General features: G+C 41.1%; 5 protein-coding genes across 6 annotated transcripts in view; 4 read left to right on the top strand and 1 right to left on the bottom strand.

The window, feature by feature from the left end:
• Positions 1 to 14,321: 14,321 nt before the first annotated feature.
• LOC131082986 (uncharacterized) lies at positions 14,322 to 15,228 on the top strand. The gene is given in 3 exon segments (XM_058023265.1): positions 14,322 to 14,438; positions 14,675 to 14,754; positions 14,756 to 15,228. Coding segments are annotated over 3 exon segments (600 nt in total). The 3' UTR covers positions 15,159 to 15,228.
• A 2,563-nt stretch (positions 15,229 to 17,791) lies between these two features.
• Positions 17,792 to 30,759, top strand: LOC131082284 (sulfotransferase 6B1-like). The gene is made up of 6 exons (XM_058022041.1): positions 17,792 to 18,485; positions 19,299 to 19,483; positions 20,533 to 20,659; positions 22,820 to 22,914; positions 23,922 to 24,108; positions 26,218 to 30,759. Exons 1-6 carry the CDS (start codon positions 18,341 to 18,343, stop codon positions 26,334 to 26,336), a joined length of 858 nt encoding a protein of 285 aa, XP_057878024.1. The 5' UTR covers positions 17,792 to 18,340; the 3' UTR covers positions 26,337 to 30,759.
• Positions 30,760 to 31,115: 356 nt separating this feature from the next.
• Positions 31,116 to 43,757, bottom strand: CMAS (cytidine monophosphate N-acetylneuraminic acid synthetase). Its single transcript, XM_058022040.1, has 8 exons — positions 43,545 to 43,757; positions 40,766 to 40,908; positions 40,377 to 40,532; positions 37,615 to 37,748; positions 36,646 to 36,740; positions 35,794 to 35,965; positions 34,135 to 34,285; positions 31,116 to 33,385 (listed from the first exon to the last, which is right to left on the bottom strand). Exons 1-8 carry the CDS (start codon positions 43,703 to 43,705, stop codon positions 33,111 to 33,113), a joined length of 1,287 nt encoding a protein of 428 aa, XP_057878023.1. The 5' UTR covers positions 43,706 to 43,757; the 3' UTR covers positions 31,116 to 33,110.
• A 17,910-nt stretch (positions 43,758 to 61,667) lies between these two features.
• On the top strand, positions 61,668 to 132,665 carry ABCC9 (ATP binding cassette subfamily C member 9). Of its 2 annotated transcripts, none has more exons than XM_058022134.1 (39): positions 61,668 to 61,766; positions 69,864 to 70,029; positions 72,862 to 73,003; positions 73,368 to 73,489; positions 74,393 to 74,559; positions 75,230 to 75,472; positions 79,518 to 79,712; positions 82,200 to 82,364; positions 83,881 to 84,036; positions 85,884 to 86,018; positions 87,222 to 87,384; positions 88,022 to 88,062; positions 89,482 to 89,624; positions 93,088 to 93,196; positions 94,289 to 94,399; positions 94,932 to 95,004; positions 96,889 to 96,994; positions 102,002 to 102,040; positions 103,881 to 103,982; positions 105,399 to 105,483; positions 105,965 to 106,045; positions 106,962 to 107,099; positions 107,677 to 107,802; positions 108,481 to 108,577; positions 109,530 to 109,777; positions 110,688 to 110,836; positions 111,610 to 111,679; positions 112,484 to 112,641; positions 114,697 to 114,789; positions 117,404 to 117,506; positions 119,681 to 119,782; positions 122,573 to 122,693; positions 123,674 to 123,804; positions 124,381 to 124,459; positions 126,831 to 126,939; positions 127,158 to 127,261; positions 127,989 to 128,122; positions 128,389 to 128,451; positions 130,975 to 132,665. In XM_058022134.1, exons 2-39 carry the CDS (start codon positions 69,885 to 69,887, stop codon positions 131,110 to 131,112), a joined length of 4,686 nt encoding a protein of 1,561 aa, XP_057878117.1. In that variant the 5' UTR covers positions 61,668 to 61,766; positions 69,864 to 69,884; the 3' UTR covers positions 131,113 to 132,665. The 2 variants fall into 2 exon arrangements, with proteins under 2 accessions (XP_057878117.1, XP_057878118.1); XM_058022135.1 differs by lacking the exon at positions 102,002 to 102,040 and adding an exon at positions 130,035 to 130,214 and having other exon boundaries at positions 130,975 to 131,060.
• An 8,503-nt stretch (positions 132,666 to 141,168) lies between these two features.
• KCNJ8 (potassium inwardly rectifying channel subfamily J member 8) overlaps positions 141,169 to 143,815 on the top strand; it is a 7,348-nt gene continuing 4,701 nt past the window's right edge. The window contains exons 1-2 of the mRNA XM_058022536.1: positions 141,169 to 141,509; positions 141,753 to 142,199. Coding sequence (XP_057878519.1) covers positions 141,835 to 142,199 — 365 coding nt within the window. The 5' untranslated portion in view covers positions 141,169 to 141,509; positions 141,753 to 141,834. The remainder of the gene's footprint in view (positions 141,510 to 141,752; positions 142,200 to 143,815) is intronic.

Raw genomic sequence — 143,815 nt, 5'->3', positions numbered from 1 at the left:
TGGGCGGTCCCTTAGCACCCTCTAGAGTTCCAAGTAGGTTTTTGTGGCTCTACCTTTCCTTTCCAGCCTGTCACATTTCCTTTTCTCGACCTATCTCTGTTTTAATATGCTTTCCAAGCTTCATCTAACAACTTTCTTGAGTCACACCACTCCGGTTCTTCCATTTTCTGGAGTTTGTTTCTAATATCTAGAGTCGAATGTGCTATAAAGAAGTTATATTTCTATGTTTAGAAACTATTTCAATCTTTACAGAAACTATAAAGATAGTTTCTAACTGCATAGCCTCCTCTAGATTCTCAGGATCCAGATTAGTGTATTTTCTGGCAGTCACCTTCCATCATTTGATGAAAGTCACAGTCCTGTCCTGCTTTACCTCAAACAGTTTTGACCAGTTCATGGCTTTCAGTCCTGCAAGCTTCACACCAAATAATGCCCATCAGTGGTACCTTGCCAAGTGCTCTCCAGCCCAGGTAAATTAGGGCCCCACCTTGGGTCTGCTGAAGGAAAATTTTGATCTACAGTTGCATCTAAGTCTCCATGAGCATGTGCCTCCTCCACCTGCTTTCTACACCATCTTTTTTTCTGTACTAACCAATGTTAACTAATAAATCATCACTTGTATATCATTTCAGTCAGGATTTGAGTCCTACTTATGGCTCCTGGTGTAATTCCAGCTGTTTGGGTCAGCCCTGGTTTAGCAGTTACAGGATCACAGGATCATTTGGTTGGAAAGAGCCTCTGAGACCAGCCAGTCCAACCTGTGACTGATCACCACCCTATCAACCAGACCACGGCAGTAAGTGCCATGTCCAGTCTTTCTTTAAACACCTCCTGAGACAGTGACTCCATCACCTCCCTGGACAGTTCCTTCCACTCCAACCTCACCAAATTACTTTTAGATTTTTCCACATGTCAAGATAAGGACAGTCCCTTGCTTTCTGCCTTCTTTCCTTTTCTCCACTGCTTTAGCTTGAACTTTTTAATAAAATTGCCCCCAGCCAACCATGCAGACAAATGGTGTACGAAATTATCCTGTGAAGTGAGACCAGAAAGGCTTTGGCAAACCCTGTTTTTAGATGCTGCTCCTAAAAGCTGCAGAGAACACAGGGTGTTGAAGAAACCAAGCTTTTCCCTTCAGTGACTGATAGTGAAGCAGTGCCACATGTTGTGCTAATTCCACATGTTGTGCTAATTTCACATGTTGGGCTAATTCCACGTTGTGCTAATTCCCTTGACTCAGCCACATAGCACAAAGGAAAGCAAGAACAAGAGTTGCCTGGCATAGTCCCCAAAAAGCAAGACAGCAGCTAGTGCAAAATAATGAAAAAAGTGCAGTTTTATATAGCTAGAGACAAATGAAGTGAGCTTTAAGCCCACCAACCAATTTGAAATGACTGCATATGCCAGTGTCCATGAATCCGGAAAAGTCAGAGCTCAGGATCAAACAAATTCACTGTGAGCTCATCCATGAGGGCCATCACAAGGGGAAAAATATACTGTACATATCCAGGCTCATGTTACAGCTTCAGTGGTGCTACTCCTGTGCTTTCTGCTGCAATTCAGACCACAAGGAGGGTTCACACACCGAGTAAAATGAAGAAATAAAGATGCAGGGGAACAACTATGGGGTGCAGTCGATTAACTTTTCCCATGAGTCTGGGAAATGATGCTGATGTTGCTTTTCTTGGGGGCACAGAAGGAAACTCCGACCTGAAACCAGCAGTTCAATGGGTGCATCAGTTAGTTATTTATGGTTGAGCTATATGTGTCAGATGGCAACAGGTAAAAGCACAGTTCATTTCTCTGGTGCTGTAAGGACAATGCTTTCATAAGTATAAGAGCATCCACAGGTCAGCACAGCCCCCCTTGATTTGTGATCCTCCTTTTGAGTTTCAGTAAATGTGATGCCTCTGAAGTCCAGCCCTATTTAGGACACAGGGTTTTACTTCATTCTGTTTGTACAAGGTGTACAACACAAAATGTAAAGGGCCTCCTGAAGGAAAGGAATTGACTGAAAATGCACTGTCTTGCCTATCTGGGTTGTGATGTGGTTGTTTCATGCAGAATGGTCAAGGTCCCCTCTGCTGATAGCAGGAAGCTGATCTTGCTTCTTCAGGGAAACTGCTCCCAGAGATTTCTAAGCACAGAGGAAAATCAGCAACTTTCTAGACTAAGGTGACTACCCTATCTGGGACTTTTGTAACATCTAAAACTAGACTCCAGTCTGGTTTTCCATGCTCTCATATGGAAGCAGATTTGAATTTACACCTCCCTCCTCTGCAGGGGAAGAGCAGGAGGCAAAGAACTGGCATCCTATGTGATTTCATAGGGAGAAAGCTTGGAGTTTCTGGACAAATAATATCTGAGACTCTTGGACAGCACAAACTGCAGACTTTCCCTCTGTATTTACACCCATAGATTAAAATAATCTATCTCCTCAGCTACACAGGTAGTACCAAACCTTCTGGGAACAAGGATGTGCAACAAGTCTGATGTCCCGAAAATCTGTGAATACAAATATGCCGCAGACATCTTTTCATTAAAATCCTTTCATTAGGATTTTTCCTGCTGAAGCGGAGAAGTTTCAGCAACAAGATGTAAACAATGGTTTGCTGCTGCTGTGGAATGCAACAGGTCCACCTGTGATTGGCCCATCCTGGATGTTTACAATTAATGGCCAATCAAGGACTGAGCTCTCTCTGGGACAGAGTTGGAGAGAGCTCCTTTGTTATCATTCTTTTCTATTCTATTCTTAGGTTAGCCAGCTTCTGAAGAAGCCTTTTCTTTTCTATTCCTTTTAGTATAGTAATAATGTAGTATATATATCATAAAATAATAAATCAAGCCTTCTGATCATGGAGTCAACATGAAAACCCCTGTGACCACGGTCACACAAATATGTTGCCAGATGGGCAATCAGGTACTATGGAGTACAGGTCTCACCTGCCTTTAGGATAGATATGCCCTGTTTTACTAAAGATGTGGAGCAGATGAAGTGGGGAATGCTCAGAGCCCCATCCAGCCTGGCCTTGGACACTTCCAGGGATAAGGCAGCCACACCTGCTCTGGGCAACCTGTGCCAAGGCCTCCGCACTCTTTAAACTGAATAATTTCTTGCAAGTATCTAATCTAAACCCAGTCCTTATCTGAACTATTCCCCAAGTTGTGGTCAGCAAAAAGAAATTAGCATTTCTAGAGCACAATATATTTCAGTCTTTTGTCGATTTCTAAATTAAGTGAGCTGTGTCCTTTGTCATTACTGGTCAAAGTCTGCTGAGAGTGACCGTGCTGGATCTCCTCTGTACACACCTTGCAGGCTGTTCCCAGTTATCACAGAGGGAGCTTTAGTGTCCCCTTGGACACTAAAGTTGGGCAAAATGAACTCAGTGTGTCTGGCTATTTGTTCCTGTCTTTTAAGGAGTGTTTGCAAACTGCCTTGTTTGCTTTTCAGAAATGCTTTGGCTTCTTCTCACCTTGGCCTGCCTTTAGCTAAAAATGATATTTAGATAATTGATTTATGCCAAATACATGCATCCTTTCCTGCACATTGAAAAAAAAAAAGCAGGAGAAAAAAAAAAGACAAGATTGTCCTTTGGGTTACTAAAAAGCATTAGAAATATAACAAGCACTTATAAGCAATTTCAGGCCACTTCTTTTTTTCCCTTTTTCATCTCTCCACTTGATTGTTTTGCTAGGGTTTTATTCTGTGTCTTACCAGATCAATACCACATCTAGTTAAAATACACACAGCCTTCTAAAAGTAGGAGTAGGGAAAGGGGAAGAGAGCTAGGACTTCAAAGCTCTCCAACTAGTGTTATGGAAATAAACACCCACCTGCCAAATTAACTCCCCAAATTCAGCTTTGTCTGTGAAAGGCCATAACAAGGTGCCATGAACCACTGCTTTGAAGTGAATAACACCTGATCCTTCTGACTTGAGATCTTTTGACTGACAAGTTCTGTGCTGATATCCCTGTGCCACCTCTGCTGTGCAAACAGGGGAAAGGCCACAGAGATCCAGCTTCTCCTGAGTCAAGGACTGAACCTGAGAGTCCTGACCACAAGTCCAGTAAAACCCACAGCCTGAAAAATGCTTCAGGCTCACACAGGAGAGAATCTGAATTAATATTTTAAATGCTGAGTGGTTTTCCTGCTAAAACCTTTCTTTCTGCAGGAGATGGGTAGATGGGAAATAAAATTTTCCCAGCTTCTCTGGCACTTTCTGGATGCCTCAAAGCACAATCTGCTGTGTGGGCAGCCAGGGAATATTTTGAAGGGGTAGAGCAGATAATCTATAAGCTTTAGTGTAGGGAGTAACGATGTCAAACAAAGTGTTTGCAAAGGCCCAGCCTCCATGATCTCTCCCAATGGGCTCAAGTGGAAGAAAATTGATTGTCTTTCTCACCTATCCCCTCAGCTGAGCTCCTGCTTTCTGAGAAGCACTTCTCAGAGACAGGTACCTTGGGAAATGATGATGCCAGGCAGAGCACTGGACAGCCAGCAGCTTGTTTTATCCATGTGTATGCCTTTGGATGTCAGGCTGAATAATTCAACTGGCCTGGTGCTCCTTTGGCTCATGTGCTAATGCCATCAGTCAATGCCATCAACTCAATGCAAGTTAGCTCAGAAAGAAGCTTTGCACAAGACACGCCTGAAGTTAGAAATTCAGGTAGAAATAATTCAAGATAACTGATGACTAAAATATATGTTATGTCAATAATATGTCAGATAGCTGGCTCAGTTACCCTGGTGGCTGGCTGGACATCTCTTGGTGCCTGAACTGATGTCAGTGAAAAAGAGATTTACTTTCTTTCTGGAGGCAGAGACAGGCCTGCCATGGATGGATGAAGGGAGACCACTATTCAGGATATGTGGGAAGAGAATTAAGGTTATTTGGACTGAGCACTTAAAGGACCGGTCAGCCTGAGTCAGTGAATTATAGGGAATGGTCTCCAAATAAAAGAGGAACAGATCTATATTTCCATTGAATCAAATGAATATGAGGGCTTTTTTTTCATTTCAGGCTTTGGAAGATGCCTCTGCTTTGGAGATCTGCCTGGTGCAGGTCACCAGTCAGCTTTTCAAAAAGCTTTTATTGCATTTTGGACAAGAAAACAAATGGAGCCCCCTGAAAACAAACAAAAATTAATAGCAAAACAACCCTCCAGAGCAAGGAATAGAGATTGCTGAATCTGATCTCACCGTGGTTCCTTTTGCTCTAATATGAAAGAAGTAGTAACTCAGATATTGGTATTTCTACTCTTCAGTATTTAACTCTGACCGTGTTCACAGGGGTCTTAGGATGAGGGAAGAGACAAAGATCTGACTCCATGTTTCAGAAGGTTGATTTATTATTTTATCATATATATTACATTAAAACTATACCAAAAGAATAGAAGAGGGGATTTCATCAGAAGGCTAGCTAAGAATAGAATAAGAAAGAATGATAATAAAGGTTTGTGGCTCGGGCTCTCTGTCCAAGCCAGCTGGGCTGTGATCGGCCATTAATTACAAACATCCAACACCAGCCAATCAAAGATCCACCTGTTGCATTCCACAGCAGCAGATGATCAATATTTACATTTTGTTCCTGAGGCCTCTCAGCTTCTCAGGAGGAAAAATCCTATGGAAAGAATTTCCCATAAAAGATGTCTGCGACATTTAACTTTAGGTTTTTTTCTCATTTTTTCAAATAAACCCGCTTACCCAGTATGAAACATTTTTGTCTTAGTTCCCTGTAAATTCTGATTCATGCAATTATCCTAAGCTTACACTGATGTGTGATGTTTCACTTTCAAGGATACCATTCTAAGCCCACCAGACTGCTTCTAAAAGCATTCATAGCTGTCAAATCAAATACAAGTCAAGTGATTGATCTTCTAGCTAGCAGCTGCAGTATCCTCCAGAAGATCATACAGGACTTAGGTCCCAAAAGCTTCTTGCTCTTTTCAAGCGCAAAATCATCCTGCCCGTGATCCTGTACTACAGGGCACCATCATTTATATTTTCAGTGTATGACAAAAATACAATTTAAATATTGATTCCAAGTGTTTTAAATCCTTCATTCTCTTGAAGTTTGTTTGCATAATAGTGGATTATAGAGTAAAGCTAAAAATAGTGTCATTTAAATTAGGGTTTTTCTGGGTTGAAAAATGAAACAAAGCATTTGTCAATGTTTCTCATTTTCTAGAGTTTTAATAATGATCCCCAAATCTAAGACAGTCACAATTTTCTCATTTGCTGCATAGTTAACCCTTCACATTCAGGGCAGTACCAACATAGTGACACTGAAAAAGACTGAAGCTGGTCTGGACACTGTCCTGGATATCCAAGCAAATTGTATTCCATTTGCCATCTGTATGGCAGTTGCCTTCTGTTAAGTGGGCAGTTTTCCTTATCTCTTCCACAAGCACTCCTCCCTCAGGAGAGGACATCTGCTGATAACAGGCTTTTGAATGTCCCTGCATGGCTGATAAGAACTACAGCATCCCATTGTGAGATGTGAGCCCAGAGGGAGGAGCCAAGCATTCCTAGCTGGATATAATCATGAGATTCTGGAACAACAGCACTTCTTCTCCACTGGATTTTCCCAGAGGAACAGCTGCACCTTCCACTGAATCTTCAATGGAAGACTACAGCCTTCTACAGGATCCCTGCTCCAATGGAACCACACCTGACATTCCAGGAGGACTGCAGCCACAATTCCAATTGGACTGCTACCAACACCCTGACCAACAAGGTGCCGGGTTGTGTTCTGACTCTGTCAGTATTGTTTTGGATTACTGCATTGTTTATTTTATCTTTTTATTTTCTTCCCTATTAAAGAACTGTTATTTTTTGCTCCCATATTTTTTGCCTGAGAGCCCCTTAATTTAAAATTTACAGCAATTTGGAGGGAGGAGGTTTACATTTTCCATTTTGAGGGAGGCTTCTGCCTTTCTCAGCAGATACCGGTCTTTCAAAACCAAGACAGACACATTCTGTTCAAAATGCCCACACTGAATGTGTGCAGGAAGACATTTTAAGGTGCTTTTGGTAAGGCCTTTTTACCTATGATTTGAATAGTCCAAAGGGCTATGTCGTGTTATCAAATATAAATTACACATGGGTAACACAGAGGTGATAGGTAGGAACCAGATAAAGGAAGCCACAGGCTGCCTCTGTCAGTATTGTTTGAGAGGGTCATAAATGCTGTCAGGTCCAGATTCCTTCAATTATGCAAAACTTGAAGTAGCTTTTAAATGATGAAATTCATACCAGTGTACATTTATTGGCAAAGGGTTCAGGAAAAAGAAGAGCTGGGGATTATGAGGACTGCAGCTAACCAGAAAGAGAGGGGAGAAGAGCAGAGGTGTGGCTGAGGTTGGTGTGGACAGGAGAGTGGCAGGGGAAAGCTACTGATGGGTCTGAAACTGGAATCCTGCATGCGCTGGTGGGGAAAGTCTCAGTTGTAAGGAAGGGAATGGAAGCATCTCTCCAAAGCAGGATTATGGCTGAACCATCCTTCTCTCTCTCTCTGCTGATTTGAAATCTGGAGTTCTCCTGGCTAACAAGGGAATGGGCTGACCCACTGTCACTGCCCACTGCACACGAGCTGCTCTCTGGAGAAACTCACAGCCTGCTTGTGCTGTGGATGTCCACGGAGACCTCACTGACTCTGCACCTGCTCGTCTATAAAGAGACAAAGGGCCTTAGCCTTGGGGCCTTGGACACTTCTCCAAGACCTCCAGACAAGTTATAATAGTCTTGTACATCCCTGGGGCTTGCAGCTCTCATTCCTTTCCTCACATGAAAGAGCACAAGGACTTTCAGAGGTGCTGAGTCAGAGGAGAGATGTAGCAGCTGAAGTGCCTGATTTTACATCCTCTAACAACCCTCTGGCTCTCATCTGCCTCTACAGCAGCAAGAAGTGTCAGAGGCAGAATTTCACTTCCTCAGCTTCAGAAGACAAACATGTTCAGGAACTTAAATTTACTTTCTTATTCATATTACTTGGTATTTCTATTGTTATCTAAACCCAGGATCATCACATTCCAGAGCTTGAAATGGAGAGATTAGGAATTGCATTCAACCCTAATGTTTGCCACACCACATTTTATACATTTATTAAAGAAGGAATGTCTGTTATACTATTTGTTGCTGGTCAGCAGAAATATGCCTTTATTATAGAACTGGCCTCTGTTCACTAATCAAATAAATACCATACATATACCTTAGGGGCTATTTAAAAATTAATTCAAGTCAATCAAAGTGTAATCTATTTACTTAAAGCCAAACAGTGGCAAAATGTCCAGCACAAAAGGCCCACCTCTAGATTTATGTCTCAAAAATTAATAAGCATTTATTTTGCATTAAGGTGCATGATATTGGCTGGCTGCACCATTTTTCCCCTGCACTTCTCTTTCACATTTAATCAAAAAGAACTGAAAAATATCTTGGAGATTTGAATCCATCTTCATCAGTTGAATGATATAACCACTACTTGTGCTGCCAGATAACGAGGGCAGACCTGTTCTGCCAGATCCTTCACTGCCATCAGGATAAATTACTTTACAAGCTTAAATAAAGGAAATAGACCTACTAACTCTGTAAGATGTTTGCACAAATCATAAATATTTATTTGACCATCTCTCTGATTTTCAGAATAAAAGAAAATCCAGATTGCATTTACATCAATTCATTTAATATATTCATATGTTCATTTCCCCATTCTAAAGTCATGTCTTTCATAGATGTGTGTGACTTCAGCATACACATTTAAAGAAGTCTTGCACATAATTATTTCATGTTATATTCAGCCATCAACAATTGTTGCAAAGTGACATTACTGCAATTGATAACATTTAATATTTTTATTCTTATCCAAAACCCCACCTATTTTTCCATCAGTCAGACATAGTAAAGAAAAATCCAGACCCTGCTATCCACGCTAAACACACTGCTCCCAATAAATTCAGTGTTATTTCCAAGTTTCTAAGGACAAAACACAGGACAGAGCCTAGAGTTACATTCATGCAAGAATGGAAGAAATCCTTTTTTAATTAGGTGTAAGGATTTGAGGGAAAATGCTGGACACACTTGAAACTGTGAAGAAGTATGAGGCTGTATTTTGATATTTATATTTGCTGTCTGTATTTTATTTCATTGTAAGGATAATTTTAGGAATCTGACTGCAATCCAATATGTAGAAATTAACTAAATGTTCTTTCTCTTCCATTAACTTTTCTTTTTATCTCTCAGCCAGCTCCATTTTCTTTCTCTTTGTATAATAATGATAACAGAATGGTACGAGTATAAGAAGTAAGGATCTGAAAATGCAGAAAATTGAGGACAATTTTCTGAAAAGCAGCCAGAATTCCAGATTTCTAATGCTGGCACTAACTAGCTCAATTTTGCATTTAACTTGTTGGTCTTCAGAAGCATTTTCATTTCTTCAGGAAAAAAACCCTAAACAACAAACTCATGAAGTTGTTACCGAGCTGACAGCAAGAGAGAATTTTGCAGAAGTCTGCTGGTTGAAGTGCATCTGAAGAAATTATGCATTCAGGCAGGTAAATGAGGTGTTTCTGTTGTGAATGGAAGTTTCTGGAACTGGCTGCATGAAAGCCAGTGAGTCAACAAGTTGAAAAAAAAAAAAAGAAAACACAGATAATCCCATATTACACCTTAATCACATCATTTATTACAGAAAGATAACTCTGGAAAAAGAGAGACAGCCAAGGTGAAATATTAATCTTGAGGACCTGGATGACATCTAGAAGGTCCTAATGTAGATCCATGAATTGAAAGGTTGATGTGGATGTTGGCCCAGCAGTCTTTAAAGGTTTTTAGCCTTGTTAATCTGGACTGGAACCCTCTTTCTCAATAATGTAAAATGAGGATCATTGTTTCAGCTAAGTTACATCATGACATTTGTGATGTGGTTCCATACAAGACATTGCTCCTTAATTATATTCTAAAAGTTACAAAGGTGTTGGACGCCTTATCCAAGACTTTCGGGGCTGAAAATAATCATTCATTAGTGGTAACAGGGAAGACACTCCACTGTGCATCAGTGAACTTTTGGCATTTTCTTGTATACTCTGCAGAAGAAAAATGGAATTGTTAATGAAAAAAAAAATTACCTAGGTGGAGCAGTAGTTGGTTTTGGAGTGATTGTTCTCTTATTTCTTATTTAGGTGGAAATTTTGCACTTAACATCCACTCAGAAAGATCTTGCAATGGCTTGATCTTGCAATATTTTGACTCCATTTATTTTACTGAAGTTGTCACTGATTTCTCCTCTCTGTGTGACGAGGGACAGGACCTGAGGGCATGGCTGGAGCTGTGTCAGGGGAGGGTCAGGGTGGATATCAGGGAAAGGTTCTTCCCCCAGAGGGTGCTGGGGCACTGGACAGGCTCCCCAGGAATGGTCACAGCCCCAAGGCTGCCAGAGCTGCAGGAGATGCACAGGGTGGTTGGGATTGTTGGGGTGTCTCTTCTGAGGGAAAAACTCAAACCCACAGAATAGCTACTGGACTTGGTGAATTTATATATTCTATAAATATAGATTCATAAATGGAAACAGTATCTAATAACCAGACAGAAGGGGTTAATTAGTTAGATTCAACTTAATGTTCCTTCCCAATTTCAGACACCTGTTAGAGAAAAAGGGCTGTTAAACCTGCAGATTACAACCATGAACATGTCAACCCAGAGAGGAGCTGAGCTGGCCTAAAATCAGCCTGGTTCCTGGACTCATGGAAAGGATCTCTAGCATCATCAAGTCCAACCATCAACCCAGCACCACCACCACGTTTGTCAGTGACCATGTCCTCAAGTGCCACATCCACGTTTTTTGAGCATTCCAGGAGGCTGACTCCATCACCTCCTTTGGCAATCTGTTCCTCTTCTACTACTTGATAAGATGTTCCATTAAAAAAAATTGCCTATTATCTAATCTAAATCACCCCTGCTGCAAATTGAGGCCACTTCCTCTTGTCTTGCCACTTCTTACCTGGGAGAAGAGACTGATCCCCACCTGGCTACAACCTCCTTTCAGGGGTGTTTGGAGAGCACCAAGGTCACCCTGAGCTTCCTTTTCTCCAGACTAAAAGAGAAAAGGCTACTCCCTCCTTCTCATGGGACTTGTGCTCTTCACCAGCTTCCTTGTCCTTCTTTGGACATGTTCCAGCCTCTTTGGATACACTCCAGGCAGCAATTCCCAGGGCAATTCTGTCATGGACAGTGCACAGGCAGACTGTGCCAGTCCTGCTTTGTGTGCTGTGTTAGCCCAGCAGGATCCTGATCACACCTGGGGTCTCTGAGAGCAGCAGGTATTTAGCTCCTGGAGCTGGACAGCCAGCAGCCCACTCCTCATGGCATTCTGCTGCCCAAACCCGCAGTCATCCTCCCCCTTTGTCCCTGCTTGTTGCAAGAGTTATGGTGGAAACAAATTCCAAAGAGACTGGGACCCACTGAGTCTTCTGCACTGTACGTTGTAAATCTTGTCATACTTTCTCTTAGGAAGAGCGTGCACAGAAAATCCAGGTAAGACAAATGATGGCTTTTAAGCCATTTACATTTCAGCACCTCCCAGAAAGGCACAGAAAAAACAAGGTAGGTTGATTCATGACTGTTCCCATTTGGAAAAATCTCTTTTCTAAATCAGCAGTGAGACACAGAGTATAACTGACAATAATTAGCTGCCAGGAAAGGAATGGCCCAAGTGACTTCCTTGTCCTTTTGAATGAAGACTTCAAGCATGACTAGATGGAAAATACAGCTCTGTGCAACAGGCTGTCAATATCTGATCAGGTGCAACTGCGTGAAATTACACTGTGTGTTAGACTTGTGGTTCCACTCCAGGGGCTATGGAGCCATTTGTACCTTTTAATCTAAACCAAAATGCTATCTCCAATGATGGGAGGAGTTATGAGCTGTGCTCCATCTCGGGAAAAGGGCTGGACAGCTGTACAACATCTGTTTGAAAGTTTCCTTTAGAACCATAAAAAGCTGAGTTTTTTTTTCACTCTGTCCAATATTAAGACTAAAAAACTGTGTGGGAGAGAATCCTGATTTGTTCTTGCCTTGTTCTGAGATACATCCCAGCTCTGCCAGAAAGGACAAGTGTGCAGTGTTCCTGTTTAAGACATCTATGCCTAAAGAGTTCATGCAACACAGGCATGTATAAAAGAAACCCCAACTCATAACAAGAGAGAAGAAATACAAACTTTGCAGAATATTACCCAGACACTGAATGACACAAAAGCAGAGAACTGACAGGAAATTTATGTTTCACTTATCCAGTCTGGATCTGGCCTGAGTTTTGATTGCTGTTCCCATCACAGATCACAGAAAACTGCTATAAATACTGGCCAAATAACTTCTCTTTGGACTTTGGAATTAATTTGTCAGCCCAGGAGTGACTAACAGTTTTGGGCAAGATTGAGCTGTACTGGTACTGGCTGGGAAAAAAAATCAACTTTCTTCCCGGTGCTTCCCAGCTCCTCTCTATCATCACCTCCTGACTTTCCTGTAGCATTTTCCAGCTCATGCCTAATAACTTGGGACTGAGAGACCTCAAAGAACCTTGAAATCAGGGATAATATAAAGATGTAGCTGTGTCCAGCTAGATGCTGAATTTAAAGGCAGTGTGTGGACCATCAGGGTAGCATTTGCTATCAGACCTTTTTGTTGTGTACAGTGATGGTCCACATGGTGTTGATCTCTGAAAAACAAACACATCAAAAGGCTTTTCTTTCTGGAATTTTTCTGGCTCCCCACAGAATACTTTAGCCTATTACTGCATATGTGCTTCAAAATATTTCTATCCAGTTACACTAACAAATCAGAAGAAGTTGAAACCATTTCAAGTCACCAGTGAAGTTCCTAGAGCCATTTTAAGTGCTTGTGCACCAGCAATTACAGGGTGACTCATTAGTTTTTGTAATTCATTTCTGTGCCAATTAGCCGATAAAGACAAGCAGAAAATTATTCAGGCCTCCACGGCCTGTCCTCTCTCTCTGGCTTCCCAGGAATGCCACTAGGCAACCCCACACTGACAGGCAAGGGAGAGGGTAAGCCTTCTGGTTTAGGCCCCCTGCATGCACACAGCATCATTATTTTTTGGACCAGTGTAGGTTAAAATCCTCATGTGATTTCCTTTTCTGCCCTCTTGTCCCCCTCCTCCCCTTCATGTCCTCATTCTGTGTGTGTTCCCGCCCCAGAGGTGAGCTCATGTGCATCTGCAGGGCAGGAGCTGGGGAGATAGCAGTGAGCTCAGAGGCGGCTCTGACCTGCCACCCTCTGCCAGGGCAGGGCTCTGCTGGCAGCAGTGGCACTGTTGTCATTAGCTGTGCACGAGGCACGGAATGTCCACGGACAAGCCTTTGTGCTAAGAGGGATGGAGGGAGGTCAGGGAACTTTATCATCTGCCATGCCATAAACAGTGCCTGGCACACAGGGCTGACTTCCTCCAGAGCCTCAGACAGCAGAGATTTCTGAAATCAGAGCTGTCAACTCATAGCTGTTCATTAGGGCTGAGATACAGCTTAATGAGGGGAGGCTTTGCTGAGAGCACTCAGGTGCTGCAGGGAAGCTCTACCAGGAAGAAAACTGCTGTTGGAAATTGGAAGTTGTACAGGGACCCAGTACAACCCACTCCAGTAAAGCAGCCTTGGCTAAGTCACACACCCTCATAGCTGGGACCAGCTCAGAGTACACTGAGGCAGAGTCTTGATGTGTTGTGGGCAGCCCTGTACCCATCCTGCAACTGAGTTTCATTAGAACTACACAGAAGCCCAGGATGAGGTTCCGAAATTCTCAGCATCCAAACACCGAGGGGCCCTAAGTTCCCAAATGCTCTGAGCACTCATGCTGCATCCAACATTGTGCAGGCTGTCTTTATTAAATAGCCATAAACTTAGGCAAGACACTTCATTTGTAACATTAAAATAAATAGGGATTTCACAGAAACCCTTCAAGGGAAACTCTACTCCCAGGTGTATCAGGTGAAGTGAAATCTTTTGTCATTTAGGGACATGTGGGCTCATCAAACCTGGAGCAATGATGAACTGGAGGCATTTCAGTTCTTGGCTACATTGGTTTTACCACTCATTCATTACCACAACACTGAAATATTTCACAGCTTTAGGACATTTCAAATAAAGGAGGAGCCTGATGCTTGAGAGTGCTAGCTAAAACCACTCACAACCCTGTGGATGTAAACCCAAATTTTCATCTGTGCAAACAACATGTGGCTTTGCCTGGAGAGGGCACCTGGGCCACAGCCAGCATACTTCCACAATATCACGATTTTTGTTCAATATTTTTATTGACGATATGGATGAGGGCTTAGAGTCTTTTGTTAGTAAATTCGCCGATGATACTAAATTGGGTAAGAGTGTAGATCTACTAGAGGGGTGTAGGGCTCTCCAGAGAGACTTGGAATGGCTGGACGTATGGACAGAATCAAACGGGATGAACTTCAATAAGTCCAAGTGCCGAGTCCTGCACTTCGGCCACAATAACCCCCTGTACCGATACAAGCTGGGGACGGAATGGCTGGACAGTGCCCAGGTGGAAAGGGACCTGGGGGTGCTGGTTGACAGTCGATTGAATATGAGCCAGCAGTGTGCCCAGGTAGCCAAGAGGGCCAATGCCATCCTGGCCAGTATCAGAAATGGAGTGGCCAGCAGGAGCAGGGAGGTCATTCTTCCCCTGTACTCAGCACTGGTGAGGCCTCACTTGGAGTATTGTATCCAGTTCTGGGCCCCTCACTTTCGGAGGGACGTTGAGTTACTTGAGCGTGTCCAGAGGAGGGCAACGAGACTAATAAGGGGCTTGGAGCACAAGCCATATGAAGAACGACTGAGGGAGCTGGGATTGTTTAGCATAGAGAAAAGGAGACTCAGGGGCAACCTCATCGCTCTCTACAACTTCCTAAAGGGTGGCTGTGGTGAGCTGGGGGTCGGCCTCTTTCTCCGGGCGACAACAGATAGAACAAGAGGACACAGTCTCAAGCTGCGTCAAGCGAGATGTAAGTTAGAAGTAAGAAGGAAATACTTCACAGAAAGAGTGGTCAGATACTGGAATCATTTACCCAGTGAGGTGGTAGAGGCATCATCCCTTGAAGAATTAAAAAAAAGACTGGATGTGGCACTTGCTGCCATGATCTAGTTGAACAGTTAGAACATCGGCTGGACTAGATGATCTTATAGGTCTCTTCCAGTCTTGAAATTCTGTGATTCTGTGATTCTGTGATATCTTTTAGTACCTGGTGCCTGAGAGGGGTTTGGAGGGGAACAGGCTGGCCTCAGCTGAGAAATCTTCAGCTGAAGGAGATGTACATGGTACTGCCTTTCATCAAGCAGAGAAGAGGATGGGGAGTCTGAATTGGAACTTGCAGGGCAGAGGCAGGAACAGAACAGTCAAAATTTTAAAGTAATTTAAAAAGAAATTTCTCACCCGACAAGGATCTAGATGGGAGAAGGTAAGTCAGACATGGAGACAGGAAGAGCTGGACTGAAGCAGTGTCCAGCTGCCCAGCTACATTTGTCTCAAATCATGAAGAATCCCCAAAATCCAAATTTGGCACTGCTCTCCAGAAAGAAAATACCTGTGAAACCTGCTGGTGACGTGCACTCCATCAGTATAGACAGCAGAGACCAGAACAAGGGGAACTTGGCACGGGGAAAAGCTCCTCAGAGCCTGGTGCAGAGATCAGGCAATAGGTACTGTAGTCCTGGTGTGTCTATATATACATGTTTACATATATATAGATATGTAAACATGTATATATAGACACACCATATGTGTATATATATATGTACCATATGTACCATATGTATATATATATAACATGTATATATAAACGCACATACATTGATAAAGAAGAAAATCAAACTTGGATGGAGAGTTTGGCATAGTCTTCTTTAAACCTGTGCTCTCTTTGCATAATGCAGCTATAATAATGTATTTTATGGCAATGTAGTTAGCATGGTTTTAATAATAGCTTTTTTCTGCAAGGTGCCAAATATTCTCTTGTCCCTTAACTTGTTGCAATTCAGGATACTGTTTATTTGCAGGGATAGGCCTTATTTTACAAGTATGGGCAGCATTTGGGGAGGAAAAATTTCAGTTTGATTTCCCCTGGATTGCCATTACACACACTTAAAAGATAAGCTACTAAAAAAAGCAACTGAAATGAGCTAAAAGAACTGGAATTTTCCTGGCTACTGTATTGCTTCTGTTTTACACCTTAGCAGTTTCTGTTGTGAATGATTAATTCAGGTCCAAGTCATTAGATGAGGCAAATGTGCTGATTCAAAACTAGCAGGAATGCAGGAGGAAATGAAAGAGAATAAGCATGGTAAATATGCAAAACATTTTACAATGAGATTACTTCTGCCAGGTCAAGGCAGTAAAGTTTTACTAGCTTGTGCTATGTGCCTGTAACTGGAATGATGACTTGCAAAATCAGCCTTGGAAATATCTCTCTCTGTAAATTCAGATTAATATGCACATTCAGAATGACACAGGAACAGGGGTTTTATGCCTTTGGACATAGTTTGTATACCTGTAGTAACCAAAGTGAAATCTGCTGACAGAAATAGATTTTTGAGTATTCACATCTTAAGGTATGAAGCAGTGGCTTAGGTGTTTAGCCTGGGGGCAGGAGGAAAATGTTGAGCTCCTCTGGGACATTCCGTAATTCCTACCTGAGCACCAATGTTTCTTGTATCCCCACTGATTCTCTGGAAAGATTCCCCACCACCTCTCATCCTTAGCAATAGGGAACATCTTTCCAGAGTGTATTTTCCATGATTTTCAACCCAACCTGGCCCTACAGGAGAGAAATTCAGAGTTTACTGATTGCACGGGTCCTGTTTTGTAGGTGATAAATGTTTAAGGGCAACTTTACAGGTGAGAAGATCACTTCTCTTTGAGGTTGAGAAAGGAAAGGGTGGTGGGGGAAATCAGCTTTACATTGCTGGCTTTTGTGGAAATTGGATTAGAAATAAGCAAGCACAGAAGCTGGTAAGTGTTCTTACTTCTTGTGAGCAATCCTGGCTGCTCAGGTGTTTATTGGAAGGATATGTCTATTTATTAACTTCTCACCAGGGCTCAGGGGAGTACATCTGGGAATCAGAACTCCTCTGACCAAACCCAAGTTGTTATTGATGATAAAAAAAGAACATTGGTAAAGCTGGAAAATTCCTGGAGCATTGCTTAATTTTAAACCAAGGTTTCCAAGGAGTTTTTTGAGTTGAAGATATTGAAGGGCCTTGGCTGAATATATTGGAGGAATCTTTCAATAGGAATAGTGAAGCCACTGGATTTTTGAAGAAAAGAATGTAAAAAAAAGAGTAAATTAATTTGTGACCATTGAAGTGAAAACTGAAAATACTAAACATTCTAAAATGTTTTCGTTCATAACTGAGCTATTTATTTTACTGTGATACATTCATATTGCTTGAGGTCACATTAAAAAAAGGTGAAGTTTTCTGTTTGAAAAATATTAATGATAATTTCCACAGATTCAAATGGAAAAAACCAAACCCAAACATTTGAAAACAGATAATTAATGGAGAATAAGCTCTTTCCTGACTTTTGTATTGATAAATCTGCATATTCTGTGGAGAGATTTAAACATCTTCACCCACTTCCAGTCACAAAACACACGGGATTAAAAGCAGCATTAAATATCTATATAATAAATCTATTTAAATATCTACTTTCATTTTGGGATTTTTGTTGCTTATACTCTCCTTATGGAGACATATGACATCTTAAAAAATGATTGTGCCTCACAAGATTCAAGTACTTTGAATCAATTTGCACTTTTGAAATTTCAAGCTGTTGTATAGTTGATAAAATGAAACAAACAAAAAAATTTCATTCACATAAAAAAGACATTGTTTCTCTAAAAAGCAACATTATTTTAAGATGCAGCTTTTTCCTTGGAAGGTAAGATTATTTTCCAACAAAATATAACTTACAGAATAATAATATTAAGCATATTTTAATGTAATGTTAATTGCCATTATTTTTCACAATTAAATTTTTACCATTACTTCATTTCTTATCTGGAGAGCCAATAAATGACAATTGGGATGCATTTTTCATGACTCAGCATTTTGGTTATTTATTAAGTTAGCTCTAATATTTCAGTTGCCTTTATCATCTACCTGAAAAAACAAATCAATATCTGATAGGGCATTGCAGCAAGGTATATAAGCATGAGGTTTGTGCTGCTCAGTCTCGGTTTGTCACTTCCAGCCACCTGACTAAGAAGTGACATTTAAATCTTCCTCCTATCCCTGTTATCTGATTTGCAGGAATCCAAGACTTAAGCAACCATGTCCAGCTCAGGCGAGGCAGAGCTCCTGCACACATTTAAGGGCATTCCCTTTACCACCAGGTCTTCTCCAGAGCTTTTAAAATCCTTAGATACTTTTGATGCTAGAGAAGATGATGTCCTTTTGGTTTCCTATCCCAAATCTGGTAAGTTCTCATTTTCAATGTTAATTGGAAGAAGTCTTGATTTTGTGTTTCATGTTCTCTGCTTAAACTACTTGGGAAATGTCTGTGTGAAAGAAACAGGAAAGGATGTTTAAGTATGTGAATGTATTATTCTGTCAGTAAATGTTCATATTACAAGAAATATGGGTCATTTCCCAAAATTTGGATTCTGTAATTGAAAACAATCTCAGGTGTTTTCATGTTGGAAAACAAATATATATTCCTGACCTCTAAGCAAAATCTGTACTTGAAAGATTTTCTTGAGAACTTTCTACATTGAATTATGAGCAAGTCCAGAATTGCATGAAGTTATTTGTGTGCCTCTTGGCTGTAGATTTATTAATTTCTTATCCTCTCTCCACCCACCTCTCTTGGACAGAGAAGCACACATGCAGGGGGAGCTCAATCAATACTTTCAGAAATATACAGACTCAAGTTATTGTAAGGAAAAAAAAACCAAACCAACCAAACAGGTTATTCTAAAATAAATTATAAAAACAATTTAGCCACCTCTCAGCTGACAGCAGTTTGTATAATGGAATGGTTTTGGTACCAATATTAACACTTCTCTCAGAGTTACTTTGTAATTCAGATATAGCCCTAATTTTTTCAGTGTTTATATATTTGGAGCCAATGGGATTATTTAGTCATGTAAAGTTTCTTGAATCTGTAGATTAGAAATAGAACTTGTTCACTGGCAAGGTGTTTCTGTATGAAAAATGCATGTTTCACAGTAATAAATACTCATTCTTTTTTTATTGTTTGTTTTGTTTACTTTAAATTCCTCTTCTGTAGGCACTCACTGGCTTGCAGGAGTTATAACAAAGCTTTATGACACTCAAGTCACAGTAACATCTCCCATTGAACTTGGAGACATTTCCCGACTGGAGGAGCTGAATAAACTCTCATCAAAGAGAATCATCCCAACACACTTAGACTACAACATGTTGCCTCCAAATTTTAAGAATAAGAAATGCAAGGTAAGGCAAAATTATATCAAAGCAGTAAAATATGTAGAAAGTCTACTAGGAATCTATTTTGTCCTGTTGATCCTTAGTAATTTTTGAATGATTCACAGTTTTAGAAGTGTTTTGCTGTGAATTTTGGAGACACAGCTGACCACCAGTTGAAAGCAGCAGGAGCAGAGACTTGGACTGGTGACTGAGTTCTGCTCCTGCCCCACTGCTCCCATGGGGTGATTTTTACACCAGGCACCGCACAAAATAGGACATCAACATCTTTTGATCAAAAATTTCTCATTAGTAATTGGGGTGTTCTCATGACCTCATTTCCTACTCTCTTAGAAAATCTTGGCTACTTACAGGCTCCTCTGGGAGTAAAAGAACTCTGACCCTCCTGCTGGAGCTTTCTGAAGAGCCCATAAAGGCGTTGGGCAAACAGAGCAGAAATGAGATGAGGGAGGCAGATTCAGAGCACAGTTTTGAGTTCATAGAATCACAGAATCACCTGGATTGGAAAAGACCTTAAAGATCATCTTGTTCCAATCCCCATGCAATGGGCAGGGACACCTACTAAACCAGTTCCTCCTATGCTAATGTGGGAGATTTAAAAAATGAGCTCTGAGTCTCAGATTTTATATTCAAAATCAAAAATTTCAGGATCACTCAGATCCAGATTTTTGGGACAAAGCTGATTTGAGTAAAAGGCCAAAATTTACATTTTGCAGCTGTCCTTTGGATGTTAATTAGTAAATACTTTCATATGTGAGATATATGAGATAATATGCTGACTCAAGATTAAAGTTAACATAGGCTCTTTCATAAAACATGAGACATTATCCAGCCAGGGCAAACACACCTCTGTCCACATGGAATTGTTTGCTAATCACTATGGACTCCTTACTAAGCAGAGATTTCTAATTTAATGGCATGGTCACCGAAGGAGGAATTCTAAAATAAAGGGTTTTGACACTGCAAACTGCCTATGACAATGCTCTATTTACACACAGAGGTTGTCTTAAATAAAGAGAGGATATTATCATTAATAACTACATTTTCTTCATTTGCAGATGATCTACATCAGCAGAAATCCAAAAGACACTGCAGTTTCCATGTTTCATTACTACAAAGATAACCCAAACCTTCCCACTGTAGACAGCTGGACTGCTTTCTTTGACCTGTTCTTAAAAGGCAATGGTAAGGTTAAATGCTTTCTCTTTGCAGTTCATGTTGGTTATGCACAGAATGACTGACGAAATTTGAACAGTGTGAAAACTCCTTATTGAACTCCTTATTCATATGGTGTTGGTGGGGATAAATCCTAATGCCAAGCTAAACAAGAGCAAATAATAGGATGCTCTCTTCAACCCTGCAAGAAGTAATTCTGAGAAGCAGCTGCATCATTCCAGCACAGCTCTTTGCAGGTTTTTGCTGCTCTTTGCTGTCCTGGGCGAGCAGGGCTGTGGCTGGTGACAGAGCATGTGAGGGGACTGTCACCAGGCTGCAGGGACAGCTGTGACTGCAGGTCTGGTGTCTTCTCCAGGCTGGGAGACAGCCCTGGGCAACCCAACAAAGAAGCCTGGACATGTTCCTATAGCCCTTCTGCACACCTCTCCCTGATGTGCTGTCTCAGAAATGGAGTCCAAAGACCAAGGACAAGAGGGAGATTTTTCAGGAGTGGTGGGATGGCAGCTGGCAACAGGACCTTGTTCACATTTTCCACTCCCATATTTAGTGTTTTATTACTCCTTTGAGGACGTGTCACCACAGTGATGATAACAGCAATAATGATTGATTACCTTGAAAACCCCAAAAGAAAAGTGCTCCTGCAGTCATCACAGACTCACATCAGAGCTCCAGGAGTCAATCTGTTTACTGCCTCCTCCAGGCTTTGGCTCAGATCTGGTGTTGAGTCCAGAGCAGCCCTAAGGCACATGCTTCAGTGATTTGCAGGATCTTGGCTTGTTTGGTATCAACTCTGAATATACAATAGTGATAAAAAAAAGAAAGAGGATTCTATTCAAGGCCAGGCTGGATGGGGCTCTGAGCAACCTGCAGGGGAGTTGGAACTAAGTGATCTTTAAGGTCCCTTCCAATCTGAAGCATTCTGTGCTTCTATGATTTTAAAGCATGTCCTATTTCCCCATAAATTATTGGCCACCTTCTATTTTCCGAGTGCTTATGTGTGGCTTAAATAGATAACTATGTTGGTTAAAGAGAAATTTAGGTAAGAGGTGATGTGGAGGGAAAGGCAGTCATTTTTGCTCCTAGTAGAAACATTTCAAGGTTGTGCTGCTTGATCCAAATCCTGCAGTAGTCTTGCAGAGTTAATATCAGTTCAAAACAAGGGTTAGGACACACAGGGGCAACTGTAATGAACTCCCTGGAGTCTCCAAGTCTCTCCTGAAGCCACCAAGATTGTGCTATCATTGGCCACATCCCCAGAGCAGCTGGCCAGGGGAGCAGGGTCTAATTGCACACTGTGGAGCACACACGCCTTGCACTTAGAAACTGCCTTATGTGCTGGAGATGGCTCCAGACTGGAGCATTCAGCTTAATTATAGCTATTAATTATTAATTACAACTCATAGTTTGTGACCAAAATGATGACCATTACAAGATTAGAATTTTCTGCTGGTGGTGGTTATAAAGCAAAGTCACAGTTCTGGAGAATGCTTGCTGGGTTTTCTCTGTTCAAGCCTCTTCTCAGCCCTGCAAGAGGTTTTCATCTTGCCTTTGAAATGGAGAGGTCAGAATTTTGGTTTTTAAAGGAGCTGAAATTTAGCTGTTTTCCCATGGCTCAGCAAATGGAGCATTCAGACAAAACAAATCAGCTACAAACCCTTCTATCTGTGTCACTGGCTGAATGAGGCATTTGCACGAGTTCTTTAAGTAATTCTTCTTCAGAACTTAAAAATTATACAGATTCCCTTCTGCTGGGATGAAAGAGAGGTAACAACCGTGTGCTCCATTTGCCAGCCGGCTCATTTCATCTCCTGCTGAGGTGATCAGATCTCTGTGACCACAGACATGCAGCAGTCATCTGTGAGATGCTCACATCTTGTTAGGCCAGTACATTTTACTTCATTATTGGCCTTTCCTTAGATCTGGAGCCTGCTTCCACTACAGAATCATATCTCAGAATAGTATCTGGCATGAAAACAAATTCCAACAAGAGTGGAAACCTCTTTGGAAGTTACTTTTGTAAATTTGCATCGCTTGAACTGCAGTCACAAAGAACTACAAGTGTTTTAGAGGATTATAGATACAAATTATTCCCCTAAATGTGTGAGCTAGCATCACAGTTATTTATGAATAAAGTTTTTCTGGATCTCTTTACATGGGTTTTCCTTTCAGTTGTCTGTGGATCCTGGTTTGATCATTTCCTAAGCTGGGAAGAACATGAAGATGAGAAAAATATCCTCTTTTTGTTCTATGAAGACATGAAGAAGGTAAATATGCTCGCTGCTCTTGGTGCAAAAGGCATTACTTGTAAATTAGCATCATTAAAACGTCAAAGAAGATGTTATAAGGAAAAAGGAGAAAGAAGGAAAATGTGAATATCTATCTTTGGGTATATTTTTTATTTGCATGGAATTTAGTATTAACTAAATAATTCTGACTACACAAGTTATATAAACATGAAATCTTGTGAGAGTTGCATTTCTTAGATGCAGGAATAGGACTCATATTAGACAATTTTCCTCAGGCTCAGGCAGAACTTTAAGTTGCCCTTTTTTTGTCCTATGGAAAGACCAACCAAGGACGTCTATTAAGGATCACACATTAATTTGCTATGTTTGACATTTCAGGTGAAATTTTCAGAAAGTGATGTAAGGCAACAGAACTACTCACATTTGGAACTTGTGTTCCCAATAAAAAAGAAAATTAGAGGCTGGAGGGGTAGGGAAAAATTTCACTGTTTTAAAAAAAGAATAAGTAAAATGTCAGCATACCTTAGCTTTCAGAGAATTAATTTTTAGGTGAATAGAATTTTCTAGTGTCTCCATGAAAATAGGTTTGTTCATTTTTTGGGAGAAAAAAATTTCAACTCCTAGGAATATAAACAAACCATTTTGGATGCTGAGTCACTTGTTAGATCTCTAGATACAGCATGTCCAATGAAACAAGCTACTTGGAGCTGGGCTTTGAGTATTCTATTTCCAGGGAAATAATTCTGAGACAGGAGAGCATTTTATCTGAAGTGGGAGATAAAATGGACAAAGTGACTGTGTGTGATATGACATACTTATTTATTAATTTCTGTGAGTATGGCTAAGAGGGGAATCAGGTTTATTGCACCTGTCATGTGCACAATCCAATGACATATTTAGCCTTGCTTGAAAGCAAATAAATGTGTGACAAACTCATTTTGTAATAAAAGGGATAATTTTCAAATCAGCTAAAAGTCTGATAATCAGCCCAGAAACATAAAAGCTGTATTTTTCTCATACCTCAGGATCTCCCTAAGGTAGTAAAGGAAATTACTCTGTTCCTGAATTTAAATGTCAGTGATGATGATATCCAAGACATCTGCAAGAAGTCCTCATTCTCAGAGATGAAGAATGATACAGAGAAGGAGAACAGCGACCCCAGTCACACCGTGTGTGCTCTGACATCCAACAGGAAGCTGATTTTCCGAAAAGGTAAATTCCTTTGTGCCTAGCACGGGAGAAGCAGTGGGAATCCAGACAAAGACTGCAGTGCAGCTCTTTCCTGGAGTCTTTGGGTCAGCCCTGAGAAGTGATGACAGGATTCTTTGACCTGAATCCCTATTAAAAATGACTTCCTAACTTCTCTGGCTGCAAATTCACATTTGTACTCGAGAAGCACAGAGGAGTCTGAACGATAGCCTGACTAATATTGCTCTGTGGGAGCTGTGGAGCCAAAGGAAAGCCTCACCCAGAAATACTCTTTATCTGTCTTTTTTTTTAATCTAAAAGTTGACCACCTCGGAGTTTTACAATGTCTCTGATATCACCTGCCAAGGTCACTTAGTTAACTAGAGTAAGAGAGAGCCAGACACATTCCTTCTGAATGAGTCTGCTCCTATCGCCCCTTATCTTACTGAAATATTCCTGAAGAAGGAATATGCTGACAACAACAACAACAACAGAATGGTCATAGGTAACTTCCAGACCTTGGAAAATTTTCCACAGTTCTTAGTTCAGATGTCTTTTTAAAATACCCTCAGGAGCTGTTTTCTTGCTCCTGGCATTTCAGAACCTTCCACAGGTTTGGATAACAAGACAATCAAACCCACTGTTTTTTAAAATTATTTTGATTTAGTTAATTTTTGAACAACAACTGACAGTTTAAAACTAGGAGTTGTTTCAGTTAATAAACAGAGAAATATTACCTTCCATTAATTCACAATGGTTTTACCAGTCAGCAAAAACAAATGACAACATACTCAATAAAAAAGAAACAAAACAAAAAAAAAGAGATGCATTTTTCTCAGTCAGTGAACTTGATAGCTATGATGAAAATGTTGAAAAATCCCAACATTTCCACATCCAAGTAGTTCCTTTGCTAATCCCAGACGTTTAGCTAGTTTCAGCCAGTTTACAGAGGAGTTATATGTATATATTTTGCTTTGGGCTCTCTTTCCCTGTCCTTTAGGACAGCATACTGAATGCTATTTTAGTCAGAAAATGAGATGATTATTTTAGTCAGGTTTGGGATACAGAGTCTTTAGAAAATGCACATGGAGGGAAACTATAAGCATTGTCTCATAAAAATGTATCAGTTTATAAAACGATTTCCTTTTTGCTTGAACTGGATAACAGTTGAAACACTTTTCTGATCACCAGTGTCCATGGCCACCCAGAAGTATTCAACTGCCCATTTAAGTAGCTGGGCATCTCATCCATAAAAATTCCTAGAGATTAGGAGCAGGTATAAGGGTGGGATTAATTTGTCAGGCCATTCTGGGCTCCTTTTCTAGGAATCTTTTTTGTCAGTGGCTTTTGGGCTACCACTCATTTAATAAGTTTAGATGGTGACTACAATTTCCTGTAAAGGTCCCTTCCTAGCTAAACTGTTTTATGAATTTATGAATTTTTTGACTATTTACAAGACCATCTAGTAGAGAGACTCTTTACAAGGGCCTGGTGTGACAGGGCAAGGGGCAATGGCTTCACACTGACAGAGAGCAGGTTTAGATTGGATATGAGGGAGAAATTCCTCCCTGCGAGGGTGCTGAGGCCCTGGCACAGGGTGCCCAGAGCAGCTGTGGCTGCCCCATCCCTGGCAGTGTCCAAGGTTGGATGAGGCTCAGAGCAACCTGGGTTAGTGGAAGGTGTCCCTGCCCATGGCAGCGGGATGGAACTGGATGATCTCTAAGGTCCTTTCCAACCCAAACCATTTGTGATTCTACAATTTCTTCTACTGACTGTGAAAAAAAACCCAGGCAGAGACCTTTAACTACACTCAACTAAGGCATGGCATCTGCCCAGATCACCAGGAGCTCTAATTCCCCCTTGGAAAGCTGCTCTTCTTCCTCCCTCACTTGTGTTGCTGGCACTAATCAGCTCTGAGAATGAGGGTTCATCAACCTTCATGGATGATGATCCAGATCTTTCCACCAGAGTATCACTGGAACAATTACGATCCTGACCTACCACAGTGACTGTGGTTAAGAATATATTAATATCTGTGCCAACTGCAACATCAACAAAACCAGGCTATTTTAAAATCATTTTCTGCTCCACATATTGCTCACTTCACTGTTCTTTCTGTTCCTGCTTTCCTAGGTGCTGTTGGTGATTGGAAGAACTACTTCACTCCAAAGCAGAATATTAGGTTTCAGGAGATGTTTAATGAGAAAATGAAACTCAGCAAGATGGCAAACAGTTTCATCTATGAGTACTGAGTCCCTGTGAAGAACAATATCCAGTTATCAACAAACATGCACAAAACAGTTGGTGGGAAGTTCTGAATGGGTGTTCCCATGAGTTTATAATTCTTCCAGTAGGAAGGATGGGTAAACATGGGTTCTTGAAGTCCTGACACAGTGCCAGAGCTGAACTCAGTTCTCAGAGGGCAGGTGTACGTGGTTTCAGAGTCAGGTGTCAGACCTTGGTTTAACAACCAAATCTACTTTGTCATTTATTTATTTTCTTTGCTCCAAGGGGATATAAACAGACTTCGTAAACCTGAATAAAGAATTTTACCCAAGATAATATGAAGAGAAAAACAAATGACAAACTTGCAAGAAACTGAATGTATAAGAAATCTAAAAACACATCATAAGAAAATTACCAAAAATTTGACCCCAGACTTGCTTCTTCTGTAATAGACCATGATTTGGAAGTGCCTATCTTATTGGACATTGCTATTGATAATTAAGTTGAAAACTGCAGCATTTGAAGATCTGAAGTTTGTTTACAAAAGTGTTTCTTTTTTTCCTTTTCTTTTCTAACACTATATAGTTCTTTGATGTAACTTATTTCTGGATTAGGTACCAGAGAGTCATTGTGTTTTAAATGCAACTGATACAAATCCAAATAAATTTCAGCGCCACATGTTGAGCAACCGTAAATGTGTTTATTTTCCATGTGATTTTCTTCCTGCAAAATTCCTGTTTCCAGTGTTTTGATGAGAAGTATTTTACTTCCCACTCCTTGAGCAACAAAACCAAACCACAGCTCAGAGACAGCTTAATCCAAACAGCACTTATTTATTTACTCTGCCCTGATAAACAGATTTTCCAAGAATCAGCTATCTGTGTCCACATCTCAGGGAGTGTTCTACCAAGCCACACGGCTTCAAGGCAGAACACAGTTCCTGTGTGTGAGAGAAGCTCCTCTCCTGGGTGTGTTGCTTCTGAGGTACAGAAACAACCTTGATTCATCAACACTCATCTCCCTCCAGCCACACACTTCACACTTGCCAGGCAGCCACTTCATTTCATACCTGCTTTGTGCAAGCTGGCATCAACACCTACTGATTTTGCACCTGCATAAAGACACAGAAGTTATGGTGCTGAGGAGAGCGGGAGAAAAGCCTGTGTGCAGTCCTTTGCCATTTACCAACTCAACACAACCTGAGGGAGATGATGCCCTGCTCTATACAAATAACCATTTGATGTGTTACTTTACTCTTCTGACATTAAAATCACTCACTCTTCCCCTAGAATGCCACTGTTGCCCTCCTTTCAGGTGTTTTTCTTCCCCTATTAATAAGTGGCAAGAGATCAGCTGATGAAAATAATTGGACATTTTACTTAGAGACTTATTTTTTTCTGGCCATTTGAGTATGGGAAAAAAAGCCAGAGGGTCCTTGGGGAAATGAGGTTTGCAAGTGAGTTTAGCTGCACTAAGACTGCTGTAAGCAGTGTTTGTACCACACATTGTATGCAGACAGAAAAAGGATTGTTTATATCAACATCATACTCACAATGTGGAACTGTGTGTGAAGGGACAGGATGAGGACTTGCCTTTTGGACCAAGGTAAGCTTGCTCAACTACTTAAACCTACCCATCAGCCAGGGAGGTAACGGTGTGCTGCTCAAAGTGCAGTTAGCTCTCTAGCTGCTTTGGGGGGATGAGGAATGAATCAGTTTACAGCATGGCCTACTGGCCAAATAAAGGATTTACATAGGTTAAAATTAACAAAAAAAAAAAAAAAAAAAAAACTTTCAGCAGGGCTTAATCAGAGCTAGGCCATGTGTCTCTGTGCTACCCAAGCAGCCTGGCTGGAGTAGCCCGAACTCCCTTGCTGCTAGCAGGGGCAGCAGTTCAGAGGCACCGCAGGGCACTGGTCCAGTTTGCTCTCTACATTGCCATGCACTGCCTGCAAGTTTACCCCCAAATCCCCTTAAAACCTCTTGACTTCCATAATAAATCAAATGTCTGCTTTGTTTGAGCAAAGTGCTTCAAGTGTTGATACACTGATGTGGCAAGCCAAGACCAGGGCCTGTTTATGAGTTATCAGAACTACTGCCCATAAATCAGTTCAGACTCCAGGTGGAGATAAGTGTAGCTCCTTAAGGTCCTTTAAGAGGCAGCATTCAGAGAATGGAATTGATCCAAAGGTAGATCATAATAAATATATTCAGGAAAACTTAAAAGTTCATTAAGTGACATGAATGGGAGTGTTTTATATTTATCTAAATCGGGTAAAGGGCCGTGAGGGGAAGGAGGAGAAGCTGAGGCCACTTGGTTCTGTTCAGACTGAGGGGAGGCCTCGCTGCAGCCTCGTGAGGGAAGGGGAGGTGCAGGCCCTGCTCTCTGCTCTGTGTGACCAGGGACAGGACACAGGGAATGGCTGGAGCTGGGTCAGGGAGGGTCAGGGTGGATATCAGGAAAAGGTTTTTCACTCAGAGGGTGCTGGGGCACTGAACAGGCTCCCCAGGGATGGTCACAGCCCCAGACTGCCAGAGCTCCAGGAGTGTTTGCACAGCGCTCTCAGGGATGCACTGGGTGGGATTGCTGGGGGGTCTGTGCAGGGCCAGGAGCTGCACTCCTAATCCTGAGGAGTCCCTTCTAACTCAGCTTATTCTGTGATTCTGAAGTACTTCACCCCATTTTGAAGCTTTTTAGAGCAAGCGTTATCTGATGAATAAAAACACTTCTGCTGGGCCTCACTGCTCAGCAGGATCAGTGAGTGGTGACTGATCCCTCCCAACCTGAGTCTGAACTGCTGTGCACAGTGCGTAACCAGGAAAAAAAAGGTGGAACAGTAAAAACAAAATCCTACATGGATTACTACTACTGTAGTAGCCATAAACAGGCTACTGTACCCACTGTACTAGCCATAAAGAGGTGTGCAGCTACACCTTCAGATAAAAGTTACAGCCCTGGAGAGACTATTTCCATGTTTAATACAACAGTAGTCATAACTAGTCCAGATATATTTCAATTTAGGCCAGAAACTTGTCTGCAAAGCATGTGAACAATCAGGAAAACATGGTATTTTCCAGAATGTTCTCCAAACCCCTGAGTACGTTTTGGCAGGGAACTTCCACAGCAATTTACTGTATCTCTAACTACAGATAATAATGATCACTGATTCATCCAAGGTACCTGTACTCTTACATAATTCTGCATGTACTTTTGCCCTATTTTCCTTAGTTTTTAAAGATTAGATTAGTCCTATTGATGATAGTAATGCCATGTTCTTCTGCTCACTGTATCAAAGCTACATGCTGACATAGAATGAACCACTAACATACATTGTGAAAAAGAAATAAAATGCAGTTGGGTATTTCCTGCACAAGAAATAGGAAGAAGACTCCAAAGTTCAGAACCAGAACTCTATCTATTGTCAGATTCATGAAATACATGGCCTAAACCTGTTTTAAGTATTCTGAGGTTCATTAAATGTATGTAATCCATGTCCAGCTCTGGAAATCCATGAGCTGCAAATGTGCTGAGGCCACAGAAAAACTGGAAAGCACCACTAAATACAACATGGTAAATTTATATTCCTCAGGCCTTTCCATGGCTTCCCATCTTTAATTTTACAGATATTTTAACACAACTTCCTTCAGTCCAAAGTGAAGAAATCTGGTTTGGCTACTGCTGTGACTGAACCTGATTCCTGTCTTACATCATCCATTTTATCCTCCCACATGTACTCCCTTTGGAGTGCTACAGCCTTTTCAATACAAAATAAACACAACATGCAGTATTCAAGATACACACAAACCACTGAATTATACAGTGGATTATTTTTATCCTATTTGTTATATAATCTTTTTCTAATAATTTCTGTTTTTTCAACTGCTAGCACACACTTCAAACCACTAGATACTTTTCTGAATTATAACTGCTCTGTGAAAATGGATATTTTAACACTTATGTTAGGATTGTTTTTCAGTTAAGCTCAGCTTATTTTATATACACCTCAGTTTCACCAGGTCCTCTCTTTGCTAACCTGAATAATTTGGTATCATTACCTTCACATTGCTCACTGCTCATTCTCTTTCATGCCTCTCCCACAGAATGGGGAATGCTCTATTAAACCAGAGCCACATCCATAAACGTACCTAGAATCACAAAAGGGGACAGACCAACCTGTCCCAGAACGGGAGAGAGAAAAACAAACCCACCATCCAAAGATTTTTCAGACAAGTGTATTACTGGTAAGTTTTTCTAACCCATTTATGCATCAGGTTCACACATAATGGTATTTTTCTTCTGTACAGCATTACTGCTCTTGTAATTAGAATGATTGGTCTCGCTGGGTGGAATTAGACTAATTTAAACTTATTTCTGCAAAAGGTAAATAGTGTTATAAGACCAAAAATTAAAAGCAAAAACCCTCCCCCACACTGGGTCTGGAAAAACTGGTTACCTAAAATGTGTGATCAAGGTGTAAAAGTCTTAAAAACTTGAAATCAGCAAGTATTAAAACATATCTCTGACTTCAAAAGATATATGTGATTCATATTGATTTGAATTGACTTAAGGTCAGAACTTGTTGCATCACCGAACAGGAACTGGAGAGGAAGATAAACTGAATAGGAAAAAAACCAGATAAAAATAAATAATGACAGTCAGAAGTGGGTGAAGGTGTGAAGGGTTAATTTGGGCACTAAATCTGTCCACCTTTGCCATCATAAATCATTTGTGTGGCACATGAACTTGGGAGTGTATGATTTGCAGTACAGAAACTCACCACAAGCCAGCCCATAACCATTCTCTACTTAGAAGACTAAAGAAAGCTGTTTATTTAAAATCTGATGTAATCAGCCACTTTTTCATAATAGCTTACTACAAATATTTACATAGTTTCCTGTTTTTCCATTTCACATAATCATGACAGAACAGCCTACATTACCTAAGATCTTCTTTGAAATAACCTAGGTGAATTGAAGCAAAAAACCAAGAGCTCACAGGGCCAAAAGATGATCTCAGAATTATCCCAGAATAACAAAACTGACCATTGAAATCTACTCTGAATGAGTAATATCCCTCTAATCAAAGGCAGTTGTGGTGTCACATGTACTGGAACAGAACTTGGGAAAATATTCTACACATTTGGACCTTTCCTGGAACTTGGTATTTCACCTCTAAGGTGACAGAGTTACCCTCACTGTCTCTGCCTCTCTGACCCCTAAATCCTTCATATGATTGAGGCTTCTTCTATAAAATCAAGAGGAGTAATTAAGGCATCCCTGCTCCTACCCTATAATTAGATTTTCCACTACAGTGTGGGCAATACAAATCTGAACCTTTTAGGAAGCACATCCTGCATATCCCATATCTTTTTTTGGTAAACAGTCTCTAGAGCTCTTTTATCCTTCATATTCTTTCCAATGTAAGATTATACCATGAATTCATCAAAATGAAAACATTGATGTCCAAAATGTGGCTCCCCTCTTGTCAAAGTCCACGGGATTTATCCAGCGCAGAACCTTAAAACGTGACTGAGACACTTAAATTTAGGTAACTTAGAGCTGATTAGTACAATAAAAATTTTATCTGTTAACTGTAGATAGGCAGTAAACCATTTTAGTTCAACATTTTGCTTTCTGAAAGGAAGTAAACACAAAGTTTATCAGAGGCCAGCATATCAGGTGATATACTGGGAGTATAACTATTTATACAATGCAAAATTTAGCAGAGAAACAAAATAAAATGACAAGCCATTATCATTCACCTCCCTTGTAATTGCCAGTGTACCATGGGTATTTTCATTTTTTAGCATAACCCAAACCAGAACTTAACTCTGATATATACTATTGTATTTGTAATGTACAATACAATTCCTATTTTCAATAAATACAAGCATGTAAACCAGTTTTAACATGCTAAAAGTAGTCTGTATATATATTTTATGTAAACCCACATCAACTATAGTTTGGTTTTGTTTTTTCTTTAACAGCAGCTACTTTTCCATACAATAAACCTAAAGACTTTTATTTGGCTTTAATTCTTTTGAGGTTCCAATATAGTCTTCATAGAAAGAAACTGAGTTTCTGCAAAGATCTCAAAGACAATGGGAAATTTAACTCCAAATTTGGCAAAATATTCATTTAGGCACTTCAATAAAACCCAAAACAAATTCCAAGAGGCACAATTCCAAATGTGATTTAATTATTTATGAGCTTCAAACTGAACACATGTTAAAGTGCTTTTTTAAACGAATTTTAACTTGTTTTACAGTAACTGAGCTGTATTTTAAAAATAGAGGAGGAAGTTTTATTGATAAGTATTTTACATCTGATCTCTCCAGCTCATGTTAAAACTCTTCCTAGCTAAGGACAAAGCTTGTAAAATGCAATCAGACAACCACAACATCATGCATTTGATAAAAGAAATGCAAACCACATGAGCAAAACTGACAGAAGTTTTGGGGTTTTTAAGCCTGAATTACAAATCTTCAAGTCATGCAAAATCATTGATCCCTGAAAACATTCAGATTATGAAATAAAGAGGTGTCATTCCTGTAGGACAGGTGTGATGATTAAGAGCAGATTTACAGGGCACTCTCTCTTGTAGCATTCCTCCCATTGCACTTAAATGGCTTTTAAAATCATCATGGATGTGATCATATTTTCAGCATATAATCATGAATGTGGGACCTGCAATTAGGGGGAGACACCTTTTTAACTCTACTGTGCTGTAAAATTTGAAAGGTAAGCATTCCTTTGGGATATGGATGTACTGAGGAAGAAAGGCAGGACTGACCAACGGCGTTACTCTTTTTCCATCAGTTCCTTATTTCCTTTCCTGCTGTTCTCATTTCTCCCCATTTCCTTTCCTGCTGAGCTGATTTCTTCCAGCTGCTTCCTTGCAGAGTTCACTTTCTCTAAGAGCAGGAAAATGTGTTCTGCAAACTCGCGCACAGCTCCGCAGCCACCTCTGCTCTTACAGATGTAACCAGCAGCCTTCTGGGCAGCAGCACAGGCATCAGCAGGCACAGCACTCATGCCTGCCTGCTTCAGGCACTCCACGTCAGACTCCTCATTTCCTGGGGAGGAGGATGAAGGCAAGGCCAAATATCACACAAGGGAAAGAATCAGTATTTTTCTCAGTGTTTCTCTGGGTATGCAGTGATCTGATTTTTGAATTTTTTTTCTTTTGGTCACAATGTTCATCTCAGCAGCTCAACAGCACTTTGCATATGCAAGTCAGGTGCTGGAAAATCATGGTGATCCATATAAATGATAATCACACTTCACAATATTCAGGCAAGAGAATGCTACTTTTAAGAGCAGTAAAATTATGTGAGCAGCTGAATAAGCATTGGCAGGACTCCTCACTTAGCCTGTCTCTGAAATACAGTTTAGCACAGAAGCACATGGCTTTCAGTTCTAATTCTGTCCATTTCTGACTATCATTTCAGAACATAATCTATACCAAATCCCCCTGAAATCAACTACAATGAGTTCAAAACTGTCAGCTCAAAGTGTATACTTATCAACATTTTGATATCAAAATGTTTCCTAAAAACAAAAGCTTTCCTGTAGCCCACTGGAAAAACAGTGAAGACTTCCCTTACCAAATTACACAGATTCATTACTGTCTATAACATTTAGATTGTACCCTAACAGGCCTTGAAATACCTACTTTTGGTGATCGTGTGCTGCAATGTGCACAGCAATCCCATTAAATTCAGTATATTTACAAAGAGAAAAGTGGTTTGAAGCTCAGCAGCAGTACAATGATTCCATTTGTCTATGCTATTTAAATTAAATAAACCAAAGAAAAGGAACTGACCTAAGTAAGCCACCTCTTTCCAGCTCAAACCCATGTCCTCCTGCCAGTCCTTCAGAACCTGTAGTTTATTTGTTACACTGACTTTTGCTACACATCCCAGCTGCATGGCTGACAGTGTTTTTGAACAATCCCTGTCAGAGATGAGTCGGACCTACAGAAATAAAATTAGAGTAAGTTCTACACCAAAGAAATAAGACATATAAGTTGATTTACTATTACAAAAAAAAGCAAGTTTTGCTTGTAGAAGCTCTCTCTGGAAAAGCAGTGAATGATTGATTTTCAAAACTCAGAGCAGAAGTGATTAGCATCCAAAACCAGAGTCTTGAGGTTCCTTTAGGAAGGTGAAAGACCTTTCTGCAGCCCTCCCTGATGTTCAAAAATAATTTACATTTGTCTTTTTAAATGCAACATGTACTAAATAAAATTCTAAATATCACAGTATGGTTGCATGGTGACTATCTAGTGTAGTATGATCTAATTAAGTCACAATGTGGAATGACAGAATTTCCAAGAAAGATTTCTGAAATGTTTGCCAAAGTAGAACATGAAGTTTTTTCCTTGGCCCCTCTACTTAATAACTTAACTTTATTTATAGCACCATTTCAGAGCATCAAACCAACACCACACAGACTGAAGCAGCACAGCACATTATCTCTGGAAGTTCATTCCAAATTCGAAATTTCAGGAATGGTGCACAAGGTAAGCTAAAACCAGAAGATAATTGCAGCAGGATTTTTAGAAATCTCAGACGCAAATCCTTCAGGTTTTCTGTCAAAGATGTAGACAAGCTTATCTTCCCTAATTGCTTTTAAATACAAATGAATGCTTGACACTCATTTTAAGTACAGGATGAAGAGAAGAGGAACAAAAGGCAGGACTGTATCAGTAACATATACTACAAATAAATAAAGTGCAGCACAAAGGCCTAGAGATTTTTCATGAAACATTCCAAGTCAAAGAAGGTATGGAAATAGGCTCCAACAGGCAACAAAACAGTGATTACAAGCTTCCTACCCCTCTGGCTTTCTAGAAAATGAAGCTGAGGGACTGTTGAAAAAACATCTACTCCATTTCACAGGAGTGGGCTCTGGGGTGACCTCACTGTGGCCTCCCAGTGCCTGCAGGGTGCCCACAGGAAAGATGGAGAGAGACTCTTGACAAGAGCCTGGAGTGACAGGACAAGGGGGAATGGCTCCAAAGTGTAAGAGGGGAGGATTAGACTGGATATGAGGAAGAAATTGTGCCCTGTGAGGGTTTTGAGGCCCTGGCACAGGGTGCCCAGAGAAGCTGTGGCTGCCCCTGGATCCCTGGCAGTGTCCAAGGCCAGGCTGGATGGGGCTCTGAGCAACCTGGGACAGTGGAAGGTGTCCCTGCCCGTGGCAGGGGGATGGAACAAGATGGTTCAACCCAGGCCATTCTCTGATTCTGTGAAATGGAGAGAGATGCTCTAATTACTGTGCTTGAGAACTTTTTCAAAACTCTTGTTTTCGTCTGAGGCTTCTGAGGATAACATTTGTCCCAACCAATATATTATGCTGCTTGACCACAAGCACTGTGAAGAAACTTCAACTTCTATGCTGCAAGAATATATTTTTTTAGAATCTTTTAATGTGCAGGTTACATGAGACATGAAGGCTCACTCTTCAGAACAGCACTCACCTGGATTCCTCTTTTGTTCAACAGATCAATGCCAACAATATCTCTGTAATCGTAGGAGACCATTTCCTTGTGATCTTCTGTCACATAAATGCGACCATTGGTCAGACATCCATCAATGCTGCAAACCAAGAGCTTCACCTCTTTTAGTGGCTCTTTGCCAAAATATCCAAAGCTAAACAAAGAAATTATCATTTCAGGATAGAAGTTTTTGCACACTTCAAAACCCCAAGTATTTCCCATACAACTGTAACCTTCAGACAGAAGAATCAGCTTTGAAATTGTTCTTTTCTAATGTTTTTTCTCGTGATCATCACTCTCCAACTATATTGTCCCTCTTCAAAGAAACAAACAGAACTATCCAAAAGACAGCTTATTTATGTCATCCATTTAAAAATTAGGATGAAAAATGCACAGAAAAGATACTCCATTCCCACCCATTATTTCCTTAGAGCAGCTGCAAAGACAAGGCAGCTAGTGAGGTGGAATCAGCTCATGCCCTATACACAAACATTCCCATTCCCAGGCATTAGTTATAGTGGTCTGGAGCATGGAAATCTGGGGCACCTCACCTGGGCAAGCCAGAGATGATGGTAACACATTGCTGAGGTATAGTAGGGCTTACACTCTTCCCCAAGCTGAACTTTAAGGAAAAAATCAAACTACCAAAATCCCACCATGTAACAAAGGTAATTCAGTTGATTTCAATGGAGAAAGGAAAAAATCCTGGGCAGAAATAAAGCTGCCCAATTATCTTTGATCTCCATTGCTTACATTCCATGCATTATGAATTCTCATGACTACACTTTGAAGCAAGCAGCACCAAAGAAATAAGGGAATAAAAAGTGCTTTTACCTCAACACTCTCTGCTCTGCAATAGGCCAGTCAATGTCTATGTCAATATCCACACTGTGCTCTGCACGCATTTCATAGTAGGCCATTTTACCACCCTGAAGGAAATAAAATCCACTCAAATTTTATGCTTGGGTCAACACAAACACAAAACTCTACAATTTAGCACCATGCAATGAAAGCCAAGTGCCTTTGGTTATAGAGTGGCCACCATAGCTTATATAAAAGTGAACCATCAATTATGTTTTTGCCAGTGACACAGAACCATTTGAAGGAACAGTTAGTAACTATTGAAGAAATAGTTAATAACTATTTCCATTTTACAACTAGAGAAAGTGTGCAAGATGTTGTGCATTATAGCAATTACATCACACTAATTTTACTAGCTCTTTTAATCAGCAAAATAGTAATACCTGCAGCATTTGCTTAGGAAGACTATTTTATTATTTGCTTACTGTTACTTAATTTCCAAGGGAAATATATCCACCACACCACAGTGTTGTTCTGCACCACTACATTGGGATGTAAACATCAGGAAAGGGAAAAAGACTGTTAAAGTTACAGTACAAAAATTGGCATAAGATGAAACTGGCTGAATATAGAAATTTGCCGATTATGACAAGGCTCTGACATGAAGCTCAGTTTCACACCTTTAGTGGCACTAAAATGAATTCTAAGATACACTGGTGAACTCCTGCAAAGCTCAACTCAGTATTGTATTGGTTTAAGGTTAAAGCTATATAAGACATTTATTTGCATAAATTTATTTGCTGTGGAGGATGCTGTTTACTGGAACTGCCCTAGCTATAACTAGCTCTGCTAAGATACAAATAATTAGCAAACTGTTTTGAGGTCAGAGTGCTATTTCATACTGACTAAATCAGAAATCAAAACAGATTATTGAATTCAGAACCCTCTACAGCAAGAGTAGATGTATTATTCTGAAGAGCATGAAAAACCAGAAGCACTAACCTGCAAGTAGCCTTTCTCAATCAGATGCCTCTTGGCAAAATAAAATGAGCCATTTTCATAGAGCTCCCCAGGCCAGTCTTGCCTCCGGTACCGCTTTGCTGGATTCAGGTTTTGGGGTTCTGTCATCTTGTTTTCTGTTAACAGAGGAAAACAATTAAAGCAAAAGCCTTAAATAATTCCTGTTCAGAGTCACTTAACAACCTAAATAACTTTCTGTTGAAAAATTAAGGGTATAATTCAGTCACCAACTTCTCTCATTTATTGCCTCCTTCTGCTTAACTTTATAAAGAATCACAGACTGATTTGAGTTGGAAGGGATGTTAAAGATGATCCAGTTCCTACCCCTTGCCATGGGCAGGGAACACCTTTCACTATCCCAGGTTGCTCAGAGCCCCATCCAACCCAGCCTGGAACACTTCTAGGGATACAGAATCCACAACTTCTCAGAGGAATCACTGAATTGCTTCTCTTTTTGGAACTGTGGATAAATTGGAGGACTACTCTGTATGTCTAGCAGTGAAAAAGGAAACTTTTCATTACCACTTTAGAAAAAAAACCCAAACCAACCAAACAGAAACAACAACAAATCCCCAAGAGGTTATTTGCTTCAAAACTCATTCCCACAAGGAGTAGGAGGGACATTCTACCAGACTGTCCTTGCCAATATGAAAGAAATACTATTCCTGTACTCCAACTCTTATTGCACATGGGAATGCCTGAATGCACTCTGATACCTGAAAGGACCAGCTTGAAATCTGGAAGGTGAAAAAAGAGCATATGTGAATAATTTTTGCCTGTGAAAACCTCTTGGGACTTCCCCAAAATACATCATATTTAAGGATATGCATTAACTCTTCATAAGTGTCCCCAAATAAACAAACAGCTGTCTGCACAAACACCATCCCAAAAGATCCCACATTATTACCAATGACAATTGTATATGCACCAGAAACCAAATCAAGGATCAGTGACTTTTGTCCTTAAGTCCCTTCAATCCAGATGTACAAAGAAGCTAAAATTCACCAGGTTTCATGATCCAGTAACCACAAGAAAGTTAGAGGGCATTCTCAAACACCCAAAACATCCTGAGGCTTTAGTAGATACACACACCCCTTGTGTTTCATAACCAGCTAAAGCTTTGTGCTCACTGAAGTAAACATTTCCAGTCACAGAGAGACACCTTTCTCTTTGAGGGTCTATCAATATTAAACCTTAATGCAGAAGGAACAACAGAGCTACACACAAAAAAAAAAAAAAACATGAAATTCTTTTTGCATAATCAGTACTCTAAAGCTGCATGGAAAAATAAAAAGAAGAAAAACTATTGTATAATGCTGCTGTGAATCACTGTCACCTGAAACACCACACACCCTAAAGGCCATTTGCATTTATCCTTAAGCTGCTCATGTTGGCACAATCTGTTTCCAGCTCTCCTCAGTCCTTGCAGCTGAATAATTCCTTATCTCTCACCACATTAAAAACGTTTGGATGTCATTTTGTGCAGAAGAATTACTTCTTTTTTTAGGTAGGCCTCGAGGCTTTCTTATTTAACAATCTGCTTCTGGGACACAAGCACTTCAGGAACCCACATGGCAGATCCACATGAGATTCACTCTCACATTTGTCCCTTCCAGCACCTCAAGATGTGTATGTGGCTTGCTAAACTGCAATCCACAGAATCCTGAAATTGCCACCCATGCTTTTGATATTCCTCTTATACTGCACAAACAAAAAGCATCACTTATTTCTCCTCTTATGGGGAACAATGACAATGTTCAAGTGTTTACTCTAAACAAAGGCTTAACTTTTATTTCATCTTATCTCTAAGATCAAGCCTCATTTATTACACATGCTCTTTTACAGCATGATGCTTTCTAAACTCTCAAAAAAAATTTCATATGAAGCAATTTATATCTCAACAAAATAACTGTAATGCCTGAGTAACTTTAATTAAAAAAAAGAACAAACTAGAAAAAACACCAAAACTCCAGTGTGAGAGTACCTGAAATAGCCATTTTTAAAAAATGAAAACATTTCTGCTTTAACCACAGAAACAAAGCCAACATACAAAATGTGTGGAATAGCTCTTTGTACCAGGACAAAAAGTGCTTTATAGCTAAAGGAAGGTGCAATTTTATTTGTAAAATGTCAGTCTTTGGTTATCTTGGCCACTGTAGCTAAGGGCCATATTTTCTCCGGGAAAAACCAGTCACATTTTTCTGGATGAGCTAACCAACATGAGCTCAGTAAGTACTCATGACTCAAAGGCATTTTGCAACGTGACATAAGTCAGCAGCCAAATTATCAGGATGAAACAAAACCTAAGTCTGCAGGCCAAGAGATTGTCATCCCATTCTCACCAAGATTTTATCTCACATTTTTGTCATTTGTCAGCTACTGCATAGCAAGAACAAACAGTTTTGTAGTTAGGACCTCAGAGTAGTGTCTGAATACCCATGAATATCCACTAGGAAGCAGTTAACATGTAAGGTTTTTTCTGGAACTGTATCTTCAGCTTAGACAAGCTAATATAATTTTAATATAACTTTAATTTCTACAAAACAGTTACAGAAAGGCTGAGCAATGCTCAGTAATATCAAGACACCAGTGCTTGGAAGGAATTTTTAAGCCATCTCAAATCTCTTGGAGAGAATTCAGTCTATGCTTCAGACATCACTTCCTGAAATAGGACAGGTATGAAAAGCAAGAATTTGGAAAAAAAAAGTGAAGTATAACTGTAACCAGAAACATCTAAATATTACCTCCTTTCTTTACCTCACTCCATCTGAATTGATGCCTCCTCACAACAGAGAAGACAGAATCAAAGCCTTCCTTCTGGATCATGTCTGCCACTTTTATAAGGTCACTGGGATGTAAACAGGGAGATGTTGCTTGAATATTTCCTACAATATCAACCTCTAAAGAAAAACAAAGAGACATTTATGAAACAATTCACACCCTTACTAACACACAACTGCAAAGTATGGTATGAGTAAGTACCACACACCAAAAAAAAAAAAAAAAGGAGAATCTGAATCTTTCTGGCTTTTATTTACTCAGTGTTTTACTTTACTTATTTTTCTAAATACTAAGTGCATCATCCCTCTGGGACTACAATATAAAAGCTCAGCATATTTCATTCCTGATTTACCACGATGATGATTGAGAAACTCTGTGATGGCTTCTAGGGAAGTGGAGGAGTCTTGAGAGACTTCAGGGCTCCTGCGATGGACCTGAGCACCAAACTGCTTCGCAACCTTCTCGATCTCGTCGTGGTCTGTGGAAACCCATATGCTGTTGGCAGACAATGACAGAAATTAATATAAGGAATAAATCATTATTGACTTGCCTGTTGCAATTTAACCTGAAAAAAGCCCCAACTTGTTTATGTCTGTACTAAAACTTGCAATAGAAGGAACTAATTCTTGTGTTTGTATTAATAAAACTATCCCAGTCAGTCCAACTAGCAGCTTTTAACAATGGGGATAAAAAACAGCAGAGTGTAAAATCTGAATCTTGAGTTGCATTTCATGCAGGAAGCTTAAGCAGTATAAAATTTAGAAGTGTTACCACAAAAATCCAGTGTCAGCACAAAGAATTTGTTAGGCATGTTAACAAATCTGTGAATTGTGAATGCGTTGGATGTGGCATTCAGAATCATGTAAGAGTTTAGTTTACAAGTAAAACTGCCCAAAGTTAAAAGATTAGCTTATGCTACAAGTGTGTTAAAATGTGTTAACTGGCCTCCATACACTCCCAGAGAAGGAGCCGTTCAAGTTCCATATGTTTTGGCACAGAAAACTTCCAGTACTGGTAAAGCAAGATTGCAATCGTTCAGGGAAAATAAACATTTACACAAGGAAGGGCTAATTCTGAGTATCATGTGATGACAAACACTGAGCAAGTGTGAAGCCACTGCTGTCATCGTGATGACAAAAAAGCATGAGAGGTATAAAAACAAAAGCTATGAAAAGTCACCCTTCCTCTCCCAGCAATGTGGCATTCTCAATGCACTGTCCAAAGCAAATGGTGCTGCAGTTACATTTCTTCCCCCAAAGACATTGTGGGATCATCAGCAGAAAAATATGTGTGACAGCAACAGCAATGTCAAGTCACACCCTGAGAACAAACACACAAGAGGTGTTTTCCAGAAACTGCTTTGGGATGGTGAACTTAAATACACATTCCCCATTCAACCAGGAGAGTTCTGCTGTGTAACAGGTACCTTGCACAGCTGTTCCATAGGTGACAAGGCAAACCTGGTGCATGTCCACCTACTGCACCTGCCATGCCTCAAAGCCAGGCTGCACAACCCTGACTGGCTTCCTGTTGGGAAAATTCAGATGCCAAAGAGAAGCCACAGAAGGTAATTCAGCAGTACAGATTCACAATCATTAAAAAATTATCAGTAACCTCAGTAACCAGAAATGTTCTTGTCTGTTTCTTTATTAAAAATAAAACAGAGTGCTGCATCCTCTACTTTTCAGATACAGCAAGAAAGGTTTTCCAGGCCAGATAATGACAGAGCAGCTATGAGATACAGTGCTCTGGATCTAGCTGGGCTACATTTCTCCTCGACTTGTTCTGAGCATTATGCAGCAGGTTTGCACCGGGAACTTGCCCCTAAGAGTGCTACACACCGAGCACATCCTAACCATGGCTTTAATTACCAGCAAATGTGTAGAAAATCCTCAGTCTCGCTCCTGCAGAGAAATCTGTAATGCCTCTACTCTCAACACCAACAACACACATGTTTCTATCTAGCTCTAATTATTGCTTCCAAAGTTTCAGGCACTTGGCCACAATCTGGGCTTCTCTTCTGTGTCACATGGGCACAAAAGATTATCTCCTTTAACTTGACATTTGAGTGAGACTGCTTCTGATGTGCTGGGTCCAGCTGTGGGCTGCCTGATACCAAAAAGGAAAAATGGGAGCAAGCTCAGCAGGAGCCAGCACGATGACTGGGAATGGGAGCACACATATGCCAGGAGATGCTGAAAGAGACATCTCAGCAAGGAGGTGATTTCACTGCTGGGCATGGAGAGAGGAAATAAGGAAAATTTTTCTGGGTGAGCACAGTGAAAGGAACAGAAGGGCTGTGGGATCTCCATCCTTGGAGATGCCAAGCTCAGTGCACGCTGTCCTGAGTACCCAGATGACAATGAAATAAAGTCATCCTGTGCTTTCAGCAGTTCACAGGAGATCACCTCCAGCCTGGCAGTCCCATTTAATGCAGATGTCTTAATGAAGTAAACCCATCAATATTTACAACATCACCAGCTCGTGGCCACCGAACCACGCATCAGAAAAACTTTAATTTCAATTTACTGTGTAAGACTTTAATTTCTCCATTCCTCTGCTGCTCACCCTCAGCAGGAAGGGACAGCTGAGTTCTTGACAGGGTGCTTGCCCTGCCTGACCCTTAACCCGGCGCCACAGTAACTGCACCCCCTTGTCCCAAGTGAGGATCGATCCTGCCTCAGTGGCAGAGTCACAGCATGGGTCGGGCTGCAAGGGACCACAGCGGGTCAGCTGCTCCCACCTCCCTGCTCCAGCAGGTTCCACAGGATTTCATCCCGGCAGCTTTTGAGTATGTCCACCGAGGGAGACTCCACATTCTCCCAGGGCAGCCTGTTCCAGTAAAGAAGCTCTTCCTCCAGTCCAGGTGGAACTTGCTGGGCATTAGCTCCTGACGCTTCTCCTGTCCCATTGCTGGGCCCCACGGAGCAGAGCCAGGTCCCTGCTCTGAGCCCTCCCTGCAGACACTGACAGTCATCCCTAAGAGCCTTTTGACGAAGCAGCAGCTTTCCCCAGCCCCTCCCTGGGCCACGGTCCCCCGTCCATCCCGAACCAGAGCCCCCCCGGCCCGTCCACCCCAAACCCGAACCCGCCGGGGGCAGGGGAGGCGCAGGGGGGCGGCGCATGCGCACCTGTGGAAGACGCCGGCATCGATGGCGGCGCGCAGCACCCAGCCGATGAGCGGCACCCCCGCCAGCAGCTTGATGTTCTTCAGCGGGATCCCTTTGCTGCCGCCCCGCGCCAGCACCAACGCGGCCAGGTGGGGCTGCGGCCGCCCCTCGCCCCCATCCATGGCCGTGTCTCTGTCCCTGTCCCGCTCCCCTCCTCTCCCGCCGCGCCCTGCCACGTTCGCGGACCGCCCCCTGGGGCATGCCGGGAAATGTAGTCCTGCGCTGCCGTGCATGCGTGTGGGGAGAGCGGCGGGGAGACGCCGGGGGGGACAGCGAGGGACGCGCCGTGTGGGGGGCTCGAGGGGGAATGGAGATTGATCCAGCCTGCAGGGAGGAGAGGGTGCTCTTTTGGCACAAGGTGCCCCGCAAAGCCTGCTTTCACGGCAGGATGGATGGATGGATGGATGGATGGATGGATGGATGGATGGATGGATGGATGGATGGATGGATGGATGGATGATGGACGGACTTCTTCGGTGTGTATCTCTTTAGTCTAGAGAAGACTGCGAGGGAATCTCATTAATGCATGTAAATATCTCAAAGGATGCCAAGAGAATGGTGCCAGGACAAGGAGCACTGGCCATAAACTGAACACAAGAAGCTCAGCCTGAGGAAGAACTTCTGCACACTGAGGGTGGCAGAGCCCGGAACAGCTGCCCAGGGAGGGCCTGGAGTCTCCCTCTCCGGGGACATTGCTGACCCACCTGGACACGCTCCTGTGCCACCTGCTGCAGGTGACCCTGCCTGGGCAGGGCGTTGGACAGGGTGATCTCCAGAGGTCCCTATAATCACAATTACAGGATAATCCTGTGGTTCTGCAGCTCTTTGCGGGCGTTCGCGGGCCGTGGCTGCCGTCCTGCGGGCACACAGGACGTGGCTCTAAGGGAGGGCCGCGGAGCCCCGGCCTCGGGAGCTGAGCCCGGGCACCGTGCCGAACAATTCCGGGCTTTTTCCGATCCCAAATTCCAAAGGTTTCTCCAGCCTCATTCCCTTCCCTGTTGAGCAGCTCCGGCAGAGGGCAGAGCAGCCACACGGAGCTCGTGGTGGGAAGGGGAGCTGGGAAGTGCTCCTGGCTTCTCTTTTCCACTTCCTAAAAATGTATTAAAGCATAAAAACACACGGTGATGCTATTCCAACTGTCTTATAGAAACCGAATGGGCAAAATAAGGTAATCCCCTGCTGACATAAGGCTGCAGGGGAATTTGGGGTTCAAGTGGAAAGTAGAGGCAGTTGAAGAAGCCACAAAGTCACTCCTGGAGACTCAGGATCTCAGTCCCGTGTCTGTCCATGGTGAAAACGTGCCACGAGTGGGTGGCTGATGTCCTCTGGTTATTCAAGGTGTCTTGTGGAGCAAAAGGACCTTATCTATCACTGCCAAACTAAACATTCCCATTACAATAATCAGTAGGCAGGCATTTAAGAAGAATATTCATACTGGGGGGTTTTTGTTCTTTCTGAAGTGTTCCAAGAGACCCAGCAGAGATAGAGAGCTTGTTCTTCTACTTTGCAGATCAAGGAAGCACCTTTCAGGCCTCTTTGTTTTTTAATAAGATGAAATTAGTAGCTGTAAGGTTCTGAGGGGTGTGATTCCTGCAGGTCACTTTCCATATACTTATTTTTAATTTTTTTTTTTCTTTTTAACTCTAGGATTTTAAACCTTTGCCATGTTCAAACTCCCACACATTTAGCTCTATGCTTCTGTCAGAGTTTTCTGTGCCCACAACAGACCAATCTGGAAAAAAACACCAAGATTATTGAGTCCAAACTTTGACTGAATGCCACCATGTCAATGAGACCATGGCACTAAGTACCATATCCAGTGGTTTCATGACCCCACCACCTGTATGGACAGCCCATTCTTGACCACAGTGAGGAAATTAAAACCACCTGTAATTTGGTTCACCAAATTGTGAAAATTTTATGATTTTTCAATAATAGTACTTCAGCTACACAATTCAATTAATTTCTCTTCCCACTGCAATATCCCAAGGAGGGACCTGAGTCTGGGTTCAACTTTCATTTACAGAGAAATGACATTAGGGCATCTGGCACATACCACAGATGCCATACTAGATGGGGTTCAGCTAGTAAGAATATTTTTGCAGGTTTGTGAATAATTAAAACTGATTAAATTTTTTTTTCTCTTCATATCAAAACCAAATCTTTCACTCACAGCTGAAACAGTCCTCAAACAAGCATCTTAAATCCTTCTGTCCTTTTTCATAGACATGTGTGTAACCCAGTCCTAAAGACTATCACTGATGTTAACTGGGTAACTTGTCCGGGCAATATAGAGATTTGTATGATAACAAAGATTTTCCTAATCTTTACTAAATCTTCTTTTCTGTAATATGAGTCCATTCATTCCTGTCTTATCCAAAACACATCTGGAGATTAGATTCTGCAGGCATGTGCCTACTTGAAAACAGGCCCCATCTCAGTTTGGACTTTTCAGGATCAGACCTGTGGTTTCACTCTTCTGGTTCAGATCTTCCAGACTTCCCATCACCACTGTTATTCTCTGGGCTGCTTATAATGTAGTGCTCAGAATTAAACAGGATATTGCAAGGGAGTGAAGCAGAAGGATTACTGCTTCACATTCCTCATTTATACACCTCTATAATTTACCTTTTCTTGTGCAACATTGACACAATTCAGCCACTGGCTTGCTTTGACCTATGGTTTGTTTCTGCAAGAGCTGGGGCATAGCCAGAGACTTCCAACCTTCTGCCTTTTGCCTCTGGCTGTGTGTGCCCCAAGGAAGTTTCCTGCAGTCATTCCTACAGCAGCCAGCCCTGTCCCCACGTTTAAATCATTTTGTGAAAACCATAGTCCTGTAGTTTATGTGAAAGTCCTTTATTTATGTGAAAGATGTGGAAAGTCACTGAGCTTATGACAGAGGGCATCTACTCCATCTCCTCCTAGCCACAGGTCTGGGTTTGTAGGTTGAAGTTATACTGGTTTGACTCATTCTCTGTAAATTTTTATTGGCTATTAATTTATTTTATGTGCTCACCAAAATTTCTTGATTATTTATTCCAGTTTTTTTTTTTTTCCCCCAGGATCAAGTGTTTGACTAATGGTTCAAATGCATCTGTATCAATGTTTTACTTCAGATCAAGAGTGCATTTCTGAATTGAGTCTCCAGCTACCTAAACTGTTGCTATGTGGCAGTATTTGCCAGAAGAGACAGAGGGGATAGTCCCCAGGCCCTTCCTTTCTCCCTGTTTTTAACCCAGGGGGCATTTTATGCTTTCTGGTCTCAATAACTCTGCCTGGCTCAGTGGGTTCATCAGCTGCCTGCTCCAGCATCCAAGGATGAAACTCAGCTCTGAGCACACATTTCTCAGCTGAATAGATCCCAACTCCTTTCTCTGTGTTTGTACTGACACCTTGCTCCTGGAGGGACTGTGTGGGTCACAGCACTCAGGGAGATAAGAACATTTGCTATTCTAGTAATAGACAAGTGGAGAACAGAACAAAGAATATAATGCTTTCTGCATCTTTGGGACATGTACCCTGGTTTAGGGCATCATGAAAGTGGCATGCAGGATCAGGTTTCCCAGTGTGGAGGAAGGGATTTCAGTTCTTCCATCACCATCAGCTAGTGCAGCACTCATTCCCACATCCCATGGTGGGCACAAGGTCTTGGAACTGCACGTGTTCCCTTTCCCTCACTAATATCCCATCCTGTCATTCCCAATTGTCCCTGAACAAGAAGAGCCAAATTGGGTAATTTCAAGGAAATGCTGGTATAGAAGTAAAATTAGTGGGAATAAAGCTATTTAAAAAATATGTTCCATGCCATATGTTCCATTGGGAATAGTAAAATCTGTGAGTTTCCTTTCTGGCCACCATTCAGTTGTTATAAACAGTCAGATTATTGTTCTTCTGAAGAGGGAAGTCCATTCATTCATGTCTATGTGTAAGAGCAAAAGGACAAGCCCAGAAGCATTCAGTAGGTGTGTGCTGAGCTGTTAATGCTTAGAGGTTGTAACCTGACTATCAGGGAGCATGTCATGGAACTTAGCTGGTTAACTGGGGAAATTTTCTGCAGTTGGAGCTGCTATTAACTTGTAGCAGGCATGGCTGGACAAGAAACTTCTCAGTAATGATGGCTGGGGTCTGCTTTCCCACCAACTCCCTCTGAACTGCCTGGCATGGGATTAGCCCTGCCCTTCCAAATTGCCAGAGATCTGCTGTGCCCTTTCTGACATCCACACCTTGTACTGTGAAAAGACAGGAAAAGCATGTCACAGTGGTTCTCTGGAGCTTACTGCAGCCTTGTGGAGTGTGGGTCACAGCTAAATGCATTAAAAAAACCAATGGCCAAACTGCTGTTGGCCCAGCTGGGTCTGGGATTTAATTTGGTGTGCATGCAGTCTAATTCAGGCTCCATAAGCAACAGTGCAGGTGGGCCCAGCTGCAGGGTTGTGTCTTTTCCTAGGACATACCTGATTTAATGGATGCTATGGAAACAGGTAAGGAAGGTTCAATGGGAGTGTGTAGTGGGAAGTTCTGGGTTTCCCTTTCTGGGTGAACTGGGATTTGCTCTTTCTAGGACTCTCTGCAGCAACAGAAAGTTCAGAATTCCAAATCTCCTTTCCCGAACCATGGATAGCTCCAGTGAAATCCCTGCAGTGTAAGAGAAAGAGGGAATGGGCCTGGTGAAATCTCTCAAATTACCCATTCCTGTTATTGGAAGCTTCGTGCAGTTCTTGGGCTGACACAGCTTGTCCATACATGAGAGTTAGGTGAGTAAATGTTACCATGTTTATGAAAAAGGCCAAGAAACTGTTCAAGGGTCTGAAATTTCTGAAAAGCAAGCAGGAAGGAACATGATTGCTCAGAGTTTATATTTGAACAGGTGTATTTTTTGGACTTTCTGCAGAAATTAATTGGAGCAAACTACTTTGCTGCAGCAGATTTAAATGCTGGTGTTTAATTCAGTGCCTGCTGCACGGACTGTGTTCCTTTTGGCAATCTCAGAAGAAAGCAGAATTGAAATATGAATATTAAAGAGTAATTTCAAACTTCTGAAGTATTTTTTTTACCAAGACTATTTGACATTACCTGTCTGGATATAAAATACTGCAAAAATTATAAAGTTTTTGCAGTAACAACGCTGATTTATTTTTACTATAAAAGGATCCAAACACCTTGGCAAATCAAGTCAATATTGCAGACATTTACATATACACGTCATTTTTGATACTATGATTTAGATTCATTCTGCATAAATCCAGGTGTCCAAATGAGCAATGAGCTGGAAGCCTGAATACCTCAGCTTCTTTGCACAGTCAAAGTTTACAATTCAAATACCCTTCAGAAAGTACCTGGAGAGAACATTTGAAAGGAACTTAACTTTGGATTACCCTCAGATAGGGGATATCAGCAGCTTTCCCCAGCTGGAAAGTGAGTTTTAACAGTGCTAGGTACCCCCAAATACTCAGCTTTTTCAGATGCCAGGTTAGTTTGTCCTAATTACATGGACATAGTTAAGCTTTTAGCCAGATCTACAAGCAGAAAAAGTTTTCCCCTGAATTCAGACTTGCAAATATCTTTGTTACCTTGATTGTTTAAAAAAAACAAATTCATTAGCAGTGCAATTTAATCCTGATCCTCTCTAAAATCTTCAAAAATTCCATCCTACTTAAGGGTCTTAATACAGGAATGATATTTTCTTTCTGTAGTTCATGGCTTTTCACTCTTTTTCCTCCAACTTGTATGTGTCTCTTACAATGTTGGGGAATTTCATGGTTCAGCATTTTGTGGGTGTTTTTTCTTTTCTCTCTCTCTCTCTGTTTCTTTTAAAGTAAATCTCTGTTCCGTGCATGAACAAAGGATTTTTTTTTTGTAGCCTGTTGTTCTTATATATTTTATCTATCAACCAGCCTATGGTATTCTAAATCAACCTCAAAAACTTCTGGTAAAGAATTTTTTTGGCAGCTGGTAAAGCAAAAGACCAAAAATCCTGCTTGGATTTCCTTTTTATAATGAAACTGTGAAGAACTAGTGGGGGAAATGGAGCTCTTTAAGTAGAAACTGAGAGGGGAATGATATTTATTGTCACACAAGTAAAAGATTTCTGCAAAAAAATCCTTGTAGTGTCAATGGCTTGTTTTGACAAGTTACAAGCATGCGTTACATCATGGCATATTCAGGCCAGCTGTTAGAAATGCTTAAGGTGAAGACATCAAGGGACACGGAAATATTTAAAAAGAGGAAAATTCAGTGTAACAAAATCTTAGATTTAGAGAAAGAGAACTTTTTACCTAATTATAAAATCTCTGTGTGAGTTGATGTTGTGCACTAACATTCCCTCAAGTATTTCACTCACTCACAGTCCCACATCACAGCTGCAAGCCCCCATGTGTGTCCCCCCAGCAAGGATCACTTGTGTGCAACACAGATAGCCAAGGACACTGTCTGTCATGTTCTCATAATTTCTCTGGTGTTTTTCTTGATTGACAACAATTGGGGTTTTGATGGGTCTTTGAAAACCTTTAGGAGTCAGTGTTTGTTATAGGGCAGTCTGTTGTTGAGGGTTCTTGCTGACTTCAGCCTCCATAAACCTTTGAAAAGTTGCTGATTTTGCCCATTTTAACTGGTTTGCTTGAAATTTATCTGTTTTTCCAACAGGTCAATGGGGGAACAAAAGGCTGCAGCCTTGCTGCCATCCTGTTGTGAGGATGCTGGAGCATCTTGTGCTCTGAAGTCATCTTGTCCTGTGGGCTTCAGTGCAGGCCTTTTGGGCTTGCTCTAAATATCACATGACTCAGTTTTACTGCTGAGAACAATGTTCTGGGAACAGTGTCAAGGGAATGGTGTTCTTCATTACCAGTACAGGCTATTCTTTTACCCCTTGTTCTACTTTCTCATCTGCTGCTGTCACATACATGTGGTTCCATTCATCCTGTGTTCATTACACTCTTAATATATTTCTTGTTAGAAATCTCTCCACTGTAGCAGCCAGCTCACTCATTTTATCTGAGCACTGGGTCATTAAACCGGCTGAGAGCATAAACATCTTCAATCTGCTGCAGCAGTTTGCCCACAATGTATGTCAAAACTATTTATGAAATGCATGTTTATTTTACATATTAACAAATTCTTTCACTCAAAGCGCAGGAATGTGTATATAGTGCCTCCTTTTTGCCTGACACTGAACATCCCTGGCTGCTGCTAATGGTTTTGGTCTGTCAAGTGTGTGTTCCTCTCAGTAGGAGAGTCTAGAGCAATATATACCTCTGTCTGTCTAAAGCAGTAGGTTTAATTATAGATTCACACAGCTTATAGTCTGCTATGCCTTCTGAAACTGCTGCTGTAGCACAGCCTGGTGTAACCCTGAGCAACTCAAAATTAGCAACCCAAAGGAGTGTTCACATGTCATTTTGGCAGCTGATGGGACCAGTACTATCTAGTGCCATTATTAGAGCAGCATGAACACCATGTGGCACAGCAACAAATAATAATCAACTGAGAGAATCATCATCAGAGGTGCAATGAATTACCCTTCTTACTATAACAGTGATGTCAAAATGTGTCTACGGACAACTCAGCACAATCACTATTTTTACTGTATACAGATTTCCAGGCAGCTAATCTAAGGCTATTGCACAAGGAATGGCTTCTGCTGTTGCCATTATGCCATTACAGCTTGCAGTTTCTAATTACTATATTTTTTGCTTCTTTTATGGCTATGTTGAGTTGGAATTCCTGTTCTTATATGTATAGAGCAGTGATGGTTTTCTCTTAAGTGAGATGCATCCCTTGTGCATGCACGTTACTCCTCTTCCTTTCAAAGTCAGCACCCTCCCTGTGCCTAGGCCTCAAGGTGGATGGGAACAAAGGAGTGGAGAGTTGTTCTTTGAGCAGCTCCTGTGTCCGGGCTCATGGCTGGCTGGGACCCACAGAGCAGGCCCAGGATGGAGCCACGACCCCAGGCCGAGCAGGAATCTGCAGGGCTGGATAAATAATCCTCTTCATAATTTCTCCATGAGCATGTGAATTGCAGAAGGCTGTACAAAAGATCAGGCAGAGATCAGGGGCTCCTGATCCCACCTTTGGAATTCAGGCTGTTGGGAAATGCACTTCCCGGTCCCCATGGCTTGCACAATGGGCGGCAGAGCCAGAGAGTTCCGGGAGCTCTGTGCCCCCTGGGCCCGGCTGTCTTCTCAGATATTTTGTGTCACATTTCCTTACGCTCACTTTCTTCAAGGCAGCTGCTGAGAGCATTGCCGAGCTCAGGCTGCACGAACAATCTTCCTGTGTCACTACCATGGAAAGTTTTGGAAGATAGTTTTCTCACAGTCCAACTCAGCAGCCAGCAAATGCTCATTTTGGACTACCCAGGCACCCAATTTCACTTGTAATTGCTGCTGGGAAAACAAATAATTGAATATGTATTTGTACAGGCCATAGGGCATCTGTGATAAATTCTTATTTTTCATTAAATTAACCCTATCCAAAAGTAGTACTGTGCTGATTGTGGAGTAAGTAATTGGATTACTATTTTAATGAAGACACTGAACATCCACTATAAAATGATTTTATAGCTGGTTTTGGTTTTAAGCTGTTTCAGTCATGCAATTTTGATTGATTTCACTCTGGTTTGTGGTGATCAGCTTCAGTCATGCAATTTTGATTGAAGTGCCTCCTGAAGGGAAACAGGGGGCTGAGGTGACCATTTGGGCCAAGAAGTGACTAAGCTGACATTGAGTAACTCACATACCCTGGACTTTTTCCTTGCTATGTCTTGCAAAAGAGTGGGACACAGAAAGCTCTACATTTTAGAGACAAACATTATCTAATAATTTTATCATCTTGCCTATTATGATACCCTATCCTTGCCTTTGCAAGTTTTTTTTGTCTTTTTTTCAAAATGAAACCAGTCCAAACGAAACCAGGAAATTTTGGTAATGAGGGACTCAAATCTCAATTTGTACTACTATGTAACCTCTAATCATACTCTAAACCACAATCAGACATTACACCTCTGTCTTGTCTCTAAGAAAAGGACTCCTGGAAAACTTTAGTAACTGTTGACAGCACAGCACTTGCAAAGACCTGTGTTGGGAATGGTACCAACTCGATCTCTTACCTGTTAAAGTGTTTGCAATGCATTACATCTCCTTTAGCCCTCACCACCTGTGCAAACTACCTAAAGTATGTATCTTTGACATGGAAATATTTTTCTTGGGCTGGCTTAGTTGTACTGAGGCAGAAAGTGCAGGTATCTTCAAGGGGATGCTCCTCATGGCACTGACCATAGCCACACTGAACACAAGCACACAACGATTCCATCAATTATTTTTGTCTCCTGGTTAAATTTCAGGCTGATTTGCCTCCTGTGTGTGTTCCCATTTCCCCATATCAAGTATTCCACAGCTCCAACCAGTAACTTTCTGTCTTTACTGATGTGTTTCTTAGAGCTTAGGGGGAATGACACTTGTTGGTCTGAAAATAAGAGTTTTTAGTAGGGAGGAGGAACTTCCCCATGTGTCACTCTTCTCACAGCTCCATAAGTCAATGGAATATGCCTGGATACTGGTACATCTTGTTCAGGTACCAGAGTTGAATGCTTCAAACAGGGTGAAAAGCAGATTGTTTCAAAATTGTAATGGCACTTTTACTGGTGATATCTGATATCAAAACACAGGATGGTTTGATAAGAGAATTATTCCACCCTTGAAAATTTTCTTGGTGAAAGCTGAAATGCACTTTTGCAGGAGAGAAAGCTTTCTAAACAAGAATCTTGGTTTTTACTGTTCAAAATCTTGGGTTTTACTGTGTCCAGAAGCTGTAGTAAATTATCCACTAGAAAACAGCATTTCAGCTTATTTATCAGGATCCCACTTTATTGGGTTCCCCAGACATAATAAAATGTTTAATACATTGAATAACTGCTTCCATATATTCCCTGCACCATATATGAATAATCTCTCCATATATTCCCCATCTTCTATTACTGCAATTAATGTATCTCTTGTTAGCTCTGGAAGTTTCCTCAGGAGTTCAGGAATCTGCATCTCCTCACAGCTTCAGTAGGAACACTGTTAGTACTGCTTCTTAAGAAAACAAGTTAAAACTTTCAAAGTATGGAGCCTCAGATTTTGCATTTTGAAAATGCTGAAATAAACGTCATAGGAAAAAGATAAATTTTTGACACATAAGAGTTTTCACAATGTTATCATAATTGTCATCTGTACAAATACAAGGTACTGTGGACCCTAAAAACATCAGAAAAATAAGATTTTTCAGTTTCTTCCTCTGTGTTTTGCTTCTAAAAGGAGGGAAGAAATAAAAGAGGGAGAAAAAAGTAGAAATAAGAAAAATTATTGTATTTTTGTAAGTAAAAAGTAAATACATAGTACTCCTTATTTCTTTTTTTAATGAGTAAGACAGAATAACAAAAAACTTTTCAAAATAAAATTCCAACCAATTTTGCTAGTTGTGGTTTTCCTACCAACTAGCATTGAATCAGTTTAATTAAGCACCAGCTATCTGGGCTGAATGGTGATTTAGCCAAATATCCAGTTCAGATGAAGCCATCTACAAAGGTCTGCTCAATGAAGGTAAGAAGGATGTGCAGCTGTATTTTCCCTGAAAGACACAAATATTCCCAGAGACATCCTCTAAAGTGTCTCTCCTTTCTTTTCCCCTCACTTTTTCTCACAGTTTCTTTCTCAGTTCTGTGGAATGGCATGAATCACAATAGCATTAGGTACTTTTTTCCAACAACATAGTATTGCCATAGCAACAGATAAAGTGAGTTTGTTGTGGTGTTTTAGTCTAAATAAAAGAGTTCACACGAACATCAGCTGCTCAGGGCACCCTATAATCTATGAACTGAGTATTGGACATATGAACTCCTACTTCCATCTAGAATTTTCTGAAGAGGGAAATGGGAGTTTGACCTGCTGAGGATATAATTGAATCTGTTCAGGCAAAACATGTCATATGTCTGTGATTCTTACCACTAGTGGCTGTTGCCTTAGGGTTCAAATTTAAACCCAGTTGTGTTCAACTTCTCTCAGACATCCCTCAGCTCCATCTTGCAGTCAGTTGATACAAGTTGGCTCAAAAAATCAGTCTCATTGTAGATAAAACCCTTTAATTTGAAGCAACTGCTGGATGATGCTGCATCTACAGACCAGATGTGGGTCGGGATTGTACAGATGGGGTTCATTTTTAATTGCAGATAGAGTGAGAATGCTTACACACAGCATTGCACATAGACCAGTGGGGTCTTCCTGAGATAACTGGGAGCAGGGAAGGATCAGTTCAGCAGAACAGCTGAGTGCAGTCCATTTATTACCAATTCAAAAAGTGAAGATTTGGCTAGGGTAGCTTTGGTCCTATTATTTTGATGGTGGCCAGATTGCCTCAGTGTGCCAGCATTTCTTATGCAACGATGCAAAAGAACCCATTGGGCCGCTTGAAATGAGATGGTGCTGCTTGTTGCTGCTACAGGGACAAGATGTAAAAGAAAGTGAACAATGATGAAAGTCTGTTTAATTCCCTTTAACATTTCTCAGACCTTTTGCTTTATTACAGCAAATTTGATGTAAATATCCCTAAAGTCACATTAATAAATCTTATGCTGTCTGCTAAGAGTCTACCTGGAATCACTGTGCAATTCAGGGAGGTGTTTTGCTGCTACTGTTCCCCAGGAACTGCTGTTTTCACCACAAAGGCAGTACAATTTTCTATAATTTCTGTACCATATGGTATTGTTGTCTTGGACCTGAACCAATTGTGTTGTAGGAATTTATCCCATTTTTTCTTTACCTATATGAACCCTTTGACCACGCTGTCAGACTGGTGTCACAGGCCTGTGATGAAGTATTACACAAGTACCTTAGATTAACCTTACCCAGGAGCTTCAGAAAGTGTTTTGGCTGCAACATTTCCTTGTGATATAAAGTTTCTGCAGTATGCTCATTGCTGGATAATTTAGGAAGTTTTAATTTGTTTTCAGATTTTTCTGCTAAGACACTGTCTTCCACTGCTGGGTCATTGTCACGTCCTACTGTAAATGAGTAATTTTAACTAAATTTTTATATTTGGATTAATTTTTATTCCCAATTTTAATCCATGTAAAGTGACATTTAATAAAGTTCTGTTCATTATAAAATGGATTTTAGATTTACATTACCATTCCCTGATTTCCAGCAAGGGTAGCAGATGGCATCAGGTAGAACAAAAGGAGAAAAGATCTGAGATCCAGGACATCAGTATTTTGTGCTAAATACAGGGGCAGCAATAAATACAAAGGACAGGGCAGAGTGTATTAAATCCTCAACTTAATCCTGAACTTAATCTGCAGCAGTTGAATTACCTGGATGACCAATCGTTAACTGAAATACAACATAAAGTGTGAACACAATGATTTTAAATGTATTTGGGGTTTCTTCTTTTTATGGAAATGAATCTGAACACAAGTTCTTTTCTGTTTCCAGAAGTCTGAACAGAGATTTGTTAAGAAGCTTCCAGCTTACAGATATGCAGCTTCAGAGACTAGAGGATGAGGATTTAGATAAAAAGCTGATGTGGGACCCTTTATGGTTGAATGTTTCTCTGAAAGCAAGGCACAACACTACATATCTTGCCTGCAAAAAAAGATATGAATCTTCTTAAGGATTAAATACATCCTCTTAAGGTAGTGGATTTTTAAAGAATGTATTCTATATGGAACAAATAGCAGGAAAAAAGCAAACTGTATTTTGTATGCAACACATGTCAGATTTCAGGGTTAGTATAGGCTAATGAATTTCATCTTTTCCTATCAAAGAGATTTCTAATAGTTTTGATGATTATTTTTTCCTTATGCTATACATTTTTCCCAGCATCGAATGTGGCAGGTCTCAAGTAGGAAATTTATGGAATTACAATGAGAAATGGAAAGGCATGTGGGAGACATTCTGTGTGGGTTCTGCCAGGTGTAGTAAAAATGGTAAGGATGGCCTCTACCAGACACTTGTGATGGTTATTGCCCTTTTAAAATATACATGCAAAAATATTTCAGGCTGAAAATTTATTTCCATACCTCAAAAGAAGAAAAAAAAGAGAAAGATACAGGTAAAGTTTTCTAAACTTTAACCATATAGACACTGTCATTCTCCAGGGGATGAGATAGTCATATCCAGGGTGGAATTAGTTCCTACTGTCTTCTATATCTGGTTTAGAATGAAAAGAATAATCATCTGAAAATGTAATTTTCTCTCTAAATTCTATATAGGGAGCCTAGTAGCAGGCAGACACATAAGCAGTCAAGCATCTGCCATTTAATCCTCTGTGAGGTAAATTCTGTCTTTAGTATCTAATGCCCCTTTCAGGCCTTCATTCTGAAATTAAACACCTAAAATTATTTCTGACTACTACATGTCTAAAAGCCAACATTTGTAAATGGGACTGAACAATGTAGGTGCCTTGTTGAGTTCAATGGGAGAAAATGAACCTGATCCCACATTAGTTCTGATTTGGTTGCAGAGGGTTTAAAATCTGACTGGTGGGTTTGCTGGGTTAGAAATAATGAAGATTTTCTGGACAAAAATGCAAAAGAATGGTCTGAATTGTCCAGTGTCAACCTAGAGGACTCAAATCCAATATAGCCCAGAGGAGGGAGTCCCCATTCCTGGAGGTGTCCAAGGAACAGCTGAATATGGCTGGCACTCAGTGCTCTGGGCTGGGTGACAAGGTAGGGATTGGTCACAGGTTGGACCTGATGTCCCTGGAGGTCTTTTCCAACCTTCATGATTCTGTGATTATTTAAAACAAAAAGAATCCCCTTTTCTTCAGTTCCTCATACACAGACATAGATGTAAAATCTACAATATCATTGTAATTTATAGTACAAGTGGGTCTATGGGTTGGGTAGAATCTAAATTGTAGTACATAAGGTTTACTTCATGATATTTATGATGCAGCTCCTCTACTCTCAGAGGATGTGGAGATCTTGCATTATCCTTGACAGCCTTGAAAAGCCCTTCAATATGAAAGGAATAGCTCTCAGACTTTGTGGGTTTTTGAAAGAAAAAAATAGTGTAATGCAAACCACAAGTGTTTGGTTGCCTGTGTTGGTGGTTTGTTGTGGGGTTGTTTTGTTTGTTTGTTTGTTTGTTTAGTTAAACAGCCTTTGCCAAACAGAACAGGTGAATATGGAGATCTGAAAATTTGTGTTGTGTGCAGGGTCTAACTTTTGCCAAGATCAAGAGCTACCCAGGCAAATGGTAGCATCATATTTGGTGCTCTGACTCCACCACGGTGCCGTTGTCCCTCAAAGGTCAGAAGCTTTGTAAATCCCTGTTCAAGGCCTGTGGATTTCTACACCTTTTATAGAGATGAACTCTGAGGTCTGAGATTTTCTCATCCTTCTCCATATAGAGTTGTTCACTACTTAGATTGCTCTGTTGAAATTTTGCTGTATATATTTTCCACAACACTTTTCCCCATAGAAACCAGGCATGATAACTTTTAAAAAAACCTGTGGAAAATATTTCAAATAATACTAAGCTTCTGCTGCTTCCCCTCTCCTCCCTTAATAACAATAAATATTTTAAACAGACAGACAATTTATGCAAAGAACAGGCTGAATTTTCTATGACAAAAAAAAAAAAATTAGGTCTTTGCTACTTCCTTACAATTTAGTTAGATCCATTAATTTTTCCTTCTATAAAATGAGCAATGTGTAATTAAAAGAAAAAAATAAGAAAACAGCAAACTTTTTTAAAATAAGGGTTCTAAGTGTAAATAAAATTAATCTTGAAAGCTATATCAGTCTGATCCTTTTATATGGTGGCACGAGTTCTGACACAGCCCCGTGGAGATTCTGTCACTGTGACAAATTTAGAAGCAAAATAAAGACTTGATAGTCCATAACTTATAATATATAATTGACTCTGATTTTTTTATTAGCATAAATCCCTAGTGTAAATTATGTAAGTTGGTTTAAAATCAGTCAAGGAATTTATCCAGTTCAGCACAATGAGAGGTTTTCTCCAAAACAGCTGCTTTAGTGGATAAAATGATGGTGATCTCAGCTCTTTGCCTAAGAAATGGAAAAGACAAGGACCCTGCAGGCATCTCCCTGAGTTTGGCTAATAAGTGGAAACTCTTTATGGTCCAGTGCTTTGATTGCCATAAATGCTGTAGAAGGGCACTTATGGATTGGCCCACAATATGGGAAATGGTAGAGAGAGCTGCTGGCAGCTGAAACCAGAACAGCTTGTTGTGTGAGCAGGGTCCAGAGTGCAGCCACCTTCCTTTCCTGGTTAGTGAGTTAAATGAACCAAGACAGTTCAGGTGGAGAGTGCTCAGCCAGGACCTGTGGCAAAGAAATCCACACTGCAGCGCCTATTGGGTCATTTCCCTCGCATTGGTGAGTCCTAATTTATTAAAACCTTTTCCCACACATGTTATTCCTCCACCATTTTGGTTTTTTTGGGTTCAGCTGGTCAAGCTGATGGAAGCCCAGCAGGGTGTGGAAATCAGTGCCGGCCGGGCCATGGATTTCACAAAATGAAGGAGCCAAAACTCAGTGGTTTTGTTAAGATCCGCTTAGAATATTTTGCATTCTGCCTCTCCCTCCCCGAAGCCATCAGGTGAAGCAGCTTCTGCCTTTAAGCTGCCCATCCGCCATGGTCAGGCGCTCCCCTCGCTCCGGGGTTACCAGCCTGCGGAGGGACCCCCGCCGCCTGTGAGTGCCGCGGGCAGCGGCGGCCGCGGGAGCCCGAGGGATGGCGCATCCTTCTTCGCATCCCTCCCTGCATCCTTCCCCGCATCCCTCCCCGCATCCCTCCCCGTATCCCTCTCTACAGTCCTCCCCGCATCCCTCCCTGCATCCTTCCCCGCGTCCTTCCGTGCATCCCTCCCCGCGATGCCTCCCTGCATCCCTCCCCGCGATGCCTCCCTCCGCCACCGCATCCGCTGCCAGGGCGGCAGTCCCGGTGCTGGCGGGGCCGTGCCCGGTTCGGTCCCGCACCGCGGGCACCTCTGCAGCTGAATCAGCCTCGGCTTGGGGAGATGTCGGTACCAGATCTCGCCTTCCGGAGGCTGCCTGGGAAAGCCGGTGACGTGCTGGACGTGGGGGTACCTGAGGTTCGGCCTGTGGTTGTTTCCATCCATTTAAACGGCCAAACACTCCCTGAAACATTTTGAATTCCTGTAATTGCCATTTTTTCCCTCTCCGTGCCCCTTCCTTCCCCCTGACAAATTGAAAAGCCCTCATACAAAATGCCAGATCAGGGCTGACTGTTCTGACATTTCAGAGCTTTTCATTTTTCTTAATCCTTTTTAAATGCATTTGAAAACACTTTAGCTTGTCATGTAGAGAAATGAAACGCCCCATTTAGAAACAGCAAAATGAAACATGCTGGCTGATTCCATGTTCACTTTGCCTTATTTTTTTCCTTTCTGTTTAAAGATTTTGTAGAAAAGACAGAACTGAATAACAGTGAACTAAATATTCATGTTTTGGTGAAGAAAATTGTGACCATAAATGTTACTCACTTCTGTCAGAAATTAAATGTCTTTTCAAAAATATTACATGACAGTACTATTTCAGATGATTCGATGGGTTAAAACTTTTTTATTTTTTAAAAAATCTTCTTTAACCAACATAGATATATAGCAGAACTCAGAGACTTCCAATCCATAATCTTTTTTCTAAAGCATTTCATACTTGAAAAGGGAAAAAATAAAAGGAAAAAACCCCAAACTAAACACAAGTCAAAGGTTTTAAAGTGCCTTGGAGGACTGTTGAGGTCTGTTGAAGTGTAAGGTGTAGGTATTTCAAATCAATGGGAGCTAACAAAAGGTACTAATTAACTCTGAGGTTTCTGATTTCTTATCCCTACAACAGTCAGGTTGGAAACATCAAAGAAAAAGGAGCAGTCTGGGTTTGCCAAGGTTTTGATAAATCCTGCCGTGTTTGGCCTCAGCTGTCCATGTCCATTCTCAGCTTAGCATTCTCTGTAACCCCATTCATGGAAACATGGAAACATCTTTGACCTCAATCCCTTGGAAACCATTTGCTCTCTAATTATCGAGATGCAATCCCTGGATTCTGTGAGGTCTGAGCAGAGTTCTGTCCCAAGGGCTTCCAGCTTCAGTACTGAATGACAGAACAGGAATTGGTCCGGGTGATCCTTGTGTCCCCCTTCCAGCTCAGGCTATTCTGTGATTCCAACAGTGTACTCAAAACCACCCTGCATTGCCACATGTCTGGTGCTGCACCACAAGTCCCAGATCTTTGCAATATATGGCCTCAAATTGTAAGGCTCAAGTGAAACTGTCATGATGGAAAAATCCGAATCTTGGTTCATCTTTGTTTGATGGTGCTGTGAGAAAATGAGCAAACAAACCAACGGACCACATATGGGCTCTCTTGGGATTTCTTCACCTCTAAGTAAACACATATAATGGATCTTGCAACTAAAAAATATTATCCCATGTAAATAAGGGCTATTGTGTTGAAAACTATATTCCTGGTATGAGCATCGAATTAGTTTGGAATTTTATTTCAAGTATTTAAAAAGGCATTTTACAAGAAGCAGACCTGTGGATCAAAAAGCGAGATTTGGTCAGAATTTTAAGCAGAAGAGCTGGAGGGACTTAGGTAAGTGAGTAAAGTAAAATAACTGAGTAGACTTTTCTGCTTAATACAGTGGAAGACATGCAAAACTATGTTGTCAAATTCAAATTATCCAAGATTAATTACATAGAAATCAAAAGCTGAATTTCTGCAAGCCTGCCAAAAGTTAGACTACCTTGTCTAAATCAATTACTTCAGAATAGCCATCTGCCAGTAGTCCATGTGCTGCAATGCAGCTTCTTGGAATCTTACTGCTCCAGAGAGGGAAAAATGAAAATAAAAGCAAGCAGAAGAAATCCCAGGGGACTGTAGCTTCAGGAGGCGAAAAATTGGTGCTTTTTGCTTGCCTGTCTCTTCCCAGTTTCCTGCCCCCTTCAGCGTATGAGAAAGGCAAGAAGAGTTTGTGCACTTTGGAAACTCGATAGGAGGCAGCAGCTGATCTTCCCATCACCAGCCTAAAAATAATCCACTCCAGGGCTTGGAGCGGCTTCACTAAGTGGAGGAAAATCCTGCCATCGGGATGATATTGATCACATAGCACAACCGAGTGACACTTTGGGTTGTATTTTGGGGTTGTGTTTACAAAGGTAAGCTGCAGAGTTTGATCTAACATTCAGCAACCAAACGGGGCATGCGATGACCCTCCCCCCATTATCTCCCACTAACCACCACCTCCTCCTCCTCCTTCCCTTTATATCTGTGGGACAGGGCTGCTCCTCGTTCTTTCCTGGGATTACAACTCCAATCTCTTTTTCCTTTTTCATTTGCAGGCGTTCTCTCTTTACCGTCCCCTCCTGCTGATGTTTTCTTTGCTGCTGTTCACAGGGTTATGTTTCTTTTTTTAAACTGTCCTGTCTTGGCAATGTGAAGTCGAAGGTTTTACAGCAGGCAGCGTAGCACGCTGGTGTTAGGGATTGCATTGTGTGGAGAAGCTTTCCAAAAAAGAAAGAAAAAGAAAAAAAGCGATGTATTTAGATGTGTGAGACCACTGCAGATGTTTGTGTGAAATGCTTTGCAGTGCCAATAGCCTGTTTAGCAGCACTGCCGTTGTGATTTTCCCTGTGTTTGGAGCCTGATCCAGAAGGCTCCCGAAGTCAATGAGATTCTTTGCATTGACTTCAGCACCGTTTGGATCAGGCTGTGGCACACGGCAGTTAGCGCTGCGAATGCTGACAAGCACCAGAGGTAACTCATCATCCTGAGGCCCAGGGGAGCTGGGACAGCGCTTAGCAAGGAAGAGGGGTCTGTGGAGCATAGGTGGTCACAGCTTAAATAAGGAATAAAAAGAAAATTGTATTTTTATTGGGTCGTTTTTGATAAAATAGATTTTAAAGGGACAGTGCTTTCTGCCGTTAGCTCAGCAGCACTGAGTTAGAGTGCTTTTAGGAAGGTAAGAAGAGCAAACTAGAAGGGTTCAACCTAGAAAGGAAAAATATTCAGAGCACTAACCTAAAATCTGTGGAAAACCTCAGAGTTAGGCCTTCCATTCAAAGCTATAAATTATTCATTTGTCCTTAGTTAAAATTTACTATGGGAAATTCCAGAAGGAAAGACAAATTTTACTTTTGTGATTTATCCAGAAGATAAGAACTAAGTACTTTTGTAAAACTCTGAGTATTTTCTTCACCCTGCACCTATATGCATACACATATGTATATACATACATGTTTATATGTATATATGGGCATATAATCCACATTTTATCTACGACCAAAATGAAATTTGATCTGAACTGAGACACAAGTATGCTCTGTAAACAGATATATTAGGAAGTGCAACTATCAATTTATATATTTTTTTTAAGTATGGACAACAGAACTACTGCAATAAATGTTTTCAAAATATTCTTATTCCCCCAAACAAGCTCCACCTGAGGAGTGTACTTATACTCATTTTTTTGTAGTCATAAGTACCTTGCAGAGCATGACGATCAGAGTGATAATTCAGGTAAGATCAAACTCTTGAATATGAAGATTTTTAAGTCCACTTTAAAAGACCCTTAAGGTACTTAAATTGTCTTTAATTAGGAATCTTATAGTTTTGCACTTGGTGAGGATGTTCTCATAATTTTAATGGAAATTTAGATTATCTACCATTTTCCCATTGTCTTCTTCAGAATTGCTTATGGAAAATATATCTCATGAACTGGCTTAGTGCCCTGAGATTCCCCATTTATGCTTGTTAAAATGAGATTTGTGAGTGTTTAGGTTCAGTGTTTTGTCATTTCCATGTTTGCGACTTTGACCTATTTTCTTTCTTCCCAAAAATTCTCTCCTCTTCACAGTGAATATTTGTTCATGAATCACTTTTGTTCTGTTTTCTGTTTATTCTCTTATGACTGTATCTGTCCACCTTAGCCTAAAACCAGGAAGTCTTAACTTGCCAGTAACGGGGACCCTAGCATAAAAATTTAAATGCTTAAAGGACATGAGGGGTTTTTTAGCTATTTCATTGAAGGGTGAACTGCTGTTTAGATAGTTCACATCCTCATTAAAATAAACCAACAGGGAATCAGATTCCCAAATGATGTAAAGGAGAGCTGAAATTTACCTTCCACTGGTACCAACATGGGCCCATCCTCCTAATTGTTCTTTCCCCTCCTCTGTGAAGTTTGGCTGATGGCTTTAGCTCATATTGACTATTCTTCACAGGCCATTCTCAAAGGGAGAAGGAAAAACCACCTCTGAGAATCTCTGATGAGTTGTAGAGTTCATAAAGACAGAAGTTAAAGTGAGTAATTTTACAGTAACTTAGAAAGACAAAGGCCTTCCAGCCTACAAGTGTTAAAACAAAAAATTACCTGGCACTTGGTACTCCTGCTGGGTTGCTGAATGTAGCTGGTAACCTCAGATGGCACATGCTTGTTATCAGATGATCTTTGTCCCATTACTACATTTCCATGTCTGAAATGATAGATTAAACGTAGTATGCTTGGCAATATTATAATAAAGTGTAACATTCCTGCTGTAATTAGCAGTGAAGCAAACTGTGATGTACCCACATTGCTGCAGTTGCCCCAGCATAACTTGTTGGCCTACTGTATTCAAAAGCAAGTGACACTTTCTCTGGGAAAGCCATTTTTTGCAATGACTATGAATAACATTGTCTTTTTAAATTAGTTTATGAGCCCCTCAACAGTTATTCTGAATGGCTGCTGCTACCTGATGAGAAGTAGTGGCTCGATAACTGCAGATGACCAACAAATTTCAAAATAACTTTCTAACCCTTCATCTCTTTTCTCCAGAGTATTCACTTTTAGGTTACACAATTTCTGTTTTCAATGTGGCAGTTAGAGTGCTCCCATTTTGTTCAGACATTGCTGTTGGCCAGTCAAAGCCCTCTTCCTGTAGAGAAGCTTTCAACTCCAAAGGTTCCAACCTGAGCATGAGCTTAGAGAAAGGTCAATGCATATGAGAGGAAGAGGCCTTTGTTTTCCAGTGCCTCTCCCTTCCTTTGGGCCCCACAGATAAAGTTTTGCTGAGAGGCTGCTGGACATTTCTCCTGTGCTTATGTCCTTGAGACAGTCCTGCATGACCCAGCTTGGGAATTAAATTAGGACAACTGCAGCAGTTCAGCTGTGATGCTGAGCTTGATGTGAACAGGGCTTCTTGTCTTGGGAACAGCACCACATTGACTAGGACTGTTGATTGTGTGGCTGAACTATGCTTGTGTGGCTCTCTGCTGGACTGTGAGCCCACAGCAAGGCAGGCAGACTGCAGAAGGTGATAAGCCCATCTGGCTTTGCTGCTTAATTCACCTGTGTACCCTTCCAGGCAGTGCTGTTTCCAGTGTTCCCAAGGAAGGGTCCTGGCAGGTGTAGGAGGGCAGCTGCTGCTCTGGAATGCATTGAGTTGGAGAATTAAAGGCTTTAATCTCTTCCATCCCTGTTACAACAGAAATCTCTTCAAATTTCTCCTCCTGTGGCTCTGCAGCCCAGTTTTACCTCTTTGATCTCTCCCCACATACGTACCATGGCCTAAAAAGTCTGCCTCCTCATCTTTGAGAAGGAGAAAATCACCTTTGACCACAGGGTGGGAAAACTTGAGTGAGCTCTGTATTCTCATTTGCTTAGGCCTAATTCAAAGATCTTCAGCATTAAAAGTTTTGCTGTTCGGTGTGATTAACATTCTGTCATTTTTTTGATGGAAAATACAGAATAAATATTCAGTGTATTTAGTTATGTACTTGCATAAAGCTCAGTGTGGAGAGAAACAAACAGCACTTCCTCACATGGGCAAGATACCTCTTTTTCCCTCTCTACAGATGTAGTTCTGACTGAAGCCCAGCATTTTCTTACTAGTAGAGTAAAAGCCAAAGAAAGAACACTTTAATAGTTTAATTTTTATTGAGGGAACCAAATTTGATCAGTGGTCAGTCATAGAAGTGTTCCATCTTCCTTTCCTGCTACAGTTTTCAGTGAGTTACAACAGTAAGCACAACTGCAATTCTTCAATTCTTCATGGTTTGGCTTTATTTTGTGGTTTGTTTTTTTGTTTTTAATTTATTGTTCTTAATTTTCACATTTTCATTTCATTTAATGAAATCTTACGGTTGTAGAGAAAAAGGGGCATGGCACCTTCTCTCTCTTTCACTGGGTAACTGCAAACAAGATCTTCAAACTGTCTTAATTTCCAGGCTCAGTTTTATGAATGGAAGCTTTCAAAACCAGGGCTCATTAAAAGTCAGTGTAGCTGAGGCCTTTTAAAACTCTTTAAAATTCTTAGAATCTCTTTAAATTGCAATACTGAAATGCTGTTTAAAGGTGCAGCTTTGACTCTTTAATTAGCCTGAAGCTTAATCTGTTTGCAGCCCTAAAAATGTGTCCTTCTGTAGCTACACTATACTTTCCAACCATGGGATCTGAGCGTGGGCGCAAGAAATTTTGCCATTATATTATCAAATTTTTATTTGAAAAAGACTGAGGGCTGCACTGTTTTCTTGGATGAGAGATTGCATCTGAAAACTTGTCATGGTCCAACTCTTGTTATTTTTAGTGGAACTGCAAAAGCATTGAAAAATACCCTGTACTGTCTAGAGAAATCAAAGATTTGTTCTTCTGCCTTAGGGGCTTTCTTTCTGTCCTTCTTTGGAGAAGAACTCAGCTTGTTAAACTTTGAGGCTAATGGAAATGAGCTTCTGGAGGCATGCCCTGATGCTGCAGAAAGAAATGGCTAATTTCAGCTTCAAAGCAAAGGGCATTGACTGTAAATGCAAAACATCCTCCCTTTGATATCAGCAAAACTTCATCCAGTATATTTTCCTTATCTAGGAAACTTGAGCCAAGAGGCAGGAGCTACACTACATGATTTATTCCAGGGGGTGATGGTTCTGTGCATGTCTCCACCTCCAGAGTCTCCTCTGTATCTAAGTTTTCCAAAAAACAGAGCAAGGTCCGGCGGTTTGAGTAACAAAACTGTGGAGGGTGTGTGGGATCTGCCTTCTGAACCAGAAATGGATGGGAAGGGAAGGATGGATGGAGTGGTTCCTGTCCCTCCACAAGGCACACTGGAGATGACATTATTTCTCAGAGCTCTAAGGTAGTGCAGGGTGTTTTCATACACCATTCTTGAAGATCCAGAGAACTGCCAGCAGCAGGTGTTATGAAATGTGGGACATGCCAACAGATGCAGAATATGAATCCTCCACTTCCAGCCACAGCTCATTCCCAGCACAGTGGAAATGGAAAAATGGGTGGAAGAAAGGAGGGAAGGGAGGAAGGAAGGCTCACTGGACTATTAATGCTTCCACAGTTCTTATCTCCTCCATTCCCTATCAGTGCCAGACTGTACTGGATGTGTGTCCCGAGCTGAGTGCTGTTAAACAGGGAAGTTGTACATTTTATAATTTGGCATTTTATGAGGCCAAAGCTACATTGGGGCAGCACAACAGCACCACACTGATCAGAATATTTTCATAGATTTTAAGCCTGTGGAAGTTTAATGAATATGGTCACTGGATAAACTGATTCATTATGAGGTTTTCTGATAAAAAAGCTTCGGAATTTAGTGTCAATTGCCCTATCTCATTTCATTTGCCATGTAATCTTTTTTATTTTCTGGGAAGTTTTGCAAACTAACCAACCTAGGCTTGATTTTCTCTCTCTTTTTAGGAGAAGGCAATTAAATTCTACTTCTCTTTTGTAGAAATGAACAGAAGTATTGTGAATAGACTGCCCTTACCTTCTCTTGAAAAAGACCACCAGTATGATGCGCACTGTCTGTAGATATCAGTATTAATTAATAGGACCTCAGTCCTGGCAATGTGCAAAAGACAATTGGTTTTAAGAATGTTACTGGATACTCCATACTATACTGTTTGTGATACTCCATCACAGGACTAGGCCCAGCACGCATTCTTGTGAAGATTCAAATGTGATTCTTCAAAGGTGCATCTGGCATGAGGGCTTTTAGCAACTGTTGTCTGAGGTGTGATAGGAAACCTCTGCAAACTGATGGTGGTCTCCAGTTAAGAGAAAATACTCTTCGTGCAGTTAATAGTCTTTCACTTGAATATTTGTCACCTCTATTCTATTTCCTTTCCAGAAAAATGGGAAAAAACCAACAGTTCCCTTAGCTTCCCTTGGATGTGGTTTTCATCCTTTCTCCCAGATTGATTTTTGACTAGAAGCCAAAAGCTACACAGGGAGTAAATGATTCAGTGGTCATCTGAACCCAGGATTCTCCTGCCTTTCAGTACCACTCCAACCACTAGACCACAACAGCATCTTATGCTGCCTCAGAAGAGAGTCATCCTTGTGGGAAAGGGAGGAAAATTCCCAGCAGAACTCCCTTGGACTTCTGACCTTCGATAAAAATGAGGAAACAGCACTTCTGATTTTCAAGAGATTAGCATTATCATTATGTTTCCCTTGAAGAAGACATGTCAAGCTTTCACAAATTAAACCCAAACAACCTCTGTGTAGATTTTTTTTTAAAGTTCCTTATTTGTTTTGCTAATAACTCCTTGATATATTCAGACAGATCCCACATTAACAGAATGTTTATTTTTCGTTACTAGCCTTGTGCATTTTTGAATGTATTTTGGTATAAAAATAAAATAGAGAATGGGCCAAAATCTCCATCAAATTGTGTTACAGCACATGGACTGTTAGCAGATGGTGGTTACTGAAGTTTGAGTCAGTTGGCCCTCAGCTTTTGCCTCACAGTGAGTACCTGAATGCGAGTTATGCTTAACTTCTGGTAAATCTCAGCCATAAACAACAGATATATTTGGGAAAGGGAGTGCATTTATCACAGTCCTTTCAAAGAAAGTCCTCTTCTTTGATGGGTTTTGATATGGGTTGTGATTTTCAGATCCAAAAAGAACTTGCTTAAAAGCTAACAGGGGGTTTAGCAGAGGTTTAAAATGCTTATTTGAATTCTATATATTTGTGAAGATCTGTATGTTTGTTCTGTCTCTAAGGGACTACCTGTGTTGTTTATGCTTACCTTGTTATGATTACCTTGTTTAAACAACTTACAGAACTAATAACTATATGAGGAAAGAAGGAAATATTTTTCTCCCTATTCAACTTTTTTTTTTTTGTTTTTAAACTGCATTTATACATTTTCTGCATCCCTATCTTGTTCTGATTCTCAAAACCTATTAATACCAATGTTCTTGCAGACAGGTGCTTTGCTAAATTAAATGCATTCCTTCTATTTTAGCATGTAAAATTTGAGAAAGGGTGTGGATAAATGAGTTTCCACAACTTACTCTACAGTACTGTGTTGCTCTATGTAAGTCTCAGGCAAAGAAATGAGCAAGGAAAGGCTTTGTTTGCAGTCTGTTTCATCTTCTTGTACAGAAGACTGAAATAATAAATGATGCACAGGTTGATTTAAGCCAGAACCTGGCCATAACTCTGGGTCACTCTATGGCCCACGCTCTGCAAGCACGAACACAGGAGTTTATCATGGTGTACAAAGATAATCTCACTAGAAGTCATGGAAGTCAGAGACTGCTGGGATGAGTCTAAGCACATCTTTGAGGGTTTTCAGGATCAAACATAAATGCTGATTTACTGCATAGGCAATCTTCAGTACCACTTACTTTGGTTAAGAGTTTGTCATTTTTCTGTAATGTCTCCAGTGTGTGGCCATTGTTCTATGTGACAACGAAGGAATAGAAAATATTAGTGAGTGCAAAGCTGCCAGATCACAAATAGCAAAGGTTCAGAGCTTCCACTGGGAATGCGGAGCAACAGATTGTTGGAGATATTGCACAGAGAGTCTTGGCTCACCAAAGAAACAGCAACACACAGGTCCACTTATGTCCACTTGGGTTTTGTTATGAGAAATGCTTTTGAGAAATGCTTATGAGAAATATTTTTCAAATCTTCTACTTTCTTTATATTCTCACAGAGCTATTGAAGCATAGTGTTTGTGCCTATAGTGAGCACTAGAAGTTATAGCATAATGTATTTAAAAATAGCACTTAAATAATGAATGCAGCTAAATATAAACCATATTATAAAAATATAAACAGTACTAATGTCATATAAACACAGCCTTCTAATGTACTTGTATTTGACAAGGCCCAAAGTAATTTTCAAAATACAATTGTGTTATTCTCTATGGATTGTTCAGTGTGCTCCTTCCTTTTCTCTTTATTATATTTATTTTGTCTTTAGCCAAAGGGAATGCTGGCACTCTTGGTAGTCAACATTTCTCTCATTTCTGTAGTAGCCAGACCCTCCAGAAGAGATGAGACTCGCGTTTTGTGGTAACGACAATGCCTCAGCCTACAACATCAGTGCTGGTGTCCTCAGGAATGTCTGCTTTGTGGATGCCCTCAACTTGGTCCCTCATGTCTTCCTGCTGTTTATCACCTTCCCAATTTTGTTCATTGGTGAGTTATTCCATGGAGCTCTGCCATCCCACAAACACTTGAGCATGTGATTAGACTCAGTCATGTTTGCATGGGCTCGGTGGAACTATTGGATGCTTTGTATTTATGAATTCTGAAAAAAGAAGAGGAAGAATGGCTTCACCCAGAGGGTGTGAGGCCAACCTGCTGAAATGTGGGAATTTTAGATATAAATCTGAACTAATCAGCATGAAGAGATGTATGAGAACCAGAAAGATCAGGTCCAAATTTGCTGTGAAACTTCTCTCTGCAGAAGTTTTCTTCAGATTTGAAATTGGCAACTTGCAACCTTTGTTTTTATTAGATATTAGAAGACTTAGGGCAGTGGGTGTGAATTTCCTTGAAGTTACCAGCATTATAGAGAATATCCAAGATGTTCACATTGGATCTAATGCTAGGACAGGTGTAGGAAATATTTAATAAAGAACAATTGCTTCTTTGCTAACATTTGTAAACAAAAGTAGAGCAATGGAGATTTTTTCCCCAACAGAAATGAAAAATAAGAAATGATAAATTTCTCTTGAGGAATGTAGGATAGTGGAGGGGCTCAACTCACAAAGTCTTGTAAAAAAACCCATCTAAGCTGGTACTCTAATGATAGTTTTTCTACAGTTGTCTTTTTATCCCAGTTAATTTGCAGGGGTGAAATAAATACAATTTAATACTTTTCCACAGAGGTCAAACAGTGGCATTCTAACTGATCATAGGAGATTACGAGACTTGAATAACCATCAAAAGTATTAGTGAAAATAAATATTCTCCTGACAACTGCATGAGAAATGCCATGTCAGCTCTTCCATGTTACTTTCCTGGTGTTGCATGTGTAGATGCACAGTAATGCATTTCTTCCACAAGGAAGATTTGAATTTGAGATGGTGTTTGGACATAATATTTAAGGGCTTTCATCATGCAAAAAGACTCCAAAGCAGTTGAATAAAATGCTACAGGAACCTGTGGGCTAAAACTCTCTGTACCTAACTGTGACCTGATCCAGTGACTAAAACTAATTAAATAATTAAGCAAGAGAATAAGAAACAAATTCTAACAAATTATAAAGACTAGAAAGAAACCCCAGGGTTATGGAAACTCTCTCCAACAGTGCTGGATTTTTTACCTCAGTGCTGGCTCTTCCTTTGAGGTGAGATGCAGGTCCTGCTTGAAGCACAGGGCTTTGTGCAGTAGTGTTTGATGAAAGTACAATGCAAGGTCTGAGGGCAAAGATAATATTTTAGAACACTCTAACATTAAGTGCTGCTTCAATTTTTTTAGAGGTATTAGCCATTTCTTTTTGAAATAGTATTACAGCCACTGAACATTCTCTCTATTTCATAACAATATTAGGAAACAATATAGTATTTTAAATTGTGTGCTATTTATGTAAGTATGTAATTCTTTGTTTTCTATTTTTATGCTAATTATCAGGACAAACTGTTGAACAGAGCATTAAAAGCCAACTGGAGTCCATGGTATAGACTGACTCCAAACCAGAAATTTGGTGATAAGCTGTGTTTGTGCAGATGTGTGGGCAAAGAAAAAATAAAAAGCATCTTGAGAGAGACAAAGACAGGAGCAAGGTCAAAGAAAACCACATTAGATTAGGAAAGTCTTAGAGAATTTAGAAAGTGCTTGAGATTAGGAAAGTCTTGCAATAGATTAGGAAAGTCTTAGAGAACTACAGAAAATGCTTGAGATAGCTATGGAGAAGAGAGAATAATTTGTTCTTGAAGAATTTTTTGTCTTAACCAAGGATGAAATGGTGAAATGCTGACAGTTTCCAAGAATGAATACACTTAGGTTTTGGTTTATGTGTTCCTGAGTCACCTGGTGAGCCTCCAAGCACAATTAGGCACTGCATCCTAGTGTAGCAAAAGCACATCCTGGGTTTTAAACTTGAATTAGTTTTGTTTCCTTTTGTTTGATTTCTTTACTTCCCCAAAATGTGCTGTTGTTGGGATTCGCTACAGGCTTTGGGAAGCCTGTCAGGGAATTCCAGGTTTTGCTTTACAGTAAGAGGGACTTTTGGGCCCACTGAGTCAGGACAGCCCGGTACCTGTGCAGGAAGAGATGGAGACCGAGGCTCACCACACCAGAGGCCAGCCTGGGGTCAGGCCTTGTCCCCTCCCGCAGATCCTCTGTGCCCCACCTCTTGCTGGGTTGCTGGCCACAGAGAGGATCTTGCCTGGAAAGGGCAGCTGACATCTGAGGTGATGACGGGGAAATAGGCTTGAAGTTGAATCTGTTGGTTAATTTGAGTTCTGGAGCTGTGTTGGGAGCTCTGAGGGGCCAGCAATGGAGAGGCCTGGGCTGCACCTGAGGGAGAGAAGCTGTAAAATCACTGTTCAGCCTCCACTCAGACTGTACTCCCAACCAGGCCTGAAACAGATAATAAATGTCAATTGTTTCAAGTAAATGCATCTCTTTGAGGCCACATTTGAGGATGCAACTTTTATATCAGTTGGAAATTTTTCCCGCTCTTTCTGTGACTGTGAAAGGTGTGAGGATGCCGTCACTTCAGCTCTTGTCAGTCCCTGTTGTATGAGGGTGCCACTTGGGGTTGTTTTCTTATAATTTTTCTTGGCCAGGAAGGACTTTTCTTTGATTGTAATTTGGAAAAAAATGTTGTCTCATTGTCTTCCGGGTTTTATTTAAATTATGGGGCAACTGAGACACTCCTGGGTCATCTTTTTAGTAACAACACCCACAGTGTCTCAGCCCGTAGGGGGTTTGTATGGATTGCATGTAAGTGTGGCCCAGAAAACTCATAAGCAGATCAGTCACTGACTTGCTTTCTCTTTCCTTGCTATCATTTCCCAGGCTGGGGAAGCCAGAGCTCCAAAGTGCAGATTCACCACAACACCTGGCTGCACTTCCCTGGGCACAACCTGCGGTGGATCCTGACGTTCACCCTGCTGTTCGTGCACGTGTGTGAAATAGCAGAGGGGATTGTTTCCGACACGTAAGTGGCAGAGTTTGGTGGATAACCATGCTAATTGCATTTGTTAATGTACAATGTTAATGTCTGATGAGCTGGCTAGTAAGGCATGAGGAGGTTTTACCCCAGAAAGTTCATAGAATCCTTTCATGAACTATCCAGGTTTTAATGGGATGAAGGTGAAGCCGTTGCTAACATTTATTCTTCTCTCAAGATATTATAGCAAGAAAATACTGGTCAAAGTTAAGCACTCATGAGGACAAAAATATTTTTGTCTCTAGAAATTCGTGTTTGTCCTCTTCAATAGATTAGCAAAACACTTATGGTTTCACAAAATTGTGAAAAAAAGGCATTAAATTCAATAATTTATATTGTTTTTAATTTTCAGACAAATGAAATCTCGCCACCTGCATCTCTTTCTACCAGCTATAATGGGATTTGTGGCTGCCACTGTATCCATAGTCTATTACCATAATATTGAAACATCCAACTTTCCAAAGTTACTGCTGGGTAAGTCTACGTCTGACATTTATGTCCTCTTACAAATCCCAGTATTTTAGCCAAACTCAGCTTGTGTAGGTCGAGGAGGATGGTGGAATGTGTGAGAATATTAAAACAGAGAGGAATAACTCTCTGCTCTTGCAGATATGGTAGTATCATAGGAGTTATTGCACCTTTCGTAAGGTACACATTGAAAACTAGTTTTAAAATTATTCCAAAAGAGAAAGCCTTGCATGCCTGTGTCATTTCTGTCATGAGCTTTTGGGTATTTTTTAACATGGTTGATAACTTTGAGGAAAAACTTGTCTGCATTCAAAAGGGCTGTTTCAAAAGGCCACTTTGAATAATGATCTGACCACAAACTCCTGTGCAGATGCTGCTCTTTCTCAACATATTTTGCAGCTGATTCCAAGATTATCCCATCTGCTCTATCAGTTAGGAGATGGTCAGACCAGATGTGACAGAATAATGTTCCACACAAGTACGTAGTACAAATTGCCTGTAACTCAACCACCTGAACAAGGCCCTGACAGATACCAGCCAGGATGCAGGCTAACACTAAAATCCATAAACCCTTTTTCCAAATGAGCTCATTTCCATATTCTCACTGGGATGCATCCTGCTTTTTCTAAGAGGCAATATGACTTTTGTCAAGTTGTGTGCCTTTTCCTTCACTATAAGAACAAAGTTCCCCTTCAGATTAAGTCCTCTTCAGTGGAGTTTTGTACCTGTGTGAAGATCTGCCATTGTGGATCTGTTTGAAGGATTGTGGCCCAGGAAAGAAAACAGTGACTGGTGACAGAGAGGATCACTTGATATGGTGCACCATATCAAGCCATGGAAGCTAAAATGCTGTAGTTACACTTATTTATTAATTTATTTTTAAATTGTGCACATGGACCTATTTTACAGCCCTGTTCCTTTACTGGATAATGGCCTTTGTCACCAAAACCATCAAGCTTGTCAGATACTGCCAGGATGGGGTGCCTTTTTCTCAGCTGCGTTTCTGCATCACCGGAATCATGGTCATCCTCTATGGGCTGCTGATGGCTGTGGAGATCAATGTCATCCGAGTCAGGGTATGTGCCTTCTTCCTCAGGATCTAGAAAAATATCAGTGGCATCATGGAGGTGAAGATGGCTCCTTAGTCCCAGGAATTCTGGCTTGTGTCAATTTTAGGCCCAAGTTTAGCTTAGCCATAAAGGTTTGGTTAATTCTGTGGATATCAGTGGTGATTTAAATCTCTTTAAAATGTATGTCCTTGACATATCCCCTGGGCTTGGTGTGTGTGCGTGCCTGTGTGCATCTATCCTCATAAAGTGCACACATATTTGTGTAGATAGATGCATATTTGTGCACATGAGGAGGGTATAGGTGGGTGCAATCTGTAAAATATGTGCTGTGTTAGTGCTAACGAACTGTTTATGTAGTGAATCTTTAGGTTAGCATAAGTTCTTACCCATGATAATTTAAAATAAAATTATTTCCAAGTATTTAATTTTTACTGTTTTTCAGCTTGAGATAGGTGGTACTGATAGGGTTCAGAACAGTATCCTCGTCCAGTGTTGCTCAATTGTTTGCCAGTTATCTGTCAAAATGGAAATGCTCCTATTTACATACAAATTCCACATATAGTTACCTTTAAAAGTAAATTTGAGACTGTGGTTGTCTTACACATAGTTTTTACTAAAAAATTACTATCATTAAGATAATTTCTGAGTCTGTGTTTGTCTGTTTTCTCCTTTGCAGAGGTATGTGTTTTTCATGAACCCTCAGAAAGTAAAGCCTCCAGAGGATCTGCAGGATCTGGGGGTGAGGTTCCTGCAGCCATTTGTCAATTTGCTCTCAAAGGCAACCTATTGGTGGATGAACACTCTCATTATTTCTGCTCACAAGAAACCTGTGGACCTGAAGGCCATTGGGAAGCTGCCAATTGCAATGAGAGCACTGACAAATTACGTCTGTCTCAAAGAAGCCTATGAGGAGCAAAAGGTAATAACAGGTGTCCATGTCACTGTTCAGCTTTAGAAAGCCAAAGCGTCACTTTGAATTTCTTCAGCTTTCATCAAATCCTCATTTTAGGAATTTTTAACTTAGGACTGTTTGTTCCAAGGTGAAACATTGGCGTAGGAAGTTCCAATCCAATAGTTACTGTTTGGTTTTAAGTGAATTTATAGCAGGAGAGAGTTGCCAAACTGAGTGCAACTGGAAACTAAAACCACAACAGACTGATCACTTGCTAGAATTTAACAGTGAAAGATTTGTTTAAATCTTAGCTACTTTTGAAACTGTAAGACATTCTGTCCATAGTTTCAGCTGGAAACACTCATTTTCACCTTTTTTTTTCCAGACAGAAAAATAGACAAAACCACACATCAAGAATAGCCAAAACACTGGTGTCTTAGCAGTGATTTAGTCACCAGTCTCAGACACAGAACCATACAGGCTGTGATGAAGGAAATTAACTCCATCTGAGCCAGACCCAGTACAGAAAGCATGGTTGGGAAAACTCTCTGGGTAGGACAGGATTTTCCAGGGAAACTTCTGGATGCATTTAGGCAGCTCTTTGCTCCCAGCAGCTAATGGAGCTGCAGGCTCCTTTCTGTGCCTTCTGAGATGAAACAATTATTAGTACAATTGTTTTTACCTTAATAGATATAGGTTGCTTCTTTTTCCTTCTGCAGTTGAGGATTACAGAGACCAGAGATCAATATCCTGCTGCTTTAGGCAGAAAGGTACTGAGTTTTTGGAGCTGAGTTTTACACAGCAGCCTAGGAGAGGTGTATCCCTTAGACCAGCTTCTTAAGGTGCCTAAGCCCTTAAAGAGGCAAAAGAGAGATATGAACCTATGTGGCCCAAGGACCTGAGTCTGTGCCATTCTTGACAGGCACGACAGCTGGGTGCCAACATTTGTCTGTAGCTCATTCACATCTGCAGGTACTGTCTGTGCCTGCACAAAAATGCAGTTCAGATGCCAAAAGGCAAGGTAAATGTGCATTTCTCTTGTGCATGAGCACAAACTTTCAGCGTGTAGCTTCCCTCAGTGCATATCATGCACATATAGACGCATAAATGTTACATATGCAGTCACACTTACATTTCTGATGCTGCCTTACATCAGGTATTTTGTGTTCTGTAGTTGTTTAAGGCCTTGAGATTACCACAGCCTCTACCACATTTGTGCTACTATTCTAAAACAGGCTGCAACCCTGAAGTAAACTGGTATTTTGTAGATAAAGTTAAAGTAAACCAAATGGCTAAAGCAAATGCATGGAGCCAGGCAGTGGGACTCACTGCAGTTCATTCCTGTGGAGAAATGCATTGGCTTGTGCCTGGGTGGGCCAGAAAACAGCCACAGAATTAGGAAAATTCTTCAGACTGGAGTGTGGTCTGCAGTCTGGAGGAGGTGATATGTCACTGCCTCTGCTCCAAGTGTGTATTTTACACTAATCTCCTGCTGGTGAGGGGAGCCCCACAGCCCCCTCTGGATTAAGTGGGGTTACCCCAGCCTGTGCCTGCAGATCTCAGCTGTGCTCCATAGCCCTGCAGAGAAAAAACTCCTGTTCCTTCCCAAACTCTTCTTCTCATACCTTAATGAAAGATACTGAACACGGCCTTGAATACTCTGTATAGTGAAGTGCTTTTGAGATAGCTCACATGACATTGTCTTGCTATCTCTTCTTCATGCTATGAAAATGGAAATAATAGTACCAATTCTCACATAATTCCATTTACATCCCTTGCCCCCGCCCCCCCCCCCCCAAAAAAAAAGTGAACCTCCAGAACTGTTGCTTGGCTTTTGTTTCAGTTTCTATTGAAGCAGGCTAAATGTTTCACACCACATATCAGTGCATCATATATCACATATCCAACAATAGATTTAGCACATTGATATTACATTTGGTTTGCCCCACTAGCCTGAATGCTGTATAATTTGTCCTGATGGGCAATAGAAAACTTTTCTTTTGGGCATTTAATAGAATAATCAATTTTTAAACTCAAGGACCATTAGTTTCCTACATCTGCTATTCATGTGCCACTATGGCTCTTAGCTATGAGGGCCAAGAAAAGGAGGAATGAAATTGTGTTAACTATCAATCACAGGGACAGGGCATTGTCCTTCAGCACCAGGCTTATACTGCCAGCTCCAGAATGATGGGAACAGTCAGATTTCCATATTTACTGAGGCACACCTTACAGGTGACTTGATTTATCATAAAGCACTCTCTCACTGCCCTTTATTCCAACTGTGGAGTGTCCAAGGTAGAGAAAATTACATGAATTTGAAAGGAAGTTGACAAAGACAAGGAAAACCAAATCAAGTGGCACAGCTGAGAACAGCATCCCAGACTGGTTAATTAATACCACAACATTCTATGCAAGCCTGTAACATTCAAGGACCATTCTGGAGAAGGAATTATTAGAATAAGGTCTTTCTCCCCTCTTCCTATTACATGCTTCAGCTAATACAAATTCCTGATTTAAAACAAAAAGAAGAAAAGCCAATGTTTTGCAATAAATTGGATAATTTAATAACATTTTTTCCAATGAAAAGGAAACAGATTTCATATAGTGATGGCCAATGTGTGAATTGCAGTAACAGTGAAAATGGCTATGAAATTGTTAGAGAAATAAAGATTAACCATTGCTATTTAACAGATTTACTATTAATTGAATGCCCAGACCAATATAAACTTTTTTTCCAAAAAGATGGCAGCCATTTATCTAATAAATTAGCTTAGCTGCTCCCAAGCTGTTAAAGTTATTAATCATTTATTTGAAGATAGTGATGAATCCTTTTAGGGCACTGAAACTCAAAACCCATTAGGCCACAGATTCAGAGCCTTTTGTCTGGGCAACTCACAGGAGGCCCTTGTGCTCTTTCCCTCCTCAGGGGAAGCAGTTTCCTTCTCACCCCTTTCTGAAATGGTAGCTCTAATTTGACCCCATGATGCTTATTTCTCCTTCCTAAGCTCCTTGGCACTAGCCTGGCCCAGTCTTTGGCAGCCACCTGATAAACCTGCACATTTTTGACACCATGCATATAATCCATCTCACTGTGGAAATGGCATAAAAGGGAAAAACTGAGAAAAGAGGGGGGAAAAAAGACATGAGACAGCCAGGCAGGGTACAGGCACATTTGCTTTTTCTTTGGTGGACTTGTTGGGGCAGGGGGTGGTTGTTGCTTGGCTGTGCTTAAAATGTCTCTGTGAATGCTCAAGAGAGCTGGGCTTGGCTTGCAGCTTGCAGGCATCTGTGCTACTTGAGAAATGACAGATGCTTGTGTAAAGTGTCAAAAGCTGCTGCCTGAAGTGCAAGGAAGCATGCTGCAGAGCACGGCTCTGGTCAGCAAAACTCTTCCTTTGTTAAACTGAAAGGACCTCGGGGATATCAGAACTCTTCTGATTACACAAAACCACATCTGCTGGTTGGTGTTTTAGCCAAGAGCTGTGATACTGTGTAAATTCACAGATCTGAAGGCTGGAAAGGACCCTTGGTTGATTTAATCTTCCCTCCCATCCTGGTCTGCTGCTTTCATTTTTTCAGCACAGTTATTGGTTGAAGTGTGTCATCATGGAATGCATAAAAGAGATGGGAAAAAATCCAGATAAATCAAATTAAACGATATTTTTGTAATTGTCATGTATTTTTTTCTGCAATCAGAAGCCTTTACAGCTTGTGAAACCAGGATTACCCATGTGAGCAAAAGGCTGAAAGGCCAGACCTTTCCCTGAGCACACATGTGACAAGGGACAATGGCTGCCTGCCAGGATGATAATCCTTGCTTGCATTCCTGTGTTCACAGGTTGAGGAAAGTGGTGGGATATAGAGGTGAGAAACCGCTGTTACCAAGGGGAGGCAGAATTGGAAATTGCTGTGAAGAATGTTGGAAATCTGTCGATAATTGCAGCAAATTTGCTGCCTCACCTGGTCTAAACCACCTTTCAGGAACCTTATGGGCATCCAGACAGGAATGATGCCATATAAAGCCTGGGAGGTTTCTCTTATTTCACTGGGTACCTGTTTGTGTTTCCAGAAAAAGGTGGAGGACCACCCCAACCGGAGTCCCTCCATTTGGTTGGCCATGTACAGCGCTTTTGGACGGCCAATCCTGCTCAGCAGCACCTTCCGCTACCTGGCCGACCTGCTGGGCTTTGCTGGGCCACTCTGCATTTCTGGCATTGTCCAGGGCTTCCAGAATACAACCAATAATACAAACACCACAGAAAAGGTAACCTGACATTGTGGATTGAAAGGCTCTGGTAGTAGTTTTAGAGTCATATCAGGTGTTTAAGACAGCTGGCTGCATGCTTTGATAGGTCTGTAGTCATCACTGTGTTATTTCATTGTTTCTCTCAAGTAAATTGAATATTTCAGTTATGAGAGACAGTCAAGTTATAAACCTGAGCAATGAGAGACTTGGGTAGAAATGGAACACAGGTCGTGGAGGCTCCCTCCAGCTCCCCAGCTGTCTGTCTTGATGGAGTCATCCCAGCAGTTCTGGGAAGAAGGAACAATTTTTTCTGCTCCTCTTCAACTGTACCTGTTAGTTTCAGGCAGGACACACACTGGTGGTAACTCAGTGATGAATCCAGCCTGGGAATTTTGCTTAATTCCTGTCCATTTGTCAGTTTATGTTTCACCAACAGTTTTGAGTTCTCTCAAATCTCTTTTTATACTGGGAGGCTGACAGTAGCCAGTCCCTGTTTGTGGCTGATTGTATTGATTGCTGCTGTGATGAACTGTGTTGGCACATATTGAGAAATTGAAAAGTATCCACTTTACTCAATGGTGTTCCTGATACTAGAGATGCACAAGAGATGCCAGTTCAATGCTCATTTCAAGTTTCACTGAGACTGAACTTTCAGGGATCAGATCTAAATGCTGAGCAAGCCTCTGATACAGAACATTTTCTATCACAAGAAAAAGAATTTATGAGTAACTAATGAAAATATATAGGTGAAATTATTTTACTGACAGCAGAGAAGACACAGACATTTTCCTGCATTTGTCTTGTGACAGAGAAACATCTCCATACAGTTTTTGGAGTGTTTTATCTCTGAATGAGCAGATAGGTGTATAATGGAATAGCATTTTCCTCCCGAGATAAAGTATTTGACTATCATCACTATCCACATATCTTTTTCTTGGCTGCTCACTCTTGACATTAATTTTCTTGACTGATGGTCTCAGTTTGGCTTGAGACTTTCCTGCACTGAAGGAGAGTTTAATTGTACAGCTTATTAAATAAAGCTTTTTATCATCCTTGAACCTGCACATGCAGGATTTGCGCCACAGAGTTACGAGGCACATTTTTGTGCCTTCAAAAATGTTGGGGTTTTTTGCATGGTGAGCAAACAAAGTATTTAAGCTTGAAAATAATTTCTGGATCTCAGATTTAGGAATCTGTACCTTGTCTGCTTCCTTTATCTTTTGTCCTCTTCAGTGTAGCGTCTTCAGCTGTGGTATTTTAAAGTTTTAATGAGCGTTGGCTAAATAGAAGATTGAAATTATTGGAGATCTTGAAAGCACTTGGCTTGCTGACAGTCACTGTTTCTCTTGGATACATTTCAGAATGAATGTGCCTTTAATTTATGGATTTTGATAAACTTTCTCTTGGTTCTTCTTGCTATTAAACATTTCTCCTTTAAATTCTCTCTAGTTATAATTAATGTGAATACATTTAATTTTATGCTTATTCTGCCTTAATTCCTGAGAACTCTATATACATAAAAAAGCTATATACAAGTGTTATTATCTTAACGATATCCCTACTATGAAAACAAGGGGAAGTTAGATATAGCAGAGTATTAAAAGGGAGGTTTTTGAATATATATATGTCACCATTCATGCACTTAAGCAACCCTTTTTTCAAGGACTGTTGGGCAGATTGCTTTCTTTCTTATATTGCCCATACCTTTCATCTGAGAATCAGACTGGATATTTCAGTGGAACAGGCTCCTTCCTTCTCTTTTTTTATTTTTCTTTTTTTTTTTTTTTCCCTTGTAAGAATTCCAGTACATCCTGCTTCCAGCTGGGTCGGAAATACCAAAGGAACAGTCTTCCTTGGAGTATTTTGGTACATTTGTTTCCTTTTCTGCCTGAAACAGAGCAGAACAGTGAACACAAAAACTAGAAAATGAAAACAAAGGGCTTTAAACAAATTTTTTTTCTCTTCCATATTGAGGCATTTAAAATACTGGCATGTATAATCTAATGTTATTCAGAATTTATGGCTATAATAGACTATACTTGTGGAAGAAATTGTTTCCATAATATGCAAATGCAACATAAATAACTAATCCCATATAATAAAAAATATTTTCTTGTGGCTTCTCTGTGGGACAGGTGGAATGAGCTTTATTTTCTACTAAGTAGCATTTCTATTCTACAAATCACCACAATTTGATGGGGAAACTAAAGACAAGGCAGACATGGTGACCTTATTGTTCCTTTCCTGCTAAAACTGAATAATCTTAGAACTGCTAAAACATCTCAATCCTCAGTCTTTGGAACAGGAGCAGAGTTTTAAATTTGTATCCAAATGATTTTGATGTAGAGGTCAGTGAGAAATCTGATTTCTATAACTTTCCCATAACACCAGCAATATGTTTTTTTCCAATGCAATGATTAAATTTGCTTGTTTCCAGCTTCTCACATAGGAGGGAATATACAATCCCTCCTATGGCACCTGCATCATTTTTTCCTTTCTTTTCAGGTGAAGGATCCATCAAACTCCTACCTTTCATCAGAGGAATTCCTCAGGAATGTTTATGTCTTGGCAGTCCTCCTCTTCCTGGCTCTTATCCTGCAGAGGACATTCCTGCAGGCCTCCTACTATGTGACTACAGAGACTGGCATCAACCTCCGGGGTGCCTTACTGGTGAGCAAAGATCTGCCAGGAGATTCACTAATAACAGCTGCAGCTTTGTCCTTTCATTTGTCTCATTCTTCATCTGAAGACTGAGCTTGAAATGATGGTTTCAGAGAAGATATGTGCTGTATTTTTATACAGAAAACTGGACAAAGCGGGGCGGGCAAACTGCTGGCACCAATTCCTTTTGCTAAAAACTAATCCCACCACTCTAAGCTGTTGGAAGTTTAACACCCATAAAAACCCATGCATATGAAAACACATCTTTGCATACAATGGGAGATAGATGAAGATCAGCAGTGTCATTTTGGCTCTGCATCTGCTTTGTTCATTTGCTTATGAGTTTGCTTCTGCTGACTGTGGACAGAGCCATCTGCAGAGTGTGCTTGTTCTATGGGAACGCTGTGCGTGCGTCGGCAGTGGCGACTCTGGATATTTATGCCCTTTAGCACAGAGCCCTGTGGGATGGGACGGGAGTGATTCATCTGCAGGGCTGTGTCTGTAACCCCAGCGTCCCTTAACCCTCTGTGAGAGCCTTGTTTGTGGACTGGAGCCAGCAAAGCCCAGCACGTGGGGGAGTGTAGCAGGGCTCTGCACAGACCAAGCTCCACAGGCAGCAGTAGCAATCCAGGAGCCGGAACTGATGATTTGCCAGATGTAACTAACCATGGGAATATCATCTCAGCATGGAAGCTTTTTTTTGTACTTGCTCTGATTAATGGAGCTGCTTCAAACATTTTCTGCCTTCTCCCAGGATAGATGGTGCAGACTTGGGGATGAAAGAGCTCCTGGTTATTTCCTTTTTGTGACTCTTTTTTGTCACTCCCACTTACCAAAATTGAGACTCTTAGGAGCATATGCAGTTGATATAATTCACCAGGCATTTCTGATTAATTCTACAGGATATACTTTATTAATGAAGAAAATGGGTCCAAAAGGACAAATTATTTTAAAAACTTCCTTAGAGCTGCAGCATTTGATGTTTGATCATAACTGCAAACTGGGCTCACAATATTTGCCTTTAAAATTCAGTAGATGTAAGCCCTGATTAATTTGAAACCCTGTTAAACTCCTACAAAATGTATGGAATGGAATGGCCAGGTAATGGAGAGGAACCCAAAGGAATATATATCCACTCTGATCAAACTTCAGAGCATGAATTTACTTGTCTTATCAGAAACAAGGATCTTTTTGACAGACAGTGTCACAGGAAAGCAAGCTCACCAAATGCTTATTAAAAAGGTTCTTTGGCCAATTTCTTAAATTTTGATGTTTTGTTGTCATTTTTGTTCTATTTTAGGTCTGCGTTAAGCAACAAACCTTTTAAGAGGAACTGGAGTTTTTTAAAGTCAGTTCTCTCTCTTGTGCTTTCTCTCACTCTGTCTCCATTTCTCTTTGTCTCAGGTGAGAGACTGGGAGAAGGGCTGTCCTAGGTAAAGGCTGATGCAGTTTGAAACACCCCACTGCTACTGTTCTTTCATAATTGCATAATTTTAGTAACTTCCTTTTTCCCCCTTTCTTACAGGCAATGATATATAATAAGATCCTGAGGCTTTCTACATCCAACTTGTCCATGGGAGAGATGACACTGGGACAAATCAATAACTTGGTTGCCATAGAAACCAACCAATTAATGTGGTTCTTGTTCCTGTGCCCCAATCTCTGGGCAATGCCTGTTCAGGTAGAGCATCCAAGTTAGGGTCTGATTTCAGAGATACTCCAGCCTGGCTGAGGAGAGTGCATGTCTGGGACACTGCTACAAAATCCAGAGGGGAACTTGCACTTCCCACTAAGATTAGCAAGCAGAAAGGTGCCCTAAGGGCTGGAAAGGTATCTTTCCAAGGGCCAGTGAAGAGAGAGGGTTTTTTTAGCAGGATTTCCATGTCTGTGACTTGAAGAATGAGGACCTGCAATCCTTTTTCCTGCTCATATTTCTTCCACTGCTAACACAAATCCATTGCTTTTATTTTGCCACCTGGCATCAGCCCTAAGCATTGCTTCTGCAGTGTCCACTTGTAACTGGGTTTTGTGGCAGGACCAACAGCAATTGAATCCTGCTCCATGACTGACATGAACACTGACAATGCTCAGAGGAGCCCTCATCTAAGCAACTTAGTCACTGAACATACCTGCTTCTTAAAAAGGCTGGGAAAGAAATGGAGGTAGATCTGTAGGAAGGAAAGGTTGAGATTATTTAGCTCAAAAGAAATTTTCAAAAATGCCAATGACTTAATGAACTGAGACATGCTAATTTTCCCTGAAGCTTGGACTCCTGTTGCTTCTTCAGAATTTATCTCAGGGTGTGTTTGGCATGGTCCTCATCTGATGGTAATCCCACTGACATTAAAGGATTTTTTAAAGGGGTAGAACCAGCTCTTATAGTAGACCTGTTTTGCTGAATTTCCTGAAGCTGCATCAGTAATCTATTTTATTAGTCAGTAATTATTACTACTAATGGGTTGGGTAGGGTTTAGAGTGTCATGAAATAGTTTATGAAAAAAGGCAAAAAAGGCTACATGGAAATAGAAATTAGAAATAATATATATGGTTTCATTTCACTGTTTCACATCCTGTGAAGTGGATGGAAGTGTTGCTATCAATACTTTGAAAGTTATTTAGATGAACAGGTGATCTGATTGCTATGGCTAGGTATGGTAATTTGCAGCACAGGACCCCGAAAAGCTAAATATTGCTTTAAAAATGTTAAACACCATTGATTCTTACTTCTGATGCTGTAAAATAAGAAGAGAGATTTAAAGACAGACTTGTTTAAGAGATAAAAGTATGAGATAGGCAACTAATTCTGTATACCCTCATCACTGAGGACATCACTCTATTGCAAAGTGGAGCTTTTAATAGAGATATTTATATAGCAGAGCTTGAATTAACTCAGGAACCAGAATCACAGGAGTCACACCACAGCCATTCCCAGGTAGCCTTCTGTAGGAAGTGCTCCCAAGCCCTTTGCAGGGCTAAGGCAGCATTTTCCTCCAGGGCTGCAGGGTATTGATGCCCAAGCTCAGATTGTATCAGCCCCAGCACAGCTGCTTCGTGCTTCAGTGCCTGTCTGTGATGTCCCTCTGCCTGCAGTTGCACAGGGACAGTAAAGCACAATGCAACTGTGATCCATGACAGCCCTAAGACCCCTGAATGCTTCCAGAGTGAGGTAAGGAGCTCTAGTGTAAACAGGACTTGAGGCCAGGAGCTCTGTAAAATGCCTCAGGGCAAGCACCATCATTTTAGTGCTCCTTCAGTTTTGTGGAAACCCAGTCTGGAATTAGAACTACCAGGCACTAACACAAACTATTTAGTTAATGTCAAAAAGAAAGGCTTCTGGGTTTATTTCCCACACTTTCCAAATGTGACCTCCTGAAGTATGGGCTCAGCTGATTCCTATGAACCATTTAAGTGTTTATTAGAAGAACAAACATTTTTTCCTGGTGTGGTTCTGGCATATTGAAATCTACTTTTTTTTTTTTTTTTTTTTTTTTTTTTTTTTTTCTTTCTGTGTTGCTTTTCTCTTCACAGATAATAATGGGTGTGATCCTCCTCTATAACCTGCTGGGAGTGAGTGCCTTGGTTGGGGCTGCTGTCATCGTGCTCTTAGCTCCCATCCAGTACTTCATAGCCACCAAGCTGGCTGAGGCTCAGAAGAGCACTCTTGTAAGTGAATTATTTCAGTGATATTTGTGATCCAGAAATGAGAACAGGGTTTCTGGGTTCTGTTCTTCTAGTTAGTGAAAACCACTGTGTGCATTTGGGCAGGCCATCCCTCAGTTGCACTGTCCCTCCCTGTCTGTTTTTTTGTGGCTCAGTGTCTCTTCCTTCCCCACAATTTGTCAGAAGAGAATCTCAAAAAAGTATGTGGGCCTTGACCTGCCTTCTCTGCAAAGAGTATTTTTAATGCAACTAGCACCATTTTGTCTGAATTCCACTCCACGAAAGGGTGTTATTCCCAGATGCAGATGTTGTATTTCATGGGATGTTAGCAAACAGTGCAAAAAACTGATAAATTATAGCAGAAAAATATTAAAGAATGTGCACAACCTCCCTCTGTAAAGTCTAGAGACATTTTACTCTCTGCCTAAGCTTTGGTATTTTCTAAAAATCAGTTGGCACTGCTGGATTATTATGTATTCATATCTAAATTCTTCAGTGCTGTAAGTTTATTTTTCTGCCTCTTTTAGTTCACCAGTTAGAAATGTTTTCTGCTCTTTTGTCTAATTTTTAACTTTCTTGCTGTGACCCTTGAACTTTTTAAATAAGCCTTTGATGTTTAAATTGCCAAATATTTAGAGATCCTTTTTATCTTAATATTCAATACGCAAATTATTGATGCATGGATCTAATTGCCAGCACACTTCAATCCTGTTGAGTTGTGCCCGTTTGTGTAACCTGTAAAAATTGTACAGAGGACTTATCTTTGCATAGTTTTGTAAATAATCTCACTTTCCTACTGCTCTATTCTGACTTCCTCTGACTCATAACATCTTTTGGATTATGATTTTACCAAAACTTAGCATTACTGTTTTCTGATGAGGGGAATTTAGCTAAATGCATTGATAAATATCTCACTTATTTTTACAACTAGATCCCAGAATGATTCTTGCATCAGCAAATACACCCATTTAGGTTTCTGTCTATGGTTATGGACACCATTTCCCCTAGCGGTTGTAAATATTTTAATACCTCCAAAGAAAATGAAATTTTATAGTCTTCCTCTTAGTATGGCACCTGTACAAAATCACAAATGAACAAAATTATTTTTTAAATTAATCTAACAACAGAAGTGAGGGGAAAAGAGGGTTGTCAATAAGACTACAAACAGTTATAATTTTTTTTCCCTGGTTTTCTCTTGAACTGAAGGACTATTCTACTGAGAGATTAAAGAAAACCAATGAGATACTCAAAGGCATTAAGCTATTAAAGCTTTATGCCTGGGAGCATATATTTTGTAAAAGTGTGGAAGAAACGAGAATGAAAGAGCTCACCAGTCTCAAAACCTTTGCACTTCATACATCTCTTTCCAGTAAGTAACTGAGCTTTTAGGACTTGGAAAATTATCCTGTTTTTCATGTCAACATTCCTCCCAACTTCAATTAAAGAGAGATACAGCTGTGCCTGTGACATTTTTGTCTGTGTGTAATGTCATTAAAATAAAAAGGCATGATAAATACATAGCACAGAAATTCAAAAGGATAAAATACATATTGTTGGGGTATTTTTTTTGCAGTAAGTTTTCTCTTACCATCATTGTGACATTACAATTAGGACTTGCTTTATAGTAAGAAGGCTCCAGGTAATATTGGCAGCTCTGACAGCAGCAAAGATAAATTATATTTTCTTCATATAAATTGTGTTTTCTGCAATGTAGAAGGGTTGAGTAATATTTTAGTTGTGTTTCATATTAATTGTGCACATAATGATTTTTATCCCAGCTTAGTAGAGTGGACAAATGAGAGAATTCTAGGGCTTATTTGTTGGTGTGTTTAAGATCTCCGACTATCAGGGAAGGAAATTTCTTCCTGCAGACTAATTTTCCTTTGGGAGTCTTAATTACTTGAATTGGAAATAACTCCATTATTTTAGTGTCATACAGTTACTGTAAAATTGTTTTTTTTTTTTATTTCCTATAATCTGATGCTTATTTTATTTCTCTTTCCCAGTTTTTATGAATGCAGCCATACCAATAGCAGCTGTTCTTGCAGTAAGAAATGTTTTTTTTTCAGTTTTCCTTTTTAAAAAGGGAGAGAAAAGTGGGGAGAGGGAGTGTAAAAAGGAAGAAATAGCACCATTGTTATTGTGGGACCTATTCTTCAAAAAACCATCAGATGAATTCAGGTGCCTCTGCTAACTGTAGGAGAACATGCCACTGGAAGTTTTCATTCCCAGAAGGTGGATTGGTAAAACCAAAGAGAAAAATAATTTTTTACTATAAGAAAGAAAAATCATTACATCTTGAATGGAAGGAAGGAAGGAAGGAAGGAAGGAAGGAAGGAAGGAAGGAAGGAAGGAAGGAAGGAAGGAAGGAAGGAAGGAAGGAAGGAAGGAAGGAAGGAAGGAAGGAAGGAAGGAAGGAAGTGTCGGAAGGAAGGAAGGAAGGAAGGAAGGAAGGAAGGAAGGAAGGAAGGAGAGAGAGAGGAAGAGAGGAAGAGAGGAAGAGAGGAAGAGAGAAAGAAAGAAAGAAAGAAAGAAAGAAAGAAAGAAAGAAAGAAAGAAAGAAAGAAAGAAAGAAAGAAAGAAAGAAAGAAAGAAAGAAAGAAAGAAAGAAAGAGAAAGAAAGAAAGAAAGAAAGAAAGAAAGAAAGAAAGAAAGAAAGAAAGAAAGAAAGAAAGAAAGAAAGAAAGAAAGAAAGAAAGAAAGAAAGAAAGAAAGAAAGAAAGAAAGAAAGAAAGAAAGAAAGAAAGAAAGAAAGAAAGAAAAAGAAAGAAAGACCATTGCAATTGAAAGAGGACTCATTTTGAAAAGCTCTTTTGGAAAGGGATTTTGAGTGTCTTTTCTTTTTCTTTAGCAGCAAAATAAATTCCTGTTTCAAAATCCATTATGAGGCACCATTAAAGTTTTCTAGAAAGGATACTCTGCAGTTTAAAGAGGAATAAATTTTGCTTGTCCTCCAGGTTTAAGTCTCAGCCTCATGCACTAGAGGAACTATGCCATGCTGGTCAGTAAGGAGCTCTCATAGACCAAATTTTGGGGGCAGAGTATGCTGAGTGTGTACAAGAATTGGAACATTTATGACCAGAATTCTGCATCTGTGAAAAAAAAAAACCCCAAGATTTGTTAGATTCTTAATGGGTTTTTTCCTGGGTTGTGTGTTTCCTGTAAACCCTAAAGTCAATTACAAAGCTGTGATCAAATGCCAGATTTTACAATGAAAATTGTAAAAATTGAAAAATTGTAAAAATTGAAAACTTTCATTCTTCAACATGTAAACCTCTTGAAATCACTGGCAAGGTTTTAAAATCTATTTTGTTTTAACAGAACACACCTTTCTCTTCAGTTTATCCTGATTCCCAGTGAACTTAGATTGTTCTTAGCCTTAGCTGAGCAAAATATTTTGCTTGCTGTCCTTGTTCATCTTGTTCAAGAGTCCTTGTCCTGACATGCTCTTTCCCTGATGTGGCAGACCTTTGTGACTTATGCATACACCAGTGACAAGCCACTGCAGCCCGCCCAGGCATTTGCATCCCTGTCATTGTTCCACATCCTGGTCACTCCTCTGTTCCTGCTCTCCACCGTGGTTCGTTTTGCAGTCAAGGCCATCGTGAGGTAAGTGGTTCTTCTCCTTCCTCCAACTCCTGAACACTCACATTCAGTACCAGAAAAAGTTGTTCCTACCAGCTCACATGGAAGAGTGTTGTGAGGTGGACCTCTGATGCTAAAGATGTGAGAGACATCAGTGACCTTTCCTTTTTACTGCATGACACAAAGAAACACAGCATAGGAAGGACAGACAGCTGCAGAGCCATTCCAGAGCAGGGTCACCAAGGGGATCAGAGGGATGGAGCAGCTCTGCTGGGAGGAAAGGCTGAGGGACTTGTTCACTGGGATTGTTCAGCCTGGAGAAGAGAAGGCTTTGGGGTGACCTCACTGTGGCCTTGCAGTGCCTGAAGGGAACTCACAGGAAAGATGGAGAGAGACTCTGGACAGGGGCCTGGAGTGACAGGACAAGGGGGAATGGCTTCACAGTGACAGAGAGCAGGTTTAGGTTGGATATGAGGAAGAAATTGTTCCCTGTGAGAGTGCTGAGGTCCTGGCACAGGGTGCCCAGAGAAGCTGCCCCTGGATCCCTGGAAGTGTCCAAGATCAGGTTGGACAGGCCTCTGAGCAAGCTGGGCTAGTGGAAGGTGTCCCTGCCCATTTCAGGGAGGTTAGTACCAGGTGATCTTTAAGATTCCTTCCAACCTAGGCCATTCTGTGATTCTATGATTCCTAATATTCCATTCTTTTTACAATTTCACTAACTTTGGCACTTGGGATTAATTCAGAGCTTCACTGTCCTTCCTTGGGAGGTGCTCCTCCTCTCACACTCTGACCACCCACCACCACTCTTCCATCACACTCTCTGGGCTCTTGTCAGCACTGAGGGGGTGTGAGAGCCTGGTGTGAAGCTCTCTAGCAAGACCAGCCCTGATGAAGAGTAACTAAACCCTACCTCCACATAAAGTACATTGGGCTATAAGTGAGAATTTAATGATGTCCTGCATCCTGTTCCAGGTATTTATTTCTGTAAAACAGCCCAACAAAGCAGCTTCCTTCATGATGGGCTATAGGGCACTTAATCTTGAAGGAGCAGATTGGCATAAGTTGAATTTCAGGCTTTTGGGTGTTGTATCTATGGCCTGTATGGACACAGTCACAGTCATAGTGCAGTCCTACACCCTGTCAAGATGTCCCAAGAGATGCAAAATGACACCTGGCTGGCAGTAAAGTGTCAGATGCCAAGCACTAGCAGGATGTGAAGACAGAACTAAGCTTCCCACCCAGAAACATCATTCCTTTATGCCAAGGCTGAGGCACATTGGAAAGAAATGGTATTGCTGCTGTCACTGTCTGTTTTCAGTGGGTAATGGTAATATCAAGCATCAGTCAAGGGGATTTCAGGCTCCACAGCTGTCCTTTGCCAGTGCCACACTGACTTTAAAAAGCAAACAAACAAAAACTTAACAGAGTTTATTTTTATCAAAGCAGCAGCAGGAGCAGGGCCACATGAGATGCTTTCCCTAGGTTGAAAATGATTTCTGAGTAGTGGAAAATCTCCAGGCTGCTCTATAAATCATCCAAGCCTCTACATCTCTGTACTATGTTTAGCATAGCCCTAATATCAAAATGGTGTGTACATTTTCCTTAACACTGCTGGCCACCCCCAGGGCAATATTTAAAAACCAGATTTGCCAAAACAAACTGCATCCTTTGTCAAACCCATTTCCTAACATCTTTCTCCCATGCACATCATGTCCCCCAAGTGAAGGATAAAGAATGTGTGTTTGGCCACTCCATGGCTCTATCCTCAATCAAATACATACACGAATATGTGCTTATTATTTTTGGGATTAAGAGCTTATACTTTGGCCAGAATCTCAATTTTCTGTTCAAGAGTAGTTCTAGTGCCACTAAAACTTCTGAGTGTACCTCATTCAAATGAAAAATAAGGGTTGATGTCATTTTAGGTGCATGATCAAAACAAGGTCTTGTATCTTCTACAAGAAAATAAATTCTTGCTTACCCCCTTATGTAAGACTGAAATTCTGATATGGAGACATATCCCAATTTATGGGGCACATAAATTTTCTGTTCAAGAGAGAAGACAGGAACAGGCATGCTGGCAGGAGGAAATAATGATAGTAGCAGTGCTTTCTTGCTGACCTGTCTCTTTGTGGCTTGAAGATGTATTGATAATTTAATATAAAATACAAAGACAGGCTTTGAAATAGACTACTTTCTCATTTGCAGATTAATGTTCAAATCTCTGATCTGAAGGCATATGTCCTTCTGCTTTCCCAGTCTCTGACCCAATGCACCTTGATTTTAGTTTTTGCAAGGTAATAACTTCACCATGACTGATGTGTGATTTTGTTCATCCCTTCCCTGGAATGATAAAGACCCAGGTGCTTACAGCACTCTGAAAGGAAGGGGGACAGAAAGAGAGGAGCAAATCCCCCTGTGATGAAGAATGAATTGAACTTGTGTGCTGTATTTCCCAGCAGGCAATTTTAAGAGCTAAGCAAAGAGTTGCTGTATGTCTCCAGGGCTGGCTGTGGCTGTGCTGAGGTGTGCAGTACCCAGGCCCTGTGTGCATGCTGTGCCTAGAACCATGGAATCCCAGAATATGCTGAGATGGGAGGGACACACCAGGATCATGGAGTCCAGCTCCTGGCCCTGCACAGAACAGCCCAGGAATCCCACCCTGTGCCTCAGAGCGGTATTCAAATGCTTCTTGCACTCTTGTCAGCCTTGCAGCTGTGACCACTTCCCTGGAGAGCCTGTTGCAGTGCCTGAACACCCTCTGGGTGAAGACATTTTTCCTGATATCCAGCCTAAAGCTCCCTGACACAGCTTCACGCTGTTTCCTTGAGTCCTGTCACTGGTCACAGAGAGCAGAGATTGGTAGTTGCCTCTTCACTTCCCATCATGAAGAAACTGCAGAACTTTTCCCTTCCCTTTCCCTGGTGAGAAAGCTGCAGAACTGCTGTGAGGTCTCTTCTTAGTCTCCTCTTCTTCAGGCTGAGCAGGCCAGGTGACCTCAACTGTTCCTCATATGGAGGAATATGTTCCTCATATTTCCCTCCAGACCCGTCACCATCCTCATGACCTGCTTTAGACAGTCTCTAACAGATTTAGTTTCCTTTTAATATGATGCAAAAGCTGTGCCAGGATGCACCCATTGCCCTGGCATTTCCAGAGGATGGAGGAACCCTGAATGCAACAGCCTGAGAAAGGCACAGAAGAGATAAGCCTGCCAAGAGGGAAACCATTCCCATGGAGCTCCTTTGGCACCTTCATGACTTGCTCTGCTCTTCATTCCCAGCTACCAGTACAATGCTTAATTATTTTCATCTGTCTTTCCACACACATAAATCTTCATTTGCCATCAGGGTGGCAGATGAAAGTATCCCATGAACTTCTTATGGAACATTTCTGATAAATCCTGCTGGCGTGACTGCACAAAAAAGGAAATGTATTCGTGGAAACCTGGGTTTATGTAACTCAGTGTCCTCTGTTTTCTTTCAAGTGTACAGAAGCTGAATGAGTTTCTCCTGAGTGACGAGATTGGAGATGACAGCTGGAGAGGGGGGGACAGCTCTGTACCTTATGAATCCTGTAAGAAGCACACAGGACTTGTAAGTTCTGCTTTATGACACTGAATTTCAAAGCAGAGAGGCCATACAGCCCCATACAAGGGCAGTGGCCAAGCTGACAGAGCCTGGGAGGTTTTATTCCTAGCCTGGCTCTATTGACCAGTTTTGCCTCTTTTATATTCTAGTCTCTGTGTTCTTATGATATGAAGGGTCCCCAAACACACTAAAGCATTGCTGAAGTGTCAGTAGTAAAAAAACCGCAACCTAAACTAACCATAATACACCAACATATTTAAATATGACTAAAATTCAACCTTCTTTGTTTTTATAGAAGGCTCAGGAGGATATCTTGTGGTTATGGGGTTTGTACTGTCTGTTGCCCAAACAATCCATCTTATACTGGGCATCCTTAGGGAGGAACAATTCTTGCTTTGGGAAATTCAGAATTAAAGGTGGAAAAAACCAAACTTTGTAAAAGAGGAATTAATTCCAAAATGCTGTTTCTGGAGTACTAAACATAGAGTTGTTTTGAGTAAAATTTAAAGACAAATGAAGATGATTTGGGAAAAGGTGTTTTTTCATTTTGACATTTTTCTAAAGCTATATATTTCAACAGATTCAAACTGACTGTACAATTTGAAATGCAACTGAAACTTGAAGACAGAAACAGACAGAAAGGATTAGCACAAAATAAATTTTATTTTAGCTTGCCAACCTGAAACAACACCTTTCTTGTTTTTCTGGGCTAGCAATGATAGTAAAAGAAATAAAATTGAGACTGTTTCAGCTTTTATTTTATTTGTCCTGTCCACCTTTTGTTTAGTCCTATAGAGACTGTGGATGATGGGGAAGAGGGTTTGAGAGGGATGGTAGAGATGAAATTTGGGATGGTTATGCATGGGAAGCAAAAAATCCCAATATTTTCTGTGATTCAGCTAAGGGTGTTTAAAACATCTAAAATGTGTGCATGACAATGTTGTATCTGTATTATCACATATTGAAAAGCACTGGCTGCTTCTCCTGAGCTGGAATGGTGGTAGGAAAGGGAATGGATTGTTTGCTTTACAGGGCACCAAATACTGTCTTCTCCTGAGTATTCCACCTTCTCTCCTGTTTTCACTTCTCTCTGTGCAGCACACCAAGGCCATCAACAGGAGGCAGCCCCTGAGGTATCAGCTCGAGAGCTACGAGCAGCCAGCCAGGAAGCAGACACGGCCTGTGGAGATCGATGATGTGGCCATCAAGGTGGTGTGGAAAATGTTTTCCCTCATGAAAATAGGGAGCAGGTCCTCCTGCAACAGCACCCGATGGTGCCCAAGTGCTGCTGTTACTTCAAATTTTCCATGGCAAGAGCAAGTTTAATAAGTTAGAATCTAGCAAAATTTCCAGTGAGAAAAGTGAGCTTCAGACCAGTTTTTACAGTTATTTCATGTCTTCTCAGGAAACAAAAAGGTATCATGAATCTGATGTCCAAGTCTTTAGCCTCATATTTGACAGAATGAAAGTATTTGGTAAATAGAGCTCAGCTCAAGATCATTCCTTTCTTGCCTTACATACATTATGTACATTTGTGTATTTATCTTTTCTTACTCACAATTTTTGGGGGTTTGGCAATCTTGACAAACTTATCTTGCTTTTATCTCCGTGTGTGCAGCCATACCACACTGTGTTCATAAATCACAGATTTATTTTATGAAAGTATTTTAAGTCTAAATTAATCATTCTAATTTTTCCCCTCCTGTGTTTAAATATCTGATTTGTGGTAATTATTTTGTAGGTGACCAATGGATACTTTTCATGGGGAAGTGGTTTAGCTACACTGTCCAACATAAACATTAGAATTCCAACAGGTAGGATGAAAGCATACCTTAAATGTGAAATATATAATGTCAAATTGTTATTAATTCCACTTCTTGATGTTTTGAAGTGCACAAAGGTACACATTTAGAATTTTACAAGAAAAAAATAGAGTTTAAAGTGTACACAAGGTCATGAGCTGTATTGTTATATAATAATATCATTAGATAAGCTTTGTGGCTTTTATATATCTATATAGTTTATATAGTTTTATAATAGCACAAACTAAGTCAAGAGTTAGAATAAACAAAAAAATGGTTGAAAAATGGTTGACAAATATCATTAATATTTTTAATAGAGAAATTGAATAAAAAAGAAAGAGGAAGAACTCCAGACTCATTCAAACCAAGGATCCATCTAACTCAGTATGCTATTTTCAGCAATACTCATATATTATACTTTTCCTGCCATTTATCAACATTACGGTCTTCCAGTTCACAACTATTTTCATTCAGAAGATGGAGTTTTTCTGTCAAGAAATCCTTAATTATTTTTTTTCTTAATGAAGTCCTCTTTATCAAGCTGAGTTCCTGTAATTCCTTGCATCCTCAATGTCTTTGGCTAGGAATTCCACAGGTTTACAAAATGCTGGTTTGTTTTGAAATACTTGCATAGCAAGTGTGAAAAGTAGTAACTAATATTTTTTATTATTATTAATAATAACAACAATAATTTGTTGTTGTTGTTGATAATGCTGTAATATTCATAACACTGTCTTCTGGCATTTCATGTTAATAAATGGTCTTATGCTTTATTTTGATCTCCTATCAAGGCTTTGTTTTAAAATAGAGTATTACTTTAGGTTGCTGTCACATGGTGATTTAGTAATCCCCAAGCCCGTATGATTTATTTCCATGTAGCATTAAGTGTCACCCGCAGAATGTCTCTGCTCCAGGAGTTTACAGTCTGAGGCCATGGGTTCACAGGCTGGGTGAGCCAGAGTTTGCCTCCTTTGGAAGGAATAAGACCCTTGGCTCCCAGCTGGAGAGAAGCTTAACTGGAAAATTTCCAGTACCTAAAGGGAGGGACTACAAGAAAGATGGAGAGATACCTTGACAAGGGCCCAGAGTGATAGGGCAAGGGGCAATGGCTTCACACTGCCAGAGAAAAGGTTTAGATTGGATATGAGGAAGGAATTGTTCCCTGTGAGGGTGCTGAGGCCCTGGCACAGGGTGCCCAGAGAAGCTGTGGCTACCCCATCCCTGAAAGTGTCCAAGGCCAGGTTGGACAGGCCTCTGAGCAAGCTTGGATAGTGGAAGGTGTCCCTGCCTATGGCAGGGGAGTGGAATGAGGTGGTCTGTAAGGTGCCTTCCAACCCAAACTTTCTGTGAATCTATGAAATGCACTGGCCAGCACAGTTAGTGAGTTCAATCAGTGTACGGGAAGATCTGAGAAGCACCATCGTCACTGCAGAGTAGGACTGGAGGTAGGAAAGTGTCTCTGTGGGGGGAGGGGGAAGTACAGCAAAGCAGAGAAGAGCAATGGGTCTTCTTTCAGTTTATTTATTAGATTGGCCCAAATTCACTTCAGTTAATTTACTAGATTGGTCCAAATTTTCATGGAACTCCAGGCTGAATAATCACTCCCCACCATATATTGTTTGACCCTAAATAACTTTAATAACTTCCATAAAACAAATGTTAATATAGGTAAAAGCAAAAGTCTCATTCCTTTGGAGATTAGTGTGTTACTGCAGTCCATTAATGTTTCCATAGATGAATACATGCAATATTGCCCATTAAGTAGTGAATGCTAAAACAATTATTTAATCACTTTGAGTGCTCTAGAGCTGAATCTAGCTGGGCCTTGTGATCAAGAGTATAACTGGTTTTTTCTTTCTTTTTAAAAAGTGTTTTGTTGTTTTACTATTATCATAGGTCAGATGACAATGATTGTGGGCCAAGTTGGCTGTGGCAAGTCTTCACTTCTCCTTGCTATATTGGGAGAGATGCAGACCCTGGAGGGAAAAGTTCACTGGAGCAAGTATGTTTATATAGCTATTAATTGCTGTATTCATTTAAGGAGGAGGCTGAGATTTGCTATGAGAAATGTAAACTTCATGCCTCAGAACTGCATGTTGAGTGATTACCATCACCCAGATCCTCTCTGGAACGCATCACCTGCAAATCAGGAGGTATTTTTCACTGTTTTATCATGTGCAGAGCCGGGTGCCTAAGGAAGGGAGAGAGGCTAGTGTGGAGATTAATATCTAATATATTGGCCTAGCAAATGACCTGGAAAGAATGCATAGGCTATTCCTTTTATCAAATAGGCTTCAGTACTCACTATAATTGAAGGCAGCATTGTCACATTTTTCCTGTACCATTGTTCCTGTACCAGTGAAAGTGTGGAGCTTCTACAGCCTAGTGGGATCTGGAGGGTGCCAGCCTAACAGAAAGGATGTATTTCCCCTCAGAGCTGCTGATAATGCTGACAGAAAAAAAAATACAAGTGAGCAATGCTTTTCTCCTTCCCTGGTACCCACCCAAGCCTCAACTATTGAACAGTGTCACTCTTCACAGTAATACAATCAAAAAGCAGCCTGAGCACACCAAACACCTTAAAAGTAAAGGCTGAGCAAAGGCTGTTTCTGAAAGGAGAGGTGCTCATGAGGTCAGGCCTTGGATTCAGAACCAGTGAATGAGAACTTTCCAGAGTAATGAAGTGGGGCAGCAAGCACTCTTCAAGCCTAGGCAGGGCAGAGACAGTGGAAGTGATGTGCTATAATCCCAAGGCTTGTTCTTTGGTTTTAAAGATCAGTTCTGTTTCTCTAAAACCATCATGCCAAATTCCTCTCAACTATCTTTTTGCTAGAAAGAGGGAATTTTGTCACAGAGACAAATATTTTGTTGCCTCATCCCTTGACTTGTAACCTCCTTTGTAATATTTTTCTTACAGCAATATTGTAAACTGGATGTTTTTTGCTTTTCCTGTGATAGTATCCATGGCATTTTTGCTCTCTAGCTATTCTTCGCTTTCTGCTATTCTAAACATATGACCTCACTGGAGTAGCAGGTACAGTTGAAGCCAAGGCTACACTAAATTTAGTTTAATTATATATGAATTTAGGCTTTGAAGGAAGAAGAAGATGTGACCTACCCCAGTTAGTTTCTTTGAGACATGCAATGAAGGTTTTATACCATAATCAGGCATTGTTTCTCTCAGTAGTTAAAAAAAAAATAAAAGGAATAAGTAGAATGTACCTTGAAATAATTCTCACAATTGTTTTGAAAGAAATATTTGAGAAAGACTCAGATTTTTCCTAGACAAAGATATGGAACCTTGGAAAGATTAGAAAAATGAGAAATCTTAGAAACAGAATAGATACAGCTTATGAAATGTTTTGTAATTATGAATTGTGAAAAAAAAAGTTTAATATTGCTCAAGAGATAGAATCATGCTGTCAGTTGGTTAACAGTCTGTTCATCACCACAACACCAAGAAACTCAGGTTTTAGCCAACACCTCAGATTTTTTTCCTTGTACACTATAATTATGATATAGCTGATGCAAACATGGTTATATTTTGCTGGTAATTTCAGACTGCCTGGCAGACAGATGAATACAGAAGGAGACTTCAGGTATTTCATTAAGTGGCTCCTGTATTTTGTAAAACTATAATAAAGGTCCTATTTACTCTTTTAAGTCCCTTTCCATGTGATTCTCCATGCATGACTAACACAGCTACTGATCCAGGGATGAAATGCAGGCTAGGTGAATTCCTTTACAAATTCAGCTGTAACAACACAGTGATTGTAAGCATGGATAAGATTGCAGCCCCAGTTGTATTGGGACAATCCTGCAAGGCATCACTGGGATTCAAATGCCCTGTTGCTGTGGAGGCTGACTGCTGTGAGAGCTGTGTGTCCTGCTGCCAGGGTTGTCACTGCCTTGGCATCCCAGGGAAATGAAGCATGGCCATGTATCTTTCTGTAAAAGATCTTGGCCAGGGCAAATCTTATGGGCTAGGTCTCAGTTTTTCCCACTTATATGAGACATGGCCCAGAAATGTGACATCCTTAGACATGGAGCTGGATTTTTGTTTTCCCAGTGAGCAATCAGCTTGAGAGGCTTGTTAGACACTGGGGCTGTCTGGGTGTAGTCATTCAGCCAAGACTGTTTCAGATGAGAGTTATTTATTAATAAGTTATTTCTTAATAATTTGTGGGAATCATGCAGAGACAGGTATTCCCCTCATGCACATCAAGCCAAACAATCTTCTCAGACTGCCAAGCGAACAGGGGCTAAGTGGAAACTTTTCACTTGCTACGTGTTTTTTCTACATTGAAATGGTTTCTGTGCAAACAGCTTGTTGTATACTAAATTAAAAGCTCAGGAAACACGAGAACTGTTAAATAGAGCCTCAAAAATGGCCTGTTTTGTCCTCAATCATTCAGAAGGCTGTGACAAATATTAGGAAAAGTCAGTGCCCCCCTCAGAAAGATTGCCAAGAGCAACACTCACCCAAAGATTACAACCACAGGAGCTCCCAGAAAGCACTGAAGGGCATAATGAGCACTGGAGGGATAAAAAAATCATCCGTACAAAAGTCAGTGGCCAAAACCAGCAGAACTACCAGTTCTGGTTGCAGGCACAGGCCTAAATTTCTCTGAACTCCTGTATGGAATTTGTGTAGATGCTTGGTCCTCATCTTGCCTCAATTTCCTGCTGATATTAGCAGAGGTAATGGTTCATTCTGTGGCTACAGGGGTACCCCAGAGATTTTGTGCATCTTCCTTCTCCTCCCTCATTATTTTGTAGAATGAGGGAATCAGGGCCTGCTCAGACATGCTTTAGTCTGTTTTAAAATATTATGAGTTACCATAAAAGTGTCTAAACTTCAACAAGAGGTCTTTTTTACTTTTCCTAAAACCTTGATTTCTATTGATTTTTTTTTTATGTTGTTGTTAGTTTTTTCACCTTATATATTCAAAATCCTATAAAAATTACTGATTAGTTTGGCCCTTCCTACCATTTCAGACTTGAACTTACCACACCCCATTATGGGCAATATGCATATTTTATAGTACAGCTGAAAATCAGTATAAATAGCCACATTACAATAAATAAATGAACTAGAGGAAATAAATGCTAATCCCCTCAGGCAAATAAAATGCCCTTTTTAGAAATCTCAGGAGCTTCAATTTCAGCCCACTCCCATGCCCTGCAATCACATCACTCTCTCAGATTCAGCAGGGTAATAAAGTACAAAACCAAATACTTAATCCCCTTGTTTGTGAAGGTCCCAGCTCACTAAAGGTCTTCTCTGTGTTTATTCATGGGATTATTGGTGAATGTGGGTTCTCACAGAAATCTCATTCATAATTTGGGAGAATCAAAGTCTATTTGTCAAGCCAAGCTGGGAATGAAATTTCTAACCAGGGAAAAAGTGTTTAAGAAACAGAGCTCCTAAAATTAGTCCTTTCCCATTGAGAAAGTCTGTTTTGTCATCATGGCAAGCAGATTAAATCTGGCATGGAATTGCAAGGAGTCTTGCAAGGCTTGTGGCCAGTTTTTTTGACTTGTAGCTCAGAAGGTGCTCCCAAATTTATACCTGAAAGCATTTTCTCTTTTCCCTGCAGTGGTCTCCTAATGAAAGTTTGGAGGTCTTGAACAGAGCAAGTTTAGGGTTTCTTCTTCTTGTTTTCCTTCACCTAATTCCCAGTCCCTTTTCAAGCTCTTCTTAGATTTCATCTTTTACTTTCTTGTGACTTTTTTTCCCATTGTAAAGAAGACAGGAAGCTTCTGCTGAATGAGAGACCAAGTTTTAGTGAGGGACTGTCTGTTTTGAGCCTCAGTGTGTGGCTCTCTGACACTTCTGAGACTTATGTCTCAGGTGCTCTGATGCAGCACCTGCTCTGGCAATTGGTGTATGAAGAAAACACAAGACTGTGCATTTTAGGAGGCCTGAATTATCCAAGTCCTCAGAAAGCTAATGTGCAGCACAGAAAACAACGTCTCAGTTCTGGCATTTTGGGAAGATGCTTAATCCATGAGTCTGGTATTCCTAGGACTCTGCTTGCTATTAGAATTTTTATGCTCTTTCTAGACTTGGATAGCCTGCCAATGTTTGCAGCTGCATTTACTGGTAACCCAGCAGTCAGGCACTAATTTCTGTCTCAACATAAAAGTGTTTCATCAGGAGTGTTCATAGGCCTGAGAGAAGAGGATTTGTTTATTCATGGCTTTTATTTTTTAAGTCAGGAAAATAATGTTTTAGCATGAGTTTTCTACCCCTTTCCAATGCCTGTTTCAATTTACCTGGTATAATCTCTTTTAAGTTTTGCACTTTGCAGTGATGCATCCCTATGCCTGGAATGAGTATCATTGCTGGGCCAAAACCACTTTCGCTGCCATTCCAGGCTCTTGGCACTGTTAAAAATTCAATTAACAAAAAGAGGGAACTGCAAAATCATTCATGCCATTGCTAATATTTGAATGTTCTTCAGAATGTATTTCTTAAGAATATGATCCTTAAGAAGTGGAGGATGACAAGGAAAACCTACATGTTGTAGGGCTGTGCACAGCTTTATGCAGCCTTAGTGCTACAAAGAGATTCAAAATCTGTTCTGATCCTACAGTGTAGCTGCAAACTCATCTTTACTCCAGGGGAAATTTGACATCAGTTATCAGCTTCTGCAGGCTACTGGCAGAACTGTGTGGAGAAGCTAACTTATTGCTTGCCATGCAATATTAATATTTTAATTTTTAATAGGTTTTATGATACAATTTTAATTTTAAATACATTTTCTAACAACATAATTTGCCTGTTTAGCCACTATGCCTTGTAGATACGAAACTGTCACATTTCAAGTAGTATTATGGTTTTGCTTAGACCTGGTTTGTTTTCCCTTCAAGAACATAAAAACCCAGACTTATGTTGAGTTCTTAAAGTATGTCATTAACTCCAGGTTCACTGTGTGTAAAACTAGCACAGAATGTTATTTTTTATATTTCCTGCTTACTAAATGTCATTTACCATAACTTACAGTGTAAATGAAACTGAACCTTCTTTTGAAGCATCCAGAAGGTATTATTTCTTTTCTAGTGTATCATAAAACAATCATTAATTTCTTCAGAATTTCCCCAAATCCTCATCTTTGTGCTCTCAAGCCATCTCCATGTTTCCTTACCATGTTGATAATTGTTTCCTGTGGGATTAATTGATAGACTGTGCAAATCCAGTGGATCCCACACTTCCCCAGCCAGTGAACCACTACCTCTGTCTCTTGTCTGAAAGATGCTCAGCTCCCAGATGACCACAGTGGGAGTTCAGTGTGCTCCTTGCTATGCAAGGCAGCATCTCTGTGTATGAGGCATAATTAGGTGTCTCCTTCCACATGTTTTTGAGTTTTCTGCTCAGCACCTGGTTCCCCATGGTGCCTAATCTGGGATGAGATGGAGCAGGGCACAGAGGGAGCCAGCTCAGCTCCAGCTGAAGCCAAGCAGGGACTCCACCCCTGGCTTCAGGTTTAAAAGAAGGACAAACTCCACTAAAAGTATGTCATAAATGAGAGAGAGGTAGTGGCACACAGAGCTGTGGTTGGGAGCCACACCAGGGTTTGCTGCCCCATAATCTTGAGGATGTATTTCATATGAGTGCATATGAACAGCTAAAACTCCTGGAAGTTTTGGGATATTTCTGACAGCTTCTAACCAGCTGTTTCTCCTGCCTTAGCACCCCTCTCTCAATAGTAGATCCTACATGCTTGAAGCTAAGCAAATGTTTTGGTGGAAGCAATACCGTCAAAGAGACAAATCAAAGGAATCTCATTGTGGTCTTCCAGAACCAGCATGGAGCCTAAAGAAAAGATAGAGAGAGACTCTTGACAAGGGCCTGGAGTGATAGGACAAGGGGAATGGCTTCACACTGACAGAGAGCAGATTTAGATTGGATATTAGATAAAACTTCTTTATTTTATGTGTAGTGAGGCCTTGGCACAGACTGCTCAGAAGCTGTGGCTGCCCCATCACTGGAAGTGTTCAAGGCCAGGTTGGATGGAGCTCTGAGCAAGCTGGGCTAGTGGAAGGTGTCCCAGCCCATGGAAGGGGTTGGAACAAGATGATCTTTAAGGTCCCTTCCAATGCAAGCCATTCCATGATTCTATAAGTGTTCAGATCCATGAGCTGGTACCAGTTCACACCTCCTTCCTCACATTACCTTGGGCATCTCAGAAAAATTTCTGAAAATACATGACTGTTTTTGCTGCTGTACCTTGGAAAAACAGACAGCAGTAAAGAACATTCATGCCCCTATTGACAAATGTCAATAGGCTTTTAGACACATTTAAGGTATGTCTAATAAATCCTTGGGAGGCTACCCATGATTTCTTCCCAATCTGTATTAAACTGCCCTCTTTTCCAATATCATTGAGGATCTAATAACCTGAAAGGAAAAAAAGTATTCACTGAGAAAAAAGTATTTATATGTGTGGCCACATAAAATAATCTCACACTTCAGAAAGCAGCAAGTCAAGTGTGCCATTTGAACAGTGCTTTTTTTCTCTCTGTTTTCATGTTAGAGAAAATAATGCCAAATAACTATTTCTGTGAGAATTTAATATTTCTAGTATCATTTATAATTTGCTTTTGGATTTGAATTGCAATTACTAGATTGAGGTAGGTACCAGCCTTTTATAGTAGAATAGAATGCAACCCAGAGTGTAGATTTTGCCATCAGGGGAGAGAGTGGGTGCTGTTCTAACAAAAGCATCGAATTTAAAACTCTTCCCTTCTTTTTGTTTTGCTTATGTGTTTCCCTGTGTTTTTCTGAATGCACATTCATGAAATTAACTTTAAAAAGCCTGATTATCAGTCATTTTATGGTGTGAGGGCTTTGTTTCTTACCAAAACTCTGTGTCTGTCTGCAGTAGGAACAGGTACTCCGTGGCTTATGCAGCTCAGAAGCCGTGGCTGCTCAATGCCACCGTGGAGGAGAACATCATCTTTGGCAGCCCCTTTAATAAGCAGAGGTAAATATCCACCTCCTTGCAAAAACACCTGGCAGCTCCTTTTAAAGAGGGCTTTTTGGCATCTTCTGGAGGATGTTTGTAGATTCTGGAAAATACCAATCAGTGAATGATTGATATTTTTGAAAAAATGGTTGATATTATTGAAAAAAATAAATCACCTGTGGTGGATTTAGCTGACCTGACTCAGAGGAAGGTTTCTGGTTGAAGCCAGGGTGCTTCTCTAGCCGGTGCACATGTCCAAGATGTTTGTGAGAAATCCCACAGTGGCAGTGGCTCTCCATAGAATACAGCTGAAGCCATATGTGTAATTTCCAAGGTGAGAGAAATCCCACCTCTGGAGACTACTTATGTAATTTTCTTTTGTTTAATGGAGCCCAAGGTTGCCAAAGGACTCTGAAAACAGGGATTCTAGGCATGTTTCCGTTGAGTATGTGTGCTAATCCTGCTGTGATCAAGTTACTGGAGCAGCCACTTTCCAAAAACAGCATTTATGAAGATGTGGTGCCTCTGGGGAATGGCCTTAATTCTTCCTTTAGAAATACAGGAGCAAGAAGTGTGAAAGTTGAGGTGCACAGCTTCTATTGTGCCTACCCAGCACCTGCTTCTTCCAGCCTTCTAAAAGGTCAATTAAGAAATGTGGAAAAAGTGACTGGACTTAAGGAAAACAAATTGCTGATGTTTTCAAAGGCAACACTCTCTCTGTTTTCAGTTACTGAAAATACACCCAGAAGCTCTCAGTCTGTGCTGTGTTAAGATGTATGACTCGATTCTGGCTTGATAAAACCTAACCATGACCAAATGCCTCAAAATCCAGAAAAGCACCAACATTTCAGGGACCAGATTCTTCAGCCACTGCATCCATCAGCTTGTTTCACTAGCTTTAAAGGGGCAAGGCTTAATTTCAGTACTCATATAGTCTGATCCCAGCTGCTTATCAGCAGATCACCTGCTACAGACCCAGAGATGTCACCAAAATTTTTTCAAAATTTTGCAAGTGGTTTGCTGGTTCTGGTAAGACCAGAAGCACTTTAAGGATACTTTGTCCTGTAACATCACTCCAAAGAAAATGAAGAGGCACTTAAAGGGGGAGAATAAAAACTCAATGGAAAATGTCTTCAAACATTCTGGAGTCCAACAAAACAACTCCATAATAGGGAGGAATGTATTCAATAATTTACATAATTAAAAAGCAGTCTTGCCAATAAAGGCTTCTAATAAAGATGCATTTTTTTAATAATGCTTCATTTACAATGCTCTAGGATTATTCCTCAATAATCATTTTGCCCTACTTATTTTAACAATTATTCATCCATCAGAGAGCAATAAAAACTTCGTGGTGACATCTACCTGGAAGTTTTTGTGTGAGCAGAGTGAGTGGCTGGGTAAACAATTGCAATGACCACGTTGTTTTTCCAGGTACAAGGCTGTTACAGATGCCTGTTCTCTGCAGCCTGATATTGACTTACTGCCATTTGGTGACCAGACAGAAATTGGAGAAAGGGTAAATAATGTGAATGCTTTAATCTCTGCTTGGCCTTTGTATTAAAAAGACACTACCTGATGTCACTCAGACAGTTCTAGTCTGTATTGGGCTGCCAGACTGGTAAATAATTGTAATTCACCAAGGGTTACTACCCAAAAAATTTGAAATCTCTTCAGCTTCTTCAGCTATTTCTCAAATGGGATTTCTTGACCAAAGTCTCCCATATTTTGCTTGCAGAATTTGATGCTGGTATTGATTACATTTGCAATCTAAAAAGCCTACTGTGCTCAGAGCAGCTCTTCATAATTTACACTTATGCATGAATAATAACTTTTCTTCTGATATTATATGAGGACTATGCTTGTTTATCAATAGAATTAGCATTTTAATGAAGTTTTTTATTTACTATAAATCCTATCATTATAAAAAATCACATTTCCAAAGGCCTGTCATAATGTTTATTCAAAGATGCCTATTTCTGATCCATTTGAATCATTAGGGGATTAATTTAAGTGGAGGCCAACGACAGAGAATCTGTGTAGCTCGAGCACTCTACCAGAACACCAACATTGTCTTCTTGGTAAGGTTTTTCTTTTTCACATGGAGCATGCAAAGTTATAAAAAACTGTAATTACATATATTTAGTTTATATTTAGAAGACCTATGGGGACCTGTATTCAACTCCAAAACCAAGCTATAGAGAGGCAGCATCAAAACATCCTGGGAGACTGATGAAGGTGGGAATTTCTGCACAGATGTACACTGGAAGAGTGGAACAGATTGTCTTAACTCCTTCTTGCTCTCAGTGGTGACCTGCTATCAGGAGAGTCCCACAGAAATCAGCAGGATTAATGATAAGGAGCCATAATGAACAGTCTGAGGGCTCAACACTCTCCTGCAGAGTCCTGTGGAGTTGGACAGCCTTTCCCTTCTCTGATATTACTTTCAAGGCACATTAGGAATTTCAGGAGGTTCATGAAGAGGCTGTTTGAGCCTCTTCAAAATTAAGGAGAGACTTCTTGAAGAAAAAGTGTTTACATATTGATATCCTTATCTGAATGTTGCCTTATTTCCAGCCACACTCACTCACTGTAAAGACCAAGCACATACGTAGTTTAGTTTGGAGGAAATGAGAAGAGTTGCTAACTCTGCTTTAATTTTCCTGTGCCAGTTTCACCCCAAAATTGGGCCCAAGTTTGGCTTTGGATCCTGGCATTTTCAAATTTGGATGGGAAATTTCAGTTCTGGTGTTCCTCCACTCTGTCAGTGGGGCACCAGCACTACACACAGCCAGACACAAGAAATGAAACTGAGTCCATTGCTGTGAACTGAAGAACAGTGGATTCCAGCTTACAGCCCTCTGACTTGGCCCTAGTCACTAGAGAGAAATGAAACATCAATAAAGACAGATGCTTCCTAGTTTAAAAATACTATTTTAGGGGAAAACCTCACTTTTGTATCCTGTTCTAATATTTTTCAATTTGATGTGGTTGCAGGATGACCCATTCTCTGCACTGGACATTCACTTAAGTGATCACTTAATGCAGGAAGGGATTTTGAAGTTTCTGCAAGAGGACAAGAGGACTCTTGTTCTGGTGACACATAAATTACAATATCTGCCACATGCTGACTGGGTAAGAGAAGAGGTACCAGGGGAAAATTTGCTAAGGATTATTGCCAGAAGCAGGGATCAGGATGTTATTGAAAAATTGAAAAATTCCCAGCAGAGTTGAAGTTTTATTCAGAGGCTTGCAACTCTAAGCAGTCTCGGCAATTCCTGAAGTTAACATCATAACATTTAATGGGATTATTGCTTTTCTCTGCAACACAGTCCCTTCTTAATTCTGTATGCCGTGTGGCTAACTGCCACTTCAACTAACACAGATTTTATAGTGGAAGAACTATTTTATTTTTACATTGTTTAAGTTTTTTGTTCATTAAAAGGCCTGGAGAATTTTGTTTTAATTGCAACTGTCTATCCCTTCTTTTCAATGCTTTTTCCTGTCTGATGTGCAGGAAAGCATTACTTATACAAGTTTCAGTTTATGAGCTGTGCCAGCAAACTTAAGAAGTTATTAATAAAATATTGAATAAAGCAAAGACAGAAATTTGCATAATGGTGTTGTCACTGATGGTGAGACCTATCTTGTAGGATCCAGGTCAGTGATTATGGTATCTGTGTTGCTGAGTGCTGGGTGCTTTCTCCCCTAGATCATAGCAATGAAGGATGGAATGGTGCTTAGAGAAGGGACACTAAAGGATATCCAAAACAAGGATGTTGAGCTATATGAACATTGGAAAACTCTGATGAATCGCCAAGATCAAGAGTTGGAAAAGGTAAATAGAGCATTTAGGCAAGGATGACTTTTCTGCAAAGAAATATTTGTCATTCAATTTCAAAGAAACCCAAACCATGCCTGAAGCACATTTTCAACTTGACTTTAGGGCAAAAGCACATGACCTGTAAGGAGTTTTAGGGGCTGGAATAGATTGTCCACGAAGTGTGTGTTATATCCATCATGGAAGGTTTGTAAGCACATCTTAGCCAAGAAACCCTTGGAAATGTGGTGCACAACTGATCCTTTGGTAGGGCAAGGGTTGGACCCAGAAACTTCCTATAGTATCTCTTATCCTTTTATTCTGTTATTGCCATGAACATTTAGGATTCTCTAAAGACTATTTTTGAAGTTTTTTTCCATTCCAGAAGAGAGGGAATGAAAGAATGGCAGAGAGAGGGAAAGAAGTGGGCAAAGTTGAATTCTCTGAAATTTAAATTGAAAAGTACTGTGTTTTTTCCATTCTGTAAGTTAAATGATCCATATAAAGTCTCTTTGAGATTACTGCAAGTACTACTATGATTGTTGAACATCTAAGCTCTCAAATTAATAAATGATCTTTCAAATGAATAAAATCTATTATTAGTAAATACTACTACTACTACTACTACTACTACTACTACTACTACTACTACTACTAATAATAATAATAATAATAATAATAACCTAATTATTCAAGGATATGGAAGCTGACCAGACAACTCTTGAGAGAAAAACCCTTAGAAGGGCCATGTATCCCAGAGAATCCAAGTCACAACTGGAAGATGAAGATGAAGGTTTGTTTTACAATTTCACTTTATTTAATACCATTTTTCATTGCCTTTGCACTTTAATAGCTGGCAGTTCTTAGCAGCAAAGTGTAACTCTATTGATGACACTTGGTATTGATAGTGGAAAGTCCAACATTTTGACCTGTTTACAATAGGACTTGTTCAAGGGATTCTCCATATATTTCCCTAAACATCATGCAGAGATAAGGATGTGTCAAAACAAGTTAATGTCTTTGCTAACTCACAGTGCCTGGAGTTATTGTGGGATGAGGTAGAAGTACATTAAAAACAACATTAAAACAATATTAAAAATTGTAAAGGAAAAAAAATGTGGTAGCTGTTAAGAGCATGTGAACATTTCCTTTCCTTGGGGAAATTTCCCTCCTGCAGGGCTGTGAGATATATATTCTTATTATCTGCAATAAAAAAAAACATTTTGTGTTTATACATCTCTGAAATATATTTTTTCCATAGCAGAAATCTTCCACCATTTGTGTTTCAATAGCACGTGATCAGTTATCATTTTAGTACTATTGACTGAAGAGAAAATTGAACTTGTTCAGGCAAACAGATGATGAAGAGTCTGGATGGAAAAGTTTGGAGGGTTTTCTAAAATCTTCCAAATTGCTCTTCTGACTATATAATAAAAGCTGATGAACAGGTTGGGAAAGGCCTGGTCTCTGCTCCAAACAATAAGTAGTGAAGATTTGGTTTATAAAAACTTTTTCTTAACAAAACTGTGACAAGTCAAAGACTGGCAAACTATAGAATAGCTAAAGAGCGCAGGGGAAGTCTTATGAAAATATGTCTGAAGTGTTTGCTGTTCTTAAGTGACAAATTGAATTTTGGCTTTAAAATTTAAAGTCAAAGCAGAAGAAAAAATGCCCAACAAATCCAGGAAAAAAAGGTATAGTTATTATTGAATCCATGCTAACTTGATCAAATATCTGAGTCACAGAGGAGGAAGAGGAAGAAGATGAAGATGATAACATGTCAACTGTCTTGAGGCTCAGGACAAAGATGCCATGGAAAACCTGTTGGAGATATCTAACCTCTGGAGGATTTTTCTTGCTCTTTCTGATGATTTTCTCCAAGCTGTTGAAACACTCAGTTATTGTGGCCATAGATTACTGGCTTGCTACATGGACATCCATGGACAATGCAAACGAAGCCAGGAATGCTGATGAGGATAAGAGCAAACAGAAGGTGAGCCAGATATTGGAGCCTGACAGGGGAAAAAAATGAAAAAAAAACATGTTCTAAAGTAATTTTTTGCTTTTCATCTAGAAGCCAGCTGGATTGAAATCACCAGTAGATTATTATACAGGATGAATGGATTCTTAATGTTAAAATAAGGCAATTCAAATTTTATCAATAATTTTGACAATTTAGAACTCAAACAGAATAATATTTGAGGGTAGAAAAATAACTGACCTTTCAAAGTAAGGAGCCTTATACTAAACTTTTCCATCTGGATTTTACAACTGGTCTTCTAAGTCAATGACCCCACTTTCCTAAGTACTGGCTGTCAAGTAGTTTTTTCCTGCCAGAAAAATAATAATGGAAGTCTTCAATTGTTCTGCTAAAGCACAATCTGCTTATAGCTGTAAACTTGACTCAAGTACAATATCTCTAGATCTACTAGACTTTCAGAAGGTTTAAATGTGCTATAACCCTGGCAGATCAGTTTAGGATTTGCCCTGTGAATTTCATAATGCTTGAACTTACTAAAGTGGAACTTTCCAACATCTCTCAAATGCCTTAATTCTTGAGAGGTTCTACTCGGTTTCCCTGTTTCTTGGCTAACAATCCTTTCTTTTTGTCCACATAATCAGTCTTCACAGCTCTAAGAGCTACCATTTCGAGGTCTTGAGGGGTAGAATAGAGTGAGGGATCTTAGGCCTGCCAGGACTTCTAATTATGTGGACTTAGTGAATTGCAGTTCCATCACTGCAGTTCCATCATATTTCTTTTATTTCTCAAAGATGATATATAATTATCTAATACAAGAGATCGGATATAGTAGCTGATGGGCACCAGGTACCTTGGGAACTTCCTAGCAGAAAAGAAAAGAGGGTGTTTCTTTCTAGTATTGATGTATTTGTCATTCCATTAGACTTCTCATGTAGCTGTCTTCAGCATCCTCTCTGGAGCTGGGATTGTCCTTTGCCTCATCACATCCCTGACTGTGGAGTGGATGGGCCTCACAGCAGCCAAGAACCTGCATCACAATCTCCTCAACAAGATCATCCTTGGACCAATCAGGTACAGCAAAAATGATGTCCCTGGAAAGCTACGTGGTCTAAACCTGTCCTCTTTGCAGCTGCAAGGGTACTCCCAGGAAAAGCTCTTGAATTTGACCTGTTTCCTTCAAGGCATCAGAAAGAGAAAATAATTAGTGAGATAACCATGGCGGAGGGGGAAACATTCCATGAGAGAACATGTGAAATTTTGCCCCTGTTTTCTATCTGGCTGAAATTTTCAGAAAGCTGGCACCCCTTCAGGGCTGGGGGCTCAAGGACAGCTCTGAGGGCAGTTCAGGCTCCAGTGCACAGCTCCAGCTCTGAGCAATGGCCATGGTGTCAAACCATGTGGGCACCAAGGCTTCTTCTGTGCACAATACCCAGGGTCTCACAGGCAGCAGAATGGCCAAAGGATGCCTGAATAACAAATGAATTTATCACAGTACTTCCATGAAACATCTGGGGTTAGTGCCCATAAGAAGGAGGCTGAGCAGCAGCCAAGAACAGGCTGTGATCTTTGGAAGAGATGTTAAATCCTGATGGAGCAAGAAGGAAAGATCAGGACACAAGAGAGCTGGTTTGTGGAAGAGGAGACAATTTTTTTTCAGGGGAAAGTGCCAAAAGAAGCATTTAGACAGTCAAGATGCAGATAAGATGATCTGGCATGTTATTCATATTTATTGCTTTGTTTTAGACAATGGCTGTACACAGCTCTGTGTTCTGTCTGACTGGACTTTAAATTCCAAACCTGGAATTCCTCTACAGGTTACTTTTTGGTTTTAATTTGTCCAACAGGTTCTTCGACATGACTCCGCTGGGGCTAATTCTGAATCGCTTCTCTGCTGACACAAATATCATTGATCAGGTAGATGTAGCAGTACATTCTATTATCCTGACTCTGCAAATTTCCACGTAGATCTGAATAAGATGATGTACTAAAATATTCAGTAGAGAAGGGCATAGCAAAACCAGGCTCTGGGAATGATAATAGGGACACTCAAAAAGTACATTTGTAGTAATGAGGGCAAGTAACCTTTAAAATAAACATAGTGGGAGGTGGTGGCTCTTCATTTCTTCATATGCAGAGTGGTTGATTCTGTTGGAAGATCTGGATTAAGAAAACATCAGATTTTGGACTTGAAACAGGAAAGACAGTAAAATATAACAGCTTTGAATATATGGGAGTAGGTTTGAGAAATAAATGTTCCACCATGGCTGGCAGAACTTGTGGATTTAAAGCATCCAGGGAGAAGAGCTTTCACTATGAATGTGCATTAAAATTTTTGGATGAACAATAATCCTGAAGGTAAGGTTGATGGAAATATGGAATAAAAATTATGAGACTCCGAGACAGAGCATTCTACTTCTCTAAATATCTGGCATATCAAGAACAATTTTCTCTTCCTTGCCTGATATATAAATGAGGTGGAAATGGTTCCTATTTCCCCATGATCTTTAAAACTCTGACCTTTAGAAAACAAAAACCTACTGACTCATTTTTTAACTCCTGTACATTTGGCTATGAGACCCACAGAAACGGAAAGACTCTTGATATTGGGAGAACATCAATGAGTATCTAGTGGTATTATGTCACTTTTCTGATAGGAAAAGGTGTATAGTGGTGCTACCAGGATTTTTTTCTTCATGGATGTTTTTCACTTCCCTCTAGCACATCCCTCCCACACTGGAGTCTCTGACCAGATCCACCTTGCTGTGCCTGTCAGCCATTGGGATGATCTCCTATGCCACTCCATGGTTCCTCGTGGCCCTTGTGCCCCTGGGCATAGCATTTTATTTCATCCAGAAATACTTCAGGGTTGCCTCCAAGTACGTATTAAAGAACCGTCCTGAAAGTTTCCTCCATGAAATATTCTACATAAGAACTGTGATGGAATGTGAGGTTGTAGGAGCTAAAAAAGAGGGAAATGGCCATGGCATCCTGCTTTTGATCTTGATGCATGAATTTGAGACATGCACTGGGGAATATTTCCAACTGACCTGGCTACAAATGGGGTATCTGGAGAAGTAACACCAACTGAATGCATTTGTTTGGCTCTAGAGTGAGATGAACATGAAGTTTGTTTATCAGCTGAGCTTGCATCTGGTCAAAACTCCTCCTTGACATTTGAGTGTTAGTAGAGAACAGAAAATATTTCCCTGGATTAGCATCAATCATGGTTTTTCCTTCATATTGGGGGGAAAAAAACTCCACAGAAAGTCATTTCCACTGTAGAGTGTTCCATATTCAGGGTGACTTGGCTGGGTGTAAAGAGTACAGTTTTTTCAGTAAAATGAGAGTCATGCTTCTGATGCTAAATTTATTCTATAATTTCATAAAACATCTTCAGGAAGCCAGATTTTCTTAAATTCAATCCCTTAGTCTTTTGTTATCAGACAAAATCTTCCAAGATTTATTTAGAAGAAAACTCTGTAATGAGAATTCACAAAGCAGAAATGTTTAAATCTGAAATAAGTTGCTTAATTTCTCTGAGATTTTTCAGAAACCTTGTTCTTGCCCTACCAAACCTCCAAAATGAAGCTGGGTGTGGTAGTACACCAGATCTCAAGGTGGCTGACAAATCAGGAGACCTGGTTTTCACTCTCAAATTATTCTGTTAAATTAAACTTTTTAAAATCACTTGAGATGTGACTTGTATTCTTTTGATGGACAATAAAAATGAAAACATCCCATTTATTTCCCTAAAATTAGTCTTGGGAAATGTAGGACGAAGGAATAGCTTCAGCTAGTGTTTGTAACTCACTTGCATGCAGTCCTTTGCAGGCATATAAGCCTCAATAATTTTTAGAAATGCAAATATTTACAATATTTCTTGCAGCACTTTGACTCTTTGTTTTATTTTCCATTACATCTTTCAAAAACTTCTGTGTATTTTCCATCATAAATTTGAAAGATATTTATCATCAAAACATCAGCAGCAAATTCAGTTCTGCACTCTGCAACATTCAGCAACATCAAGCAGTTTTTTCTCCTAGCCTATCTAATACAGTGGGCAAAATTTTTAGGCTTTTGATAACGAGTTTTAATCTCTAATGAGCTGGACTTTCTTCTGTTTGTACAACTGGCTGCTATGACAATGGCAGAATGTTACAGAAAGATGTAATTTTGTATTCTGTGGTTTGGAAGATGTTCCTCTTTTAAAAGACTGGAATTTTTTGGACTTAAATATTGTTGCTCCATGCAGGTCTTGGAAGTGTCATTGCTGAGTAATTAGGGAAATTTATCACTAATATTATTTCTCTGTCAGTGCTGTCTCTGCTACAACCAATGTTAACAGCACAAAGAGAAGATCTGCTATCATCTGAAATACTTTACTTTCAGCATGTTGTAGTACTTCCAGATATGGAAAATGAGGCCAGGTTTATGTGGAAATACAGCTTTTTTTCTTAGGCCAGTTATTGTCATAAAATATATAAACAGACCCTATTACATACCTGACCTAAGAGTCACAAATAACATGCTATAAAGTTTAAAATCAATGGTTTTGAATTTAATTTAATTTCATTAATATATCAGAATCTGTGAGAATAAAATGTAATGAGGATCTATCTAAAATGGATAGCAGGTTTTTATCCAGGAGAGACATGATAATGTCATTATCCCTAGGGGGCAAATAGAAGCTTAAAGTGACCAAAAATAGATGGAAAGGGCAGCAGGGAGATGATTCAAAGGCTCCTGTGGCCAAAAAAAAGGAATATTATATTCCCATGCCAGTGTCTTTCTGTACTATAGAAATTTTGTGTGATCCTGAAAAGAATATGTGCAATACATAAAATATCTGTTCTTGTCTACTGTGCAGCAAAATTTCTACAGACAGAAATGTTTGCATTGTAATGGGCATCTGTTGTTTTTTGTACTTCCAGGGACCTCCAGGAACTTGATGACAGCACCCAGCTCCCTCTGCTGTGTCACTTCTCTGAGACAGCTGAAGGCCTTACCACCATCAGAGCATTCGGGTAAAATTTGTAAAACAAATTATTACAGGGAGGCTTGAGGGTGAGGCCAGCCTGTTCAGCTTCCTTGGAGCATGTCTGAGGGCCAGCTATTGAATTTGAAGAACTTTATTCAGCTATTTAGGAAAAAGTTAATGAATTTTTTTCATGTTGCTTTGCCTCTTAAACATTTTGCATATTTTCAGTAACACAGGTATTGGTGTTGCACAGATTTAAAGATTATTACATTTTTAGGATATGATATTTAAATTTTTAATGAGTCTATTTTAACCATTCCCTTAACTTGAACAGCAGGGAGCTGTATTTTGCCAAGCAGGCAGAGGCATTGCCCCTTCAAACCCCCTGCTATATCCAAGTGTCCCTGAATCAGTTCTGTGTTTAACCCACTCCAAGCAAGGAGACATCATTTTGGTGCTCTCCAACTGAAAGGCAGTGTGCAACTTGAGAGAGTTTCCAAGAAAACTGCAGCAGAACAGAACTTGATTTGAATATTGTAAAACCTCCCTTTGTTAATCAAAACTGAGAAATCAGTTCTGTAAGATCCAGGGAGTTTTTCCAGCTTTCCATGCATACATTTTCTCTCTACTACCTGAAATATAGGCCAAACTCTCCTATGTTCACTCCATTATGGTGCTGACTGTCAAAGTGCCAGCTTGAGGTTTTTTCCCAGTAAGTGCACCTTGCACCCATTCTGCACTATGCAGAATTCCAAACCAGAGCAGATCCCACTGCAATGACATTTCCACACCTATTTGATCAGCTTCAGGCTGTTTCCTCACATCAAGCTAAGCTTTAGGACCTCAGCTGTTAGCACACAGTGTTGCAGTAAGGCATGTTGTGTTGTAGAAGTGTGAGCCAGTGGTCAAGCTTTAACTAGTTTCATCGACAGAATGATGTATTGAAACTGGAAGTCATCATTAGGGCCTGATGCTGATGTATGCTGAGTACTTCTCAAGAGGTTCAGAGTGGCCTTTCATGACCTGAGGAAGGTTACGAACCTGAGGTTATCTCCTGAACAAGCTGAAGGAGCTTAGCACTTTCTGAGTGGTTCAACTCTTTTTTGCCACACAAAAAGGTAACGTGGGCTTGGGTGGCAGAGAGCAAAAGGCACCTGAGGGCACCACAACAATTGAGTTTTTCAGGATTTCTGGTGCTAATCAAAGCCATTTCATTTCCCCGCCTGTGCTCCACTGCCCACCAAACCTGAAGTCCCCTGCATTTATTGTCTGCAAGTTTCTTTTTACTGCTGGTGCTGTTAGTCATTCTCTGCAGCTTGGGTTCAGTATGTTCCAGGATAAAACTGAGCAGCTCCTCACATAACTTACCGCAAAGCAGTACTGTTGGATCAGAGAACAATCTCAGTGACCTTTGCTGTTCGTCATCTGACAGGATAAAAGTCTGAAAGTGCCCAGAAGATGAGCTGAACGTGGATGAAAACACAGATTGAGTGTGTCAGATTTTCCATTAGGAGAGCAGGAATTTTGCTGCCAGGAAAGCAGATGAGCAGAGTAGTCAGTGCATCCTTGTTCCTCCCCACATCGCATCATTACTGTTACCAGTTGTTCTGGGGAGGGTGCTTGTCCTGTTTACAAGCTGTGCAGAGGGAAATAAAATATCAGCAGGAAACAGCAGGAAAAAAAGGAATTTTCTGGAAGAAAAGACATTAGAGGTGCTTCACAGCAGGGCCCCTACACTTTGAAATGGAAGATAAACAGACACTGAGCTGCTGAAGTTCAGCTGGTTTAATCAAGTGAGGGTATTCACCAGACAATAGACTATGATTTCAAACAAAATTATTTCCATCTGACTGTGCAAGGCACCATGCATTTAACATTAGCACCAATAGAGATTTCCTCCTGCCCTCCCAAATGTACCTCAGGTCTTCAGCACTCTGGCATCCTTGCACTGTTTTTTAAATGTGATGGGCATTGTGTGGGGGAGAGAGGAACAAGTGGCAGTGGAGGTAACACCACTCATTTTTCTAATTTAGAGGTGATCCTTAGCTCTCCCTGATTGTACTTTCCCAGTTGCTTAGGCAAAGTGTGACTGGCTGAGAAAACAGCTGAGCTGAGTAGCTGAAAGGTTTGATTTACAGATCAGTCTACATCCATATTAGTTGAAACTTCAGGGATGTCACCCCTGTTGAAGAGCCCTGCAGCTGGCCAGGTAACTTCTGAAATCAGACTTAAGCTGACGGGTGAGCCCTCTGCCCTTGCTAGTGACCTGTGAGGAGGAGCTGAGAGGCCACAGCAGCACTCATCTGTGGGAGGAGTGGACTACAATCCACAGCTATAAAAGGTGGATCAGCTCTAGGAAACCAAACCTGTCCCAGCACCCTGGCATTGCAATTTCTTTGAGGGGACAGTCTCTGGTCCAAACCCTAGTCCAACAGAATTGCTTGTCAACCAAATCCTGACTCCACGTGTCGCTCTGGCTCTGGGGAGCTGTGGCAGCAGATGGACGTTCTTAGGGAAGAGCTTTTAACCCAAACTTTGGCAAAAACAGAAGGGCAAAAAGTTTTGGGCTGGGGGGAGGGAAGGCAGAGCAGAATTAAGGCTTTACCCTTTTGTGTGTGAGTGCGTAATGTGTTGTAATGTAACAACTTTGGTCTCGGCAGGCATGAAGCCAGATTTAAACAACGTATGCTGGAGCTGACGGACACGAACAACATTGCCTACTTATTTCTGTCAGCTGCCAACAGATGGCTGGAGGTCAGGACGGTACGTTCAGTTTTGTCCCAGCCATGGTTTTGAAACCTTGGAAGCAAACAGAGACTTTGCCTGATGCAGAGAAGATAATAACGAGTATTAATCTCGCGAGGAGATAATACACACAGCTCCTTAAAATAGATCAGGATTGTTATGTTAAACCCAGAGGGTTTTTTCAGCTTTCTTGGCCAGGAGTAAGAAAATACAAGTCTGCCTCATCTTCTGCTGCTGTGCTGTCTAGCGTCTGAAGGGAGTGCAAGAACAAACATTTACATAACTTCAAACTACTGTGCGGCATCCACAGACCTGCCACAGCAGGAACTACTTTCAAGGCAGAGCATGGCTTTTCAGTGGCTTTATGAACTATGCCATCCTTCTGCCAGGGCAGTTTTAGGCACACTGATCTCCCAGGTCTTGAAGTATCTCTCCAGCAGCAGGGTTAATCCCACAGCTGTAAGCTAAACCCTTGCAGGGCCATACTGTTTGTGGTTTTATTGTTTGATATCATGAAAGACAGCATAACTAGACTCCAGAAATAAAATGGGCAGCAGGGCACAATGCAGCCAATGACAGTGACATAGGCTCCTGGGTTTTGTGGGGGCTTTCTGTGAGAGACTTTCCTGATCTGCAAGGCAAGAAGAGGCAAGCAAAGTGATTCCCTTATTCATCTGAAACAGAAAGAACGGTGAATAAACAGAGCAGTGGCCTGATTCTGCTGGACATAAATAGTGGTTAATCCTCACATCAAAGGCTGTATACTCATCTTCTTTTCCTGTTGGAGCAATGAAGTTATTCTCCATTTTTTATGATGGCAAAGCTTTCCCTTGTTCTTGAAGCTTTCAGCTTCTTACAGCATCCAAGATCAGCTGAAATTGCTTCCAAATCTAAGACAGATAAATACAGAGCAACAGCGAATCCTGGAAGAAGCCTGATAATATCTCACAGTCTTATACTTGCTTACATGCAGAATGAATTTGGTCCAAGAATACACTTCGCCTCATGAGAGCATTAGAAATAATGTGATCTTGCCAAGAAATAGTTCATCTAGCTCTGCCTAATGGTACAGTGATACTAAGATCACTAAAAACTTTGTGAGATTTAATAGCTGCTGTTCAGTCCTGTGCTAGCAGATGATGGAGACTCAAGACCATTATGCTCCATAGGTGTGAGTCACAGAATCCCAGAATCACAGAATGATTTGGGCTGGGAGTGACCTGAGACCCCACCCAGTTCCAACCCCTGCCATGGGCAGTTCCCCATCCAGCCTGGCCTTCTAGAGATGAGGCAGCCACAGCTTCTCTGGTCAACCTGTCCCAGGGTCTCACCACCCGCATAGGGGAAGAATTTCTTTCTCATAGCAAATCTAACTCCCCCCTCTGTCAGTTTGAATCCATTCTGCCCTAAAATTTCAGTCTGTATTCTGCTCATAATTTTCTAGACAGATGAACTAGGCAGTCCTCATTTCAAATCTCAGAAGGAAAGATTCCTGATATGGTATTATCAGACAGGAGGAGAAAAATGAATAGAAAATGTGATCCAAAGTAAATGTAATGCAGGTAGCAGTGGGAGAGTGGGAATACCAATTATATCCATTAATCAGCACCTTGACTCCACAACATGACATGTGGCATATGCTTCAAACCTGAGGTAAACATCCAGAAAATGGGTTCCAGCTCTTGCAAAGCTTTTGCCAATAAAATGTGTCCATGGCCTGTATAAATTCTACCAAAAGCCTTCCTGGACTTTGTGAAGTCAGTGATACTTCCTTTTTTGAGGAGGCAGATCCATAGTTGAGAAGACCCGAAGGAGAGTGCAGAGAGTGGAATTGATTTGTTTTAGTGGTGGAAATTAGGGTTGTCACTGTTATATCCTTCTCATGATTTTTTTAATATGCTTATTAGATTTTTTTATCCCTGCTGCTTTTGGGGTTGACACCACGGGATGTCTTAGACCAAATGAATTTGCAGCGATTACTGGCCTTTTTCATTAGTGTTCAGCAAGTTGCTTTGAGTATTTCAGTTTGGGCATCACAACCATGACCTTTTCCAGGGGAAAAAAACAAACCAAGATTAAGGACTAGATGTCATTACATAAATAATTCTTAGTAAAGCATAACTGCTCCACAGGTAAAGAAATGTTCTGGTTGCTGCATTTTTTCCTTTTTGTCCCCCTGTCTCTCCTTCCAGGATTATCTGGGTGCTTGTATTGTCCTGACTGCTGCTGTCACTTCCATCACCGAAGGGCCACACTCGGGGTTCGTGGGGCTGGGTCTCCTGTATGCTCTGACGGTACGTGCCAAGGCCAAGTGTAAGAACTTCCAGACCAACACATTAATTTTATAATATTTTTATGTGTACACTGTCATCTCCCAGCTTTCTTAATCTTGAAAAAAAAAAGAATCCTGCAAATAATGGACTCAAGCCAAAGTTGAGAGAGTTCAGGGCAACTTGGACTTGCTTCAGATTTTATGAGCCAATTAGAAAAACACAACCATTCCCAGGCCCTGTGTGCTCCCAAGTGGAGCAGGAAAATTAAAAATGCGTAAGAGGACCTGCTGTGCACTCTGTTTTGTACAACACAGCACTGTTTCCACCTCTACATGGCAAAACCTGCCAGGAAATACAGATTGTCATCATCTGGGTAATCTTTAACCAAAGACCAAATAAAATAATTGCTGAAGAAACAGAATTATGGGTTTTGCCCTTGGAGGGAAATTACTGAGATGCCCAAGATTGTTCATGCAATTATGAATGGATCTGGGGATTGGGACATTTGTGGGCATGGTTCATCATGCCGGGTAGCAGTAGGCATGCAGAGGAGATGGACTTAAGGATGACAAGGTTGTGGTGGTCCAGTAGCTGGTTCATTCTGTCACTGTCATTAGCAGTGTGAAGGAACAGTATTTTAGTGTACCTGGCTGTAAGAGAGGCTGAGTGTTCATCATGAGCACAGAGTGAATGACAATCACCACAGAGAGTAGAAGTACTCATGAATTAAGCACAAGAGTTGGGACAAAATATTACTGAATGAACCATGAGAGTGGGGACAAAGGCAGGATGATGATAGTGGCAGGAAGAACTTCTGAAACCATGACTGACATGGCAAAAATCTGTCTGCTTTGAAGCACTGGTATGAGGAAGGGATAAAGGTGTGGGTCTAACCCTGAGATCTGGCTTTGCACGTAAATGCTGGTGAGCCCATGGCCACAACAGAAAGTCCTCAGCAGCTGCCTTAGGGAGACCTTAGATCCCCTCTGCGCTGCTGTTGCAACAGTGTGAGAATCTGTCAACAACTGAAAATCAGTCCCAGGGCTTCAGCTTCACTCTGAAAACATTCCTGGTAATGCTGCTTCATTAGCAGGGATCTGGAAGCGTCAGGATGTCTGCATCATCCTTGGCTTCTTTGTTTTTAGCCTGTGTTTGCAAACAGTTCATTGGTGTGAAACAGGCATGTGCTGAAGTCTGGCACAACAGGTGAAGAAGAGCTTTAGGCACCAAGTAATCACCTTTCTCCCTCCTGCCCACAATAACCCTGATGAACTTTTAAAGGCAGCTGGATCATTACCTGCCTCACCTGGCATAGTTTGTTTTTTTTTAAATAATTATTCTTTGCAGCTGAGAGAGGGCTGATATTTGGACCTAGATAAGAGCAAACTGTTTGTACTGCAATTGTGTTTACAGTGAACATCCTGAATTTATTCTCTCCTCTTTTATAAACCCTGCCAACTCCTTTGCACAACTGTGGTGAAGCCTGAGGTAATGGGCAGAGTTTTGGGTGCTGGGTTGTGTTATCAAATCTGCCAGATCTAGGATAGCAGCCTGCCATTGCAAGAAGTAGTTCCTCAGTGTTTTACTTATCTGCATACTTTCCAATTTCTGTAAATTCCTAACTTAAAAGCTGGATACCAAATAAGCAGATATCTGAACATAAAGGAGAGAACACCCCATCAAGAACTCTATCTTAAGGATAAAGCAAGCAGCCAAGTCCTCTAAACTAACCACAATTTTTGCTGAATCTCATTGAAATTTATTTACTGTTTGATTACTGCTTCAATACTAGGTTAGTGGTAAAGAAGTGAGACTGGGTGATTTATTCTTAATAAAGTCCTTATTTGGCACTCACCAGAAAAAACAGCAAAGTCTTTCTCTGAATACATTTGTGCATAGGGTGTTTTTGTTTTTAAGTTTCTAAAACTTCATTCAGGTACATAAAATATCTCAAGTTTTAAAGATTCTTGTCAGTCAACTCTTCCTAATAAGATCAGTTCTTTTTTACAGAAGCACCTAAATACTGACTTAGGAAACAGATTTACAATTTTCAGCTTTAAACAGTAAGTCCTGCCTAGAAAAGAGTTTTTCTAAGCTACTGAGTATTGTTAGAGAACTAATAATCAACTCTTATCTACTAAAAGTAATACCTTTACTACTGATTTAACTATTGATAAAATCCTTTTCATTACAAATGAGAATAAAAACCAGGAAGGAAATATTGCTGAACTGATAACACTTTTTTTCCCTCATATATTTCAATGCGAAAAACTTCTCATATTTTCCACAGAGGGAAATGGACTATCTAAATATGTAGAAATGAAATTATCATAAAATCTTTTCAATATATTTGCAAATAGTTAACTTTCTAAATCTTTAGTTGCAGTTTTTGAAAGATTAGAATATACATAATAAAAAATATTTCCAAACAGCACTTTCAATTTTGATTTTTTTTCTGTTTGTGTGCTTAAAGAAGACACCTTTCAGTGCTGATTATTAGATGTTAAAAACAAGAGATCCCTCAATCAGTCAGAGTGTAGGTACAACTTTTCCATACTTCTCCTTCAAAAAACAAGGATGAGAATACCAAGCACCAAATTGCTGCCTTAGGGCTAATTGTGTTGGAGTATGACTGGCTTCTTATGGATTTGATGCTGTTGCACTGAGTCTTGAGCTGCTGTAATGTTAAAGAGACCCACTGTCTTGAATCAGGCCAGGGATTTTCACAAATGTATCCAGCCTTTATTTCCAGATGGGTAGATGAACAAAAAGAAGGCTGAACCCTGTCCTTGTTTTCATTTTGTGATGCAGATAACCAACTACCTGAACTGGGTAGTGAGGAATCTGGCTGATCTGGAGGTGCAGATGGGTGCAGTAAAAAAAGTACACAGCTTCCTGAACATGGAGTCAGAGAACTATGAAGGCTACCTGGGTATTGTTCTTAATCTTTTTGGGGCTTTTACATGGTAATGTGAAAGAATGGTACACTTGGTCATGCACACCTCTTTGGCCAAAATCTGTACAGACCTCTCTGGCCAAAATCTGTTCTCACTGAGGTGTAGCAGCTGCCACTGGTGTGATGACAAGGATAGCTAAGAGAAGCTATGATAATATGTTGTTCACATTAGTCAACATGAAAAAAATCCCATCAAATGCCAGGGAGGCAGAGCAGGACTCTGCAGTACAATCAAAAATACCACAGTTATAGATGAGATGACAAAACATCCATGTAAGTTGTTTAGAAAACAAAAATAAGGATAAAAATTAGAAATGTCACATGCTTCAAAATCTCTGATCTTTCTAGCAGATGGGAACTAAAGATAGTGCCACATTGGCAAGCAGACCTCAGCAACTCTTCTCTGAGCTGCACATTGGAATTTGTGCTACACACACTTCAAATTGGCCTTGATTGCTATTTCAGAAGTGGTTGAAGTGCAAGAAATGGCTCATAGGTCAAGAAGCTTCCCTGGAAAGCCAAGCTCCTTAGTCCAGAGACAAAACCTGCTGTGTATTCACAAATCAGGAAGAAACAAGAGCTGTGATAATGTCAACAGCTCACGCTGTGTGGCAGTAACAACTTCCTTCCTCAAGCTGCCCTTCCTGTGCCGGTCACTGACCCAAGGCCACGCTAACACTGCCCTGACACCGCGTTCTCTGCTCCTTTGGCTTGTCCCTCTTGCAGTGCCAAGAGACACTTCAGTATCTGCCCTCATCCCTACGTGTGGAGATATGGAAGCCAAGTGCCTGCCAGGCAGTTCCCAGCTCAGCCTCCCCTTGGCAGGGAACTGCAGCTCTGTATTTCCAGTGGCTTAAAGAAAGGTGCCCAGGCAGGAGAGAGGGGAAAGGTGACTGTTGTAAAGGGTGACCTTCTGGCAGCACTCATTTCAGTTTGTTTTTCTGTAACTATTTCAGATCCCTCTCAAGTCCCCAAAGACTGGCCCCAGGAGGGGGAAATCAAGATTGAAAATTTGTGTGTTCGCTATGAAAACAACCTGAAGCCTGTTCTGAAGCATGTGAAGGCCTATATCAAACCAGGACAAAAGGTACCATGTCCCGCAATTGCCCATCATCCTCATTCTGGCGCAGATTCTTCATTACTGAGCTTTCCTTTCTGAAGTGCCGGAAGAACGAGATTAACAACTTGCATTATCAGATATATACATTTACAGTCCTCTCTGAGGTCCTTGGGCACAGATGAAAATCTTACACTGATAAAACTTATTCTTGGCTGGGAGCAATTTTTCTTCTGGCTATCCTATGTCTTTCCAAGTCCATTTTCCTTGCTTAACAGTAAGTCTAAATGGCAGATAAATTAGAAGGATATCAGACTGAACTGTGTAAAAACACAAGAGTATCTCACATTTCAGCACAGAGTGTCATTGGCATCCATGTCAAAATGCTGAAATGCCCCCGGGACGAGTCCTCGTGATGAGGGGGAGAAAAGGGGAATATGCTTGCTGTGCTGTTTTGTGTTTTCCCTGGTGTGCCACCTGCCTTTGGGAAGGACCTTTCTACTCACCAACAGCACAATCCAGTGCAGCTTTCCCCAGAGAACTGTAGGTGTGAGTAAGGAGTAAGTAGGTAAGTACTCTGTAAGTGACACCTTCCATTTTTTGCAGGTTGGGATCTGTGGTCGCACTGGTAGTGGCAAGTCCTCCCTGTCCTTGGCATTCTTCAGAATGGTGGACATTTTTGATGGTTGGTTTTTCCCATTTTCCCTGGAATATGTTGTTATTCCTCAACTGCTCCCCCCTTATTTCCTGAGAAGAAGCAAGGAGCCTTTTTGATAGTTTATAGCCTGGTTCTCTGGCTCAGAAGAGATTTGATTAGAAATGTTATGCCTGATCCTTCAAAGTACAAAGTGCCCTATTGCAAATAGCACTTGGTTCTCCCAGGAAATGTTTTACACAGATTATATTTCTAATTTAAAAAAAAATTGCATATGGTCTGACAAAACAATATGCAATTTTTGAGATAGGACAAAAAAAATGTAACTCTCTGGAGTGTCTAAATGTTTGCCTAAAGAATAACTGCATTAACTTATTATAGCTGTCAAAATATTAGCAGAGTAGAAACTAGAACTCAACAAGTCCATTCCCTTGTTGTTTGTTTGGTTTTTTTTATTTTATTACGCTTTCCCTTATCTGCAACAGAATTTGACTCAAGGATTGGAAATATATTGCTATGTTTTCACTCCTGCAGCATTTACCATTAGTTCCAGCTAATTGGCATGGACTGCTTTTCAGCATTTATAATACAAATACATGTGTGCTGTTGAGGGAATATAGAAAACCACTAGAAAGACATCTTTTTGTTTCAAAAATTTCCATGTTTCTAATTTAGCCATTGTGCTTGGAATGTTTGCCAGAGAAAGCACAGTAGGATGTGGGAGGATAAGTGAATCTGATGCAGCTAATACTTGCTTTTGTTGTGGTTCTGTGCCTATACGTGTCTGTGGTCACAGGCTTCTGATTCATGACCATGATTCCTGGATTTACAAATATTGCAAAGAAATAATAACTATGCTTATAGCCAGCTTGAAGTTTCCTCTTACTTAAGTCTTCTTTCTGTATATTTTCTTTGTCTCCTTCTCCTGTATCCCTGATTCTTCCCAATGGGAACATCTAAGCCTTTTCTAATCAAGCTCTGTTTATCCTTTGCGCACATCCCTGTCCCAGCTGGATCCATATTTGGTCTCCCTGCTGATCCACTTCTGGGTGGGGTCCTGACTCTAATAAAAGTTACATAATAAGATTTCGAGTAACTTTACTAGAAGCAAAATTTCATTCATGCTGTTCCTTAGATTTTCATTATCTCCCTAAATTTTTGTCCATCCTATTTTATTTTCCAACTTTTGCTTTGTTCTTTAGTGTTTCCCTTCTCTTGCTCAATGTTCAAACAACCTCTCATTTCTCTTGTGTCTTGCTTAACCACCCCTCAATTCTTTCCCAGTTTCCCAGCTCCTCTCAAATTTAATTTTTCCATTAGGTTCTCTCATCTCCTCTTTTCTTTGAGCACCCTGGCTTCCATCAAATATGCTTCTATCAAAATTTCCCTATTCCACAGGCATGCCATATTCATTTTTCCCTCCTTATTCTACCTCATCTTCTGCTAACCCACTCTAATATTCATGTTTGTGAAGAAAAGGACTTGCTTAAGTTTATGCAACCACCAATGTCTCAAGCAGAAGTCCTATAACCTGATTTGGACTTTGCACCTTACAGATAAAATCTTGATTCTTCTGGCCATATAGTAAAAGGATAAAACTACAATAATAGAAGTAGTCCAGCTAGGGGGTCAATGAAGTCTTCCACTGGAAGAGGGTCACAGAGAACAACCTACAAAATGCAGTATCATGACAATGGGAATGACAGAAGGGACACCTGTACAAAGCTCTGAATATCCACGTGCTTGCCAGTTCACAGTTAGGTTCTCACTGCTGGGAGAGAGAACTGATGAAATGAATGTTAAGTACATCCTAGCAAGGAGTGCAGCTGCCTAGTGAAGCAATCCACATGAAAACTGCAGAAGTGCCTGATGGAAATAGCCTTCACCATATCCTCATTCAGTTTGCCTTGGCCCATCCCTTCCCTGTCACCTCCAACCCCCAGTATATATGCATGTATTATGCAAAAGAAATTGTGCTCCTTCTCAAAGGAAATGTCTTCAGCAACTGTTGAATTCAAGGGGAGCAAAGAAAGGCACAGCAACATAAGTTGCTCTTGTTCTTGCTCTGTTTGGCTGTAATTGACCCACAATAAATTACCCTTCTGGTTCTACCATTAGTCACACAGAAGGGAAGACATGTAATTTCCTTTAAGGGAGGGTGGAGGGAAGAAAAAGGAAAAGAGCAAGGTGGCAGTATCACTAATAAACTGGGACATCCCTGATTTGGGTAATTAGATACATTCACCTTCCCCATGTGACTGACAGGGCTGAGAGCTCACAGAGACAGTGTCCCATCATCCAGAGACCAGCCCAGAGGGGCTGTTCCACCTTTCCACCTGCTACCTGTGGATCACGTGCTTTGTGCAGTTCCCTCAGGTGTTCTGTGTGTTGTTTGACACAGGGAGGATAGTGATTGATGGGATAGACATCAGCAAATTGCCTCTGCACACGCTCCGGTCCCGGCTCTCCATCATTCTGCAGGACCCAATCCTGTTCAGTGGCTCCATCCGGTAGGTGTATGCCATCAGGGGGTGGCAGGCAGCATTGCACAGCCTGCCTGTCATGGGAGCTGGGGGACAGGGGGAGATGGAACAGCCAAGGAACCTTCCTAGCCCAGCCCAATCCATCTGCACAGTCTGCCAAGCGACACACAATGCCAAGGTTTTAATTTGCAGAAAACCTGAAAGTAATTGTGGTGACAAGACTCCTGTTATGGTTTTCTTTGCAGCTTTAATTTGGATCCTGAATGCAAGTGCACCGATGACAGACTCTGGGAAGCTCTGGAGATTGCTCAGTTGAAGAACATGGTCAAGTCATTGCCAGGAGGCCTTGGTATGTCGGAACCAATCTCTGGATGATGGGCCAATAATGGAGTCATGCATGCACACAGATAAACAGATCCATCCCATCTGACACTCTGGATGATCATGTAGGAGAGCCAGACACTCTTCATGGTAGAGAATATTTTTATTGAAAAGCTGAAGAATAGTCTGGTTTCCCATGCACTGTGGAAAAATCCTGCAACACCTCAGCATCATGGTGTGATTCTTGGGGCTGTCCTGTGCAGGGCCAGGAGCTGGATTTTGGTGATCCTGTGGGCTCCTTCCAACTCAGAAAATCTGATGATTCTATAATCACAGTGGGATAATTAGTAAGGAGAAAGAAGAACAATTTTACCTCCTTTAGCAGAACCTGGCTCTGCAAGCAGAGCTGTAAACTCTGACAGAGTATTTTTCTTGCCATTTCAGATCCATTTCATGAAGGAAACTTCCATATTTATTTCCATATTAAGTATATTTAATATTACTAAGATATTACCCTGCAGCCTACCAGATTTTCTAACAATTTGTGCCAACTGTTTGTTTAGTGATATATTTCTCCTTTCCCAAGAGACTGTGCTCATTTTTCTTGGTATCCCTCCATCCCACTGGTCAGGCAAGGTTATGGTTACAGGCTTTTATGGGGATTTTGCTTGGCCCTGGAACAGTGCACAAGCAGAGCTCTCAGGGGCACCCTTTCAGAGGTGTTCAGATGTTCACAGGAACTGGTTTTGTTACAGATGCCATGGTCACAGAAGGAGGGGAAAACTTCAGTGTGGGGCAAAGGCAGCTCTTCTGTCTGGCCCGAGCCTTTGTCCGCAAGAGCAGCATCCTCATCATGGATGAAGCCACAGCATCTATTGACATGGCCACAGTGAGTACAGCAATCAGCTACTTAAGGATCTACCAGGAGAAAGGCATCTTCCCTAAGTGTCAGCCACAAAGTGTGAGATCTCTGTAGCAGAAAAAGCTGGCAGTTTTTTTGTTTCTCAGGATAAAATAAAACGCTTTAGAGAACTCCTGCTTTCACAGGTGTGACATTTCCCTGCTGGGAAATAGATAGTGTGGAATATGCTTAAAAACATGTGAATTAGAATGTAACAGGATCAAGTAACTGGAATGAGCCTTTTCCTCTGACAGGAAAACATCTTGCAGAAGGTTGTGATGACTGCCTTTGCCGACCGCACTGTTGTTACAATAGCGGTAAGTATTAAGCCAGAAAAAGCTCTTTTTTCCTCATTCCTCAGGCAGTTAACCTTGGCCTTCACCTGTTAAACACCACAACATAAAACTGAAAGTATCACAAAATAGAACTAAACCACAAGGCCAGAATATTCCCATGATACCAAAACAAGTCAGACACCTACTTTCAACCTGAAATTTTGCAGTAAATGCCATCTTGCTATCAAACTAAAACACTTGGATCTGAACAAAGACTTTACAGGGAACTTCAGCATCTGCACTGTCTCCAACAAAATTTGAAGTTATTCTCACTAAAAAATTGAAAGCAAATGCATGGTTTGAACTATTACTGAAAGCTGCATCAAAATCTAGGTTTGAATTTTGCCTCTGAAGGCTATGCATGTGTAGTGCCTACAAACACTGCACAAATTTATGAGTTGAGATTTTATAATATTCTTGATGTGGTTTCTCAAGCTGGGTTATCTTTTCTCTCCTTTGGAATAAAAATCTGGGGGTTTACAATAAAAGTTTTAAAAACTGGAATTGATGCCTAAAGAGGCTACCAGAGGCTATACAGTATTAAAGAATAAGATAGATATTTATTAAAAAGGCCTTCAAAAGATATATCTTGAGCAGTACAAGAGCCTGGCCATGGCTCCACCCAAGATGGACATCCTGTCACGAATTTTCACACTTTTATACTTTTTGGTCCATTTACATATTTGGGTTAAATGTCTAGTAACAGCTTCAGGTTATGCAGGCCCATCTTCCCACATTGCTCTCCTCAATTCACCATTGTGGGTACTTTTGGGGCCTGAAGCTGCAACAGTGTCCTTGCTTTTCAGGCTGGAAAAGTATTGTTTTGTCTGATTAAACTGTGAAGAGAACTTGCTAATACTTTATATGAAGTTCAGAGTTACACACTGAGGCAGTACAGAATCTGGAACATATGAAAGCTAAAACTTAAGGCATCAGAATCAATGGGAATTACCCCCCAGAATAATATCTTTTCAGCTAGCGGTTTATGATGTTTTTTCCCATTTTTCTGCCACTTCTAGTGCCCAAAAGTTCCCTATATCCATACATGTTTCATACATACACATGCATAGAGATGTGGTGGACACATTAAGAATATTTCCACCTGTGACAGCGACATTAGTCAACAAACAGGCTTTTTCCACGAGATAAATACGTGTTTCAACAGCTGTTTCATTTGCCTTGTCTGGAATCCTTGTCTGGAATCTGGAGTCCTGTGGTTAGAGATTACAGTCAGGCCTCCTGGACTCTGGTTTCAAGCCTGTCATCGAGTAGTTTGTGTCAGGCAAGCCACTTAACCCAGCCCATTTACAATGTGCTCCAAGGTTCTTGGCTGTGTAAATGCTGAAGATTCTGGTGGTGACACTGTTGTCCTTCAGTTCCATGCTTATTGTCCTTCTGGCTGGAATCTCACTTTTCTTTAGCTTTGCCTTTCCAAAGTCAGTGTCTCAAGTGAAACAGCACACATTAATATTTAGCTTTCCTCACGGAGCTGGCTTCATTCCTTCCTTTCCTCGTTCACAGCTGATCTTTCCTTCACCCACCTGTTTTTCTGTTCTTTTTTCCAGCATCGTGTGTCTCACATCTTGGATGCCAATATTGTCCTAGTCCTTTCTGAGGGCTTTCTAGTTGAATGTGACACTGCCTCAAACTTACTCCTCAAAGAGGACGGCCTGTTCACCACTTTGGTGAAGACTCACAAGTAGACTCTCTCAGTCCACACTGTTCACAGGACTTCTGGCTCTTTGGTAGTTATTTTTACCTCTTTAGTTTCCTTTCACTCTGCTTCCTTTCTATTGCACAGCTTCTGAGAGGACAGTGCAAAAAGGTGTTTCTTGTGTGGTTCCTGGGTTTGTTTAATTTCATGACTATTTATGTGGATCATATGTAAATCCTAGACATGCAGCTGACACTGAAACTACCATGTCAAGGGAATCCAACCCATGAAGTGATCTCTGAGTTTCAGCCTCTTTAGTGAAATATCACACTATACCTGACTGGCTGTATTCATATGGCCTTGAAATTAAGCTCAAACTGGTTTCAAACCTGTAGTTTATGGGATTAAACTGTTGCCTGGAGTACACTCAAATTAAATCTCAGAGGGATTTACAGAAGGCAATAGCCCAGGAATGCCCTGAGGTAGATGGAGAGCAGACTGCTGGGGTGCAGAGAACAAGGAGCAGAGCAGGATGCTAAGCCACCTGACAGCGCAGGATGCTTCTCATCCCTATTTCCCACAGGGGAAGATGTATTTCAGTGGTGCCATAGGATTTATTCCAACAGCTGTGTTGTCCATAATGGCAAAAAGTGAAGCTCATGCTTAAGTATTTTTAGGCTTGGTGGCAGAGGCTGTAAAGTAATTGAAGATCTCTTCATGTTAAAGCATAAGGATCTATTACAAATATCGCTGTAAATAAGGACAGCCTTTCCCCAATGGGGTTTGCCTTGCATGAGGCCCATTAGAGAGAATTACCCAAATGAAAACCTGTTTGCTTTCCTCCGTGGCAGCACCGGGTTCACACCATCCTCACTGCAGACCTGGTCATCGTCATGAAGCGAGGGAACATTCTGGAATATGATACTCCTGAGAACCTGCTTTCCCAGGAAGATGGCATCTTCGCTTCCTTCGTCCGGGCTGACATGTGAACAGCCACACAATGCATTTTAACAGCTTATTTTTAAACAGATGAAATGCAAATATTTTCTACTCAGTGTAACATCACTTTTACCTTTTTTGTCTTGTTTTGTTTTTTAGAGTTTATTTCTTCACGCTTCCATCTTTCAAAATAATAAAGCCTATTGCAATATATGTATCCCTTGAAGCAATAAAAATGTCACTTTATTCAAAGCTATTAAACTTCACACACATGCACACACACACACATGCACATATGGAGGGAGAAGTTTTTACTTCCTGAGAATTTGGCATTTTCCTTGGACTTTTTATTGACTTTATTTTTGTTTAAAGAGAGAAAAAGAATGCACTGATCTTATAAACTGCATATGTTGTGCTGGAACCAGCAATCAAATCGTGCAGTTTGTCAAGGAAGCAAGAGGTTCCCCAGATGCATTCTGTCCCCAGAGGGAAAAATTAGGAAAAACATCCAAGCCCATAACACTTGGGGCAATCTGCTGCATTCCGAAGGCATAAACTTTGCTCTCCAAGTTGTAGCAGAGGGGCAGTGAATAAGGGAAAGGAATTTCATCAGGAATAAGGACATTCTTTCTGTCCTTCACTTTAGTAAGCACACTTCTGTCATGACAGAACTATTTTCAGTGCAATGATGGTTTATTCGTACAGTGAGTTCCTAAATCAATATTCTTCCAACTTTCACTAAAGATTCAAATCATCCTATGATTATGCATGCTTTGATAGGCTTATAAAGGAATTTTGTACAGTATCTGAAGACTTTGTATTAAAATTGATCTGAATTTATAAACTTGATATTAGTCAATCCTTTAATCATGTCTACTAAAATATTCTGCTTAAAATGGCATGTAATTAGCCAACCACTAATTGTTTTATATGTCTTTAGTCCTTCAAATTCTATTTGGAGACAAATTTTATTTTCCTTTATATATTTGTGGCCTACCTCTAAATCAGATCTAGTGCAAGGAGGTGTGATTTTCAAATTATTGCTATATCCTCAAGAATGTAGATGAAGTTAGACACATATTTACATCAGGCAGCTTTGCAAAGGTTGTCTACACCTGACTTTCACACACAGTTTGATCCTGACCCATGGGCAGTAAACACCCAGAAGGAGTTTCACAGGCATATTTTCAAAGGTACAGCTTGAGAGATCAGCTTCACTGGTAATATTCAAGGTGATTCTTATTCACCTGCTGCTACAACATTTAGGAAGAACACTAAGTGCACTTAAGTGTATTTATAGTGCATTAAAATAACATAAGGGGCAGCATTTCCATCCCTCCCCGCCTCCCAAAAAAAGTGCAACAATTTTGGAGAAGTTGAAGGACTTGAAACTGGCTTCCATTTAGTCTCACAGTGCAAAAGATGATACAGTGGTTTATATTTATAAATTAATTTTTGGAAGTTTTTATTTTCTCTGAATTATTGAAAATATACCTGTGTGACACAACGAAACAAAAGAGCTCAGTCTTGAACATTTTATGAGGGGAAGTATTTCTGTGATTTCCCTGTCTACAGCTGTGAAAGCGTTTTTGTACTTTTCTGGATTAATTCCCCGTGCTGACCTTTGTCATTCAAATAAAATACATTTTTAAAAAACAGATGCCTGCAGCAGAAGCACATATTGTTCTCCAAATTTCATGGCCAAAAGGCCAAAATTATTCTTGATTTAATTTAATTTTCTTTAGTGAAAAGATAATTGGATAATTGGATTCCCTGCTGTCAGACTGGGTATAGAGATGAAACACAAGAAGTTTTGTTGATTTGTGTGTCTTTGATAACAATGTAATCCTGATTTATTTTAAGTGATGCCAGCCAGTTCATTGAGATCCCTGTTCCCACTGCATTAAAGGGTTGCCATGAGCCTGGGACTGTGTCTTGTAATACTTAAGAGGGGCCAATAATTAGCATCTCTTTTCTCTTAGGTTTGTCCCAGAGCCATTGCAGGTTTGCTCACCCCCGGCTTTAGAAGTGAACTCTGTTGTTTGAACAGGTGGAAAAGAAAATAGATATGTGAGAAAAGGAACACATGATGGGGTGAGAGAACCTCATCATGCTCCATCCATTTGGAGGGAGGAGTGCAGGAATATTGGCCCCAGTGTTAGACTCACCATGGCTCACCATGTGTTGGGTGACTGCTGCAGTGGGTCCCACTGCTGCCCAGCAGGTTTAAAAGAACAATCCCATTTCTAAAGCATTAATCCTAATCAAGATACACAAATCTTACAAGATAACAAACATAAATCACCTGCTGCAGATACAGGAGATCTCCTCCTGTTACAGCTTCTGTCCACATGATGGTACAGACACCCCAAGGACTTAGGCTGAACATTTTTTTGTGTTTTCCTCTAAAGGAGGAGGGTGATGCCAATGGTTGCACAGCTGTTTTGTTACTGAAAAGTGTGCAGAAGGTACAAAATCTTTGAAACAAATTTCTTTTGATTTCATGTAAAGGTCTGAAGTGTGTCCCATTTGGGAGCAGTTTCCTAAGGCTGTCACGTGCACAGTAAAGGAAACATGAGCTGGAGACTGTTCCTTTGATTCTTGTCACACTGCCTCTTCTGCTGGTAGGCCCTTCTTCTCTTCCACAGCCTCCTTGCTCTTTTTTCTTCACCATCTCCCTGTGTCATAGACCTTTGAGGCTCCTGCTTGCATCTCTGGATGTTCCTTATTCTGCCTATGCCCTCCCACTCCTTCCCAGATGAGCTCCATGCCCTTTGTCCCATTTCTTCTCTCACACAGCTCTGCACTCACTCTCCCTTTCCCTTTCCTGTCTTTCTTTCATAACACCCCTGCTCTTCAGGGGGACACTTACTCTAGTGACACCATGATTTGGGGTTGGTTTGTTTTTCTAAGCATTAAACCAAGCAAGCTTTCAGTATTGTGATACTGTGCTTCAGAACTATGAAGTTCTTCCTTCTCCAAAGGAGCTTTGAATGTGAACACAGGCTGTATGTAAATTTAACTATGGACAGAGGAAAGACACCTCTGTGATAAATTATAAATAATATTTCTCATTCCATCTGCATTATTTTTCTGTTAACTGTTCCTTGGAGAGAAATAGCAAAGTTGTTGCTGATCATAGAATCACAGAATGGTGAGTTGGGAGGAACCTTAAAGCTTCTCCCTGCCATGGGCAGGGACACCTTCTACTATCCCAGCTTGCTCAGAGCCCCATCCAGCCTGGCCTTGGACACTGCCAGTGATGGAGCAGCCACAGCTTCTCTGGGCAACCTGTGCCAGGGCCTCACCACCCTCACAGGAAAGAATTTCTTTCCAATATCCAGTTTCTTTCCAATATCCTACACTCTCCCAGTTTGAAGCCATTCCCCCTCCTCCTACCACTGCACTCCCTCACAGAGTCCCTTCCCATCTTTCCTATAGGTCCCCTTTAAGTACAGAAATTGGTTGTGCAATGGCTTGTGGAGCCACAACAGTGTTTCTTAACCTTTGGCTTACAACCCGTGGGTCTTTTCCATTCCTTGAGCCGGGTCTAAGGGCTGGCATGGATCAAACTGCTCCCTTCCTGTAAGTGGCCTTTCATCAAACTCATCACAGCTCATAATAGCTCATCCCTGCTTCTTCTAGACTAGAAATATCCCATACAACCTCTACTGAGCCCAATCTTAATCATGCTAGGAAACACCAGAACTTCCCCTGAGCAGTTTGGGATAGCTCTGTTAAGCCAGGGGCATAAGCCAGGCAAAGTCTCTGCAGGGAGTCATCTCTGCTTTGTTAGGCCAAGTGATACATACAAGAGGTATCTTAAGTGCTTATAATAAGTTCCAGTCTCACTGCAGACCTGAAAAAGCTCTTTATTTGCAGGAGTGTGCCTGCTTTTCCCAGCTGTATCAGTCAGCTCAAAGAATATATTCTCCAATGCTTCTCAAGCACTTGGACAAGCCCCTTTTAGGTACAGCAGAACACCTCTGCTATTCATGCACCTCCAGGGAACTCAATTAGTACCAGCAGGAACATAGCCCAAAGAAGTTTGCATCTCATTATATATAAACCCTCTGCAAAGAGCAGTAACACTGAAATGTGTTTTCTTAAAATAGAAATACAATTTCAAATGTGGTCAAGTAGTAAAAACACCTTGTACCATAAGTTGTTTAATTTAATTGAGTGCGTTCTTTTTGCTTCCCAAAGCAATGGACTGCTGTGCTTTATTGTGTAAAGATGTCAATACATTCACAGGCAATTTTGTTAATGCATCACGAAAAGCAGAAGGAAATCTCACACAAGCATTTTACATGAATGCTTGTAGATATTTCATCAAAAAAATAAATGGAGATATAACACACTTGAGTCAACAGCTACTTTTATAAAAAAAGCTGTTGACAGGGGCCATGTCTTCATTATCATGTTTCCATTATCCAGTGTCAGAAGTTGGAGTATGTTCCCCTTGGAAGCACTATAACCCCGTGTCCTCAGTGTGATACTGCCAGTCAAAATCAGCTCTAAAATATCCACTGAAACCACAGTGCCACTTGTAAAAACCTCTCTAGAGCAAAGATTCTCCCAATAAATGTGATTAAAAGCGACAATTAACTCTGCATATTTGCAACGTCAAGTAGCATCTTTTGAAAGCCTTATTTAAAATCAAAATATGTTATGTAAATTCTCTGATATGAATTCCATGGTGGCATGTGAAGAACTCTTCAGCTTCTTTGGAAACGAAATCCTTTCAGAGGCAAAACTAAGAGACTACTAAGAAAAGTCTGAAAACAAAACTGTAAATCAAATTATTCGTTGCCATGCAAACATACTAATCATTTCCACATTGGTTTTTCACTGCACTGTTTTTTCTCCTCTAGAACTGACCTCTGTGCAGAACTGTAAGGAAAGACTATCAGGTATTCAAATGATGAAAAAATTGTTGTGAGGCAGAAGTGTGCTGACTCATACAAATTAGCAACTTGCTGATGCTGTTTTGTTTTGGCAGCGCAGCTTAAAGTATTGGCTTGAATGAAGCCAAGAAACTTCCAAGTGTAATCTGTCAAGAGAAGAGAGATTTTTAGAAAATCTATTTACTACAGTTACTATTAATTATTCACTATTGATAGCATTTGTCTGCTGCTAGATATTACCCGTGGAAACAGAACAGACACTCCTGGCAGGCGCTGCTCATTTCTCTAATATAATATAGCACATTCTGAACACTATAAACAAGCAGATTTAAAAGGTAATTTTAATTGGTTTCTATTAGGTGTAATTGTCATTCATCATGTGCAAGATGCCTCCTTTCATTTTCATGGAACATGGGGATTTTCATCTCATGATCTGTTATATAATAATACAGCATCCAGCACATTGCACATTTCAGTGGCCACTGCAATTCATTCCCATGTATGTATATTAGTCTGCTTTATACCTAAATACATTACATGGTTATACAACCTTTGGATTAAAGGTATAAGTAAGTAATGAACAGTCCCAGCTAGGACTGCCCAGAAGAGTTCCTCATAGCTATTACCATGACATTTCTTAACTCTCCCTCTAATTTATTTCAGGATTTTCAGGCTATATCCATAAATATCACTTCAATGTGCAGTAAAATATTTAACCATGTAACTAAGGAACTAATGCAGCTTCGTGTAAATGACATGGTCCAGAACCTCCACCCTTCAAGAGCACAGCTGCAGACGCCTCAAGGCAGCATATTCTTCCATATTTAATGGTTATATGTGTTTTTATTCTCCCAGCCACATTTAGGCCCTTACTCTTTCAGCAATTTGACTTCTCCTTCAGAGGCAGGAAGGTGGGAGCCTAAGAATCTCTGAGTACTGCAGATTTTCACAGCTGAATCATTCAGATTTGGGGCCATCTATTTATTCAGGTCCCACCAGAGCTTCTGAGATTTGAGGGCTTTGAGTTGTCAGATATTGTGTGACAAGATCTGAAGGTGAGACATAGCATCTGTCTTCTGTCAGTGGCATAATCTTAATTTAACCCTGAAAAAGCCAGTGAGCCAGGGAGGGGAAGAACCTAAGGGACACCATGCTCTAGGAACACAGCTAGAGATCCACTGTGTTCAACCCACTGAGAAACTGATTTACAGCCTTCCCATAAATTATGGCATGGGGAGGCAAGGAAACAGTACCAAACTGGGGTTGCTCTTCCCAGAGCCTTAGGATAAACTCCAGGAAAAGGCACGTAATGAACAACAAACTTCACTATGCAACTTACACTGGACAAGGGTAATACGAGAATACTCGTTACATGTATTCTGATGATAAAAACTATTTCTGTCCTGCTGCTCTTGCATGAAACAGGGGGAGAAAGAGCTAGTTCAGGGTAACAGATGCCCTTAGTTTGCAGTTTCTGCTCTTTCATGTTTGATGGATGTCCTGCCAGCTCATGTAGGGAAGAGTTCACCCACGCTGTCCGAATATGGCTTATCAGCTTTGTGTCTCTGTGGAAGCCTTGCTCTAAGTACATGACATCTCTGGACGCCTGCAAAGTCATCCTATCTCTAAGCTAAGATTAGAATTTCAAACAAAACTTATTACAAAGCAGGATTTTCTGAAAGGGCTGGACAGAGCTATAATGTGGAAATTTCAGATTCATGTCTAAGCGCACTATTTAATCCTGATTTTAGATAGGCATAATTGTAAAGTGATATTCACCATAATATCAGTAATGCTTGTGGGTGGAGGGAAATGAAACAGCAAGAAGGAGACACATGAAGGGCCATAAGAAAACTGGACCTAAAACTGCCATCAATTCTGATCATTTTTTTTCCTGAAAAGGCTGTGTTCACAACACTCAGACACTCTGTTCCTTACCAAATGGGTTAGGAGATGTTTTAGGAGATTTTCCCAGCTATTAACTAAATCTCAGACTGAAGTGTGCATGTGGCAACCAAGCAAGTATTTAAAAGGTCAGAGGGGAAGGGTTTTAGTAGCTGTCATTCTCCAGAGCATATTCATAGACTGGAACTTGAATAAATGGATGCTGTGCTGAGAGTCATGGCTGGAGCTCCTGATCCTCACATCCCGGCAGTCATGGCCCAGCAGGCTTCCTCAAAACCCATCTCCAGGAGAAGTGAGGAGGAAGGCTTCTCTTCCAGTATTGAACAGGCAGAGAGGAAAAGATAAGCACTTTTCCTGCAATGTGTGATGGTGGGTGAAAGGATCAGGAACTTTGTTCAGCCACACTGGGGCTGTGCCCGGGATATTTGTGTGTGTTTGATGGATCCTTTCCTATCTCAGCTACAAGAATTTCAGCCTCTGCATGGTGCCCACTTAAGGGGGAGGAAACCTCCAGCAGGTTAGTGAGGAACATGTGGGCCTGAGAGCTCACAGAGAACTCCTGACAGTGCCAGTGCTGGCAGCAGTTTCTGTTCCACTTGAGTAGCTTGAGGAATGTCACTCCTTGCTCCCACTTGCCCTCAAAGATGGCCTTGATCCATTTTTCCAAGCTGTTAATCCACACACTAACTACATGGCACACAGTTGCACTCACTATCAGCAGAGATGGGGTGGGGAGTGCAGCAGCAGCTTCAGGGGCTGAGTGAGAAGGAATGAGGCTGAAAACAGCCACACAAGTGGGTTTATGCTCTGAAGTGGCAAGTAAATAAAACAACATTTCTTGGTGTTTCTGTGTCCCCGATCATAAAACTGTGGATTTCAAGAACTTCAGAGGAAACTGTGCAATTGGGCATGTGGCACGAGCTAATTTGTGTCAGAAGCAAAGTCATACAATTCAAGGATCTCATGAAGAAGTGAGGGGTGGGAAGTGTTCCATGCAGTTCTCAGACAGTTGGTTTTGGTTTTTTTGAGTTGCACCTAGCAGCTGTACTGGGGAACACCAGCCCTAGAAGTGAACAAAAACTTCACAGGAGCTAAATGGGAGAAGGGCAGAGGAAGAGAATAAGGAAAAGGGAAAAAAGGGAAAAGGGAAAAAGGGAAAGGGAACTGGTACTAAACCAGTTATTTCCAATAGTTACATGCAAGTGAGATGCACTTTTGGGGCTGCATGAAACAAATGAAGCAGCCCCTCTAGAGCTGTCTCTGCCACCTCATTCACAGAAGGGTAATTTCCCAAGATCTCCAAGCCCAGCCCATGAAGTGCCACACACCAACAATGCTGACCCTGCAGATACCCACCCAAGTGATTTTATGTGTTTGTACTCAGAGTCTGGTTAAAATCTAAAGGCATTTGGCTTAGACCTTGATTTTTCAGCTTCCCATCTGCCTAAAGTTAATTTCACACATAAATATTTAGCTAATTGCCTAATATGACTGGGGCTTTGTGTCTGTCTCTCCTCTGGCTACTGGGTATGTGGTATTAGCAAAGGCCAGTGCTGGAGAAGTTTCCAGGAACCACTCATCTATTTAAAGTTGAGCACGTGCATGTGTTCAGCAGGGTGGATATCTTCAAGCTGAGGATTATACTGCCTGTCAAATGTGCCTTCTCAGTTTTTCCAAGCCTGAGTATGCTTAAAACCTTCCTGATTGCACCAGGCCTGTCAAGCTTTTCCCTAGTTTACAGAGAGGAGTGAGGTATTTTGTTCTGTAGAAATTTTATACCCTAGAGGTGATTCACTTGAGTGATCCACAGAAAAGTTTGGAACCTCCCTACTACACACACACACACACACACACACACACACACTCTCACTCCTTGGATACAAGGGAGTTAATCTGACAAAATCTCTGCACATGCGTTCATTAAAATCTGAATGCAGATATTTTCATAAAGTTGATGCACTGTTTATTCTCGCCATCACAAACCCTAAGACTTCAGGACAAAAAAAACCCAAACAAAACAAACAAACAAAAAAACCCACAAACAATAAAACAAACAAACAAAAAAACCCAACAAAAAAAAAACCCACCAAAAAACCCCAAAAAAACCCACTCAACCAAAAAAAAAAAAAAATCAAACAACAAAAAACTGCAATTTCCAAGAATGCAAGTTTCCATTAAACAAAAGGGCCAAAATTGTTAACTTCAACCAGTGGGAAAGAGAAAGAACTTCAGGGATTTCACTGGGGAGGTGGAGGAGAGGTTGTCATTGTACATAATTCTTCCTACCCATCCCAAATACAAATCCTCATCTGCCAGCGCCCATTTCCCAGATAAACATTACAACGGGCCTGACGCTGCTCAGCAAGAGCTGTGACCCGTGAAAAGAAATGCTTTCCTTCCTTTCTTGCAGAGACAGGTAATTAAGTTTATCCAAAGCTGCAAAGGTCATGAGATTCTGGCTTTGGTCCCCCAAACACTTACGCACAAGCCTCGCTTCCTCTGCCTCAGCCAGATTCGAGGGAAGATAAAGTTAGGAAGGCACAGCTCTTGGCTTGCCGGGGGAAGCAGGCAGACGCGCAGCGCTGTGTAACTAGCACAGACCAGCAGCGTTAGCACCTCGTCCCGCTGTTAAATGGGCTGGAACCTGCCCAAAACTCCATCAATCCATCGTCCACAGGCACCGCGCAGCGCAGGGAGCGTGTGCGCCCGTGCTCCGCATCCCGACCGCTGCTCCGAGCCCCGGCCCCGCATCCCGAGCCCAAGCCCCGCATCCCCAGCCCGAGCCCCGCATCCCCATCCCCAGGCCGAACTCCTCATCCCGAGCCCGAGCTCCGCATCCCCAGCCCGAGCCCCCCATCCCCATCCCCAGGCCGAGCTCCTCATCCCGAGCCCGAGCTCCGCATCCCCAGGCCGAGCCCCGTATCCCCAATCCCCAGCCCGAGCTCCGCATCCCCATCCCCAGGCCGAGCCCCGCATCCCCATCCCCACCCCGATCCCCGTATCCCCAGGCCGAGCCCTGCCCCGGCCCCTCCGCGCATCCCCCCGGGTCCGGCCCGCTCCGCCCGGCCCGCTCCGCCCGGCCCGCTCCGCCCGGCCCGCTCCGGCCGCGTCCCGCCCCGTTGCGCGGTGAGTGGCGGCCGGGGGCGGGGGGAGCGTGCGAGGCGCCGGGGGGTCAGGCAGCCCTGCCCTCCCCCGGTGGGACGGGCCGGCCGCCGGGGAGCCGGGCTTTCCGTGGGTTTGTTCTGTCACCCGTTTGGGGACAAAGTTTGGGAATAAAGGGAGGGTTTCCCCGCCTGATCCCGGAAGGGAAGGAGAGCTGCGAGGGAAAATGCGACCGCTTGCTCCGAGGAGTCCCGTTCCCTGCCTGCCGCGCCTCCAGCTCAGTTCCTTCTTGTGATGCTCTAGGGGGACGAGGCAGGGGCTCCCCACAGGCTGCTGGATGAGCTGCGGGGCTGCAGCCGTACGGAGGGAGTCTCCTCGCGTCTCCGCAGACTAACTTCGGCTCTAACCACAGACGTCTGATTCTTCGGGTCCTGAAGGATGCGAATAACTTAGTGCTTCGTGTTCCGGTCCCCATCTGAGCACTGCTGTCTCCCGGAGAAACAGCCTGAGGAACCGAGCTGGTGTCTGTCACGGTACTTTACAGCGACTTTGTGAGACTGCTGTGCAGCCTCCCTTCCTGCAACGAGTTTCCAAATAGCATCTTTCATATCTGCTACGAGCTGATACCGGCTGCTCATATAAAAATGGTGGTCTGAGAGAGAGAGGGCACTGTAGGACCAGCATTTAATGCAGTGGGGTTTGGCAGGGGGTACCTTAATCGGGGCTTCTTGCACGGGTGACAACTCTTTTTTGACCAGGTTCACTCTTTTTTGCAGGGTAAGGCAAGCCTTGCAGATACTTGCTAGAGGGACCACCCCCCATTTTGCATCTTGCTGAGTGGACTATGGTGGCAGGAAGATGTTGGCTCGCAAGAGTATCATCCCTGAAGAGTATGTGCTGGCACGGATCGCTGCCGAGAACCTGCGCAAGCCGCGCATCCGCGACCGCCCGCGCAAAGCCCGCTTCATCGCCAAGAACGGCGCCTGCAACCTGGCCCACAAGAACATCCGCGAGCAGGGGCGATTCCTGCAGGACATCTTCACCACCCTGGTGGACCTGAAGTGGCGTCACACGCTGGTCATCTTTACCATGTCCTTCCTGTGCAGCTGGCTGCTCTTTGCCATGATGTGGTGGCTGGTGGCCTTTGCCCATGGCGACATGGACCCGAGCACAGAAAACCCTTCGAACAGCACGAAGTGGACGCCGTGCGTGACGTGTGTCAGGTAAAGTAGAGTTTGGTGGGATGAAGGAAGGGCGGGGACAGAGCTGCCAGCTGTCCTGGTGTTGTTTGAAGTGCAGCTTTTGGTTTACATGAACTGTTGGGTTTGGTTGAGACAGTTGAAAAGTGCAGTGTTTTCCTCTAGATTGCGTAAATTCAGCAAGCCTCCCGGGCTTGGAAAATACTATACTGTAGATGTCTTTGATTCCTTACAGGATCTGAAAGAGAGGGAGACCTGCTGCTTTTCATGTGTCTCCACACTCTGTGGGTAACTCGATTGCCTGTCGAGATAAGAGCCTGCTGCAAGAGTGGGTATGTGTTATATGTATTGTAACGTTGTCTATGGCAGAGGGAGCATCCCCAGCGCCACGTTGGCCAGAGGCGCTCCCTCTGAGAGGCAGGGAACCAGCCCTGGGTGTCAGGCAGGGCACCAGTCAGAGGTGCCAGGAAATGTGTCACTTAGGACAAAACTGAGTGTGTTTCAAGATGACTCTCCTGAGAGTGTTAAATATGTGGAGCTTCAAAATACCTTGGTGAAGCCATAGGCCTGCAGTTGGACAGAGGAACACTTTCCACACTGTGCATTTGTGTCAGACAGCGAAAGCTTAAGGGGTGACTGGATTAAATATCACCTGCTGAAGTGTCCCCAAAGCCATGACAATTGTCAGGGCACTGATAAGCTGACACAAACATACATAGAAGAGAAGACTGTGGATTAGAGATGGAGTAAACTGTAAGATAACTTAAGGATCTCATCAATTAAATCTGCTTTTTTAACATTAGATTAAACATTAACATTTTTAGATAGAACCTGGTGGTTCTGTACCACCAGGCTGCCCCAGATCATCTGCCTCTATACATTGCAATTCTGTGAGGGTCTGGGTGCTGCAGGGTGCTCTGAGATATCACTGGATCCACTTCCCTTTTCTCCCTTCTCCCAGAAAGTTTTGAGGTACCTCAACAAGTCTGAAGGGCCGTTGTATCTGGCTCATGAGGTAGCAGAGATTTAATTCGGATTTAATTTAGCAAAAAAGCCAGGTTTTTTGCTAAATTGGGATTTTCCAAGGTAAAAGAAGAGGGGATTTCCCAAGCTTCCCTTCACCAAGTTAGGGGGAATTGGAGCAGGGGTTGCTGTCTTGTTTTTTTTCTGATGTCTGGCCACAAGCAGTGTCCTCTGAAATGAGATGCCATGATCCAGCTTGCACCCGCAGGAGCATTACCCCTGGCGTTTCTGGGATCTGTGGGATCTGTCCAAGCGGAATTAGTGAGCAGCTACAACCCTGCAGCTCTCCAGGGTCAGCTGAGGGGACATCCCTGCGTGTGGCTGGTGGCTCCCTCGGCGTGGCTGCTGTGTCACCCTGCAGATCCTGAGCTGGGGGCCAAGGGCTTCATGCCACTGGGGCCAGGCACATCCACAGCCAGGACTCTGCCCCTGTTCCCTCTCCATAGCTGCCTGTGGATCTTCCAGGATATCTGCTTGGAAACAATATGAATGAATCAATAAAATTTCAGGTTTAGCCCATGCCAAAGAGCACACACCCCTCCCTCATGGGGTGTCCGGGCAACAGCTGCTCCAGTGCCCATGCCCAAGCCATGAGAAATCTCTTCCTTCCCTAGGGA

This window comes from Melospiza georgiana, chromosome 4 (genome assembly GCF_028018845.1).
Source record: "Melospiza georgiana isolate bMelGeo1 chromosome 4, bMelGeo1.pri, whole genome shotgun sequence".
In the NCBI taxonomy this organism is placed as follows: domain Eukaryota; kingdom Metazoa; phylum Chordata; class Aves; order Passeriformes; family Passerellidae; genus Melospiza; species Melospiza georgiana.
Note: the sequence above shows the minus strand (reverse complement) of the source record. Positions and strands in the feature narration are given on the sequence as shown.

Bases quoted from the DNA above. Each gene is read 5' to 3' on its own strand.
- LOC131082284 (XM_058022041.1), top strand. From the start codon at position 18,341: ATGTCCAGCTCAGGCGAGGCAGAGCTCCTGCACACATTTAAGGGCATT. The intron at 18,486-19,298 runs GTAAGTTCTCAT...CCTCTTCTGTAG, and splicing joins GGTTTCCTATCCCAAATCTG to GCACTCACTGGCTTGCAGGA. The intron at 22,915-23,921 runs GTAAATATGCTC...CTCATACCTCAG, and splicing joins TCTATGAAGACATGAAGAAG to GATCTCCCTAAGGTAGTAAA.
- CMAS (XM_058022040.1), bottom strand. From the start codon at position 43,705: ATGGATGGGGGCGAGGGGCGGCCGCAGCCCCACCTGGCCGCGTTGGTG. The intron at 40,533-40,765 runs GTAAATCAGGAA...GTTTTTCTTTAG, and splicing joins GTTTCTCAATCATCATCGTG to AGGTTGATATTGTAGGAAAT. The intron at 37,749-40,376 runs GTAATATTTAGA...CTCTGTTAACAG, and splicing joins GAGTGAGGTAAAGAAAGGAG to AAAACAAGATGACAGAACCC.
- ABCC9 (XM_058022134.1), top strand. From the start codon at position 69,885: ATGAGACTCGCGTTTTGTGGTAACGACAATGCCTCAGCCTACAACATC. The intron at 102,041-103,880 runs GTATTATTTCTT...GTCTGTCTGCAG, and splicing joins TCTTTTGAAGCATCCAGAAG to TAGGAACAGGTACTCCGTGG. The intron at 103,983-105,398 runs GTAAATATCCAC...TTGTTTTTCCAG, and splicing joins AGCCCCTTTAATAAGCAGAG to GTACAAGGCTGTTACAGATG.